At 37.4% G+C, this 144179-nt stretch overlaps 4 protein-coding genes across 7 annotated transcripts; 3 read left to right on the top strand and 1 right to left on the bottom strand.

Annotated features, from left to right (window-relative positions):
• Positions 1 to 2765: 2765 nt before the first annotated feature.
• On the top strand, positions 2766 to 16095 carry LOC121187468 (uncharacterized protein C11orf53 homolog). Its single transcript, XM_041046723.1, has 5 exons — positions 2766 to 2930; positions 4025 to 4125; positions 10644 to 10683; positions 10942 to 11246; positions 14294 to 16095. The coding sequence occupies exons 1-5, from the start codon at positions 2921 to 2923 to the stop codon at positions 14726 to 14728; spliced, it is 891 nt and encodes a 296-aa protein (XP_040902657.1). The 5' UTR covers positions 2766 to 2920; the 3' UTR covers positions 14729 to 16095.
• Positions 16096 to 19935: 3840 nt separating this feature from the next.
• On the top strand, positions 19936 to 22983 carry linc.pou2af1 (lnc RNA pou2af1; the record flags this gene model as incomplete). The annotated part of the gene is made up of 4 exons (XM_041046724.1): positions 19936 to 20049; positions 20448 to 20499; positions 21291 to 21625; positions 22363 to 22983. Coding segments are annotated over 4 exons (852 nt in total), but the record flags the coding sequence as incomplete, so codon positions are not given.
• Positions 22984 to 90007: 67024 nt separating this feature from the next.
• LOC121187123 (POU domain class 2-associating factor 1) lies at positions 90008 to 122923 on the bottom strand. Of its 4 annotated transcripts, none has more exons than XM_041046241.1 (6): positions 122802 to 122923; positions 102595 to 103781; positions 97552 to 97679; positions 92867 to 92906; positions 92452 to 92741; positions 90008 to 91775 (listed from the first exon to the last, which is right to left on the bottom strand). In XM_041046241.1, exons 2-6 carry the CDS (start codon positions 102608 to 102610, stop codon positions 91341 to 91343), a joined length of 909 nt encoding a protein of 302 aa, XP_040902175.1. In that variant the 5' UTR covers positions 102611 to 103781; positions 122802 to 122923; the 3' UTR covers positions 90008 to 91340. The 4 variants fall into 4 exon arrangements, with proteins under 4 accessions (XP_040902175.1, XP_040902174.1, XP_040902177.1 ...); XM_041046240.1 differs by lacking the exon at positions 122802 to 122923 and adding an exon at positions 108965 to 109040; XM_041046243.1 differs by lacking the exon at positions 122802 to 122923 and adding an exon at positions 108965 to 109040 and having other exon boundaries at positions 103521 to 103781.
• On the top strand, positions 122923 to 143617 carry zgc:113279 (uncharacterized protein LOC553749 homolog). Its single transcript, XM_041046239.1, has 12 exons — positions 122923 to 123031; positions 123132 to 123300; positions 124047 to 124168; positions 125245 to 125269; positions 125455 to 125501; positions 125677 to 125827; positions 125949 to 126255; positions 126686 to 126791; positions 127214 to 127360; positions 137858 to 137918; positions 138508 to 138671; positions 139957 to 143617. The coding sequence occupies exons 2-12, from the start codon at positions 123141 to 123143 to the stop codon at positions 139987 to 139989; spliced, it is 1323 nt and encodes a 440-aa protein (XP_040902173.1). The 5' UTR covers positions 122923 to 123031; positions 123132 to 123140; the 3' UTR covers positions 139990 to 143617.
• Positions 143618 to 144179: the final 562 nt, after the last annotated feature.

The raw sequence follows: 144179 nt of genomic DNA, 5'->3' as shown, positions 1-144179 counted from the left end.
GAGTCATTTGGGCTCATGAAAAAAAATGTCACCATTTACTGTGCAGACATCTATAGTCCAATAAAATTTCACTGCCATTTCATTTCTCTCTGCCTGCAGAAACACTCCTGGAAACTAAAGACATTCCCATCAGCCTGATGTGTTAATTAGCTAATGTTGCAGATGAGTGTTTGGTGTAATTAGCGAGTGTTAGCTGGCTAACACACTGATCTAAGATAGTGGCCATAGTAAACAGCATACCTGCCTCAGCATGTTGACAATGTCATTGTGAGCATGTTAACATGCTGATGTTAGCATGTAGCTCAGGACACCACTGTGCCTAACAGAGATGATGGTTGTACAGAGATTAAAACTCAAAGTCTTTCTACAGTGTGAAGGAATAGAGGCCCCCTGTGCTGCGTCTACATATTGTGAAGTTAATTAGTGTTATTTTAATGAAATGCTGCTCTGTACTGCAGTGGCACACTGAATTGTTGATACTCCCCATTTTATTCTCTCTGGTCTCTGGAGGCAAAGAAAATTAAAAAAAAAAAACAGTTTAACAGTTTAACCAGTTTTTTTTATTCCATACATTCCTATCTTCCTTGTCAATACCTGACACCTGAATCAACACTACAGCAACTTGACTGGTGACAGTCTGGGCAGAGATTCGCGTGTGTTATGCCAGTAGTGACTCATGTAGCCTGGAGCAGCTAGCCTCAAGCAGAGATGGGGAGCAGGATGCAGAGGTCTGATAAACCCCCCCCAACCTGTTTTCATTTTCGAACTTGTAGTCTTCAGGCACAGCCAACACTTACTCAAGTGTCATGACATGCAGCTCCCCCCTGGAGCCACAAAAGGCTTTTCACACTTGCAGTATTCCGAAGAAAGCAAACTGTAAACAGACTTTGATGTGTTAACTTGTTGGAGTTCCCCTTTAACTCTGTCAAACTGCCTGCACTTCTTCCAGCATCCACTGGTGAAGTGACATACGGCTGCATCAGCAATACAGAGAAAAACATTTGCAAATATTGTGAGACACCATCCCGTTGAAATAACAGTGACAATTAGAGAATGTTCCTCTAGATCTGCATCATGTTGCTGACACAAAAGACCCAAGGTGTCAACGAATAAAGCATCTACTTAGCACATGGAGTGATATCAAAATGCTTGTATCCAGAACACACTGTAAATACTGAGTTATTATACATCTAATTTTGCTCTGGCTTTAAAATTCTATAATTCACATGCTTTTGTTTTGTACTGAAACCATCTTGGTTTAGTTTATTCCATGTTAGTCAGAGACACAAGACCAGAAACTGCCTGGTGAAAGTCTACAGACTGTGCTGTGCAGTAAAACCTCAACTGACCATCTGGAGGCACTGCATACATGGCACACAGTATTGAATTAGTATTGAATTCTGGCTCTTTTGTGAACAGAATAAAAGGCTTTTTCAGTCCTTCCCCTCCTGAACTTGAACTTGATAAAACACAAAAGACGCATAAGCTGACTTTAATACAGTTTTATCATTAATCTATGAACATGCAGGCTGGATCTGCCACAGAACTGAAAAATAACAGCATCATATTTTAAGTACAGAGCAGCACTGTCTAACCACTTGCTGTTCCTGTATTGTAATGTAATGTATTCAACATAATGTCAACAATCTACTGACGTGCACTTCTAGCTACAATAAGTCACCATTTAACTTAATGTTCACTGTGTCATGCAGTCAGCATGTGAAATCTGAAGGCTTTTAAACGGAGAGTATGTAAAAAAAATTCATGACCTTTGGAAACAATGTTAGGATATATGTTTGAAGGCATCTCATCAAACTGCATGCAAATCGAAGCAGCCATAAACTGTGCCACTTTAATGTTTAGCTAGTTTATCTCACTGGTGTCAGTGTCGTTATGAAACCATGTGTGTCAAAATGTAACCAGGTCCAATCTGTATCGATTCAGCGTCGCTCAGGACGGGGAACTCGTGCATGTTCATTGACGCTGTTTGCTGTTCATTTTTACCACAGGAGTCTCAGGATGAAGGCTGTGACATTCAGCCAAGAAACCATAAAATAGTTGGATGGGAGCTTTGTTATAACGACAGACACATTGTTTAATGAATCATGCCTCCAGCTCCTTTAAACCCCAGGTTAAGATGATTCATTTGATTTTAGTTTGCTCAAAGCGTTTTATACACATTTCAGAAGATCAATTTGAGTAGAGAATTACCCAATAATATACTTTTATGCAAAAATTTCTCATAATTTTTTTTTTTTTTTATAATAATTATTTTTGCCAGGAGGCATCAAGGTGTTTTATCAACTGTCTGACCTGAGAGGCAAACCCTCAGCTTGCAGACACAAGAAGATGCTTTGGCACATTCTGATCTGTTACCTCTTCAGGTTTTATTTATTCCAAAGATACCACAGCTTGAACTGAAGCAAAAACACACTCCATCCCATAAACCAGCAATAAGAAGACTCCTGCAGCTACAAATCAAAATGTGGAAACAATATATCCTTTTTAAATTTGGATGATGAGTGGGTGCTCAGGGAGGAGTGACATGCTGCTTCCCAGTCTCTCTTTCATACTCCCGATGCTTCCAACCCCTAATCTTGACTGCAGATGCAAATAGTCTAAAAAACGTCCCTACCAAACATTTGCATTTAAACAAATAGATAAAGGTCATTTTGAAAAGCTGCCTCCTCATGACTGCAGTGTGAGGTAGCATGTTCCATGTGTCCCTGCCCTCCTGACAGCGTGGTTAAAGCTCCCATCGTGGCACGCCACACCACTCAGTATGGTGCTGCACACTGGGATTTAACTACTGTAGGCAAATACAGAAGAGGGAGAACAGAGAGGCCTGTGTGTGTGTGTGTGTGTGTGTGTGTGCGTGTATGTTTGTGCACATGTGTGCATCAGACTGCTCAACAGCATCATGGACACAGGTGAGACATTCATTCATTTACAGACTTACAGCTGTCATTGCTATAAACTTTAATAGATGTAATGTCTGTTAGGGAATTTGCTGCAGAAACTTTTTTTTGTTTTTTAGCCTGTTAAACATCAGACTCACTTTATCTCACTTTATTCAACATTATGAACAAAGTGCATGGAAAGAAATTTAGTAGGAACCTTTGTTTTCAAGTGCAACAATTTAATTTTATTTTGGCAATTACTTGTTGACATCTGTGCCTGTTAAATCAGTAGTTTCCTCTGCTGGTGTTGATTTAATAAGTGAGTCAATTTGGTATCAGAGGTAATAGAAGTAATATGTCAGATTAAATTATAGTTGACATAATAATAAATGATAATAGTAAATAATAATAAATGATATTTGAAAGCTTTTCAAATGAAGCACTTGTATACTAATCAATATCATTCATAACATATATTTGAATATGGAATAATACCTTAGTATATATAATTTTATTTTTTTATGTTTCATAGTTTCAAGAATCTCATTGACCGAGTAAAGGGCCTTATCTAAGAGATCCATTCAAAAAGCTGGGATCTTTTACATAAAGTTTTTTGCATGCAATATCTGTTTGCATAATAAAGTTTGCATTTTCATTGAGTTTATGCTTCTGCTTCCCAGGAATGTCCCCAAATCACACCAGCACACATTTGAGATTTGTGACGACTAATATACAAAATGTGCTTCTATTATTATTATTGGTGTGTGCACTATTTATTATCTTCACTTGATGAACTGTTTGATTCTTCTGTAATATTATAGTTTTGTTTTTTTTTAAACCATCACAGCCCTCCTGCTCTTCCATCACTGTGTGAGCGGGTGTTTGTAGTAAATTGCGTCTTTTTAGCTGTCCATTTGCATTGACCAAACCAAAGGCAATTTCCATGACATTTACACACCAATCCCAAAGAGTCATTCGCCTATATGCATAAAACTGTGAAACATTCAAATGAACACACATTTGTGGGGATGAATGAAAATTTGTATGAAGTTGTGTTACAAGTCAAACTGTCTCTGAATTTGTATCCAATGTGTATTCACACTCTGTTTTTCTGTTCTGTCCAGAATATTCTAAGAGAGTGTACCAAGGCGTTCGAGTCAAGCATACAGTCAAAGACCTGCTGGCAGAGAAGCGATCCAGACAGACCAGTGGGCCCAGATACAGTGTAAGCACAATCTCCTCTAAACTGCTCTGCTTTTGTCCCGTCCTGTCTCTTCCCACTTCATTTTTCTCCCAAACCAAACAGCACAGCCACAGTTGACATTCTGCTGGGGGGCACAATTAAGAGGTCGCCTTTTAAAAATCTCTTCTCCTTGTTTACATTTTGACTTGTTTTGTGGACTAACGATCCACCGTTGATCTATTGACCACCTGTACCCCCCCCCCTCTGTCTCTGCTCCCCTCGAGTGCTTGCAAAGCCAATCTGTAAATAGCTGAACATGGTGTGTGTAGAGAGAGGCACAAAGCGCCAAGTCCCATCCTGACCTCACAAAAGAAGCCTGACACAATGCTCGCAATGATGACGGCCACGGTCTCCCAAAAAACTGCCCCGAGGTGGAGGCAGGGGCGTGGTGGGAGGATTGAGGTGGACAGGGAGCATAGAGAGGCAGAAAAAGGGCCGTGTAGGAGGCTGCCTATGCAAAGTTTGATCCACGCACACCTGCCAGCTGATATTGTTCTCTGCTGTGTACAGGCCGCAGACAAACCTCCTATTGTTGTCTCAGAAACATGCCAACACACACGCTCTCTCTCTCTCTGTCACACACACACTCACACACTCAGAGAAATCAGACTCGGACGTCTGCATGCACAAACAAGACTGGCTTTTCATCATCCACAAACTGCCTGTCAAAAGGCTTTCACAGAGCAGGAGTCAGTGTTTGGTTTCTTTTTAGCATCAGCATGTCCACTCTATAGACACGCAGGCTGCCAGTGACTCACGTAATGAGGCGACTGAGTGAAAGGCAGAAGACAAGATACCATTAGATGCAACAAAGTCCAAAAATGACCCTTCTCTAACGTAAAGCTAATCAAGTAATTTAAAGCTCAGGATTTTATGTTGAGTTTTGTAACTCCAGTGCATTTAGAGGTCACAACCACCAGGCTGATGTACTGTGATAGAGAGGAGTTTTGAATGGGAGGACAGTAGTTCTTGTGCTGGCGACAGATGGGTATTTTATTGAAACACAAATTTTGTGGAGGCAGAGCTGATCTGTAAGACGAAGCATATATGTGGTTCAGTTTAGCTTTAGCTGACAACACCAAATAAACACATTTTCAGAGGGCAGGTAGCTAACTTTGCTAACATCGCTTCTTCCTTATGACCTGGAAGTTATCAGGTGATGAGTTCAGGCTCTGGGTCTCTGTAAAGCGCTTTGAGACAATTTTTATTGTGGAAGGCGCTATTGTCAATGAACAATGAACAATGAATTGATCATAATAACAAATATTGCAAATGACATATGCTATATCGTACTCCTCTGTGACACAGATCTCTGTTATTTTTCAAAAACTGTTAGAAATCTTAAATATTTCTGTGTAGCAATGCTCATGACTCCATAGTGAAAGCAGCTTTTAGAAAATGAAAGTATGTCTGACCTGTTTCACCAGCAGACTGAGCTCAGCAGACAGGACAGAGGAGTCAAAAGATATTGCTCAGGCTTTGTTTGTTCTGGGCTTTTCATGGGATTTGTTGACAATAATAATAATAATTAAAAAAAACTCTAAATCTGCTTGTTTATGTGAGCAAAACTAGACCTGCATCACTGTTGATAAGTGAGGCTGAGGTACACTGCATGAACAGTGCAGAAGCCGAATATTGTAGCTGTCTCTTGTTTTGAACACGATGAGGCTCCATGTTCAATGCTCTGCATGTGGAAGCAGCAGTGGGTTGGAGAGGACACAAGTGTCTAAGTCAGGGGTCAGTGAGTCCACAGATGAGACAATAAGAACAGCTTAAGCAGCCGGTTTCTGCTTTACTCTTGGAGGAATAACAAGCTCTCTAACTGAGGGGACTGAATCCTTAAAATGTGGATCCACAGATGGTTCAGCTTTTTATTTTAAACACTGAAATTCCAGATAAAAGTCGAATTTGCATCGACGCTGCTGAAAATTATTTTCAGTTTCCAAACTGCCCTTCTGCCCTTATTTTCAAAATAAAATTTAGAACAGAATGCAGCCTTAAAGTGAAACTTTGAAAAAGCACACGATTATTTTCACAAATTGAAACTGAATTAATTATCAGTTAAACTTAGGTGCTGTGCTGTTACAGTCTTAGTTGGTCTGGTATGATGAGCTAATGTTGGATAAGTATCTTATTATCTTTAGCTGTTTATCCAACATGAAAGCATCATTTCCCTGACTGTGACTGTTCTGTGCTCATGCTGCTATTCATGCTGTTATTAGCTTTCACCCTCTAACTGCAGCTTGTGGCCACAGTTCATCTAGTCTCACTCTAAGGTATTTTAATTGTTACTGTGTTTCTCATCAACAACAGTATATTTTAGATAACTTAAAATGAGCTGACACTGTTTTCTGGGATCAAATATACACGGTACTTTTTATAGTGTCTTTAAGATGTCTAATCACAGTGGCACAAACTGTGTGTGTAGGCTGTTCTTCAACCACCCTGAGTTGTGTATTCAGGTATCTGGCCTGCAGTTCAGCATCTTTTCAGTCCTAGGTTTACTTGTATGTTTATAAATGACACATGAAGACCTAATGATGCCCAAAGACACACAATAACTAAAGCCATCCAGGTCTTTGTGTTAGTTAATGCGTCCTTTTTATCTCTGAGAATAAAAGGCCATTGAGAGACAGGAGCAAACTCTGACCACAGAGTCAGTCTCCTCATGTTTGGACACGGGGAGCCACTGCAACAATGACAAAATGAAAGATCTTACATCATTTCACTTCATCTGCTTCTCTTTACTTAGAGCATCTCTATTAAGGTGGACTGCCCAAACATGCTGGTATTACATAAATGATCCAAGACAGTGAAAAATGGAGGTGTGTGTGTTGTAGAAAGCACAAGTCTGAGACAATTTTTTTAAGGCTGATCAGCCTGTTTGTGATATGTCTCTGAGTAAAAGTTAACCAAATAGCAAGAAGAGCTCACAATTCTGAACTTTAATGACTCCGGCAGGGAAATTGAGGTCAGATAAAATATTGAATAAAGGAACAGAAACAAAAAATAATTTGAGAAAGTCCTGAAAATTAGCAACAGCTTAAGTACAAATGAGGATAGAATAAGTCAAGGAACTGCAGCTGAAGCAGCACATCAAGAAAGGAAAAAAGAAGTAACTATGTAGGAATATTCTCACACGTGTGCATGTGTTCACTAATGGATCAAATAGGTGCAACTATTTTTAAAATATCAGCGTGTAACAGGTAGTGGGAATGTGAGACTGTGTGTTTTGCATAGGAAGGAAGAGTTTTTTTCTGTGAAATAAGGTATAATAAATCCATCGTCATTACCCCGCACCCCCCTCCTCTACCGCAAAACACACTCACAAACACACACACTGTCTGACTGAGCTTGAGTGAGCTGCTTTTCATATGCAGCCTTCAGAGATGCACTGAGCCATACCTGGGCCACATGAGGAAGTCTTGGCACTGGCAAATCACATTCAAATTCTGCCCTCAAAATTTGCTTGCCTCCCAGCCAACACAGGCTTAATATCAACTCTTTCATGCTAGCAATATGCAAACAAGCCTATCCTGTCAAACCTTTTCTGTGTGTCTCTGCACTCTGCTCTCTCCGACTCTGTCTGCTTTTAGAATAGAAACAGACTGATACACAGTTTATTAATGTTGCAGATCCACAAGTTTTTAAGATTAAAAACAAGATCAAACGCATCTTAATGTTAATTAAATATCAGATATTGTTTTCAATTATCTAAGATAATATGAGAAAGATGAACTAGCAAACAGGATGGAACACAGACGAGGATTTAACCTCTTCATTCCTGCTCTGTACAATTGTTTATATCCACAGAACTTTTCTTTAAATTTGAATGCAAAGTTTTCAAAAATACCAAACATGTACCAAACATTATGAGGAATAAATTATGGAGTTGTAGGTTTAAATATTTCAGATGGAGCAAACCGACATGCAATACAATAAAAAACAGAAAGACAGAAAGATGTATTAGAGCACAGCTCCTCAGCCTCTTCTGGATCAGATGCCTGTTAGTGTATCATCCAGCTCTCAGGTGAATTTGAACATTTCAAACTATCAAACTGCTGACAATGCAGGTACTTATTGTAAGTATTTACAGGGAAGTATTAGAGCAACATATAAGAGCAACTTGATGATCACATGATTAATGACATGCAAGCCGTAAGAATAACCAATCAGAGACAGTGATTAAATTTATGTCCTTAAAAAAACAAAAATAATCATAATAATAATAGTTACTTAGCGATATGTTTTGCTGCAATAAATATAAATATATTCCCAGTGATTAAATTTAAAGGAAATTCTTTGAAATGAGAAAAATCAAAGAGCTGTTCCAGTGAAAACCCATAATTGAATTCAAGATGTAAAATGTTAGCAAACATTTCCTGCTTTAGTTTTGTTGTTTGTATCCCTCAGAGTGTGAGTCACAAAGTGTGTGTTCACCTCTCTCGCTCTGCTGCACTCATCTAGTATCTACTCATATCCACTTTAAGAGAGCTGTGGAGCTCTGTTCAATTTAGGACTATTTGAAAATCATAAGAAACATAATGAATATGTTTTATTATCAGGATCCCGGGCTGCACGTAAGTGAGTCTGTGCCACTGGTCCCAAAACTTGAAAAACTCCTTTCATTGAATGCGTGTGTTTTATCATTTGATTTATCTGGATACATTTTAGAGGCCTGAGGAGGTATCCAGGATACTTCACAGTAAAAACAAAACCAAAAAAAAAAAAAAAAATCAAACACAAAGACTAGATGAAACAAAATTTAGCGCAGCAAAAATATATTTATCATTTCTCAACCCCTCGATCCCTCCTAAATCTAATCTGTTCTGTCTGACAAAATACTTTTAGAATCCCTTTTAAAATCTCGTAATCTGTAATCTCTCAAGACTTCAAGACTTCAAGGTATAACTTTCCGCTTCTCACTGTTAATACATTTTCCTTGTTAGAGGACTGCATATGCTGTTTGCTGCATAATACTGCGCTGTAATGTCAACATCATACTCCATTTTTTTTAATGAAATTCTCTTTTTTTCTTTCTATTATTTGTACTAATCTTGCTAGCACACGCAGTATTAAATAAATGCATCAGACGCTTCAGGAAGTACAAACTACAGTATATTGTGATGTTACTGTGTGAGGTAGATATCTTATCTCTGCTTCTCTTTTCCCTTCCGTTTATCTTGACTGTAATATTCAGAGGCTTTGATGATGTAGCCAGCAACATGGCCACAGAGAGCAGGGGTCTCTCTGGTATTTAGGTAACATTGTATAATGGGGATGGTGCTTATTCCTGGATCTGTACTCTTACGTCTTGTAGTTGCTGATTTTTGTTTTTCCTGTGCTCATTGTATGGATTGCCTACATTGTCCTCTGTGGTTATATTAAATTTAATTTTAGAGAATTGGTCTCAAGAGAAGTGAGTAAACTAGGAACACTGAATTCACAAATAAGTAGGGAGAGTCCTCTGCTTTTTATTCTTGCATTTTATGTTCTTTACAGTGACAGCAATAGTCCACTTCTGTTATTTTCAATGAAATGAATCAGGTAAAAACTGTTATTTGTGAATGGAGGCACCCTGAAGGACTTTTTAACATTTAAGACACAATGGCAGCCTGATCATTTATTTAATTTGGCCAAGAGATGTCTGAAAGCAAAATATGCTTAAAATACAAATATCAAATATCAGTATAGTTAATGCAGCATGAAGTATTACAGCAGAGGGCAGGAAACACACGGGAATTTACTTATCTACAGTTTGTGTAATCATGTGTGTTATATTCATATTCTGGAACCCCATGTACATGCTGTATGTTCAGGAAGTGTGGGTATAACTGTGGGTTTAATCAAAGTGGGATTCATTTACATTTTATGAGGGAGACACTTACTGAGCGCCAAAGAGTTAAATGAATAAGTAATTATTAAATAAAGAGCCATGTGAATAACTTTAGTGAAATTTAGAAATGAAACCATAATTTGTGGAGTAACTGAAGAAAAAAAAATCAACTGAAATAAAATTTCTTTTTACTTTGATAAGAACTTCATGTGAGAAATGGTTCAAATTCAAATGCCACTTTTATCCAGTGCTACTGTTTCAGCTGCAGCCTGTAACTGGCTGATTCAGAATAATGTTGGCATCGTTGAGCTAACTGGCTAAATCTGGTAGCATTTGTTGATCTTTCTGTCTTGAGGGACACAGGGGATATATGATTGGCTGAAAGGTGAGAGGGAGCTGGTGGCAACAACATTATTATGAAAAGTGACATTATGAAATAAAACTTAACATAAAATGAAAGTGTTACTGGGGAAGATGCTGTTATGGAATAAAAACTCATGACTAAAACCAAAGGGTGAACATTCAGCACACATGAGAAAGAAACCAGCACTTTCCCTCCATCCTTCTGACGCTCCTGTCACACCTCATGAGCTTCACTTTCACACATGAGTAAAACATCATCCAGTTTGCATGGCTCACTCCAAGTCTCATTTCTCTGTCACAGGGAGGATCCACCTCTCCACCTTCATTTGTCCAGATGCCAGGTGAGACTCTGACTCTGATGTTTTACTTCATTTGCAATGATCTTTATCATTCACACTAAACTGCCTGCAAATCTGTCAACACTATTTCAATTAGCACCATTGTTATTACTAAATACTTAGAGCATCCTAATTAGCACTTTGACTCAGTATCAGGAATGTAACGTGTGCAGATGTTGTGGTTGGACAGAGCAGTTTGCCAATAATCAGTATCATCCCCTGCAGCCATGATGAGGACATGACTCACATTGTTCTCTGCAGGGTCTCACATGCTGCCCAGCTACTACGGTATGAGGCGTCCCTTCATCTCCGACTCAGACTTCTGCCCATCCACCAAGCAGTTCTCCCCTGACGTCTACTCCTCCACCCTCGGGGGTAAACCTCTGGGCTGCGAGCCCTCCACAATGACCAGCTACTCCTCCCTCATTGACAGCTACTACCCAGAGGCCTTTGGTGATTACCGCAGCGCTGCCACCTTCAGCGGCTCTGGAGGATCCTTCCTGCCTTCGTCGGCCCTCTCATCCCTGCTGCCTCCCTTCAGTGGAGAGTCCTCACATCTGTTTCTGGTAGGATTCAGGTTCACAGGTTCCTTAAAAGTCATGTAAGCTTATTGCAATAAATCACAGACTTAGAGAAAACACATAAATGCAGGTGTTCTTGTTCTCCGTGATAATTATATATACTTTTAAATGCACACATAGTGAGGGCTGTGTTAACAGTACACCTTTTTTCATTTGCCAGATTGCTGGTGGAGCCGGTGAGGCATTTGTGCACTAAGTAAGAGGCCCATAGTAAACAAGAGGACCTGCAGGTTATATGAGTGTTGTGGATTAAAGTAGAACTTGCATAGAAATATTCTATCTAATCATTTAAGCTGGAGACTATTAATTGTCCAGGAATAAATGTGAATGTCTTCATGGGTATAATGAAACAGGAAGAATACCTGTGTCAGTTCACCTGAGAATCTGGATGTTGTTAAAAGACAGGCTTGAAAAATTGTGAGCCTCCCCTTTAAACCTAGTGCATGATGGGAAAGGCTCCAAAGGTTTCTAACCACACTGGCTTGCAAAAAATGATTTTTCACCAATGAGTTGGTTTGTTATCAGGGTTCCTACGCAAGTATGGAAAGTATGGAAAAGTATGGAATTTGATTTGATAAATTTCCAGGTTTGGAAAAGTATGGAAAATGGAAACTATTGTATGGAAAAACATTCATGTTTCCAAGACTATTACCACTGTTCTGTTTCTAAAGCATAAAATGATGAATATCTAAAAAAAAGAAATGGATCAATCTGTTTTTAAGGCCCTTAGTAGCACAGCTAAAATGTTTGTGTGAGAGCACACAGTAGGCTATGCGTCATAGACTGTATAAAATAGCTATGCGTTCATATGATAGATCCATGGCTACGCGTCCCAGAAAACATTTGGGCAGATTGACAAGTTGAATGCCCAGCCCTCTACTCTTATCCTCCTCCAACCCATTGGCCCACCCAGGTGTCATCAAGTTTCACTGCTCCTTCCACAGACGGGTGATGTCCACACCGTGAGCGAGCTATTCAAAATGCCTGTTCAAGATCGTTGACAGAACTCGTTATAGGTAAATGTAAATTCTCTGACAACTGGCTCATAAACCCCAAATATAAAGACTGGTTTGAGAAGGATCCCAAATGGATAAAGAAAGCTAAATGCAGACTTTGTGTGAAATCGTTTGAAATCTTCAACATGGGGGAGGCGGCGGTTGTGATTTGAATTTGTCTGGGTTTGGTCTTTATTTATTTGTATGAGCTACATTACCTAGCTATAATCTTCTGGAAATTATTTGGTGACATAATGGCATATATATTCAGAATAATGAAAACAAACGATAAATTCCATAATTTATTTACATGATACACATCTATTATTATGACTCAAATGTCACAAATTATTAGATTTATTTTTTACCGAGAAGTCTGGAAATCAGGGTCTGGAAAAAGTATGAAATTTTGACATTTCAAATGTGTAGGAACCCTGTGTTATGTATTTGTGTCTATGCCCACCATCCCAGCTGTGACAGAAAAAGAGTGAGTGCTGTGTCTGTGTGTTTGTGCATTGATGGCCAAATGGATCTTAAAACTTTATTTACACTAAGATCATGTTGTGCTGAAAATCTATTGTAGAGAAACAGAAACCTTGCATTACAGATTGGAGGTGTTTAAAAGATGAGGAGGAGGTAAGGGGGTTGCATGAAAGACTCCTGTTGAGTTGCATGATGGGAATTGTAGTGTCCACCAGGTTTGGAGCTTGACCCATACTAGAGGCTATTACAGGGGAATAGTCAGGATACTGATTTGATTTGGACCACTCTGTTTTTAAAGTGTGATACCTTTTTCTTTTTTTTTTTTTTTTATACCACTAGGGGACTGTGAAACAATGACAAATCATCACCTTTTGATATAGCAAACTGTTTCTTATTTACACATTGAGCAATGTTTCTGGTCCCCTGGTCCAATATTTACCCTGTTTTAGCTGTTTTAGCTGCAGCAAACGTCTGGCTCTTTTGCCTCACTAAGTTCATGAGTTAGTCATTAACAGTGCAGAGCACGTAGTGTTTGGAGTGTTTTTAGAACTTTTTCCTCTGAGAACAGCTGCTGCAGCTGAAAATGACACTATGAGAGCAGTGAGACCAAAGCAGTGAAGTGTCAGGCTGGACAGATAAACAATGGGTGGGAACTCACTATAAAGCCTGGTAAAACTGAGGGTATCTGGGATTGTGTGTGTAGGTTCAGCAGTGTAAGAGACCCCTTTCACACCGTCACGGTGTTTTCTTGTGAATCACCAACTTTTATGGATGTACAATACTAAATCACTGGAGTTACATTTAGAATACAGTGCTATCTGACCATGAGGATGGTTTTGATTTTATTTGCTCAGGGTTTGAGCTTTGAATGACATTTCATTATCAAGCAATGAAAGTCACCATCGTTTTAAAATTCAGCTGTAATATGTCTTTTCCAGAAACAAGTATTCACCGCCAACAGTTTTCACTGAAACTCATTTCTGAAATGTTGGTTGATTAGGATGCGAGTAATTGGATGGATAAACTGAAACTTTAACTTTAAACATTTGAAAAGTTATGTGGAATTTTGAGAGTAACAGGGACAGTTTAAATGTAATTTTTCAGTCTTTTAAGGAAACAAGCAGAGTTTCATTCTCCTTTGTTATTGTACTGTGGTGGAGGCAGAACATTTCGATACTGTGATATCTTAAAATCTGGACAAATAAAACCAAAACTACTGGCATGATACCTCTACAGGTAAGCAAGAAAATGTTTTTAAGTGAACTGTTCCTTTAAATAAATATTCTGAAAGATAATCAAATGTGCAATGAATGCATGAATGCCCTTGTCCTTCCCTTGACATTCTGGGAAACTGGTAAATAGAAGGTCAGTGAGTGGCTTAAATGAGTTGAGGGAAAATATAAACAACATCACATCATTACAAAAGAACTCCTGTTCTGATGTGAACCTGGCACTGTGACAGGATCATGGTAGATGTTTCCTTTACTCAGAAATACATACAGGAAATACATGAATGAATGATTCATCCTCTCCTCGCTTGTCTGTCTGCTTCAGAGAGACTCATGGGAGCAGTCGGTTCCAGAGCCAGTATCCCAGGTGGAGGCTCTCTGTCCGGACAGCCTGGCCCCTGTCAGCGTCCCGCCCTCCATGCCCAGCCCAGAGCCCCCGAGTAGCCCCTCCCAGTACCGGTCCACCAGCCGAGGCTCCTCCATGGGCTCTGTCTCCAACAGCCAACCCTACACCCTGCATTCCCTGGAGGACGCCCACTACCACCCTTTAACCACCACCAGCTCCTACCCCATCCCCTCCTCCTCCTTCCCCTGTCCTCCCTACATGAGCAGCTCTGCCAGCGACCTGGTGTCCAAGATGGTGACAGAAGAGGCCGACGGCCACGGCAGCCTCCCACCCAATGGTGAGGCTCAAGTCTCCTGGGCAAAAGAGGATGGGGTGAGCTCCTGGTCGCCCTACGAGATCAGGAGGGCGTACTGACTGGATGAGGGGCCAGAGGTTCAGAATTTAAATGAAGATGGACAGTAAACTCAACAAGCACATGACAGTACAGACAAGATTTTGGGAGATGGTTTGTTGATAGGACAATATCAGTGAATTTCCAAAGCATCCAGGTTCCCATATTATAGCCTGATGTGATGAGAAACTCACTTACTTATTTGTAAAAAAAAAAAAAAAAGAAAAAAGAAAAGAAGAAAAAGGTGCGTCCTTTTTTTGTTCGATTCATATGAAAACGCGTGGAAGTATGAACTTGATCAGAAAAACAGGTTGTTTTTTAGTGATGTAGTAAAGTTACTAAAATAGGACAGTGGCTTTCATGGTGTACGATATGAGGATTTGTGGTTGGTGTAAAAAACATACATGGTTCTGGTACCACAGGGGGTACTTCGGTGGTGTATATGGGTGATTTGGCAAAATACAGACATGTATACAGTACATATGTCCACATATTTGAAACTAGGATTTCAGATTGGTGTGAGTCTGATCTTTACTGTTGAAATAACCAGTAAACTATCAGCTACAACAGGCCAAATGCACAAGACACCAGCCTGAGTCCTCTGAAACATTTAGACACCTCATACTGAACTTGAGAATTTGTGAAAACTTGTTAGCAAGTGTGAGTTTATATGATTTAAGTGGAAAAAAAAGATTAAGTAAAACATTAAAACTATGAACAACCTGAAGCATGGACCAGATAATTCTTCAGCTGGATCCAAGGCTGGTAACACTTTAAATTTTCCTCTGGTTAGCAGTCATAAAACATGTTATAAACAGTTAATACGTGCTTTGTAACACACTGTTACACAGCTTGTAACTTTGAATCAAAGATCTTCAACCTCAAAGTCCTTTGGTACAAATATGTTTGATGAAGTGAGTCAGCATTAGTCATTATAGATAAATGTATCTATCACATTAGTGAGGTCCTGATTTGTGTTTATTATCATTTAAAAAAATAATTTAAATAAAAGTCAAAATAGGATATACTTATTATCACTTACTACAAATTTATTGTGTGTAATAAAGCCTTAAGTGACAATTGAAAAATGTTTACAACAAATTTCCAATTATATTTACACACTGACAATAGATTTTTTATTATACAATGTTTTTTTAAATATTGCTGTAACAACTGAAGACATATTATCAAAACTAGATTTACTGATGCTTTATACATCAGTGATGAATGCTTCACAGTTGATAACCAAGACACTGATAAACATATAAATATGTTTAAAACTACTCTATAGTGTCTTACAGTGCAGCACACTATTTCAAAATTGTTTGCATGTACTGTTTATAAATGTTAAAAATGGGGATAAGGTAAAGTGGTGCGCATAATCCTTCTTTTTCAATCAATCAACTGACAAAAACGTATCAGACTGCTTCAACTTTATTGTTTAAAGTGAGAGTTTGTCGATGCTCATTGTCAGTGAGCTCCATGATTTCCATAAATACTGACTGAACAGTCTTTACACTTTATATCTTTCACACCCATGTATATATTTGTGTGTGTGTGTGTCTGTAACATACTTTCGAAAATTAATAATTTAATCAAAGGGGCTTTTATGTTTGATGCTGGAATAAAAGTTGTGGTAAACATGGAAGAAGACTTTAATACTGGCCAGTGCATCATATTTATCAGTCGAGGTTGAACTCTGTAGAGCAGTGGTGGAGAGGACGCTCTGGGTTTTGAGCACTAGGTGGAGCCGCTGCACCGCTGCTGCAGCCGGAGGAGGAGAGGAGCCTCTGCGCTGCAGAGGGGGAGACAAAAACATGGCTGTAATGGAAGAGAACAGGAGTGAAGGAGGCCTGATGTGTGTGAGACGGTGAAGGGCTTGAGATGACCACGGAGGGCTTTTAAAGGGGAGAATATGAAACACAGGCATGATTTATCTAGTCACAGTGTTACATGTTCTTTACGGAGTGAGGATCTACTACTAATACTACTACTGCAACTAATAATGATCAGATAGTTGAGGTAATAATGATTTGAACAGACATGATACCAACGACAATAGTAATAATTCTAGGATTTAATGAACAACTTTCGACCAGCTTGAGAGACCAAATTGGTCCAGATGTTTACAGCTGGCTGAGTTTGACACATTGAAAATATAAAATACATGTTTACATTTCTGCTGTAATTTCTAATAATGGAATCACTTATCATGTGCGAACAACTTTCTTTAAAAAAAAAAAAAAATTAGAACATTTAGATTTTAGAACATTTTATGCAGGCTGATGGGAATATACTGTTGTTGTCTGATGCACAGAAAAAGTGGCCATAGATCTTTAAACAGCCTCTTATAAATTATTAACAATTAAAAAAATAAAGTTTTTATCAACTGTAGAATAATAAACACCGGGAAGTGATTCGTTGCTGAATAAAGAGGGTGTTCTTAAATATTAATAATGTCAAACTGTGGAAAATCTTGATTGCTGTGGAATGAATTTTTCTTTTTATTAATTAAAAGTTTCTAATAGGTACTGTTACAGAAGCCCGGAGCTGCAGAGTCGTCTCCCTGCAGCCTCCAGCAGGTGGGTGCTCACAGAGCACTTGCTGGAGGAGCTTAAGGCCTGCAGTGCCAAAGATGGCTACTGCCCTTTGCCACGCCCACTTCTTCCCCACTTTTATGCGTTTTTCTATGAAATAAAGCTTAAAAATAAGTTTCAAAATATTGCTGGCAAGTTGAGTGACCTCAGAAAACGCGTGATCGCCGATATTAGGTGAACTGCGGTGTTAAAGTTGCGCACATGAAGCACCCAGTGCTATAGTGCTTAATGAGGGGGTGTGATGCCCTGATATTGCAAAAGGAGGATAAAGTTAATAAAAGTATGGTTTCTTTTTGGTCAAAGTGTAAAATTCTAATACATTATATTAAAGTGAAGCTTATACAATGTCCATGCGTAGTGATTTTTATTGAAAAATCGATATAACTCAGTTGCCTCTGAATATTCAAATTGAAAGTAACGCGCAATCAAATCATTGTCAAATCATTGAGTTCTAGGGGTTTTAAATAGTAGGCATGGAGGGAGAAAATCTCAAACTAATATGTCCACAGCTATATTACAATATTGTTGTATGCTCTGACTCTGCTGTAAGACATTTGTGTTGAGATTTTTTAAGACTTTTGCACAAATTTCGTTCTTGGCCATTTTGCTGAGGCAGAAAAGGACGTTGTGGAGTCCCACAGGTCTTCTCCAGAGAGCCTCTCTTCATCTCTGTCATCATGTCTGGTGAGTTTCACATTGGATTTTCATCTGGAAAGCATTTTGCAGCATTTTCTCCTGTTAGACAGAAAAGAGAAAAGAGAAAAATTGAATGTTAAATGGCAAAATTCAAAGCACATCAGAGCCGACAGTAAGATGAGTGGGTTTTCCCTGTTTATATAGATTTCATCACAACTTTAAGTAATTTATAAAAAAAAAAAAAGACCAACAGTTAAATTGTACTTCAAGTGATAAATGTTTGTAGTTAAATGCCACCTGTTTCCTAGTTGTTGGGTGGATCAAGAGAGTCGGCATTTTCCATTCAAACGCCCCTACACTGCTTTACCGACTTTTATGGTCTCATGATATGTTTAATTCTTTTGACCACCGTGTACTGACACACGTCGTGACATGCAGATTATTATTATTATTATTATTATTACTTTCAACCACATTTTTATTAAAGATCATTGAGTGCTGGAACAAACATTTCAGCCGTTTCTTGCTTTTGCGTAACTGGGCGTTTTGAGTAGCCGTGTTAAGAGTGGGATGTGTCTGCCGTGTAATTTTGGCCCACTATTTGCCACATTTAAGACAAATCATGAAGTAGCATTTAACTGTATGAATATTTATCAGATGAGGTTTCGCAGCCGAGGCTTCGTCTCTTATCAAATCGCCTTTTTCCAGACGGCTCGCCACTCCTGAGTGCTTTAAATTACGCCTTTGGGTCTAAATTACGTGCATCTATGCGAGGCGTTGTCTATGGCTTCCCTAATCAAGTTTCTCTTATAAGAAAAATAAAAGCCAATTTCGCTATATAAGTGCCGTGGTATTTCACTGTCACATATCCAGCGCTGGGGGCAGGGGTGATTTGAATAAAGTAACAGAGATTGGAGTAGAGCTTGCGTTTGAATTATAAACAGCGCGAGGCTGAAATCGCTCTCGAAATTTTCCACAAGACAAAAACAGTGTGATCAAACTGAAGCCCCAAAGTCCCACTTTTACTAAACGACCTCACACAGGTAACATGGCGCTCAAACGACTAAACAGTTGTCTGTTTTTCACGGATACCTGCGGCACCGCTTTACCGGTACAAACTTTACTTTGGAATCGAGTCCTGTACACAGCTGTACCTCAGATCAACAGATCCAGTGCGTTTACCAGGACACGTTAAAAGTTATAAGTTTTAGTCACTGATCGCTTTGCAGATTCTTTTCAGCTCTGTCTTTGTGCGTTTTACGCGGTCGCCCCGAGCGCCTGTATCCAACTTTACCAAACCTACGCGTACTCCGACCTCAAGATCGATCCGTGTTTGTCATTTCAACAATCAGTCTATCACATCTGCGTTCATGATTAAAAATATACACTTACGGTGGCGCATTTTGGGCCGCTTTCCTTTGTTCCTGCTCTGGACGGGGTGGCTGGGCAGCGCGGAGCACACACACAGCGGGCTGCAGCGAGCGAGTCTGCTGACGGCGTAAGAGGAAGCGCCGAGCTGTGTGGTGCCGTAAAGAGCGAGCCCTGACCGGGAGCACTGGGGGGCTCTGGGGTCGGGACAAGCGGTCGAAAATACCCAGAGCCACAGCGCGCACTGAGCGCTGACAATGCGCTTTTACGCACCGATTATTCGGACAAGATTTTAAACATTGAAGAGATACACATGGATCAGACAGTTTATTGTTTATTATAACATGCTGTGTGTGTTGGCAAAGCTTTCCACCCAAAAGTTTTCAAGTTTTTCAACATTTATTAAAAGGGAAACACAGCAACATAATCATTTCGTGGAGAAACTGCAGTCTAAAGGGGGAAAACAATGCATGAAATCTTGCTTTTTTACTGTTTTGAACTGAAGGGAAGAAAACGGATTGTGAGCTGCAAAGGGGGGAGGGGCTGTGCGGGGTGGAGAAGAGAGGAGTTAGTGTTTGTTATTGTCTGCTGCGATGGACGGTGCTTAGTAAACATGAGTGACATGCTGTTCTATTCATGCAGATAAACCGAGGGTGTACCAGGGCGTCCGGGTGAAGACCACGGTCAAAGAGCTGCTGCAGAGGCACAGAGCCCGGCAGGCCAACAGCAAAAAACTTAAACCGGTAAACCCTCCCTCCCTTTCTCTCTCTCCCTCCCTCCCTCCCTGCATCCTCACTGTCACTCTGCCTTTTTACTGTCAGACAAAGCAGGAGACAGAAAAAAACACTCACTTCTCTAAGTAATACACTGTCCCTGTAAGTGATTGACTGTCCTTCCATTAGAAAATATCCTATCGTGGTTTTTTTAAGTCATAAAAAGAGACAAAGTCATAAGCACCCACATTCGCACCAAAACAGATTCATACATTTAGAAGACAAGACACCCATAAAACTCCGGGGACATGTATGTCTTTCAAAGTCAGAGTCAGTCAAAGTCAAATAATGCTCTGATAAATGTATCTAATAACCTTGTCTTTCTCCCTGCTCCTCCTCCTGTCTTTCCTTTTCTTCCTGATGGACAGATATCCCAGGCTTGCTTGGATCTCCAGGATCTCTGTGCGTCCACTTTTCCAAGTAAGTTTACCCAGCTTCAACATCTGAATCCAGGGTTAAGTAAATCCGTTCAAGCTATAGATCTAGAGCAGCATTTGAATCCACCCGGACCTACAGCATCACAGGCACCTACGTTTGCAGGCAGCTTGCAATGATAAAAAAAAAAATCCAGTCATAACCACATTAACTGTTTAGTAAACTGCTGAAAAAAATCCACTCTGCAGTTGCACAGAAACAAATAAACAGAAAGTGAAGTTGGATTAATTCAAAAGAAGCAAAGTCACTGCACTCTTCGATGCCAGGCAGAAACCTGTGCCCCCCCGACCCCCATATCGCCCCCAAGGCGCGGCATACTCACATGAAAGCCCCAGTCATGACACTCAGACCACTCAAAAAAAGTTTACTTGGAATGCATTTCTAGTCAGCTTTTGACAGCTCCATTCCAAAAGTGCAGGGTCCCTACTTATAAACTTAGGCTGCATTCAAATGTGTTGGCTGATGGTGTCATGACATCACTATCTGAACTTATAGGCCTATTTAAATGTCTTCCTGTGCTCTGTTTCCACGTAGAGACAAACGTGCACCTTTTCCCGGTGCGCTCCTGAAGAGAGTTTTCAGAGCTTTACACCTTATAGCAGCCTGGGCTTAGAAAAAAATATTAACTATTAATTTGAAATGCAGCGTTGATCCTGAGCTCTTCCTCTAATTTTGGTGTGACAGGGGTGTAACACACGCAACCCGCAGCCCATGATACGATTTATTTTAAAATGACATTTTATTTACATTTTGGATATTTCTAATCTCATTTTTAGATTTAATTCCGCCCAGTCGCTATGTGGACCCTCCTGCCGCCATTACACCAGCGGACGCGAGCGGCTGTGGCGCGCGAGCACTCCAGCAGCGCACCGCCTCGTTCCATGACGATACCCCGTGCAACATCCAGATGCAGGGGGACACGTTTGACGACATCCAGCAGCAGTTTGGGGACATGATGTTGCCCAGCAACTTCTACAGTGGAAGTAACAGTAACAGCATCGGCGGCGGCGGCGGCAGCAGCTACAGCGCCTCCATGCTCCCCCCTCCTACCCTCCCGCCGTCCTGGTGCCACGGACTCTCCTCAGATGCGGACTATTATGGGCGCGTGATGGTAGGTTTCTCCCAATGACAGTGATCACACTTCGTTAAAAAAACAACTGTGTTTCAAAGAAACTGCAGTTCCCTGCCGGTTATAAATGTGCAGAAAAATGACTTCACCTCTGTCCTAATGTGGAGGGTCTCATCGTATATTAGGCAGCGAAACAATCAATCATTGCATGATTATTGCAATTACATTTCAGTGTATAGGCGACGACAATCAAAGGGTTAAAAAGTTTGTAAGACAGGATTATACCCAAGAAGACCATTTCTGAACGCCTTAAATCATAGTTCAACTATAATGAACGTTTTGTTTTTTTAAGTTTCAGCCAACATCAAATTGTGTGGTTTTGCAATAGAGGTTTGGTATGTCTTGTTTGTCCTTGGCAGAGACTTGTTAGGGCTTGAATCCAGTACGTATTAATTATTGTATATTTGTGTAGCCTGCAGGTTTAAGTTACATTCAGGGTGATAAATTTTCTTTGTAATCACATCTGTTCTTTTTTGGGGGGTTAAATAAAGTCAGTTTAGGCAAATGCACTTCATTGGACGGATATTACTATTTTGGTAGGTGTAATAAAGAAATTATTGAAAACAATGAAAACAAAAACTAAAACAAAGATAGCACTCACAGGCGTCCCTGTTGAGCCTGTGGCTTAGTGTCAGTGGGATGTCCACCACATCACCACACCATTGCAAACTCCTGCTAAAGATAAGCTCCACCATCCTCTACATCTTCCTCTCTTTTAGGCTCCTTGCTCCTCACCGGAGTCGCTGAAGGTCTGCAGCCCCATGGATCACAACAGCTACTCGCCGCAGGACTCTTTCTCCTCCTCCTCCTCTTCCTGCTACGACTCGCCCACCAGGATGGAGTCGAGCTACCATGGCTTTTCTTCAGAGCACTACGACTACCAGCACTGCAACCTCCAGGACTGTTACTGCCTGCCCCACTGTTGGCCAGGCCAGCAGGAGAACTTGTCTGCCCCTGAATACACACCTTACTACAACCCCACAGACTATCCATACGCCTGTCCAGTGGAAGAGAACTATTTCAAGAGGGATTTGCAGATGAGCTCTGAAATGTGTTACAATGTACTATGATGAGACGTGGAGCAGTATTGTTTTGTCCTCTGTGTGTAAATATGATTCTCTCTCTCTCTCTCTTACTCAGTGAGGCTGTTTGCTCGATGCTCCCCTTTGCATTTCAGTGTGCTTTTACTGGCTTGTGCTTTGGTGGAGTGAATATGTTGAATGCTGAATGGATGGAAATGCTAATATTTTTGCATCAATTAATGTTTTTTTTTTTACCATGTAGATTTATTTTCATACGCGTAACTTTTTGCAGTACTAAATAAAAATGTGTTGAATTCACCAGTGTGTTTATGTTGATTTACTGATCGTTTACACCCGAGGAAGTCAAAAGCAGTGGGTCGTTCAGTGATGACTGAGCTCACAGGTGCTGCATCAGCATTGGTTAGGTTTCTGTTGAGTCATGATCTTGGTCAAGTTCATGAATGTCAAGTCCCACAGGTTTACACTTTACTTCCTGAACAACAGTTCAATTCAGTTTTATTTATATAGCTCCTTCCACAATCAAAATTGTCTCAAAGCGCTTTACAGAGACCCAGAGCCTGACCCCAGAGCAAGCACTTAAGAAGAAACTTAAGAAAAAAACTCCCTTTTAACAGGAAGAAACCTTGAGCAGAACCTGGCTCATATGGGGGACCCTCCTGCTGATGGCCGGGCTGGGTGAAAGGAGGAAAAGGAGGAAGATAGGACAGCTGGGAATGGAGGAGAGGAGGAGAAGGACATGCAGCATATAAAACATGATACAAACAGGGTTGGAAGTGAAAAATGTTAGAGGGCCAGCATTCAGATTACAGAACAGTTAGTGGATACTGTGTGCTCATCTTCCATGTTGCCTATCACAGAAAACTGCAACAATGTGGGAAGAGAGTAAAATAAACAACAAAGGCTGATAAGGTGTGGTGCTGAACTGTGCTGTAATGCAACACTTTGTACTGAAGTGAAGGAATCCTGCAGAATTTGAGTAAACCTGCAGGGAGAAAGTTCAGCCTAACACTAAACATGGGAAGTTGAGAGGGCAAGGTTTTGTGATGTATACTTATACCTGAGTACTCTAAATAGGTAACATATGTAATATTGGATAAATATATATATTTTTTTAATTATTTTGATTTGTTTTCCTACAACATGTCCAAACTGATAACTTTAAGGGGCACATAAGGCTTGGGGGTTACATAAAAGACTCAAGGCGCAGGACATGAAAACAGACAGCACGTGTAGAATTCACCAGGTAAACCTGCAGAGCTTATGTAATGACCACATCAGTCTTACTCACTGAGCTACTTGAGCTACAAGGTACTTGACTTGCTCAGTGACCTGAACTGTGATAATGTGACTGTGCAGGTTTGTTGGACTCTTGACATAAAATGTTTGAGGAAAAACTTGATGAGCGAAGAAATGAATGAATGCCCTCTTAGCTCAGCCTCGCAAGGGCAATCTGTCAATTTGTGTTATCAAAAATGTTACCACAGTTTCATCTGTAGTTTGTCGAAAACTTTTAAGTTGGATGAGATTGTGCTGGGGTGGTTTGGGCTGATTCATATTTAAACATTATTATAGTTGTTTGTCAGAGACCATGTACAAAAAACATTAATCTCAAACAGGTTTAGTCACATGCTGCTTTTCACCTGAGCCAGTAAACATAACTTCATGGCACCAGTGTTTCTAAATGCTCATCCTAACCCTTCCTGAGTGTTAAGATAACAGTGGCTACTTCTAAGTAACTATTGAAGGAGCCGCAAACCTGGCACAGGTTTGCCCTGAGGTGAACCTATTGTTTTGCGTGAGGAGCATACCAAATCACATCATAGGCCAGTCATTCATCTGCATGTTGTGACATGAGTTGTAATTAGTAGAATGCTCAGTAATTTGAAATGGAGAGTGAAATGAATACTGAGTTTATTATAATTTATAGCTTCTCTGACTGCATCCTAAATGCTAAACTTGTCTCAGAATGTAGCATCTTTCATAAATGAAGCCCCAAATGTTTATCACCTTCCTATGTGTGAAAACCTGATCCTTACCAGAGCTAAAAACTTACACTTTTCTGTCCAAATCTGATGGAGTGTGGCTTTATGTGTGTCCCCCCACACACACCAAAAACTCTCAGAAACCGCAAACAACAGCATCTTTTAGCATTATATTCTACCCCTGAGCCAAACCGAAAGCTGAATGTCAAAGCTGTAATCCCCTGCAAGGCACACAGTAAGCTGCTGCAGACAGGGGCAAGTTTAGGGCTCTCAGGCATTGAAGGACTGGGGAATGAGGGGCTCCTAACTGACACCAGCAGGGTTCAAACAGATCAAGATATGATCCACCCTGACCTGATCTGTCTGCAGCTCCTCACTCTGATCTCATACTGTAAACAAGCCTGCATTCTGCTGAAGTCCCCTCCAGGGTCCCTCCTGCAGCAAGGCTGCACGAGAGGGGAGGTGTGTGTGTGTGTGTGTGTGTGTGTGTGTGTGTGTGTGTGTGTGTGTGTGTGTGTGTGTGTGTATTTGTGTGTTGACACTCTTCATCCCTTCAGGTGTTTGATAAGGCTCTGATAGCCCCTGATGAGAAAGCAGGGAATTAGTGGCTCACACTGTCTAGCCTATTGTGAAGTTTCAAACCATTTATCACACCACACACACATCTCCCTATCAGTTATCTCTCAGAGCTGGGGGCTACGCCACAAAGCAGGATTAATAAGCTAAAAGAGTGTCTGTACCAACCAGAATCGCAGCCATAGCTTGTTAATTGCTTTTTTTTTTTTTTGTAAAAATCCCACAATACATTGTTTTGCGTTTGATGGACTAAGGTTATAAGTGTCTTAAATCTTAATTTCTTGCTTTAAGACAGACTTGGAAAAAATGTGAACCCATCCCTTAAATAATCACAAACTGATTGCGACATGTTGAACCTGCAGCCTTTGGTTGCCTCAGGATCCAGGGCCCTGGGGGTAGATGTCTGCTTTGCCTAGTTGTTAATCCTTCCTTAATCCAGTCTTGACAAGATAACAAACGGTTAAACCAAATTATCTTAACCACTTTCTTGAGAGGTAAAACTGAAAGTTTAGAGCACCTGAAAGTCCAGTGATACTCTCTCAAAGCAAAGGCGGGTATCATCTGACTGGTAACATCCATCATACTCATGCCAGGGAGCAATGATTCTGCAGCCCAACCTCGTGTGCTATACCTTTAGTATTTATGATTTGACTAAAATGTAATGTTCCTGTGTGTGTTTGTTAAGGGACGATCGGTTCCCTGAGCAGAAATCTTGTGCTGCTCAGATTCTTTGAGAAGAGTGTTTCCAGCTCTGACTGTATAACCATCTGCTGCAAACAGTCAGTTCCTCGACATGTTTGTGACTGAGCCAAAAGAAATCGAGGTCAGAACTGTAAAAATAGTACCAGATTTTAATAAGCCAGAATTGTCCTTTAAAGCTCAGCCCGCTGTTCGATTTAAAGAATGTCAGGCTTTTCACTGGCACCTATGTTGTAACTGCACTGAATTCTTGGCTAATGAGGAAAATTTTGTCACATGTGACTGATGAAACTGATGAAAAACTGCCGCTCTTTGATTCTGTGGAGATGTACATTTTTTGTTTGTTTATTTGTTTTGTTTTCTGTTCACCTTTAAGAATAAATTTCTTCCTTTCTTGGCATGTCTTACTCTGAAACCTGGCTCAAAGGCTTTTTCTCAGTAACATGACTTATCACCAGATCAATGAAGCAACAGGACAAGTATGTCAATTACTTTTTTTTCTGCTGGTGTCTTATATCGTTAAAATGGCAAGTTGAATCTAGTTGTGAAAGTATGATGTTTTTTTTTTTTTTTTCCAACAAATTTCCAAATGTGTCCCCTTCTGCTGGTGTCAGGTGGGCTCATCTGTGCCAAACACGTTCAGCGCACTGAAAAATCTTTCTGAGTATTTAACCCTGGTCACAGCAAAGTCTGAGCGAAAACACACAAACAGAAAAGCAGAAACCTGAGGAGGGTTTTGTGTTTTCCTTCCTGGCTGCACTTCACACCTATCTCTCATTCCTGAAACTGGATCCAGTGTGTCAAAGTTAAACACTAAGCGAGTGGTGTGTGTGTGTGTGTGTGTGTGTGTGTGTGTGTGTGTGTGTGTGTGTGTGTGTGTGTGTGTGTGTGTGTGTGTGTGGGTGTGTATAGAGTATGTTCCACAGATCCTGTTGGCACACTCCGCATGCTTCTGCTGAACCATATCTTGTGGAAATCCCCCTGCAGAGGCTTGGCAGTACCAGTTCATTGTGAGGAAACTCCCACCTCAGAGCAGAACTCTTCAATCAGCTCTTATTTGCTGGTACTGACGTTTGAGCACTCCGGCAAAGACAACAATCTCTTTTTATGACAGTTCTTGTGTATTTTTTTTTTCTCTGTGCACTTTTAGAGGAACATTTCATCTCTATAAAAACAGTGTTTATTCATTTACAGACAAATTTACAGCAGACTATTGTTCACTTGGTTATTGATCAGCAAGAACTGTCTGTGTCAGTGTGTGCAGTGTGTGTGTGAGTGTATTTGTTTTGCACAGCACTGTAGGACTGTGACAGCTTGTCAAAAAGTACAGAACTTCTGCACACCTCTGCAGTCTACTCCTCATTTCTGCCCAAAGCTACTTTAGCATATACTCGCATAACACAACTCACAACTCCAGCTGTTGGAGGTCACATTGCATTGCAGGTGATGCAGGCAAGTCCAGATTTTTACATGGAAGAAGAATGTGTGGAATAAAACGCAGGATGTCTCTGTTTCTGCTGAATCGATTTTTTATCCTTTTTATTTAAGTACAAATGCAAGGCTACGTCAGTGAAGTGCTTTGTTAAAGGAAACCACAATATAATAGACATAGTAACAGCCAGTATAGACATAGACATAGTTTCACTACAATAACAACCGTAAGAAAAAATGGGCTTTCTCAACAAAAAGTAATACATGCCAGTTATTAAAAAATGTCACATTACAATGTTTTAGCTGTGATACAGTAGAGAGGAAGACAATGGCCATCATGACACTATCTGTACAATTGTAATCACACATCACATTGTCACAAGTTCACAGTGACTTCAGATGCAATGTGTTTATTAAAATGGAATCAAACCTAACCTTTACCTAACCTTAGCCAAAGAGCTTTTGTTGCATAAACCTAACCACAGATGGGATATGGATGCAAACTTTGTACAGTACATCCTGCATCCTCCTCCTGTAGCATAAAAAAAATCCCTCTGAACGTAAGGCAGTCAGAAATGATGCTTGCTTTTGCAGTTTAGCTGTCGATAAACGTAATTTCTGGGAAACAGAGTAGCTCCGGAAGTTAAACTACTGCTCCAAATCAGATGAGATGTTGTCCACTGTACAGCGACACTGTTGTGTACCTTTATGAGACTCCTTTGAAGTTTTATGACCAGATTTATTGAATCAAATCCTTTGAGTCTAGACACAGGGCTTCTTTTGTCCTTGTCAATATTTAAGCAGCAGAGTAAATGCTTTTCACTGAATCCCAAAAGTAGGCTCCATGTAACAACAGTCGTCTGATTGTTGGACAGGATAGATATGACAAAAATGTCAGTCTCAGAGTCACATTACACCTTGGCAAACTTTAAATGAAACATCATCACGGTTGAAGAAAAGGTGGACGGCGAACTGTGCAAATAACATCACTTTATTTCGCAACCACTGATAAGTGAGCCCTTCACTGGTGTGGATTCATATCAGAGGCTCTTTCTTTATTGAGTAAATCAAGGGCTATTTACACTCATTTATGTTTTCTGCACATAACAGCAACACACACCCAGGTCCGATAACAGACAGACTGGGTCGACAGGTCACACACTACACAGCTGCATTGAGAAAGTGACGGCAAAGTCCTATTTACACACCAAACAGAAGTGAACAGGAGGGTGAACACACCTGAGATGATTAGAACTATGGTTGCCAAATAAATCAACTGCTTCAAAAAAGAACATGAAAGTCAATCAACTTGTGTTCAGTTAATCAGTTAATCAAAGCTCTTTTGTTTTTTCTGTTGGATGTCAGCTTTCCAGGGAATAACCCACTGCGAATGTTTTTTTTTGTTGTTGTTGTTGTTGTTAATGGTTTGTTTACTGGTATGATCGATGATAGCTTCTCTAGAAGAACCGATGGCCACTATGGCTGAACAGACAGAAAAAGACAACCCCCCCCCCCCCCCCACCCTCCAAAAAAAACAGAAAGAAAAAAGGGGGGCGACCTCCTGAAATTTAAGAAGAAATTCCCAGGAACAGGCAGTCTGGAGGCAGAGTTTACCTGTCAAGTGTGTCATAATATACATAGGTTTAATGTAAATAACACCAGGGGGAGATGATCGTTAACCCCTTCTTTATTTAACCACAACATTCCCAGCACTGGGACTCTACCTGCATCACCCTTCTTTTTAGATAACTGTAGAGATATCTATATGTGAGAGCAGCTGAAAAAAAAAAGACAAAATGTCAGAAAATATGTGGTATGCAGGCTCCTGTGGAACTCCTCCCTGTACTGTTAGTGACCTGTCGTCTTGATCTGTGGCGTCTTGGTTGGACAGTGTAAGGATCACCTTCACAGAAGGCGTTCTCTGAGTACTGAGCAGGAAGAACGACTACACTGGTTCCAATGTCACTCCTGCTGTTGATGTGGTGCCTCCTGCAAGGTACTGTTTTTCTTCGCAGATGGAAACCGAGATAAATGTGGTGTGTAAAAGCAGTAATGATAACATATTGTTGCATATTTTCTGTTCAAAATGTGCCAAACTCAGAAGGCCTGTGGGCTTTTAGGAAAACTTTAGGAGAGCTGTTGTAGAATTTCCAAACCAAACTAAACTAACAATGACTTTTTTAGTGCCTGAGCATGAAATTTGTGCGAAGCCCTATTGTAACTGAAGGGATTATTATTATTCTCCTTTTATTTCTCTTCCGCCACTTAGTCGGCTAATTTGACCCCCTGAACGTGCTCAAAAAGTCACCAAACTTTGCCCAAAATTGTCCCTCGACGAAAAAATATTTGACAGTGTCCGTGCGACGGGGCGTGGCCAAACAGCTCTGCACCACCCCCTAGAGTGAGAAAATATTCACCTATGGAAAATAAGACCTATGGACTTGAAAATCGGTACACAGATGCATCACGTTGAGATGAGAAAAAAATGCCTCTTGGAGAATTCCACCATGTACAGGAAGTTGGCCATTTTGGAAAGACTGCACCATTTTGCGATTGAGCTGAATTTTGGTCAGATTGCTCAGAAGGCATTAGGGACAAAAAGTCATCAGATGTTTTGATGTGGGTTACATGGTCTGCCCGTGGCGCCACCACGAAAATGACCCTTTGCCAACACAGGAAATGGATGTATTTGTGGCTGTATCTCACACATACTTCATCCAATGTGGATGAAAAAGATCAGGCGTGATGAGCATGTGATTCTGAACAGATTGATATGCTACTATGATGATATCATCACAGTGCCACTTAATGGCAGTGGTTCATTTTTTTCTTTAATTAACTCCTCCTAGGGAAATCATCGGATGGAGCTGAAATCTTGTCATGTTGCTCTTAAGGCACTATTGTCCAAAAGTGATCAAAAGCTTTTCTCTACGTTACACGATGTGGGCCGCAAACTCACCCTCTGATTTGTGCAAATAAGGATTTTGGGTTTTTACCACTTATCATCTATTCTGGCTAATATTCCACCTTGAAAACTATAATCCCCTACAAGTCTTGCCACAGTGCACCGTTTTAGCACAATTGGGCATGGTCACTCAGCTCAGCAGCACCCCCTGGAATGTGAACTCAGGCCCCGTGAGGCCTACAGACATGAAAGTTGGTGCACAGATAGCTCTCTTCAAAACAAGAAAAAAAGTCTCTTGGAGAAAAATTCTACGATGTACAGGAAGTCTGCCATTTTGGAAAAATGCCGCCATTTGGCATTTCGGACTGGCCGTACTTCAACGAACTTGTTGTAGGGGATAGGTCCGATTGAAATTTTGTCTGTTGAATCTTAAGGCATTAAGGACAAAAAGTTAGCAAAAGTTTTGGTGTGGGTTACACGGTCTACCCGTGGTGCCGCCACGAACTTGACCCTTCACCTACACACAGGAAATGGACATAATTGTGGCTGTATATCCCGCATACTTCATCCAATGTGGATGAAAATCAGGCATGATAACCATGTGATTCTGAACAGACTTATATGGTAATATGATGATAGAGTTATACCGCCACCTACTGGCTGTATGTGTTATTTTTAGCCCTATTTTTCACATTCCACACATTGTATTTTAATTAAGTACTCTTAGGGACATAATCTGATACATTTGAAATGTTGTCTCATGGTTCAGAAGACTTTGATGAGTGACAGTTTCAAAAGTTTTCGTCAAAGTTACACGGTGTGGCTGTGGCACACCAACGAAATTGACCCTTCGCCAACACACAGGAAATGGATGTATTTGTGCTTGTATCTCCCACATACTTCATCCAATGTTGAACAAACTTTACAGTCAGGATGACCTTCAAACTCTCAACTGATTTATATGCTCATTTGATAATACACTCATAGTGCCCCTGCTGGGAGGGGCCCATGTCTTTTCTGTTGCTGTATACTGCTGTGCTTCTCTGGGGAGAAGAGCAGGAGAGAGGAGAGGGAATAATATGATACATTTGAAATGTTTTGTCATGGTTAAGAAAACATTGATGAGTAAAAGTTATCAAAACCTTTCATCAAAATTACAAGCTGTGGGCGAGGCGGCACCACGAAGTTGACCCTTAGCCAAATAAAAGGAAATGGATGTATTAGCAAGTGTTTCTCCCACATACTTAATCTATTAAAGTAGTTAACATTTTGAGGCCATTATAAAGTATGACTTTTCTTGGCCTATTTGGAAGCCTTACTATACTATGATGTTTTTTTGGCATATTTTGAGGTCATACTAAAGTATGACTTTTTTTGGCCTATTTTGAAGCCTTACAATACTATGACGTTTTTTGGCATATTTTGAGGTCATACTAAAGTATGACTTTTTTTGGCCTATTTTGAATCCTTACTATACTTTGACGTTTTTTTTATGACATTTTGAGGTCCAAAAAAATTTTGACTTTTTTTGCCCGAAAAAAACGCCATAATATACTATGACGTTTTTTATGACATTTTGAGGCCCAAAAAAATTTAGACTTTTTTTGGCCGATTTTGACGCCATACTATACTATGACGTTTTTTATGACATTTTGAGGCCCAAAAAAATTTAGACTTTTTTTGCCCGAAAAAAACGCCATACTATACTATGACGTTTTTTATGACATTTTGAGGCCAAAAAAATTTTTGACTTTTTTTGGCCGATTTTGACGCCATACTATACTATGACGTTTTTTATGACATTTTGAGGCCCAAATAAATTTTGACTTTTTTTGGCCGAAAAAAACACCATACTATACTATGACGTTTTTTATGACATTTTGAGGCCCAAAAAAATTTTGACTTTTTTTGCCCGAAAAAAACGCCATGCTATACTATGACGTTTTTTATGACATTTTGAGGCCCAAAAAAATTTAGACTTTTTTTGGCCGATTTTGACGCCATACTATACTATGACGTTTTTTATGACATTTTGAGGCCCAAAAAAATTTTGACTTTTTTTGCCAGAAAAAACGGCATACTATACTATGACGTTTTTTATGACATTTTGAGGCCCAAAAAAATTTAGACTTTTTTTGGCCGAAAAAAACGCCATACTATACTATGACGTTTTTTATGACATTTTGAGGCCCAAAAAAATTTAGACTTTTTTTGGCCGGAAAAAACGCCATACTATACTATGACGTTTTTTATGACATTTTGAGGCCCAAAAAAATTTACACTTTTTTTGGCCGAAAAAAAAACGCCATACTATACTATGACGTTTTTTATGACATTTTGAGGCCCAAAAAAATTGTGACTTTTTTTGGCCGAAAAAAACGCCATACTATACTATGACGTTTTTTATGACATTTTGAGGCCCAAAAAAATTTTGACTTTTTTTGGCCGATTTTGACGCCATACTATACTATGACGTTTTTTATGACATTTTGAGGCCCAAAAAAATTTTGACTTTTTTTGCCCGAAAAAAACGCCATACTATACTATGACGTTTTTTATGACATTTTGAGGCCCAAAAAAATTTTGACTTTTTTTGCCCGAAAAAAACGCCATACTATACTATGACGTTTTTTATGACATTTTGAGGCCCAAAAAAATTGTGACTTTTTTTGCCCGAAAAAAACGCCATACTATACTATGACGTTTTTTATGACATTTTGAGGCCCAAAAAAATTGTGACTTTTTTTGGCCGATTTTGACGCCATACTATACTATGACGTTTTTTATGACATTTTGAGGCCCAAAAAAATTTTGACTTTTTTTGCCCGAAAAAAACGCCATACTTTACTATGACGTTTTTTATGACATTTTGAGGCCCAAAAAAATTTTGACTTTTTTTGGCCGATTTTGACGCCATACTATACTATGACGTTTTTTATGACATTTTGAGGCCCAAAAAAATTTTGACTTTTTTTGCCCGAAAAAAACAGCATACTATACTATGACGTTTTTTATGACATTTTGAGGCCCAAAAAAATTTTGACTTTTTTTGCCCGAAAAAAACGCCATACTATACTATGACGTTTTTTATGACATTTTGAGGCCCAAAAAAATTTAGACTTTTTTTGGCCGATTTTGACGCCATACTATACTATGACGTTTTTTATGACATTTTGAGGCCCAAAAAAATTTAGACTTTTTTTGCCCGAAAAAAACGCCATACTATACTATGACGTTTTTTATGACATTTTGAGGCCCAAAAAAATTGTGACTCTTTTTGCCCGAAAAAAACGCCATACTATACTATGACGTTTTTTATGACATTTTGAGGCCCAAAAAAATTTTGACTTTTTTTGCCCGAAAAATACGCCATACTATACTATGACGTTTTTTATGACATTTTGAGGCCCAAAAAAATTGTGACTTTTTTTGACCGAAAAAAACGCCATACTATACTATGACGTTTTTTATGACATTTTGAGGCCCAAAAAAATTTAGACTTTTTTTGACCGAAAAAAACGCCATACTATACTATGACGTTTTTTATGACATTTTGAGGCCCAAAAAAATTTTGACTTTTTTTGCCCGAAAAAAACGCCATACTATACTATGACGTTTTTTATGACATTTTGAGGCCCAAAAAAATTTTGACTTTTTTTGCCCGAAAAAAACGCCATACTATACTATGACGTTTTTTATGACATTTTGAGGTCATACTAAAGTATGACTTTTTTTGGCAGATTTTGACGCCTTACTATACTATGACGTTTTTTATGACATTTTGAGGCCCAAAAAAATTTTGACTTTTTTTGGCCGATTTTGACGCCATACTATACTATGACGTTTTTTATGACATTTTGAGGCCCAAAAAAATTTTGACTTTTTTTGCCCGAAAAAAACGCCATACTATACTATGACGTTTTTTATGACATTTTGAGGCCAAAAAAATTTTTGACTTTTTTTGGCCGAAAAAAACGCCATACTATACTATGACGTTTTTTATGACATTTTGAGGCCCAAAAAAATTTTGACTTTTTTTGCCCGACAAAAAAACGCCATACTATACTATGACGTTTTTTATGACATTTTGAGGCCCAAAAAAATTTTGACTTTTTTTGCCCGACAAAAAAACGCCATACTATACTATGACGTTTTTTATGACATTTTGAGGCCCAAAAAAATTTTGACTTTTTTTGCCCGAAAAAAACGCCATACTATACTATGACGTTTTTTATGACATTTTGAGGCCCAAAAAAATTTAGACTTTTTTTGGCCGATTTTGACGCCATACTATACTATGACGTTTTTTATGACATTTTGAGGCCCAAAAAAATTTTGACTTTTTTTGGCCGATTTTAACGCCATACTATACTATGACGTTTTTTATGACATTTTGAGGCCCAAAAAAATTTTGACTTTTTTTGCCCGAAAAAAACGCCATACTATACTATGACGTTTTTTATGACATTTTGAGGCCCAAAAAAATTTTGACTTTTTTTGCCCGAAAAAAACGCCATACTATACTATGACGTTTTTTATGACATTTTGAGGCCCCAAAAAATTTTGACTCTTTTTGCCCGAAAAAAACGCCATACTATACTATGACGTTTTTTATGACATTTTGAGGCCCAAAAAAATTTAGACTTTTTTTGGCCGATTTTGACGCCATACTATACTATGACGTTTTTTATGACATTTTGAGGCCCAAAAAAATTTTGACTTTTTTTGGCCGATTTTGACGCCATACTATACTATGACGTTTTTTATGACATTTTGAGGCCCAAAAAAATTTTGACTCTTTTTGCCCGAAAAAAACGCCATACTATACTATGACGTTTTTTATGACATTTTGAGGCCCAAAAAAATTTTGACTCTTTTTGCCCGAAAAAAACTCCATACTATACTATGACGTTTTTTATGACATTTTGAGGCCCAAAAAAATTGTGACTTTTTTTGGCCGATTTTGACGCCATACTATACTATGACGTTTTTTATGACATTTTGAGGCCCAAAAAAATTTTGACTTTTTTTGGCCGATTTTGACGCCATACTATACTATGACGTTTTTTATGACATTTTGAGGCCCAAAAAAATTTAGACTTTTTTTGGCCGAAAAAAACGCCATACTATACTATGACGTTTTTTATGACATTTTGAGGCCCAAAAAAATTGTGACTCTTTTTGCCCGAAAAAAACGCCATACTATACTATGACGTTTTTTATGACATTTTGAGGCCCAAAAAAATTTTGACTCTTTTTGCCCGAAAAAAACGCCATACTATACTATGACGTTTTTTATGACATTTTGAGGCCCAAAAAAATTTTGACTTTTTTTGGCCGAAAAAAACGCCATACTATACTATGACGTTTTTTATGACATTTTGAGGCCCAAAAAAATTGTGACTTTTTTTGCCCGAAAAAAACGCCATACTATACTATGACGTTTTTTATGACATTTTGAGGCCCAAAAAAATTGTGACTTTTTTTGCCCGAAAAAAACGCCATACTTTACTATGACGTTTTTTATGACATTTTGAGGCCCAAAAAAATTTTGACTTTTTTTGGCCGATTTTGACGCCATACTATACTATGACGTTTTTTATGACATTTTGAGGCCCAAAAAAATTTTGACTTTTTTTGCCCGAAAAAAACAGCATACTATACTATGACGTTTTTTATGACATTTTGAGGCCCAAAAAAATTTTGACTTTTTTTGCCCGAAAAAAACGCCATACTATACTATGACGTTTTTTATGACATTTTGAGGCCCAAAAAAATTTAGACTTTTTTTGGCCGATTTTGACGCCATACTATACTATGACGTTTTTTATGACATTTTGAGGCCCAAAAAAATTTAGACTTTTTTTGCCCGAAAAAAACGCCATACTATACTATGACGTTTTTTATGACATTTTGAGGCCCAAAAAAATTGTGACTCTTTTTGCCCGAAAAAAACGCCATACTATACTATGACGTTTTTTATGACATTTTGAGGCCCAAAAAAATTTTGACTTTTTTTGCCCGAAAAATACGCCATACTATACTATGACGTTTTTTATGACATTTTGAGGCCCAAAAAAATTGTGACTTTTTTTGACCGAAAAAAACGCCATACTATACTATGACGTTTTTTATGACATTTTGAGGCCCAAAAAAATTTAGACTTTTTTTGACCGAAAAAAACGCCATACTATACTATGACGTTTTTTATGACATTTTGAGGCCCAAAAAAATTTTGACTTTTTTTGCCCGAAAAAAACGCCATACTATACTATGACGTTTTTTATGACATTTTGAGGCCCAAAAAAATTTTGACTTTTTTTGCCCGAAAAAAACGCCATACTATACTATGACGTTTTTTATGACATTTTGAGGTCATACTAAAGTATGACTTTTTTTGGCAGATTTTGACGCCTTACTATACTATGACGTTTTTTATGACATTTTGAGGCCCAAAAAAATTTTGACTTTTTTTGGCCGATTTTGACGCCATACTATACTATGACGTTTTTTATGACATTTTGAGGCCCAAAAAAATTTTGACTTTTTTTGCCCGAAAAAAACGCCATACTATACTATGACGTTTTTTATGACATTTTGAGGCCAAAAAAATTTTTGACTTTTTTTGGCCGAAAAAAACGCCATACTATACTATGACGTTTTTTATGACATTTTGAGGCCCAAAAAAATTTTGACTTTTTTTGCCCGACAAAAAAACGCCATACTATACTATGACGTTTTTTATGACATTTTGAGGCCCAAAAAAATTTTGACTTTTTTTGCCCGACAAAAAAACGCCATACTATACTATGACGTTTTTTATGACATTTTGAGGCCCAAAAAAATTTTGACTTTTTTTGCCCGAAAAAAACGCCATACTATACTATGACGTTTTTTATGACATTTTGAGGCCCAAAAAAATTTAGACTTTTTTTGGCCGATTTTGACGCCATACTATACTATGACGTTTTTTATGACATTTTGAGGCCCAAAAAAATTTTGACTTTTTTTGGCCGATTTTAACGCCATACTATACTATGACGTTTTTTATGACATTTTGAGGCCCAAAAAAATTTTGACTTTTTTTGCCCGAAAAAAACGCCATACTATACTATGACGTTTTTTATGACATTTTGAGGCCCAAAAAAATTTTGACTTTTTTTGCCCGAAAAAAACGCCATACTATACTATGACGTTTTTTATGACATTTTGAGGCCCAAAAAAATTTAGACTTTTTTTGGCCGATTTTGACGCCATACTATACTATGACGTTTTTTATGACATTTTGAGGCCCAAAAAAATTTAGACTTTTTTTGGCCGATTTTGACGCCATACTATACTATGACGTTTTTTATGACATTTTGAGGCCCAAAAAAATTTTGACTTTTTTTGGCCGATTTTGACGCCATACTATACTATGACGTTTTTTATGACATTTTGAGGCCCAAAAAAATTTTGACTCTTTTTGCCCGAAAAAAACTCCATACTATACTATGACGTTTTTTATGACATTTTGAGGCCCAAAAAAATTGTGACTTTTTTTGGCCGATTTTGACGCCATACTATACTATGACGTTTTTTATGACATTTTGAGGCCCAAAAAAATTTTGACTTTTTTTGGCCGATTTTGACGCCATACTATACTATGACGTTTTTTATGACATTTTGAGGCCCAAAAAAATTTAGACTTTTTTTGGCCGAAAAAAACGCCATACTATACTATGACGTTTTTTATGACATTTTGAGGCCCAAAAAAATTGTGACTCTTTTTGCCCGAAAAAAACGCCATACTATACTATGACGTTTTTTATGACATTTTGAGGCCCAAAAAAATTTTGACTCTTTTTGCCCGAAAAAAACGCCATACTATACTATGACGTTTTTTATGACATTTTGAGGCCAGAAAAATTTTGACTTTTTTTGCCCGAAAAAAACGCCATACTATACTATGACGTTTTTTATGACATTTTGAGGCCCAAAAAAATTTTGACTTTTTTTGGCCGATTTTGACGCCATACTATACTATGACGTTTTTTATGACATTTTGAGGCCCAAAAAAATTGTGACTTTTTTTGCCCGAAAAAAACGCCATACTATACTATGACGTTTTTTATGACATTTTGAGGCCCAAAAAAATTGTGACTTTTTTTGCCCGAAAAAAACGCCATACTATACTATGACGTTTTTTATGACATTTTGAGGCCCAAAAAAATTTAGACTTTTTTTGGCCGATTTTGACGCCATACTATACTATGACGTTTTTTATGACATTTTGAGGCCCAAAAAAATTTTGACTTTTTTTGCCCGAAAAAAACAGCATACTATACTATGACGTTTTTTATGACATTTTGAGGCCAAAAAAAATTTAGACTTTTTTGCCCGAAAAAAAACGCCATGCTATACTATGACGTTTTTTATGACATTTTGAAGCCCAAAAAAATTTTGACTTTCTTTGGCCGAAAAAAACGCCATACTATACTATGACGTTTTTTATGACATTTTGAGGCCCAAAAAAATTTTGACTTTTTTTGCCCGAAAAAAACGCCATACTATACTATGACGTTTTTTATGACATTTTGAGGCCCAAAAAAATTTAGACTTTTTTTGGCCGATTTTGACGCCATACTATACTATGACGTTTTTTATGACATTTTGAGGCCCAAAAAAATTTAGACTTTTTTTGGCCGAAAAAAACGCCATACTATACTATGACGTTTTTTATGACATTTTGAGGCCCAAAAAAATTTTGACTTTTTTTGCCTGAAAAAAACGCCATACTATACTATGTCGTTTTTTATGACATTTTGAGGTCATACTAAAGTATGACTTTTTTTGGCAGATTTTGACGCCATACTATACTATGACGTTTTTTATGACATTTTGAGGCCAAAAAAAATTTAGACTTTTTTTTGGCCGATTTTGACGCCATACTATACTATGACGTTTTTTATGACATTTTGAGGCCCAAAAAAATTTTGACTTTTTTTGGCCGAAAAAAACGCCATACTATACTATGACGTTTTTTATGACATTTTGAGGCCCAAAAAAATTTTGACTTTTTTTGCCCAAAAAAAACGCCATACTATACTATGACGTTTTTTATGACGTTTTGAGGCCATACTAAAGTATGACTTTTTTTGGCAGATTTTGACGCCATACTATACTATGACGTTTTTTATGACATTTTGAGGCCCAAAAAAATTTTGACTTTTTTTGCCCGAAAAATACGCCATACTATACTATGACGTTTTTTATGACATTTTGAGGCCCAAAAAAATTGTGACTTTTTTTGACCGAAAAAAACGCCATACTATACTATGACGTTTTTTATGACATTTTGAGGCCCAAAAAAATGTAGACTTTTTTTGACCGAAAAAAACGCCATACTATACTATGACGTTTTTTATGACATTTTGAGGCCCAAAAAAATTTTGACTTTTTTTGCCCGAAAAAAACGCCATACTATACTATGACGTTTTTTATGACATTTTGAGGCCCAAAAAAATTGTGACTTTTTTTGCCCGAAAAAAACGCCATACTATACTATGACGTTTTTTATGACATTTTGAGGCCCAAAAAAATTTTGACTTTTTTTGCCCGAAAAAAACGCCATACTTTACTATGACGTTTTTTATGACATTTTGAGGCCCAAAAAAATTTAGACTTTTTTTGGCCGATTTTGACGCCATACTATACTATGACGTTTTTTATGACATTTTGAGGCCCAAAAAAATTTTGACTTTTTTTGGCCGATTTTAACGCCATACTATACTATGACGTTTTTTATGACATTTTGAGGCCCAAAAAAATTTTGACTTTTTTTGCCCGAAAAAAAACCGCCATACTATACTATGACGTTTTTTAGGACATTTTGAGGCCCAAAAAAATTGTGACTTTTTTTGCCCGAAAAAAACGCCATACTATACTATGACGTTTTTTATGACATTTTGAGGCCCAAAAAAATTTAGACTTTTTTTGGCCGAAAAAAACGCCATACTATACTATGACGTTTTTTATGACATTTTGAGGCCCAAAAAAATTGTGACTTTTTTTGCCCGAAAAAAACGCCATACTATACTATGACGTTTTTTATGACATTTTGAGGCCCAAAAAAATTTAGACTTTTTTTGCCCGAAAAAAACGCCATACTATACTATGACGTTTTTTATGACATTTTGAGGCCCAAAAAAATTTTGACTTTTTTTGCCCGAAAAAAACAGCATACTATACTATGACGTTTTTTATGACATTTTGAGGCCCAAAAAAATTTTGACTTTTTTTGCCCGAAAAAAACGCCATACTATACTATGACGTTTTTTATGACGTTTTGAGGCCATACTAAAGTATGACTTTTTTTGGCAGATTTTGACGCCATACTATACTATGACGTTTTTTATGACATTTTGAGGCCCAAAAAAATTTTGACTTTTTTTGCCCGAAAAAAACGCCATACTATACTATGACGTTTTTTATGACATTTTGAGGCCCAAAAAAATTTAGACTTTTTTTGCCCGAAAAAAACGCCATACTATACTATGACGTTTTTTATGACATTTTGAGGCCCCAAAAAATTTTGACTTTTTTTGGCCGATTTTGACGCCATACTATACTATGACGTTTTTTATGACATTTTGAGGCCCAAAAAAATTTTGACTCTTTTTGCCCGAAAAAAACGCCATACTATACTATGACGTTTTTTATGACATTTTGAGGCCCAAAAAAATTTTGACTTTTTTTGCCCGAAAAAAACGCCATACTATACTATGACGTTTTTTATGACATTTTGAGGCCCAAAAAAATTTAGACTTTTTTTGGCCGAAAAAAACGCCATACTATACTATGACGTTTTTTATGACATTTTGAGGCCCAAAAAAATTGTGACTTTTTTTGCCCGAAAAAAACGCCATACTATACTATGACGTTTTTTATGACATTTTGAGGCCCAAAAAAATTTTGACTTTTTTTGGCCGATTTTAACGCCATACTATACTATGACGTTTTTTATGACATTTTGAGGCCCAAAAAAATTTTGACTTTTTTTGCCCGAAAAAAACGCCATACTATACTATGACGTTTTTTATGACATTTTGAGGTCATACTAAAGTATGACTTTTTTTGGCAGATTTTGACGCCTTACTATACTATGACGTTTTTTATGACATTTTGAGGCCCAAAAAAATTTTGACTTTTTTTGGCCGATTTTGACGCCATACTATACTATGACGTTTTTTATGACATTTTGAGGCCCAAAAAAATTTTGACTTTTTTTGCCCGAAAAAAACGCCATACTATACTATGACGTTTTTTATGACATTTTGAGGCCAAAAAAATTTTTGACTTTTTTTGGCCGAAAAAAACGCCATACTATACTATGACGTTTTTTATGACATTTTGAGGCCCAAAAAAATTTTGACTTTTTTTGCCCGACAAAAAAACGCCATACTATACTATGACGTTTTTTATGACATTTTGAGGCCCAAAAAAATTTTGACTTTTTTTGCCCGACAAAAAAACGCCATACTATACTATGACGTTTTTTATGACATTTTGAGGCCCAAAAAAATTTTGACTTTTTTTGCCCGAAAAAAACGCCATACTATACTATGACGTTTTTTATGACATTTTGAGGCCCAAAAAAATTTAGACTTTTTTTGGCCGATTTTGACGCCATACTATACTATGACGTTTTTTATGACATTTTGAGGCCCAAAAAAATTTTGACTTTTTTTGCCCGAAAAAAACGCCATACTATACTATGACGTTTTTTATGACATTTTGAGGCCCAAAAAAATTTTGACTTTTTTTGCCCGAAAAAAACGCCATACTATACTATGACGTTTTTTATGACATTTTGAGGCCCAAAAAAATTTAGACTTTTTTTGGCCGATTTTGACGCCATACTATACTATGACGTTTTTTATGACATTTTGAGGCCCAAAAAAATTTTGACTTTTTTTGGCCGATTTTGACGCCATACTATACTATGACGTTTTTTATGACATTTAGAGGCCCAAAAAAATTTTGACTCTTTTTGCCCGAAAAAAACGCCATACTATACTATGACGTTTTTTATGACATTTTGAGGCCCAAAAAAATTTTGACTCTTTTTGCCCGAAAAAAACTCCATACTATACTATGACGTTTTTTATGACATTTTGAGGCCCAAAAAAATTGTGACTTTTTTTGGCCGATTTTGACGCCATACTATACTATGACGTTTTTTATGACATTTTGAGGCCCAAAAAAATTTTGACTTTTTTTGGCCGATTTTGACGCCATACTATACTATGACGTTTTTTATGACATTTTGAGGCCCAAAAAAATTTAGACTTTTTTTGGCCGAAAAAAACGCCATACTATACTATGACGTTTTTTATGACATTTTGAGGCCCAAAAAAATTGTGACTCTTTTTGCCCGAAAAAAACGCCATACTATACTATGACGTTTTTTATGACATTTTGAGGCCCAAAAAAATTTTGACTCTTTTTGCCCGAAAAAAACGCCATACTATACTATGACGTTTTTTATGACATTTTGAGGCCAGAAAAATTTTGACTTTTTTTGCCCGAAAAAAACGCCATACTATACTATGACGTTTTTTATGACATTTTGAGGCCCAAAAAAATTGTGACTTTTTTTGGCCGATTTTGACGCCATACTATACTATGACGTTTTTTATGACATTTTGAGGCCCAAAAAAATTGTGACTTTTTTTGCCCGAAAAAAACGCCATACTATACTATGACGTTTTTTATGACATTTTGAGGCCCAAAAAAATTTAGACTTTTTTTGGCCGATTTTGACGCCATACTATACTATGACGTTTTTTATGACATTTTGAGGCCCAAAAAAATTTTGACTTTTTTTGCCCGAAAAAAACAGCATACTATACTATGACGTTTTTTATGACATTTTGAGGCCAAAAAAAATTTAGACTTTTTTGCCCGAAAAAAAACGCCATGCTATACTATGACGTTTTTTATGACATTTTGAAGCCCAAAAAAATTTTGACTTTCTTTGGCCGAAAAAAACGCCATACTATACTATGACGTTTTTTATGACATTTTGAGGCCCAAAAAAATTTTGACTTTTTTTGCCCGAAAAAAACGCCATACTATACTATGACGTTTTTTATGACATTTTGAGGCCCAAAAAAATTTAGACTTTTTTTGGCCGATTTTGACGCCATACTATACTATGACGTTTTTTATGACATTTTGAGGCCCAAAAAAATTTAGACTTTTTTTGGCCGAAAAAAACGCCATACTATACTATGACGTTTTTTATGACATTTTGAGGCCCAAAAAAATTTTGACTTTTTTTGCCTGAAAAAAACGCCATACTATACTATGTCGTTTTTTATGACATTTTGAGGTCATACTAAAGTATGACTTTTTTTGGCAGATTTTGACGCCATACTATACTATGACGTTTTTTATGACATTTTGAGGCCAAAAAAAATTTAGACTTTTTTTTGGCCGATTTTGACGCCATACTATACTATGACGTTTTTTATGACATTTTGAGGCCCAAAAAAATTTTGACTTTTTTTGGCCGAAAAAAACGCCATACTATACTATGACGTTTTTTATGACATTTTGAGGCCCAAAAAAATTTTGACTTTTTTTGCCCAAAAAAAACGCCATACTATACTGTGACGTTTTTTATGACATTTTGAGGCCCAAAAAAATTTTGACTTTTTTGTCCGAAAAAAACGCCATACTATACTATGACGTTTTTTATGACATTTTGAGGCCCAAAAAAATTTTGACTTTTTTTGGCCGATTTGACGCCATACTATACTATGACGTTTTTTATGACATTTTGAGGCCCAAAAAAATTTTGACTTTTTTTGCCAGAAAAAACGGCATACTATAATATGACGTTTTTTATGACATTTAGAGGCCCAAAAAAATTTTGACTTTTTTTGCCCGAAAAAAACGCCATACTATACTATGACGTTTTTTATGACATTTTGAGGCCCAAAAAAATTTTGACTTTTTTTGCCCGAAAAAAACGCCATACTATACTATGACGTTTTTTATTACATTTTGAGGCCCAAAAAAATTGTGACTTTTTTTGCCCGAAAAAAACGCCATACTATACTATGACGTTTTTTATGACATTTTGAGGCCCCAAAAAATTTTGACTCTTTTTGCCCGAAAAAAACGCCATACTATACTATGACGTTTTTTATGACATTTTGAGGCCCAAAAAAATTTAGACTTTTTTTGGCCGATTTTGACGCCATACTATACTATGACGTTTTTTATGACATTTTGAGGCCCAAAAAAATTTTGACTTTTTTTGGCCGATTTTAACGCCATACTATACTATGACGTTTTTTATGACATTTTGAGGCCCAAAAAAATTTTGACTTTTTTTGCCCGAAAAAAAAACCGCCATACTATACTATGACGTTTTTTATGACATTTTGAGGCCCAAAAAAATTTTGACTTTTTTTGCCCGAAAAAAACGCCATACTATACTATGACGTTTTTTATGACATTTTGAGGCCCAAAAAAATTTAGACTTTTTTTGGCCGAAAAAAACGCCATACTATACTATGACGTTTTTTATGACATTTTGAGGCCCAAAAAAATTGTGACTTTTTTTGCCCGAAAAAAACGCCATACTATACTATGACGTTTTTTATGACATTTTGAGGCCCAAAAAAATTTAGACTTTTTTTGCCCGAAAAAAACGCCATACTATACTATGACGTTTTTTATGACATTTTGAGGCCCAAAAAAATTTTGACTTTTTTTGCCCGAAAAAAACAGCATACTATACTATGACGTTTTTTATGACATTTTGAGGCCCAAAAAAATTTTGACTTTTTTTGCCCGAAAAAAACGCCATACTATACTATGACGTTTTTTATGACGTTTTGAGGCCATACTAAAGTATGACTTTTTTTGGCAGATTTTGACGCCATACTATACTATGACGTTTTTTATGACATTTTGAGGCCCAAAAAAATTTTGACTTTTTTTGCCAGAAAAAACGGCATACTATAATATGACGTTTTTTATGACATTTAGAGGCCCAAAAAAATTTTGACTTTTTTTGCCCGAAAAAAACGCCATACTATACTATGACGTTTTTTATGACATTTTGAGGCCCAAAAAAATTGTGACTTTTTTTGCCCGAAAAAAACGCCATACTATACTATGACGTTTTTTATTACATTTTGAGGCCCAAAAAAATTGTGACTTTTTTTGCCCGAAAAAAACGCCATACTATACTATGACGTTTTTTATGACATTTTGAGGCCCAAAAAAATTTAGACTTTTTTTGGCCGATTTTGACGCCATACTATACTATGACGTTTTTTATGACATTTTGAGGCCCAAAAAAATTTTGACTTTTTTTGCCCGAAAAAAACAGCATACTATACTATGACGTTTTTTATGACATTTTGAGGCCAAAAAAAATTTAGACTTTTTTGCCCGAAAAAAAACGCCATGCTATACTATGACGTTTTTTATGACATTTTGAAGCCCAAAAAAATTTTGACTTTCTTTGGCCGAAAAAAACGCCATACTATACTATGACGTTTTTTATGACATTTTGAGGCCCAAAAAAATTTTGACTTTTTTTGCCCGAAAAAAACGCCATACTATACTATGACGTTTTTTATGACATTTTGAGGCCCAAAAAAATTTAGACTTTTTTTGGCCGAAAAAAACGCCATACTATACTATGACGTTTTTTATGACATTTTGAGGCCCAAAAAAATTTAGACTTTTTTTGGCCGAAAAAAACGCCATACTATACTATGACGTTTTTTATGACATTTTGAGGCCCAAAAAAATTGTGACTCGTTTTGCCCGAAAAAAACGCCATACTATACTATGACGTTTTTTATGACATTTTGAGGCCCAAAAAAATTTTGACTCTTTTTGCCCGAAAAAAACGCCATACTATACTATGACGTTTTTTATGACATTTTGAGGCCCAAAAAAATTTAGACTTTTTTTGGCCGATTTTGACGCCATACTATACTATGACGTTTTTTATGACATTTTGAGGCCCAAAAAAATTTTGACTTTTTTTGCCCGAAAAAAACGCCATACTATACTATGACGTTTTTTATGACATTTTGAGGCCCCAAAAAATTTAGACTTTTTTTGGCCGATTTTGACGCCATACTATACTATGACGTTTTTTATGACATTTTGAGGCCCAAAAAAATTTTTGACTCTTTTTGCCCGAAAAAAACGCCATACTATACTATGACGTTTTTTATGACATTTTGAGGCCCAAAAAAATTTTGACTTTTTTTGCCCGAAAAAAACGCCATACTATACTATGACGTTTTTTATGACATTTTGAGGCCCAAAAAAATTTTGACTCTTTTTGCCCGAAAAAAACGCCATACTATACTATGACGTTTTTTATGACATTTTGAGGCCCAAAAAAATTTTGACTTTTTTTGCCCGAAAAAAACGCCATACTATACTATGACGTTTTTTATGACATTTTGAGGCCCAAAAAAATTTAGACTTTTTTTGCCCGAAAAAAACGCCATACTATACTATGACGTTTTTTATGACATTTTGAGGCCCCAAAAAATTTAGACTTTTTTTGGCCGATTTTGACGCCATACTATACTATGACGTTTTTTATGACATTTTGAGGCCCAAAAAAATTTTTGACTCTTTTTGCCCGAAAAAAACGCCATACTATACTATGACGTTTTTTATGACATTTTGAGGCCCAAAAAAATTTTGACTTTTTTTGCCCGAAAAAAACGCCATACTATACTATGACGTTTTTTATGACATTTTGAGGCCCAAAAAAATTTAGACTTTTTTTGGCCGATTTTGACGCCATACTATACTATGACGTTTTTTATGACATTTTGAGGCCCAAAAAAATTTTGACTCTTTTTGCCCGAAAAAAACGCCATACTATACTATGACGTTTTTTATGACATTTTGAGGCCCAAAAAAATTGTGACTTTTTTTGCCCGAAAAAAACTCCATACTATACTATGACGTTTTTTATGACATTTTGAGGCCCAAAAAAATTTAGACTTTTTTTGGCCGATTTTGACGCCATACTATACTATGACGTTTTTTATGACATTTTGAGGCCCAAAAAAATTTAGACTTTTTTTGGCCGATTTTGACGCCATACTATACTATGACGTTTTTTATGACATTTTGAGGCCCAAAAAAATTTAGACTTTTTTTGGCCGAAAAAAACGCCATACTATACTATGACGTTTTTTATGACATTTTGAGGCCCAAAAAAATTTTGACTTTTTTTGCCCGAAAAAAACGCCATACTATACTATGACGTTTTTTATGACATTTTGAGGCCCCAAAAAATTTAGACTTTTTTTGGCCGATTTTGACGCCATACTATACTATGACGTTTTTTATGACATTTTGAGGCCCAAAAAAATTTTTGACTCTTTTTGCCCGAAAAAAACGCCATACTATACTATGACGTTTTTTATGACATTTTGAGGCCCAAAAAAATTTTGACTTTTTTTGCCCGAAAAAAAACGCCATACTATACTATGACGTTTTTTATGACATTTTGAGGCCCAAAAAAATTTTGACTCTTTTTGCCCGAAAAAAACGCCATACTATACTATGACGTTTTTTATGACATTTTGAGGCCCAAAAAAATTTTGACTTTTTTTGCCCGAAAAAAACGCCATACTATACTATGACGTTTTTTATGACATTTTGAGGCCCAAAAAAATTTAGACTTTTTTTGCCCGAAAAAAACGCCATACTATACTATGACGTTTTTTATGACATTTTGAGGCCCCAAAAAATTTAGACTTTTTTTGGCCGATTTTGACGCCATACTATACTATGACGTTTTTTATGACATTTTGAGGCCCAAAAAAATTTTTGACTCTTTTTGCCCGAAAAAAACGCCATACTATACTATGACGTTTTTTATGACATTTTGAGGCCCAAAAAAATTTTGACTTTTTTTGCCCGAAAAAAACGCCATACTATACTATGACGTTTTTTATGACATTTTGAGGCCCAAAAAAATTTAGACTTTTTTTGGCCGATTTTGACGCCATACTATACTATGACGTTTTTTATGACATTTTGAGGCCCAAAAAAATTTTGACTCTTTTTGCCCGAAAAAAACGCCATACTATACTATGACGTTTTTTATGACATTTTGAGGCCCAAAAAAATTGTGACTTTTTTTGCCCGAAAAAAACTCCATACTATACTATGACGTTTTTTATGACATTTTGAGGCCCAAAAAAATTTAGACTTTTTTTGGCCGATTTTGACGCCATACTATACTATGACGTTTTTTATGACATTTTGAGGCCCAAAAAAATTTAGACTTTTTTTGGCCGATTTTGACGCCATACTATACTATGACGTTTTTTATGACATTTTGAGGCCCAAAAAAATTTAGACTTTTTTTGGCCGAAAAAAAACGCCATACTATACTATGACGTTTTTTATGACATTTTGAGGCCCAAAAAAATTTTGACTTTTTTTGCCCGAAAAAAACGCCATACTATACTATGACGTTTTTTATGACATTTTGAGGCCCAAAAAAATTTAGACTTTTTTTGGCCGATTTTCACGCCATACTATACTATGACGTTTTTTATGACATTTTGAGGCCCAAAAAAATTTTGACTCTTTTTGCCTGAAAAAAACGCCATACTATACTATGACGTTTTTTATGACATTTTGAGGCCCAAAAAAATTTTGACTCTTTTTGCCCGAAAAAAACTCCATACTATACTATGACGTTTTTTATGACATTTTGAGGCCCAAAAAAATTTTGACTTTTTTTGCCCGAAAAAAACGCCATACTATACTATGACGTTTTTTATGACATTTTGAGGCCCAAAAGAAATTTAGACTTTTTTTGGCCGAAAAAAACGCCATACTATACTATGACGTTTTTTATGACATTTTGAGGCCCAAAAAAATTGTGACTCTTTTTGCCCGAAAAAAACGCCATACTATACTATGACGTTTTTTATGACATTTTGAGGCCCAAAAAAATTTTGACTCTTTTTGCCCGAAAAAAACGCCATACTATACTATGACGTTTTTTATGACATTTTGAGGCCCAAAAAAATTTTGACTTTTTTTGCCCGAAAAAAACGCCATACTATACTATGACGTTTTTTATGACATTTTGAGGCCCAAAAAAATTTTGACTTTTTTTGGCCGATTTTGACGCCATACTATACTATGACGTTTTTTATGACATTTTGAGGCCCAAAAAAATTTTGACTTTTTTTGGCCGATTTTGACGCCATACTATACTATGACGTTTTTTATGACATTTTGAGGCCCAAAAAAATTTTGACTTTTTTTGCCCGAAAAAAACAGCATACTATACTATGACGTTTTTTATGACATTTTGAGGCCCAAAAAAATTTTGACTTTTTTTGCCCGAAAAAAACGCCATACTATACTATGACGTTTTTTATGACATTTTGAGGCCCAAAAAAATTTTGACTTTTTTTGACCGAAAAAAACGCCATACTATACTATGACGTTTTTTATGACATTTTGAGGCCCAAAAAAATTTTGACTTTTTTTGCCCGAAAAAAACGCCATACTATACTATGACGTTTTTTATGACATTTTGAGGCCCAAAAAAATTGTGACTCTTTTTGCCCGAAAAAAACGCCATACTATACTATGACGTTTTTTATGACATTTTGAGGCCCAAAAAAATTTTGACTCTTTTTGCCCGAAAAAAACGCCATACTATACTATGACGTTTTTTATGACATTTTGAGGCCCAAAAAAATTTTGACTTTTTTTGCCCGAAAAAAACGCCATACTATACTATGACGTTTTTTATGACATTTTGAGGCCCAAAAAAATTTTGACTTTTTTTGGCCGATTTTGACGCCATACTATACTATGACGTTTTTTATGACATTTTGAGGCCCAAAAAAATTTTGACTTTTTTTGGCCGATTTTGACGCCATACTATACTATGACGTTTTTTATGACATTTTGAGGCCCAAAAAAATTTTGACTTTTTTTGCCCGAAAAAAACAGCATACTATACTATGACGTTTTTTATGACATTTTGAGGCCCAAAAAAATTTTGACTTTTTTTGCCCGAAAAAAACGCCATACTATACTATGACGTTTTTTATGACATTTTGAGGCCCAAAAAAATTTTGACTTTTTTTGACCGAAAAAAACGCCATACTATACTATGACGTTTTTTATGACATTTTGAGGCCCAAAAAAATTTTGACTTTTTTTGCCCGAAAAAAACGCCATACTATACTATGACGTTTTTTATGACATTTTGAGGTCATACTAAAGTATGACTTTTTTTGGCAGATTTTGACGCCTTACTATACTATGACGTTTTTTATGACATTTTGAGGCCCAAAAAAATTGTGACTTTTTTTGGCCGATTTTGACGCCATACTATACTATGACGTTTTTTATGACATTTTGAGGCCCAAAAAAATTTTGACTTTTTTTGCCTGAAAAAAACGCCATACTATACTATGTCGTTTTTTATGACATTTTGAGGTCATACTAAAGTATGACTTTTTTTGGCAGATTTTGACGCAATACTATACTATGACGTTTTTTATGACATTTTGAGGCCAAAAAAAATTTAGACTTTTTTTTGGCCGATTTTGACGCCATACTATACTATGACGTTTTTTATGACATTTTGAGGCCCAAAAAAATTTTGACTTTTTTTGGCCGAAAAAAACGCCATACTATACTATGACGTTTTTTATGACATTTTGAGGCCCAAAAAAATTTTGACTTTTTTGTCCGAAAAAAACGCCATACTATACTATGACGTTTTTTATGACATTTTGAGGCCCAAAAAATTTTTGACTTTTTTTGGCCGATTTGACGCCATACTATACTATGACGTTTTTTATGACATTTTGAGGCCCAAAAAAATTTTGACTTTTTTTGCCAGAAAAAACGGCATACTATAATATGACGTTTTTTATGACATTTAGAGGCCCAAAAAAATTTTGACTTTTTTTGCCCGAAAAAAACGCCATACTATACTATGACGTTTTTTATGACATTTTGAGGCCCAAAAAAATTTTGACTTTTTTTGCCCGAAAAAAACGCCATACTATACTATGACGTTTTTTATGACATTTTGAGGCCCAAAAAAATTGTGACTTTTTTTGCCCGAAAAAAACGCCATACTATACTATGACGTTTTTTATGACATTTTGAGGCCCCAAAAAATTTTGACTCTTTTTGCCCGAAAAAAACGCCATACTATACTATGACGTTTTTTATGACATTTTGAGGCCCAAAAAAATTTAGACTTTTTTTGGCCGATTTTGACGCCATACTATACTATGACGTTTTTTATGACATTTTGAGGCCCAAAAAAATTTTGACTTTTTTTGGCCGATTTTAACGCCATACTATACTATGACGTTTTTTATGACATTTTGAGGCCCAAAAAAATTTTGACTTTTTTTGCCCGAAAAAAAAACCGCCATACTATACTATGACGTTTTTTATGACATTTTGAGGCCCAAAAAAATTTTGACTTTTTTTGCCCGAAAAAAACGCCATACTATACTATGACGTTTTTTATGACATTTTGAGGCCCAAAAAAATTTTGACTTTTTTTGCCCGAAAAAAACGCCATACTATACTATGACGTTTTTTATGACATTTTGAGGCCCAAAAAAATTTTCACTTTTTTTGCCCGAAAAAAACGCCATACTATACTATGACGTTTTTTATGACATTTTGAGGCCCAAAAAAATTTAGACTTTTTTTGCCCGAAAAAAACGCCATACTATACTATGACGTTTTTTATGACATTTTGAGGCCCAAAAAAATTTTGACTTTTTTTGCCCGAAAAAAACAGCATACTATACTATGACGTTTTTTATGACATTTTGAGGCCCAAAAAAATTTTGACTTTTTTTGCCCGAAAAAAACGCCATACTATACTATGACGTTTTTTATGACGTTTTGAGGCCATACTAAAGTATGACTTTTTTTGGCAGATTTTGACGCCATACTATACCATGACGTTTTTTATGACATTTTGAGGCCCAAAAAAATTTTGACTTTTTTTGCCCGAAAAAAACGCCATACTATACTATGACGTTTTTTATGACATTTTGAGGCCCAAAAAAATTTAGACTTTTTTTGCCCGAAAAAAACGCCATACTATACTATGACGTTTTTTATGACATTTTGAGGCCCAAAAAAATTTTGACTTTTTTTGGCCGATTTTGACGCCATACTATACTATGACGTTTTTTATGACATTTTGAGGCCCAAAAAAATTGTGACTTTTTTTGCCCGAAAAAAACGCCATACTATACTATGACGTTTTTTATGACATTTTGAGGCCCAAAAAAATTGTGACTTTTTTTGCCCGAAAAAAACGCCATACTATACTATGACGTTTTTTATGACATTTTGAGGCCCAAAAAAATTTAGACTTTTTTTGGCCGATTTTGACGCCATACTATACTATGACGTTTTTTATGACATTTTGAGGCCCAAAAAAATTTTGACTTTTTTTGCCCGAAAAAAACAGCATACTATACTATGACGTTTTTTATGACATTTTGAGGCCAAAAAAAATTTAGACTTTTTTGCCCGAAAAAAAAACGCCATGCTATACTATGACGTTTTTTATGACATTTTGAAGCCCAAAAAAATGTTGACTTTCTTTGGCCGAAAAAAAACGCCATACTATACTATGACGTTTTTTATGACATTTTGAGGCCCAAAAAAATTTTGACTTTTTTTGCCCGAAAAAAACGCCATACTATACTATGACGTTTTTTATGACATTTTGAGGCCCAAAAAAATTTAGACTTTTTTTGGCCGATTTTGACGCCATACTATACTATGACGTTTTTTATGACATTTTGAGGCCCAAAAAAATTTAGACTTTTTTTGGCCGAAAAAAACGCCATACTATACTATGACGTTTTTTATGACATTTTGAGGCCCAAAAAAATTGTGACTCGTTTTGCCCGAAAAAAACGCCATACTATACTATGACGTTTTTTATGACATTTTGAGGCCCAAAAAAATTTTGACTCTTTTTGCCCGAAAAAAACGCCATACTATACTATGACGTTTTTTATGACATTTTGAGGCCCAAAAAAATTTTGACTTTTTTTGCCCGAAAAAAACGCCATACTATACTATGACGTTTTTTATGACATTTTGAGGCCCAAAAAAATTTAGACTTTTTTTGGCCGATTTTGACGCCATACTATACTATGACGTTTTTTATGACATTTTGAGGCCCAAAAAAATTTTGACTCTTTTTGCCCGAAAAAAACGCCATACTATACTATGACATTTTTTATGACATTTTGAGGCCCAAAAAAATTTTGACTTTTTTTGCCCGAAAAAAACGCCATACTATACTATGACGTTTTTTATGACATTTTGAGGCCCAAAAAAATTTAGACTTTTTTTGCCCGAAAAAAACGCCATACTATACTATGACGTTTTTTATGACATTTTGAGGCCCAAAAAAATTTTGACTTTTTTTGGCCGAAAAAAACGCCATACTATACTATGACGTTTTTTATGACATTTTGAGGCCCAAAAAAATTTAGACTTTTTTTGACCGAAAAAAACGCCATACTATACTATGACGTTTTTTATGACATTTTGAGGCCCAAAAAAATTTAGACTTTTTTTGGCCGATTTTGACGCCATACTATACTATGACGTTTTTTATGACATTTTGAGGCCCAAAAAAATTTTGACTTTTTTTGCCCGAAAAAAACGCCATACTATACTATGTCGTTTTTTATGACATTTTGAGGTCATACTAAAGTATGACTTTTTTTGGCAGATTTTGACGCCATACTATACTATGACGTTTTTTATGACATTTTGAGGCCCAAAAAAATTTAGACTTTTTTTGCCCGAAAAAAACGCCATACTATACTATGACGTTTTTTATGACATTTTGAGGCCAAAAAAATTTTTGACTTTTTTTTGGCCGAAAAAAACGCCATACTATACTATGACGTTTTTTATGACATTTTGAGGCCCAAAAAAATTTTGACTTTTTTTGCCCGAAAAAAACGCCATACTATACTATGACGTTTTTTATGACATTTTGAGGCCCAAAAAAATTGTGACTTTTTTTGGCCGAAAAAAAACGCCATACTATACTATGACGTTTTTTATGACATTTTGAGGCCCCAAAAAATTTTGACTCTTTTTGCCCGAAAAAAACGCCATACTATACTATGACGTTTTTTATGACATTTTGAGGCCCAAAAAAATTTAGACTTTTTTTGGCCGATTTTGACGCCATACTATACTATGACGTTTTTTATGACATTTTGAGGCCCAAAAAAATTTTGACTTTTTTTGGCCGATTTTAACGCCATACTATACTATGACGTTTTTTATGACATTTTGAGGCCCAAAAAAATTTTGACTTTTTTTGCCCGAAAAAAACGCCATACTATACTATGACGTTTTTTATGACATTTTGAGGCCCAAAAAAATTTAGACTTTTTTTGACCGAAAAAAACGCCATACTATACTATGACGTTTTTTATGACATTTTGATGCCCAAAAAAATTTAGACTCTTTTTGCCCGAAAAAAACTCCATACTATACTATGACGTTTTTTATGACATTTTGAGGCCCAAAAAAATTTTGACTTTTTTGTCCGAAAAAAACGCCATACTATACTATGACGTTTTTTATGACATTTTGAGGCCCAAAAAAATTTAGACTTTTTTTGGCCGATTTGACGCCATACTATACTATGACGTTTTTTATGACATTTTGAGGCCCAAAAAAATTTTGACTTTTTTTGCCAGAAAAAACGGCATACTATACTATGACGTTTTTTATGACATTTAGAGGCCCAAAAAAATTTTGACTTTTTTTGCCCGAAAAAAACGCCATACTATACTATGACGTTTTTTATGACATTTTGAGGCCCAAAAAAATTTTGACTTTTTTTGCCCGAAAAAAAACGCCATACTATACTATGACGTTTTTTATGACATTTTGAGGCCCAAAAAAATTTTGACTTTTTTTGGCCGATTTTGACGCCATACTATACTATGACGTTTTTTATGACATTTTGAGGCCCAAAAAAATTTAGACTTTTTTTGCCCGAAAAAAACGCCATACTATACTATGACGTTTTTTATGACATTTTGAGGCCCAAAAAAATTGTGACTTTTTTTGCCCGAAAAAAACGCCATACTATACTATGACGTTTTTTATGACATTTTGAGGCCCAAAAAAATTTTGACTTTTTTTGGCCGATTTTGACGCCATACTATACTATGACGTTTTTTATGACATTTTGAGGCCCAAAAAAATTTTGACTCTTTTTGCCCGAAAAAAACGCCATACTATACTATGACGTTTTTTATGACATTTTGAGGCCCAAAAAAATTTTGACTTTTTTTGGCCGATTTTGACGCCATACTATACTATGACGTTTTTTATGACATTTTGAGGCCCAAAAAAATTTTGACTTTTTTTGCCCGAAAAAAACGCCATACTATACTATGACGTTTTTTATGACATTTTGAGGCCCAAAAAAATTTTCACTTTTTTTGCCCGAAAAAAACGCCATACTATACTATGACGTTTTTTATGACATTTTGAGGCCCAAAAAAATTGTGACTTTTTTTGCCCGAAAAAAACGCCATACTATACTATGACGTTTTTTTATGACATTTTGAGGCCCAAAAGAATTTTGACTTTTTTTGCCCGAAAAAAACGCCATACTATACTATGACGTTTTTTATGACATTTTGAGGCCCAAAAAAATTTAGACTTTTTTTGACCGAAAAAAACGCCATACTATACTATGACGTTTTTTATGACATTTTGAGGCCCAAAAAAATTTTGACTTTTTTTGCCCGAAAAAAACGCCATACTATACTATGACGTTTTTTATGACATTTTGAGGTCATACTAAAGTATGACTTTTTTTGGCAGATTTTGACGCCTTACTATACTATGACGTTTTTTATGACATTTTGAGGCCCAAAAAAATTTTGACTTTTTTTGGCCGATTTTGACGCCATACTATACTATGACGTTTTTTATGACATTTTGAGGCCCAAAAAAATTTAGACTTTTTTTGCCCGAAAAAAACGCCATACTATACTATGACGTTTTTTATGACATTTTGAGGCCCAAAAAAATTTAGACTTTTTTTGCCCGAAAAAAACGCCATACTATACTATGACGTTTTTTATGACATTTTGAGGCCCAAAAAAATTTTGACTTTTTTTGGCCGATTTTGACGCCATACTATACTATGACGTTTTTTATGACATTTTGAGGCCCAAAAAAATTTTGACTCTTTTTGCCCGAAAAAAACGCCATACTATACTATGACGTTTTTTATGACATTTTGAGGCCCAAAAAAATTTTGACTTTTTTTGGCCGATTTTGACGCCATACTATACTATGACGTTTTTTATGACATTTTGAGGCCCAAAAAAATTTTGACTTTTTTTGCCCGAAAAAAACGCCATACTATACTATGACGTTTTTTATGACATTTTGAGGCCCAAAAAAATTTTCACTTTTTTTGCCCGAAAAAAACGCCATACTATACTATGACGTTTTTTATGACATTTTGAGGCCCAAAAAAATTTTGACTTTTTTTGCCCGAAAAAAACGCCATACTATACTATGACGTTTTTTTATGACATTTTGAGGCCCAAAAGAATTTTGACTTTTTTTGCCCGAAAAAAACGCCATACTATACTATGACGTTTTTTATGACATTTTGAGGCCCAAAAAAATTTAGACTTTTTTTGACCGAAAAAAACGCCATACTATACTATGACGTTTTTTATGACATTTTGAGGCCCAAAAAAATTTTGACTTTTTTTGCCCGAAAAAAACGCCATACTATACTATGACGTTTTTTATGACATTTTGAGGCCCAAAAAAATTTTGACTTTTTTTGCCCGAAAAAAACAGCATACTATACTATGACGTTTTTTATGACATTTTGAGGCCCAAAAAAATTTTGACTTTTTTTGCCCGAAAAAAACGCCATACTATACTATGACGTTTTTTATGACATTTTGAGGCCCAAAAAAATTTAGACTTTTTTTGCCCGAAAAAAACGCCATACTATACTATGACGTTTTTTATGACATTTTGAGGCCCAAAAAAATTTAGACTTTTTTTGACCGAAAAAAACGCCATACTATACTATGACGTTTTTTATGACATTTTGAGGCCCAAAAAAATTTTGACTTTTTTTGCCCGACAAAAAAACGCCATACTATACTATGACGTTTTTTATGACATTTTGAGGCCCAAAAAAATTTTGACTTTTTTTGGCCGATTTTGACGCCATACTATACTATGACGTTTTTTATGACATTTTGAGGCCCAAAAAAATTTAGACTTTTTTTGCCCGAAAAAAACAGCATACTATACTATGACGTTTTTTATGACATTTTGAGGCCCAAAAAAATTTTGACTTTTTTTGCCCGAAAAAAACGCCATACTATACTATGACGTTTTTTATGACGTTTTGAGGCCCAAAAAAATTTTGACTTTTTTTGCCCGAAAAAAACGCCATACTATACTATGACGTTTTTTATGACATTTTGAGGCCCAAAAAAATTGTGACTTTTTTTGACCGAAAAAAACGCCATACTATACTATGACGTTTTTTATGACATTTTGAGGCCCAAAAAAATTTTGACTTTTTTTGCCCGACAAAAAAACGCCATACTATACTATGACGATTTTTATGACATTTTGAGGCCCAAAAAAATTTTGACTTTTTTTGGCCGATTTTGACGCCATACTATACTATGACGTTTTTTATGACATTTTGAGGCCCAAAAAAATTTAGACTTTTTTTGGCCGATTTTGACGCCATACTATACTATGACGTTTTTTATGACATTTTGAGGCCCAAAAAAATTTTGACTTTTTTTGCCCGAAAAAAACGCCATACTATACTATGTCGTTTTTTATGACATTTTGAGGTCATACTAAAGTATGACTTTTTTTGGCAGATTTTGACGCCATACTATACTATGACGTTTTTTATGACATTTTGAGGCCCAAAAAAATTTTGACTTTTTTTGCCCGAAAAAAACGCCATACTATACTATGACGTTTTTTATGACATTTTGAGGCCAAAAAAATTTTTGACTTTTTTTGGCCGAAAAAAACGCCATACTATACTATGACGTTTTTTATGACATTTTGAGGCCCAAAAAAATTTAGATTTTTTTGCCCGACAAAAAAACGCCATACTATACTATGACGTTTTTTATGACATTTTGAGGCCCAAAAAAATTTTGACTTTTTTTGCCCGACAAAAAAACGCCATACTATACTATGACGATTTTTATGACATTTTGAGGCCCAAAAAAATTTTGACTTTTTTTGGCCGATTTTGACGCCATACTATACTATGACGTTTTTTATGACATTTTGAGGCCCAAAAAAATTTAGACTTTTTTTGGCCGATTTTGACGCCATACTATACTATGACGTTTTTTATGACATTTTGAGGCCCAAAAAAATTTTGACTTTTTTTGCCCGAAAAAAACGCCATACTATACTATGTCGTTTTTTATGACATTTTGAGGTCATACTAAAGTATGACTTTTTTTGGCAGATTTTGACGCCATACTATACTATGACGTTTTTTATGACATTTTGAGGCCCAAAAAAATTTTGACTTTTTTTGCCCGAAAAAAACGCCATACTATACTATGACGTTTTTTATGACATTTTGAGGCCAAAAAAATTTTTGACTTTTTTTGGCCGAAAAAAACGCCATACTATACTATGACGTTTTTTATGACATTTTGAGGCCCAAAAAAATTTAGACTTTTTTTGCCCGACAAAAAAACGCCATACTATACTATGACGTTTTTTATGACATTTTGAGGCCCAAAAAAATTTTGACTTTTTTTGCCCGACAAAAAAAACGCCATACTATACTATGACGTTTTTTATGACATTTTGAGGCCCAAAAAAATTTTGACTTTTTTTGACCGAAAAAAACGCCATACTATACTATGACGTTTTTTATGACATTTTGAGGCCCAAAAAAATTGTGACTTTTTTTGCCCGAAAAAAACGCCATACTATACTATGACGTTTTTTATGACATTTTGAGGCCCAAAAAAATTGTGACTCTTTTTGCCCGAAAAAAACGCCATACTATACTATGACGTTTTTTATGACATTTTGAGGCCCAAAAAAATTTTGACTTTTTTTGCCCGAAAAAAACGCCATACTATACTATGACGTTTTTTATGACATTTTGAGGCCCAAAAAAATTTAGACTTTTTTTGACCGAAAAAAACGCCATACTATACTATGACGTTTTTTATGACATTTTGAGGCCCAAAAAAATTTTGACTTTTTTTGCCCGAAAAAAACGCCATACTATACTATGACGTTTTTTATGACATTTTGAGGCCCAAAAAAATTTAGACTTTTTTTGACCGAAAAAAACGCCATACTATACTATGACGTTTTTTATGACATTTTGAGGCCCAAAAAAATTTTGACTTTTTTTGCCCGAAAAAAACGCCATACTATACTATGTCGTTTTTTATGACATTTTGAGGTCATACTAAAGTATGACTTTTTTTGGCAGATTTTGACGCCATACTATACTATGACGTTTTTTATGACATTTTGAGGCCAAAAAAAATTTAGACTTTTTTTTGGCCGATTTTGACGCCATACTATACTATGACGTTTTTTATGACATTTTGAGGCCCAAAAAAATTTTGACTTTTTTTGCCCGAAAAAAACGCCATACTATACTATGACGTTTTTTATGACATTTTGAGGCCCAAAAAAATTTTGACTTTTTTTGCCCGAAAAAAACGCCATACTATACTATGACGTTTTTTATGACATTTTGAGGCCCAAAAAAATTGTGACTTTTTTTGGCCGAAAAAAACGCCATACTATACTATGACGTTTTTTATGACATTTTGAGGCCCAAAAAAATTTTGACTTTTTTTGCCCGAAAAAAAACGCCATACGCCATACGCCATACGTACGCCATACGCCATATGACGTTTTTTATGACATTTTGAGGCCCAAAAAAATTTTGACTTTTTTTGGCCGAAAAAAACGCCATACTATACTATGACGTTTTTTATGACATTTTGAGGCCCAAAAAAATTGTGACTTTTTTTGGCCGAAAAAAACGCCATACTATACTATGACGTTTTTTATGACATTTTGAGGCCCAAAAAAATTTTGACTTTTTTTGCCCGAAAAAAACAGCATACTATACTATGACGTTTTTTATGACATTTTGAGGCCCAAAAAAATTTTGACTTTTTTTGCCCGAAAAAAACGCCATACGCCATACGTACGCCATACGCCATATGACGTTTTTTATGACATTTTGAGGCCCAAAAAAATTTTGACTTTTTTTGGCCGAAAAAAAACGCCATACTATACTATGACGTTTTTTATGACATTTTGAGGCCCAAAAAAATTGTGACTTTTTTTGGCCGAAAAAAACGCCATACTATACTATGACGTTTTTTATGACATTTTGAGGCCCAAAAAAATTTTGACTTTTTTTGCCCGAAAAAAACGCCATACTATACTATGACGTTTTTTATGACATTTTGAGGCCCAAAAAAATTTTGACTTTTTTTGGCCGATTTTGACGCCATACTATACTATGACGTTTTTTATGACATTTTGAGGCCCAAAAAAATTTAGACTTTTTTTGCCCGAAAAAAACGCCATACTATACTATGACGTTTTTTATGACATTTTGAGGCCCAAAAAAATTTAGACTTTTTTTGCCCGAAAAAAACGCCATACTATACTATGACGTTTTTTATGACATTTTGAGGCCCAAAAAAATTTTGACTTTTTTTGGCCGATTTTGACGCCATACTATACTATGACGTTTTTTATGACATTTTGAGGCCCAAAAAAATTTTGACTCTTTTTGCCCGAAAAAAACGCCATACTATACTATGACGTTTTTTATGACATTTTGAGGCCCAAAAAAATTTTGACTTTTTTTGGCCGATTTTGACGCCATACTATACTATGACGTTTTTTATGACATTTTGAGGCCCAAAAAAATTTTGACTTTTTTTGCCCGAAAAAAACGCCATACTATACTATGACGTTTTTTATGACATTTTGAGGCCCAAAAAAATTTTCACTTTTTTTGGCCGAAAAAAACGCCATACTATACTATGACGTTTTTTATGACATTTTGAGGCCCAAAAAAATTGTGACTTTTTTTGCCCGAAAAAAACGCCATACTATACTATGACGTTTTTTTATGACATTTTGAGGCCCAAAAGAATTTTGACTTTTTTTGCCCGAAAAAAACGCCATACTATACTATGACGTTTTTTATGACATTTTGAGGCCCAAAAAAATTTAGACTTTTTTTGACCGAAAAAAACGCCATACTATACTATGACGTTTTTTATGACATTTTGAGGCCCAAAAAAATTTTGACTTTTTTTGCCCGAAAAAAACGCCATACTATACTATGACGTTTTTTATGACATTTTGAGGTCATACTAAAGTATGACTTTTTTTGGCAGATTTTGACGCCTTACTATACTATGACGTTTTTTATGACATTTTGAGGCCCAAAAAAATTTTGACTTTTTTTGGCCGATTTTGACGCCATACTATACTATGACGTTTTTTATGACATTTTGAGGCCCAAAAAAATTTTGACTTTTTTTGCCCGAAAAAAACGCCATACTATACTATGACGTTTTTTATGACATTTTGAGGCCCAAAAAAATTTAGACTTTTTTTGCCCGAAAAAAACGCCATACTATACTATGACGTTTTTTATGACATTTTGAGGCCCAAAAAAATTTAGACTTTTTTTGACCGAAAAAAACGCCATACTATACTATGACGTTTTTTATGACATTTTGAGGCCCAAAAAAATTTTGACTTTTTTTGCCCGACAAAAAAACGCCATACTATACTATGACGTTTTTTATGACATTTTGAGGCCCAAAAAAATTTTGACTTTTTTTGGCCGATTTTGACGCCATACTATACTATGACGTTTTTTATGACATTTTGAGGCCCAAAAAAATTTTGACTCTTTTTGCCCGAAAAAAACGCCATACTATACTATGACGTTTTTTATGACATTTTGAGGCCCAAAAAAATTTTGACTTTTTTTGCCCGAAAAAAACGCCATACTATACTATGACGTTTTTTATGACATTTTGAGGCCCAAAAAAATTTTGACTTTTTTTGCCCGAAAAAAACGCCATACTATACTATGACGTTTTTTATGACATTTTGAGGCCCAAAAAAATTGTGACTTTTTTTGCCCGAAAAAAACGCCATACTATACTATGACGTTTTTTATGACATTTTGAGGCCCAAAAAAATTTTGACTTTTTTTGGCCGATTTTGACGCCATACTATACTATGACGTTTTTTATGACATTTTGAGGCTCAAAAAAATTTTGACTCTTTTTGCCCGAAAAAAACGCCATACTATACTATGACGTTTTTTATGACATTTTGAGGCCCAAAAAAATTTTGACTTTTTTTGGCCGATTTTGACGCCATACTATACTATGACGTTTTTTATGACATTTTGAGGCCCAAAAAAATTTAGACCTTTTTTGCCCGAAAAAAACGCCATACTATACTATGACGTTTTTTTATGACATTTTGAGGCCCAAAAGAATTTTGACTTTTTTTGCCCGAAAAAAACGCCATACTATACTATGACGTTTTTTATGACATTTTGAGGCCCAAAAAAATTTAGACTTTTTTTGACCGAAAAAAACGCCATACTATACTATGACGTTTTTTATGACATTTTGAGGCCCAAAAAAATTTTGACTTTTTTTGCCCGAAAAAAACGCCATACTATACTATGACGTTTTTTATGACATTTTGAGGTCATACTAAAGTATGACTTTTTTTGGCAGATTTTGACGCCTTACTATACTATGACGTTTTTTATGACATTTTGAGGCCCAAAAAAATTTTGACTTTTTTTGGCCGATTTTGACGCCATACTATACTATGACGTTTTTTATGACATTTTGAGGCCCAAAAAAATTTAGACTTTTTTTGCCCGAAAAAAACGCCATACTATACTATGACGTTTTTTATGACATTTTGAGGCCCAAAAAAATTTTGACTCTTTTTGCCCGAAAAAAACGCCATACTATACTATGACGTTTTTTATGACATTTTGAGGCCCAAAAAAATTTTGACTTTTTTTGCCCGAAAAAAACGCCATACTATACTATGACGTTTTTTATGACATTTTGAGGCCCAAAAAAATTTAGACTTTTTTTGGCCGATTTTGACGCCATACTATACTATGACGTTTTTTATGACATTTTGAGGCCCAAAAAAATTTAGACTTTTTTTGGCCGAAAAAAACGCCATACTATACTATGACGTTTTTTATGACATTTTGAGGCCCAAAAAAATTTAGACTTTTTTTGGCCGAAAAAAACGCCATACTATACTATGACGTTTTTTATGACATTTTGAGGCCCAAAAAAATTGTGACTCTTTTTGCCCGAAAAAAACGCCATACTATACTATGACGTTTTTTATGACATTTTGAGGCCCAAAAAAATTTTGACTTTTTTTGCCCGAAAAAAACGCCATACTATACTATGACGTTTTTTATGACATTTTGAGGCCCAAAAAAATTTAGACTTTTTTTGACCGATTTTGACGCCATACTATACTATGACGTTTTTTATGACATTTTGAGGCCCAAAAAAATTTAGACTTTTTTTGCCCGAAAAAAACGCCATACTATACTATGACGTTTTTTATGACATTTTGAGGCCCAAAAAAATTGTGACTTTTTTTGCCCGAAAAAAACGCCATACTATACTATGACGTTTTTTATGACATTTTGAGGCCCAAAAAAATTTTGACTTTTTTTGGCCGATTTTGACGCCATACTATACTATGACGTTTTTTATGACATTTTGAGGCCCAAAAAAATTTTGACTCTTTTTGCCCGAAAAAAACGCCATACTATACTATGACGTTTTTTATGACATTTTGAGGCCCAAAAAAATTTTGACTTTTTTTGGCCGATTTTGACGCCATACTATACTATGACGTTTTTTATGACATTTTGAGGCCCAAAAAAATTTTGACTTTTTTTGCCCGAAAAAAACGCCATACTATACTATGACGTTTTTTATGACATTTTGAGGCCCAAAAAAATTTTCACTTTTTTTGGCCGAAAAAAACGCCATACTATACTATGACGTTTTTTATGACATTTTGAGGCCCAAAAAAATTGTGACTTTTTTTGCCCGAAAAAAACGCCATACTATACTATGACGTTTTTTTATGACATTTTGAGGCCCAAAAGAATTTTGACTTTTTTTGCCCGAAAAAAACGCCATACTATACTATGACGTTTTTTATGACATTTTGAGGCCCAAAAAAATTTAGACTTTTTTTGACCGAAAAAAACGCCATACTATACTATGACGTTTTTTATGACATTTTGAGGCCCAAAAAAATTTTGACTTTTTTTGCCCGAAAAAAACGCCATACTATACTATGACGTTTTTTATGACATTTTGAGGTCATACTAAAGTATGACTTTTTTTGGCAGATTTTGACGCCTTACTATACTATGACGTTTTTTATGACATTTTGAGGCCCAAAAAAATTTTGACTTTTTTTGGCCGATTTTGACGCCATACTATACTATGACGTTTTTTATGACATTTTGAGGCCCAAAAAAATTTTGACTTTTTTTGCCCGAAAAAAACGCCATACTATACTATGACGTTTTTTATGACATTTTGAGGCCCAAAAAAATTTAGACTTTTTTTGCCCGAAAAAAACGCCATACTATACTATGACGTTTTTTATGACATTTTGAGGCCCAAAAAAATTTAGACTTTTTTTGACCGAAAAAAACGCCATACTATACTATGACGTTTTTTATGACATTTTGAGGCCCAAAAAAATTTTGACTTTTTTTGCCCGACAAAAAAACGCCATACTATACTATGACGTTTTTTATGACATTTTGAGGCCCAAAAAAATTTTGACTTTTTTTGGCCGATTTTGACGCCATACTATACTATGACGTTTTTTATGACATTTTGAGGCCCAAAAAAATTTTGACTCTTTTTGCCCGAAAAAAACGCCATACTATACTATGACGTTTTTTATGACATTTTGAGGCCCAAAAAAATTTTGACTTTTTTTGCCCGAAAAAAACGCCATACTATACTATGACGTTTTTTATGACATTTTGAGGCCCAAAAAAATTTTGACTTTTTTTGCCCGAAAAAAACGCCATACTATACTATGACGTTTTTTATGACATTTTGAGGCCCAAAAAAACTGTGACTTTTTTTGCCCGAAAAAAACGCCATACTATACTATGACGTTTTTTATGACATTTTGAGGCCCAAAAAAATTTTGACTTTTTTTGGCCGATTTTGACGCCATACTATACTATGACGTTTTTTATGACATTTTGAGGCTCAAAAAAATTTTGACTCTTTTTGCCCGAAAAAAACGCCATACTATACTATGACGTTTTTTATGACATTTTGAGGCCCAAAAAAATTTTGACTTTTTTTGGCCGATTTTGACGCCATACTATACTATGACGTTTTTTATGACATTTTGAGGCCCAAAAAAATTTAGACCTTTTTTGCCCGAAAAAAACGCCATACTATACTATGACGTTTTTTTATGACATTTTGAGGCCCAAAAGAATTTTGACTTTTTTTGCCCGAAAAAAACGCCATACTATACTATGACGTTTTTTTATGACATTTTGAGGCCCAAAAAAATTTAGACTTTTTTTGACCGAAAAAAACGCCATACTATACTATGACGTTTTTTATGACATTTTGAGGCCCAAAAAAATTTTGACTTTTTTTGCCCGAAAAAAACGCCATACTATACTATGACGTTTTTTATGACATTTTGAGGTCATACTAAAGTATGACTTTTTTTGGCAGATTTTGACGCCTTACTATACTATGACGTTTTTTATGACATTTTGAGGCCCAAAAAAATTTTGACTTTTTTTGGCCGATTTTGACGCCATACTATACTATGACGTTTTTTATGACATTTTGAGGCCCAAAAAAATTTAGACTTTTTTTGCCCGAAAAAAACGCCATACTATACTATGACGTTTTTTATGACATTTTGAGGCCCAAAAAAATTTTGACTCTTTTTGCCCGAAAAAAACGCCATACTATACTATGACGTTTTTTATGACATTTTGAGGCCCAAAAAAATTTTGACTTTTTTTGCCCGAAAAAAACGCCATACTATACTATGACGTTTTTTATGACATTTTGAGGCCCAAAAAAATTTAGACTTTTTTTGGCCGATTTTGACGCCATACTATACTATGACGTTTTTTATGACATTTTGAGGCCCAAAAAAATTTAGACTTTTTTTGGCCGATTTTGACGCCATACTATACTATGACGTTTTTTATGACATTTTGAGGTCATACTAAAGTATGACTTTTTTTGGCAGATTTTGACGCCATACTATACTATGACGTTTTTTATGACATTTTGAGGCCCAAAAAAATTGTGACTTTTTTTGGCCGAAAAAAACGCCATACTATACTATGACGTATTTTATGACATTTTGAGGCCCAAAAAAATTTTGACTTTTTTTGCCCGAAAAAAACGCCATACTATACTATGACGTTTTTTATGACATTTTGAGGCCCAAAAAAATTTTGACTTTTTTTGCCCGAAAAAAAAAACGCCATACTATACTATGACGTTTTTTATGACATTTTGAGGCCCAAAAAAATTTTGACTTTTTTTGCCCGAAAAAAACGCCATACTATACTATGACGTTTTTTATGACATTTTGAGGCCCAAAAAAATTTTGACTTTTTTTGGCCGAAAAAAACGCCATACTATACTATGACGTTTTTTATGACATTTTGAGGCCCAAAAAAATTGTGACTTTTTTTGCCCGAAAAAAACGCCATACTATACTATGACGTTTTTTATGACATTTTGAGGCCCAAAAAAATTTTGACTTTTTTTGCCCGAAAAAAACGCCATACTATACTATGACGTTTTTTATGACATTTTGAGGCCCAAAAAAATTTAGACTTTTTTTGGCCGATTTTGACGCCATACTATACTATGACGTTTTTTATGACATTTTGAGGCCCAAAAAAATTTTGACTTTTTTTGCCCGAAAAAAACAGCATACTATACTATGACGTTTTTTATGACATTTTGAGGCCCAAAAAAATTTTGACTTTTTTTGCCCGAAAAAAACGCCATACTATACTATGACGTTTTTTATGACATTTTGAGGCCCAAAAAAATTTTGACTTTTTTTGCCCGAAAAAAACGCCATACTATACTATGACGTTTTTTATGACATTTTGAGGCCCAAAAAAATTTTCACTTTTTTTGCCCGAAAAAAACGCCATACTATACTATGACGTTTTTTATGACATTTTGAGGCCCAAAAAAATTTAGACTTTTTTTGGCCGATTTTGACGCCATACTATACTATGACGTTTTTTATGACATTTTGAGGTCATACTAAAGTATGACTTTTTTTGGCAGATTTTGACGCCATACTATACTATGACGTTTTTTATGACATTTTGAGGCCCAAAAAAATTGTGACTTTTTTTGGCCGAAAAAAACGCCATACTATACTATGACGTATTTTATGACATTTTGAGGCCCAAAAAAATTTTGACTTTTTTTGCCCGAAAAAAACGCCATACTATACTATGACGTTTTTTATGACATTTTGAGGCCCAAAAAAATTTTGACTTTTTTTGCCCGAAAAAAAAACGCCATACTATACTATGACGTTTTTTATGACATTTTGAGGCCCAAAAAAATTTTGACTTTTTTTGCCCGAAAAAAACGCCATACTATACTATGACGTTTTTTATGACATTTTGAGGCCCAAAAAAATTTTGACTTTTTTTGGCCGAAAAAAACGCCATACTATACTATGACGTTTTTTATGACATTTTGAGGCCCAAAAAAATTGTGACTTTTTTTGCCCGAAAAAAACGCCATACTATACTATGACGTTTTTTATGACATTTTGAGGCCCAAAAAAATTTTGACTTTTTTTGCCCGAAAAAAACGCCATACTATACTATGACGTTTTTTATGACATTTTGAGGCCCAAAAAAATTTAGACTTTTTTTGGCCGATTTTGACGCCATACTATACTATGACGTTTTTTATGACATTTTGAGGCCCAAAAAAATTTTGACTTTTTTTGCCCGAAAAAAACAGCATACTATACTATGACGTTTTTTATGACATTTTGAGGCCCAAAAAAATTTTGACTTTTTTTGCCCGAAAAAAACGCCATACTATACTATGACGTTTTTTATGACATTTTGAGGCCCAAAAAAATTTTGACTTTTTTTGCCCGAAAAAAACGCCATACTATACTATGACGTTTTTTATGACATTTTGAGGCCCAAAAAAATTTTCACTTTTTTTGCCCGAAAAAAACGCCATACTATACTATGACGTTTTTTATGACATTTTGAGGCCCAAAAAAATTTTGACTCTTTTTGCCCGAAAAAAACGCCATACTATACTATGACGTTTTTTATGACATTTTGAGGCCCAAAAAAATTTAGACTTTTTTTGGCCGATTTTGACGCCATACTATACTATGACGTTTTTTATGACATTTTGAGGCCCAAAAAAATTTTGACTTTTTTTGGCCGAAAAAAAACGCCATACTATACTATGACGTTTTTTATGACATTTTGAGGCCCAAAAAAATTTTGACTTTTTTTGCCCGAAAAAAAACGCCATACTATACTATGTCGTTTTTTATGACATTTTGAGGTCATACTAAAGTATGACTTTTTTTGGCAGATTTTGACGCCATACTATACTATGACGTTTTTTATGACATTTTGAGGCCCAAAAAAATTTTGACTTTTTTTGCCCGAAAAAAACGCCATACTATACTATGACGTTTTTTATGACATTTTGAGGTCATACTAAAGTATGACTTTTTTTGGCAGATTTTGACGCCTTACTATACTATGACGTTTTTTATGACATTTTGAGGCCCAAAAAAATTTTGACTTTTTTTGGCCGATTTTGACGCCATACTATACTATGACGTTTTTTATGACATTTTGAGGCCCAAAAAAACTTAGACTTTTTTTGCCCGAAAAAAACGCCATACTATACTATGACGTTTTTTATGACATTTTGAGGCCCAAAAAAATTGTGACTTTTTTTGCCCGAAAAAAACGCCATACTATACTATGACGTTTTTTATGACATTTTGAGGCCCAAAAAAATTTTGACTTTTTTTGCCCGAAAAAAACGCCATACTATACTATGACGTTTTTTATGACATTTTGAGGCCCAAAAAAATTTAGACTTTTTTTGGCCGATTTTGACGCCATACTATACTATGACGTTTTTTATGACATTTTGAGGCCCAAAAAAATTTTGACTTTTTTTGCCCGAAAAAAACAGCATACTATACTATGACGTTTTTTATGACATTTTGAGGCCCAAAAAAATTTTGACTTTTTTTGCCCGAAAAAAACGCCATACTATACTATGACGTTTTTTATGACATTTTGAGGCCCAAAAAAATTTTGACTTTTTTTGCCCGAAAAAAACGCCATACTATACTATGACGTTTTTTATGACATTTTGAGGCCCAAAAAAATTTTCACTTTTTTTGCCCGAAAAAAACGCCATACTATACTATGACGTTTTTTATGACATTTTGAGGCCCAAAAAAATTTAGACTTTTTTTGGCCGATTTTGACGCCATACTATACTATGACGTTTTTTATGACATTTTGAGGTCATACTAAAGTATGACTTTTTTTGGCAGATTTTGACGCCATACTATACTATGACGTTTTTTATGACATTTTGAGGCCCAAAAAAATTGTGACTTTTTTTGGCCGAAAAAAACGCCATACTATACTATGACGTATTTTATGACATTTTGAGGCCCAAAAAAATTTTGACTTTTTTTGCCCGAAAAAAACGCCATACTATACTATGACGTTTTTTATGACATTTTGAGGCCCAAAAAAATTTTGACTTTTTTTGCCCGAAAAAAAAAACGCCATACTATACTATGACGTTTTTTATGACATTTTGAGGCCCAAAAAAATTTTGACTTTTTTTGCCCGAAAAAAACGCCATACTATACTATGACGTTTTTTATGACATTTTGAGGCCCAAAAAAATTTTGACTTTTTTTGGCCGAAAAAAAACGCCATACTATACTATGACGTTTTTTATGACATTTTGAGGCCCAAAAAAATTGTGACTTTTTTTGCCCGAAAAAAACGCCATACTATACTATGACGTTTTTTATGACATTTTGAGGCCCAAAAAAATTTTGACTTTTTTTGCCCGAAAAAAACGCCATACTATACTATGACGTTTTTTATGACATTTTGAGGCCCAAAAAAATTTAGACTTTTTTTGGCCGATTTTGACGCCATACTATACTATGACGTTTTTTATGACATTTTGAGGCCCAAAAAAATTTTGACTTTTTTTGCCCGAAAAAAACAGCATACTATACTATGACGTTTTTTATGACATTTTGAGGCCCAAAAAAATTTTGACTTTTTTTGCCCGAAAAAAACGCCATACTATACTATGACGTTTTTTATGACATTTTGAGGCCCAAAAAAATTTTGACTTTTTTTGCCCGAAAAAAACGCCATACTATACTATGACGTTTTTTATGACATTTTGAGGCCCAAAAAAATTTTCACTTTTTTTGCCCGAAAAAAACGCCATACTATACTATGACGTTTTTTATGACATTTTGAGGCCCAAAAAAATTTTGACTCTTTTTGCCCGAAAAAAACGCCATACTATACTATGACGTTTTTTATGACATTTTGAGGCCCAAAAAAATTTAGACTTTTTTTGGCCGATTTTGACGCCATACTATACTATGACGTTTTTTATGACATTTTGAGGCCCAAAAAAATTTTGACTTTTTTTGGCCGAAAAAAACGCCATACTATACTATGACGTTTTTTATGACATTTTGAGGCCCAAAAAAATTTTGACTTTTTTTGCCCGAAAAAAACGCCATACTATACTATGTCGTTTTTTATGACATTTTGAGGTCATACTAAAGTATGACTTTTTTTGGCAGATTTTGACGCCATACTATACTATGACGTTTTTTATGACATTTTGAGGCCCAAAAAAATTTTGACTTTTTTTGCCCGAAAAAAACGCCATACTATACTATGACGTTTTTTATGACATTTTGAGGTCATACTAAAGTATGACTTTTTTTGGCAGATTTTGACGCCTTACTATACTATGACGTTTTTTATGACATTTTGAGGCCCAAAAAAATTTTGACTTTTTTTGGCCGATTTTGACGCCATACTATACTATGACGTTTTTTATGACATTTTGAGGCCCAAAAAAACTTAGACTTTTTTTGCCCGAAAAAAACGCCATACTATACTATGACGTTTTTTATGACATTTTGAGGCCCAAAAAAATTTTCACTTTTTTTGCCCGAAAAAAACGCCATACTATACTATGACGTTTTTTATGACATTTTGAGGCCCAAAAAAATTTTGACTTTTTTTGCCAGAAAAAAACGCCATACTATACTATGACGTTTTTTAAGACATTTTGAGGCCCCAAAAAATTTTGACTTTTTTTGCCCGAAAAAAACGCCATACTATACTATGACGTTTTTTATGACATTTTGAGGCCCAAAAAAATTTTGACTTTTTTTGCCCGAAAAAAACGCCATACTATACTATGACGTTTTTTATGACATTTTGAGGCCCAAAAAAATTGTGACTTTTTTTGCCCGAAAAAAACGCCATACTATACTATGACGTTTTTTATGACATTTTGAGGCCCAAAAAAATTTTGACTTTTTTTGGCCGATTTTGACGCCATACTATACTATGACGTTTTTTATGACATTTTGAGGCCCAAAAAAATTTAGACTTTTTTTGCCCGAAAAAAACGCCATACTATACTATGACGTTTTTTATGACATTTTGAGGCCCAAAAAAATTTAGACTTTTTTTGCCCGAAAAAAACGCCATACTATACTATGACGTTTTTTATGACATTTTGAGGCCCAAAAAAATTTTGACTTTTTTTGGCCGATTTTGACGCCATACTATACTATGACGTTTTTTATGACATTTTGAGGCCCAAAAAAATTTTGACTCTTTTTGCCCGAAAAAAACGCCATACTATACTATGACGTTTTTTATGACATTTTGAGGCCCAAAAAAATTTTGACTTTTTTTGGCCGATTTTGACGCCATACTATACTATGACGTTTTTTATGACATTTTGAGGCCCAAAAAAATTTTGACTTTTTTTGCCCGAAAAAAACGCCATACTATACTATGACGTTTTTTATGACATTTTGAGGCCCAAAAAAATTTTCACTTTTTTTGGCCGAAAAAAACGCCATACTATACTATGACGTTTTTTATGACATTTTGAGGCCCAAAAAAATTGTGACTTTTTTTGCCCGAAAAAAACGCCATACTATACTATGACGTTTTTTTATGACATTTTGAGGCCCAAAAGAATTTTGACTTTTTTTGCCCGAAAAAAACGCCATACTATACTATGACGTTTTTTATGACATTTTGAGGCCATACTAAAGTATGACTTTTTTTGGCAGATTTTGACGCCATACTATACTATGACGTTTTTTATGACATTTTGAGGCCCAAAAAAATTTTGACTTTTTTTGCCCGAAAAAAACGCCATACTATACTATGACGTTTTTTATGACATTTTGAGGTCATACTAAAGTATGACTTTTTTTGGCAGATTTTGACGCCTTACTATACTATGACGTTTTTTATGACATTTTGAGGCCCAAAAAAATTTTGACTTTTTTTGGCCGATTTTGACGCCATACTATACTATGACGTTTTTTATGACATTTTGAGGCCCAAAAAAACTTAGACTTTTTTTGCCCGAAAAAAACGCCATACTATACTATGACGTTTTTTATGACATTTTGAGGCCCAAAAAAATTTTCACTTTTTTTGCCCGAAAAAAACGCCATACTATACTATGACGTTTTTTATGACATTTTGAGGCCCAAAAAAATTTTGACTTTTTTTGCCAGAAAAAAACGCCATACTATACTATGACGTTTTTTAAGACATTTTGAGGCCCCAAAAAATTTTGACTTTTTTTGCCCGAAAAAAACGCCATACTATACTATGACGTTTTTTATGACATTTTGAGGCCCAAAAAAATTTTGACTTTTTTTGCCCGAAAAAAACGCCATACTATACTATGACGTTTTTTATGACATTTTGAGGCCCAAAAAAATTGTGACTTTTTTTGCCCGAAAAAAACGCCATACTATACTATGACGTTTTTTATGACATTTTGAGGCCCAAAAAAATTTTGACTTTTTTTGGCCGATTTTGACGCCATACTATACTATGACGTTTTTTATGACATTTTGAGGTCATACTAAAGTATGACTTTTTTTGGCAGATTTTGACGCCATACTATACTATGACGTTTTTTATGACATTTTGAGGCCCAAAAAAATTGTGACTTTTTTTGGCCGAAAAAAACGCCATACTATACTATGACGTTTTTTATGACATTTTGAGGCCCAAAAAAATTTTGACTTTTTTTGCCCGAAAAAAACGCCATACTATACTATGACGTTTTTTATGACATTTTGAGGCCCAAAAAAATTTAGACTTTTTTTGCCCGAAAAAAACAGCATACTATACTATGACGTTTTTTATGACATTTTGAGGCCCAAAAAAATTTTGACTTTTTTTGCCCGAAAAAAACGCCATACTATACTATGACGTTTTTTATGACATTTTGAGGCCCAAAAAAATTTAGACTTTTTTTGCCCGAAAAAAACGCCATACTATACTATGACGTTTTTTATGACATTTTGAGGCCCAAAAAAATTTAGACTTTTTTTGACCGAAAAAAACGCCATACTATACTATGACGTTTTTTATGACATTTTGAGGCCCAAAAAAATTTTGACTTTTTTTGCCCGACAAAAAAACGCCATACTATACTATGACGTTTTTTATGACATTTTGAGGCCCAAAAAAATTTTGACTTTTTTTGGCCGATTTTGACGCCATACTATACTATGACGTTTTTTATGACATTTTGAGGCCCAAAAAAATTTAGACTTTTTTTGCCCGAAAAAAACAGCATACTATACTATGACGTTTTTTATGACATTTTGAGGCCCAAAAAAATTTTGACTTTTTTTGCCCGAAAAAAACGCCATACTATACTATGACGTTTTTTATGACGTTTTGAGGCCCAAAAAAATTTTGACTTTTTTTGCCCGAAAAAAACGCCATACTATACTATGACGTTTTTTATGACATTTTGAGGCCCAAAAAAATTTAGACTTTTTTTGCCCGAAAAAAACAGCATACTATACTATGACGTTTTTTATGACATTTTGAGGCCCAAAAAAATTTTGACTTTTTTTGCCCGAAAAAAACGCCATACTATACTATGACGTTTTTTATGACGTTTTGAGGCCCAAAAAAATTTTGACTTTTTTTGCCCGAAAAAAACGCCATACTATACTATGACGTTTTTTATGACATTTTGAGGCCCAAAAAAATTTAGACTTTTTTTGCCCGAAAAAAAACGCCATACTATACTATGACGTTTTTTATGACATTTTGAGGCCCAAAAAAATTTTGACTTTTTTTGGCCGATTTTGACGCCATACTATACTATGACGTTTTTTATGACATTTTGAGGCCCAAAAAAATGTTGACTCTTTTTGCCCGAAAAAAACGCCATACTATACTATGACGTTTTTTATGACATTTTGAGGCCCAAAAAAATTTTGACTTTTTTTGGCCGATTTTGACGCCATACTATACTATGACGTTTTTTATGACATTTTGAGGCCCAAAAAAATTTTGACTTTTTTTGCCCGAAAAAAACGCCATACTATACTATGACGTTTTTTATGACATTTTGAGGCCCAAAAAAATTTAGACTTTTTTTGCCCGAAAAAAACGCCATACTATACTATGACGTTTTTTATGACATTTTGAGGCCCAAAAAAATTTAGACTTTTTTTGACCGAAAAAAACGCCATACTATACTATGACGTTTTTTATGACATTTTGAGGCCCAAAAAAATTTTGACTTTTTTTGCCCGACAAAAAAACGCCATACTATACTATGACGTTTTTTATGACATTTTGAGGCCCAAAAAAATTTTGACTTTTTTTGGCCGATTTTGACGCCATACTATACTATGACGTTTTTTATGACATTTTGAGGCCCAAAAAAATTTTGACTCTTTTTGCCCGAAAAAAACGCCATACTATACTATGACGTTTTTTATGACATTTTGAGGCCCAAAAAAATTTTGACTTTTTTTGCCCGAAAAAAACGCCATACTATACTATGACGTTTTTTATGACATTTTGAGGCCCAAAAAAATTTTGACTTTTTTTGCCCGAAAAAAACGCCATACTATACTATGACGTTTTTTATGACATTTTGAGGCCCAAAAAAACTGTGACTTTTTTTGCCCGAAAAAAACGCCATACTATACTATGACGTTTTTTATGACATTTTGAGGCCCAAAAAAATTTTGACTTTTTTTGGCCGATTTTGACGCCATACTATACTATGACGTTTTTTATGACATTTTGAGGCTCAAAAAAATTTTGACTCTTTTTGCCCGAAAAAAACGCCATACTATACTATGACGTTTTTTATGACATTTTGAGGCCCAAAAAAATTTTGACTTTTTTTGGCCGATTTTGACGCCATACTATACTATGACGTTTTTTATGACATTTTGAGGCCCAAAAAAATTTAGACCTTTTTTGCCCGAAAAAAACGCCATACTATACTATGACGTTTTTTTATGACATTTTGAGGCCCAAAAGAATTTTGACTTTTTTTGCCCGAAAAAAACGCCATACTATACTATGACGTTTTTTATGACATTTTGAGGCCCAAAAAAATTTAGACTTTTTTTGACCGAAAAAAACGCCATACTATACTATGACGTTTTTTATGACATTTTGAGGCCCAAAAAAATTTTGACTTTTTTTGCCCGAAAAAAACGCCATACTATACTATGACGTTTTTTATGACATTTTGAGGTCATACTAAAGTATGACTTTTTTTGGCAGATTTTGACGCCTTACTATACTATGACGTTTTTTATGACATTTTGAGGCCCAAAAAAATTTTGACTTTTTTTGGCCGATTTTGACGCCATACTATACTATGACGTTTTTTATGACATTTTGAGGCCCAAAAAAATTTAGACTTTTTTTGCCCGAAAAAAACGCCATACTATACTATGACGTTTTTTATGACATTTTGAGGCCCAAAAAAATTTTGACTCTTTTTGCCCGAAAAAAACGCCATACTATACTATGACGTTTTTTATGACATTTTGAGGCCCAAAAAAATTTTGACTTTTTTTGCCCGAAAAAAACGCCATACTATACTATGACGTTTTTTATGACATTTTGAGGCCCAAAAAAATTTAGACTTTTTTTGGCCGATTTTGACGCCATACTATACTATGACGTTTTTTATGACATTTTGAGGCCCAAAAAAATTTAGACTTTTTTTGGCCGAAAAAAACGCCATACTATACTATGACGTTTTTTATGACATTTTGAGGCCCAAAAAAATTTAGACTTTTTTTGGCCGAAAAAAACGCCATACTATACTATGACGTTTTTTATGACATTTTGAGGCCCAAAAAAATTGTGACTCTTTTTGCCCGAAAAAAACGCCATACTATACTATGACGTTTTTTATGACATTTTGAGGCCCAAAAAAATTTTGACTTTTTTTGCCCGAAAAAAACGCCATACTATACTATGACGTTTTTTATGACATTTTGAGGCCCAAAAAAATTTAGACTTTTTTTGACCGAAAAAAACGCCATACTATACTATGACGTTTTTTATGACATTTTGAGGCCCAAAAAAATTTTGACTTTTTTTGCCCGACAAAAAAACGCCATACTATACTATGACGTTTTTTATGACATTTTGAGGCCCAAAAAAATTTTGACTTTTTTTGGCCGAAAAAAACGCCATACTATACTATGACGTTTTTTATGACATTTTGAGGCCCAAAAAAATTTAGACTTTTTTTGGCCGATTTTGACGCCATACTATACTATGACGTTTTTTATGACATTTTGAGGCCCAAAAAAATTTAGACTTTTTTTGGCCGATTTTGACGCCATACTATACTATGACGTTTTTTATGACATTTTGAGGTCATACTAAAGTATGACTTTTTTTGGCAGATTTTGACGCCATACTATACTATGACGTTTTTTATGACATTTTGAGGCCCAAAAAAATTGTGACTTTTTTTGGCCGAAAAAAAACGCCATACTATACTATGACGTATTTTATGACATTTTGAGGCCCAAAAAAATTTTGACTTTTTTTGCCCGAAAAAAACGCCATACTATACTATGACGTTTTTTATGACATTTTGAGGCCCAAAAAAATTTTGACTTTTTTTGCCCGAAAAAAAAACGCCATACTATACTATGACGTTTTTTATGACATTTTGAGGCCCAAAAAAATTTTGACTTTTTTTGCCCGAAAAAAAACGCCATACTATACTATGACGTTTTTTATGACATTTTGAGGCCCAAAAAAATTTTGACTTTTTTTGGCAGAAAAAAACGCCATACTATACTATGACGTTTTTTATGACATTTTGAGGCCCAAAAAAATTGTGACTTTTTTTGCCCGAAAAAAACGCCATACTATACTATGACGTTTTTTATGACATTTTGAGGCCCAAAAAAATTTTGACTTTTTTTGCCCGAAAAAAACGCCATACTATACTATGACGTTTTTTATGACATTTTGAGGCCCAAAAAAATTTAGACTTTTTTTGGCCGATTTTGACGCCATACTATACTATGACGTTTTTTATGACATTTTGAGGCCCAAAAAAATTTTGACTTTTTTTGCCCGAAAAAAACAGCATACTATACTATGACGTTTTTTATGACATTTTGAGGCCCAAAAAAATTTTGACTTTTTTTGCCCGAAAAAAACGCCATACTATACTATGACGTTTTTTATGACATTTTGAGGCCCAAAAAAATTTTGACTTTTTTTGCCCGAAAAAAACGCCATACTATACTATGACGTTTTTTATGACATTTTGAGGCCCAAAAAAATTTTCACTTTTTTTGCCCGAAAAAAACGCCATACTATACTATGACGTTTTTTATGACATTTTGAGGCCCAAAAAAATTTTGACTCTTTTTGCCCGAAAAAAACGCCATACTATACTATGACGTTTTTTATGACATTTTGAGGCCCAAAAAAATTTAGACTTTTTTTGGCCGATTTTGACGCCATACTATACTATGACGTTTTTTATGACATTTTGAGGCCCAAAAAAATTTTGACTTTTTTTGGCCGAAAAAAACGCCATACTATACTATGACGTTTTTTATGACATTTTGAGGCCCAAAAAAATTTTGACTTTTTTTGCCCGAAAAAAACGCCATACTATACTATGTCGTTTTTTATGACATTTTGAGGTCATACTAAAGTATGACTTTTTTTGGCAGATTTTGACGCCATACTATACTATGACGTTTTTTATGACATTTTGAGGCCCAAAAAAATTTTGACTTTTTTTGCCCGAAAAAAACGCCATACTATACTATGACGTTTTTTATGACATTTTGAGGTCATACTAAAGTATGACTTTTTTTGGCAGATTTTGACGCCTTACTATACTATGACGTTTTTTATGACATTTTGAGGCCCAAAAAAATTTTGACTTTTTTTGGCCGATTTTGACGCCATACTATACTATGACGTTTTTTATGACATTTTGAGGCCCAAAAAAACTTAGACTTTTTTTGCCCGAAAAAAACGCCATACTATACTATGACGTTTTTTATGACATTTTGAGGCCCAAAAAAATTGTGACTTTTTTTGCCCGAAAAAAACGCCATACTATACTATGACGTTTTTTATGACATTTTGAGGCCCAAAAAAATTTTGACTTTTTTTGCCCGAAAAAAACGCCATACTATACTATGACGTTTTTTATGACATTTTGAGGCCCAAAAAAATTTAGACTTTTTTTGGCCGATTTTGACGCCATACTATACTATGACGTTTTTTATGACATTTTGAGGCCCAAAAAAATTTTGACTTTTTTTGCCCGAAAAAAACAGCATACTATACTATGACGTTTTTTATGACATTTTGAGGCCCAAAAAAATTTTGACTTTTTTTGCCCGAAAAAAACGCCATACTATACTATGACGTTTTTTATGACATTTTGAGGCCCAAAAAAATTTTGACTTTTTTTGCCCGAAAAAAACGCCATACTATACTATGACGTTTTTTATGACATTTTGAGGCCCAAAAAAATTTTCACTTTTTTTGCCCGAAAAAAACGCCATACTATACTATGACGTTTTTTATGACATTTTGAGGCCCAAAAAAATTTAGACTTTTTTTGGCCGATTTTGACGCCATACTATACTATGACGTTTTTTATGACATTTTGAGGTCATACTAAAGTATGACTTTTTTTGGCAGATTTTGACGCCATACTATACTATGACGTTTTTTATGACATTTTGAGGCCCAAAAAAATTGTGACTTTTTTTGGCCGAAAAAAACGCCATACTATACTATGACGTATTTTATGACATTTTGAGGCCCAAAAAAATTTTGACTTTTTTTGCCCGAAAAAAACGCCATACTATACTATGACGTTTTTTATGACATTTTGAGGCCCAAAAAAATTTTGACTTTTTTTGCCCGAAAAAAAAACGCCATACTATACTATGACGTTTTTTATGACATTTTGAGGCCCAAAAAAATTTTGACTTTTTTTGCCCGAAAAAAACGCCATACTATACTATGACGTTTTTTATGACATTTTGAGGCCCAAAAAAATTTTGACTTTTTTTGGCCGAAAAAAACGCCATACTATACTATGACGTTTTTTATGACATTTTGAGGCCCAAAAAAATTGTGACTTTTTTTGCCCGAAAAAAACGCCATACTATACTATGACGTTTTTTATGACATTTTGAGGCCCAAAAAAATTTTGACTTTTTTTGCCCGAAAAAAACGCCATACTATACTATGACGTTTTTTATGACATTTTGAGGCCCAAAAAAATTTAGACTTTTTTTGGCCGATTTTGACGCCATACTATACTATGACGTTTTTTATGACATTTTGAGGCCCAAAAAAATTTTGACTTTTTTTGCCCGAAAAAAACAGCATACTATACTATGACGTTTTTTATGACATTTTGAGGCCCAAAAAAATTTTGACTTTTTTTGCCCGAAAAAAACGCCATACTATACTATGACGTTTTTTATGACATTTTGAGGCCCAAAAAAATTTTGACTTTTTTTGCCCGAAAAAAAACGCCATACTATACTATGACGTTTTTTATGACATTTTGAGGCCCAAAAAAATTTTCACTTTTTTTGCCCGAAAAAAACGCCATACTATACTATGACGTTTTTTATGACATTTTGAGGCCCAAAAAAATTTTGACTCTTTTTGCCCGAAAAAAACGCCATACTATACTATGACGTTTTTTATGACATTTTGAGGCCCAAAAAAATTTAGACTTTTTTTGGCCGATTTTGACGCCATACTATACTATGACGTTTTTTATGACATTTTGAGGCCCAAAAAAATTTTGACTTTTTTTGGCCGAAAAAAACGCCATACTATACTATGACGTTTTTTATGACATTTTGAGGCCCAAAAAAATTTTGACTTTTTTTGCCCGAAAAAAACGCCATACTATACTATGTCGTTTTTTATGACATTTTGAGGTCATACTAAAGTATGACTTTTTTTGGCAGATTTTGACGCCATACTATACTATGACGTTTTTTATGACATTTTGAGGCCCAAAAAAATTTTGACTTTTTTTGCCAGAAAAAAACGCCATACTATACTATGACGTTTTTTAAGACATTTTGAGGCCCCAAAAAATTTTGACTTTTTTTGCCCGAAAAAAACGCCATACTATACTATGACGTTTTTTATGACATTTTGAGGCCCAAAAAAATTTTGACTTTTTTTGCCCGAAAAAAACGCCATACTATACTATGACGTTTTTTATGACATTTTGAGGCCCAAAAAAATTGTGACTTTTTTTGCCCGAAAAAAACGCCATACTATACTATGACGTTTTTTATGACATTTTGAGGCCCAAAAAAATTTTGACTTTTTTTGGCCGATTTTGACGCCATACTATACTATGACGTTTTTTATGACATTTTGAGGCCCAAAAAAATTTTGACTTTTTTTGCCCGAAAAAAAACAGCATACTATACTATGACGTTTTTTATGACATTTTGAGGCCCAAAAAAATTTTGACTTTTTTTGGCCGATTTTGACGCCATACTATACTATGACGTTTTTTATGACATTTTGAGGCCCAAAAAAATTTTGACTTTTTTTGCCCGAAAAAAAAAACAGCATACTATACTATGACGTTTTTTATGACATTTTGAGGCCCAAAAAAATTTTGACTTTTTTTGGCCGATTTTGACGCCATACTATACTATGACGTTTTTTATGACATTTTGAGGCCCAAAAAAATTTTGACTTTTTTTGGCCGATTTTGACGCCATACTATACTATGACGTTTTTTATGACATTTTGAGGCCAAAAAAAAATTTAGACTTTTTTTGCCCGAAAAAACGGCATACTATACTATGACGTTTTTTATGACATTTTGACACCCAAAAAAATTTAGACTTTTTTTGCCCGAAAAAAACGCCATACTATACTATGACGTTTTTTATGACATTTTGAGGCCCAATAAAATTTTGACTTTTTTGCCCGAAAAAAACGCCATACTATACTATGACGTTTTTTATGACATTTTGAGGCCCAAAAAAATTTTGACTTTTTTTGCCCGAAAAAAACGCCATACTATACTATGACGTTTTTTATGACATTTTGAGGCTCAAAAAAATTTTGACTTTTTTTGGCCGATTTTGACGCCATACTATACTATGACGTTTTTTATGACATTTTGAGGCCCAAAAAAATTTTGACTTTTTTTGCCCGAAAAAAACGCCAGACTATACTATGACGTTTTTTATGACATTTTGAGGCCAAAAAAAAATTTAGACTTTTTTTGCCCGAAAAAACGGCATACTATACTATGACGTTTTTTATGACATTTTGACACCCAAAAAAATTTAGACTTTTTTTGCCCGAAAAAAACGCCATACTATACTATGACGTTTTTTATAACATTTTGAGGCCAAAAAAAATTTTGACTTTTTTTGCCCGAAAAAAACGGCATACTATACTATGACGTTTTTTATGACATTTTGAGGCCCAAAAAAATTTTGACTTTTTTTGCCCGAAAAAAACGCCATACTATACTATGACGTTTTTTATGACATTTTGAGGCCCAAAAAAATTTAGACTTTTTTTGACCGATTTTGACGCCATACTATACTATGACGTTTTTTTATGACATTTTGAGGCCCAAAAAAATTTTGACTTTTTTTGCCCGAAAAAAACGCCATACTATACTATGTCGTTTTTTATGACATTTTGAGGTCATACTAAAGTATGACTTTTTTTGGCAGATTTTGACGCCTTACTATACTATGACGTTTTTTATGACATTTTGAGGCCCAAAAAATTTTGACTTTTTTTGCCCGAAAAAAACGCCATACTATACTATGACGTTTTTTATGACATTTTGAGGCCCAAAAAAATTTTGACTTTTTTTGCCCGAAAAAAACGCCATACTATACTATGTCGTTTTTTATGACATTTTGAGGTCATACTAAAGTATGACTTTTTTTGGCAGATTTTGACGCCATACTATACTATGACGTTTTTTATGACATTTTGAGGCCCAAAAAATTTTTGACTTTTTTTGGCCGAAAAAAACGCCATACTATACTATGACGTTTTTTATGACATTTTGAGGCCCAAAAAAATTTTGACTTTTTTTGGCCGAAAAAAACGCCATACTATACTATGACGTTTTTTATGACATTTTGAGGTCATACTAAAGTATGACTTTTTTTGGCAGATTTTGACGCCTTACTATACTATGACGTTTTTTATGACATTTTGAGGCCCAAATAAATTTTGACTTTTTTTGGCCGAAAAAAACGCCATACTATACTATGACGTTTTTTATGACATTTTGAGGCCCAAAAAAATTTTGACTTTTTTTGCCCGAAAAAAACGCCATACCATACTATGACGTTTTTTATGACATTTTGAGGCCCAAAAAAATTTAGACTTTTTTTGCCCAAAAAAAACGCCATACTATACTATGACGTTTTTTATGACATTTTGAGGCCCAAAAAATTTTTGACTTTTTTTGCCCGAAAAAAACGCCATACTATACTATGACGTTTTTTATGACATTTTGACACCCAAAAAAATTTAGACTTTTTTTGCCCGAAAAAAACGCCATACTATACTATGACGTTTTTTATGACATTTTGACACCCAAAAAAATTTAGACTTTTTTTGCCCGAAAAAAACGGCATACTATACTATGACGTTTTTTATGACATTTTGAGGCCCAAAAAAATTTTGACTTTTTTTGCCCGAAAAAAACGGCATACTATACTATGACGTTTTTTATGACATTTTGAGGCCAAAAAAAATTTTGACTTTTGTTGGCCGATTTTGACGCCATACTATACTATGACGTTTTTTATGACATTTTGAGGCCCAAATAAATTTTGACTTGTTTTGCCCGAAAAAAACGCCATACAATACTATGACGTTTTTTATGACATTTTGAGGCCCAAATAAATTTTGACTTTTTTTGCCCGAAAAAAACGGCATACTATACTATGACGTTTTTTATAACATTTTGAGGCCAAAAAAAATTTTGACTTTTTTTGCCCGAAAAAAACGCCATACTATACTATGACGTTTTTTATGACATTTTGAGGCCCAAAAAATTTTTGACTTTTTTTGCCCGAAAAAAACGCCATACTATACTATGACGTTTTTTATGACATTTTGACACCCAAAAAAATTTAGACTTTTTTTGCCCGAAAAAAACGCCATACTATACTATGACGTTTTTTATGACATTTTGACACCCAAAAAAATTTAGACTTTTTTTGGCCGATTTTGACGCCATACTATACTATGACGTTTTTTATGACATTTTGAGGCCCAAAAAAGAGTTGACTTTTTTTGGCTGATTTTGAAGCCTTACTATACTATGACGTTTTTTAGCATATTTTGAGGTCATACTAAAGTATGACTTTTTTTTGGCCTATTTTGAAGTCTTACTATAATATGACCTTTTTTATTATATTTTGAGGTCATACTAAAGTATGACCTTTTTTGGCCTATTTTCAAGCCTAACTATACTATGACGTTTTTTTTATGATATTTTGAGGCCATACTAAAGTATGACTTTTTTTGGCCTATTTTCAAGCCTTACTATGCTGTGATGTTTTTTGGTATATTTTGATGAATACTAAAGTATGACCTTTTTGGTCATACTTTAGTATACCTCATACTTTCATACTTTTTTCCCCCCGACGAAAGTACTTGTTTCACAATTTCAGTGTGACTGAGTGTGGCCAAAAGGCTCTGTAGTTCCCTCTAAAGTGTGAAAATATTCCAAGTAAGACCCACGGACTTGAAATTTGGTACACATGTGCATCACGTCCATGCGAGGAAAAAAGTCTCTTGGAGGAAAGTTCTACGATGTACAGGAAGTCTGCCATTTAGGAAAAATACCACCATTCTGCGTTTCGTACAGCTTGTATTTTAACAAGCTTGTCCTATCATGCTGAAAATTGCTCTGTTTGCTCTTAAGGCCTTCATGACTAAAAGTTGTGAAAAGCTTTGGTCTGGGTTACATGGTCTGGTCGTGTTGCCGCCACGAAATTGACCCTTCGCCAACACACAGGAAATATAATATTTGTGCTTGTATATCCACCACATCCACCAAGCTGTGTAGATTTAGGATTTTGTGTGGATCTTACATAATCAATCTATTAGCAGGGCACTGCAGGGAATTGAACCCCACCCTAGTGTACTAGGTGTACCATAACCAGTGCCTTTTGCTGGTGTAAAGGTGATGTAAAGGTAAAGCAAGGTAAAAGAAAACTTTACTTTGAATAATGTATATGACATATATGTAGGTATTACTGCTAAAATCAAAGCATTGATTTATGACATATAATCTATAATGTGTATTTTTGCGTTACGTCTGTGGGTAAGTGGTGATGTACATGATTGTATATGATTTGAAATAGTTCTTAATTGTTGAGAAAGTAGAGAAAGTAAAGGATTTGGACATGTAAAGAGCACACTAACACAGTAGAAATGTTCAAAATGCACCAGAGCTCTGTTGTTCTCCAACAATAAAAACACAGCACATTTATATATGTTATATAAAAATATAAGTTCGGAAAAACAGGTAAAAAAGACTGCAACATATCTCTGCTCTGCATCCTATAACTACACCAAAGCTAGAACTGTTTGTAAAATTGCTTTTAATCACTAAAACATTCTCAACCTCCATCCACAAACTCTAACCAACACTAAAGTGATTTACAAATAACACACTGTCCATCAAACCAAATTACATGTTTGCTCTGCACAGATAATCAGGATGAACTTCACACTCTCAACCCATTTATAGGCTCATATGATGATACACTCATAGCGCCCCCTGCAGGGAGGGGGCCATGTCTTTTCTTTTGCTGTATACTGCTGTGCTTCTCTGGGGAGAAGAGAAGGAGAGAGGAGAGGACATAGGAGGACTTTTGTGCATGGCTGCGCTGGCTGCAACTCCCGCGGCTCGCAAGGGGTGCGAGGGCCCGCCCATCACTGCTTGCAGCTTTAATTTGTTTTTGTTTTGTTGTAAACTTTGAAACTCTGTGTCCATTTTAGTGCCAGGCTCTGTTGTCACAGTGGTATTCCTGCACTGCACCTCTCTGAGATTGATCAGTGGACATCTATTTACATAAAAACATCACACGTTGATTCCTTAAGGGAAGAGTGCAACATTTTGAGTTAGATGAAAAGATTGGGACCATTCTCATGTCTGTATGCTAAATATGAAGATACAGCCAGCAGTCACTTAATGTAGCTCAGCATGAAAACCTGAAGCAGCCTGATTCTGTCATAGCAACCAGCACCTCTTAAGCTCAATGTGTATGGATTTGTTTAATCAATACCAAAACTGAAGCATTAAAAAAAAGCAGTTTTCCTTATGGGAGGTTGTGTGCCAGAATAGTTTTTCGCTAGGCCTGGCTCATAACCCCCTGTGAAACCGCAAATATTTAATATTTACAGTATGAGAGTGAAACAACCTCTAAGCTAACTCTCAGCAACAAAGTCAACAAGTGTATTTCCCAAGTGTATTTATGTCAAAACTATTTCTTTTTTCTGGTCCATCTGGAGATATGATCATGGGTGGGATTCTCAAAACACATTTTTAATTTTTGTTGTTTGGCAGAGTATCACTGCTTCTCTGTCTTTGCCTCTGTCTCTGTCTCTGTCTCTCTGTCTCTCTCTCTCTCTCTCTCCAGTACAGCTCATAATAGAATAGAATAGAAGAGAATATATGTTTGCTTCAATCATAAAGTTAAATTTCTGTCATTCACGCGTTGCATCCTGTGTTCGACGTGATGCAGTGGCACAGACGTTAAAACAGTAGCAAACCACTTCAGCCACTTAAGAAGGAAAATACTCTTTGCCACTGAAGAGGGGGAGTGTTGACAAAATGAGTCACAGTGTTTATATCTTGAGTCATTTCCATAAATTTGATCTCTATAGCAACTAGTATCACAGTTCTCTGGTCTGACTTTGTACTCAGACTTTTAATAACCAAGGTGCATAAGACAGCGATGGCTAGACTAGCAACTACCCAGGGTCCCTGACCTCCAATAGCCTCTCGTTCACTGTGTGGAAGCTGGTCACAATTATGAATACTGTTTGGGATGTGAATTTGCACTATTTAAACAAAATATCAGCTACAGTGATAAGGGCCTTAATATGGATAATGCTTTCTGTCCATAATATAGAGGCCTTGTCTTGAAGAGGGACAAATAGACCTTATTTAGCCCATTTAGTGGCTGTTCTGGAGCTTTTGATCAAATCGGAGGAGGAGTTTGGTAAGTTGACATACAACATTGTATATGTTCAAAAAGTTTATTTTTCTGAGCACTTTATGGATTTTGCCAACAACCAGAAGAAGTGCTTTGAACATTTACAATTGTGTCCCATTCAAAAGCTCCAAAACAGCAACTACATGGACATTGTAATGAGGTGGTTTTGTTCAAAATTCAAATCTGTGACCAATAATAAATGACTTAGAAATAATTTACAACTTCTGACTTCATGGCTTTTTAGAAAGTGAGAGAACTGTGAGTATTAGATGTTAAATTAAAACTGCATTGTGTGCCAAATATCAAAGATGGACATCTACTAACAACCCAAACAAAAGATGTTCTTATCAGTGACTTATAGCAGATGTACAAAGTGCTGGTAAATGATTTAGTAACCATTTATAAAGCCATTAGTTACAACTTATAGCCCCTGTTAGAAAGTGCTATGTTGCAAGGTTGTAATAGTGATAGCAAAGTAAAAGAACTCTAATTGGGACAAATTCTGAAATGTGTATTCTGAGCCTCTTCAGGGTGCTAGATTTGTGGGACCCTGGGGCACAGCCTTGGCCTGGCGAGAGCTGCGTGTGTCCCGCCCCCGCATGCTGTCAAAGGCATGTTTCTGCAACACCTCTTGGCCCAGAATAGAGCTCTTTAAAGGGATTCTGAAATTCAACACACGTGGCTCTCATCAAAAGCGACGGCCCAGCCCTGCCTTCGAGATAAAATAAACGGCCAGGCAGGCGAGCTAGACAGGCAATGATAAGCAAAGTGTCACACATGACATTACCTTTCAACAGGTTTTATCTTTCTTGTAGCTGCTGATGTACCTCAACAACACGTGTCAGCAAGGCAGCAGAGGACCAACTGCTCCTTCTTTGATCCACACCAAGAATCAAAGGGGACGATGAGAGATGCATTAGGTAAAAATTTACATGAACCAGAGTTGTGCACATTAACACTGATTATAATAAAAATCACACCATGCTCTGATTCTCACTCGCTGCCTTGATATTGGAGTTTCTACTTTCAGGAGCTGGACAGGACATTAATGCAACTTGTTTAGTTCACCAAGGATTTTGACAGTAAAACAGTTACATTCATGCTCATAATAAATCTTTCAATTTCAATTCCTCTTCACTTTCACCTATTTCCATATGGACTCTCACTTTGTCCATGAACTCAGGAGGTTGCACTCCTGGAATTCATCCTCTCACACATGAGAATTATGCAATTTCTAAATTTTTGGCTGCCCTACTCAAATCTATCATTTTGATTTATTTTCTCTCCCTTACATTTCTTTTTTCTAATTTTCTTTTCCTGGATTTTACCTGGAGAGTCATTGGAGAGTCAGCTAAACAATTTGTAATCCTGAATGAGAAAAGAGAACCAAACCCCTCCCCTTGTCACATGTTCCCATCACATGAGCGATACGCTCTCAGGTGTTTCCAGGTGTGGAATTTGACAGATGGGTTGCAGCCCCTCTCACAATGTCAGTTTCTCCTGGGGGGAAAACCCCTGAGACTCACAGGCGTTCACTGCCAAGAGCTGCCAAAAGTATGAGCACCACCAAAAGTATGAGCACCGGGGCAAAAATGCTCAGTTTAGGTCCAATGTTCTCTGCTGTATGTTAAAAAATTCAAAGCTTTGCAGATCAGAAAGTTTGAGCTATGTGAAGCTGCACCAAGCAGATTGGGACTTGGCAGTTCCAAATGGCAGAAAGATGTAAATGGAACTGAAAGTGCCATGAAAACATGCAGCACAATGCTTCATACCAAACAGCACTAAAGAGAACCTAACAGCTTCATTCATCTTTAAATCATTTTTCTATAGCCATTTATTTGTCTTGCGTGATTTATGTTTGTTAGTGTACTGATTAACACCACTTTGCCTCCTCTTCACATTCCTGCTGTATCTCTGTATTAACATTTTATTTACAGTTTCTTTCTAATGGAAATGTAATGTGCCACACCCTGCACCTCTGCCTAGCCTGCTCTCTCTCTCTCTCTCTCTCTCTCTCTCTCTCTCTCTCTCTCTCTCTCTGTGTGTGTGTGTGTGTGTGTGTATGTATGTGTAAAACCATCATGTATGATTGTCTGAGTGGAGACAGATCAGCTACATCCCATCCTATAATCAATACTTCCAAAAATACCCAGCTCTGACACTACCACCCTGCTCAGTCAGTCTGAGTTTCTGTCCATTTAAAATTATATTTTGCCTGTTTCTCCCCTGTTTAACCTGTCCTTAGCTCGCTGCAGCCCTTTGTGCTCTGATCTGGTCCCTATCTACAGCCCTTGGTCCTGCAAACCCTGCCACTCTGCCCTGGACCCCGCTCGGCTCAGCTTTCCTCTCTCTGGACACTCTGCTCAGCACAACCAGCCACCAGCCCAATCCTCAGTCACCCTGCTCATTCCTGGCTCAAGTCCCATCTCTTAATCCTGCAATAAATATTCTTCTCCAGCATTAATGGCAGATTTGTAAAGGCAATATAGGTTAAGAAAATCATTACATCTTGTTAGAAACTCAACAAAAAAAAAAATTCAAATAAATCCCATCAGTTTGATATGATTTATAAAAAAAAAAGGTGTGTAACATCACATTGTGTGAGCATAAACATAAACAAAATTTCATTCAGAAAAAAAAGAGAGCAAGTTGGTGGCTTCTACCTCTGCTACACCTCATATGCATTTAAAAATAGCAATAATAGTTGAAAGCATTTTGGCTGTAATTGAAAGAAAAGGTGTAAAAGGAAGAAGTACAATTTATAACATGGTTTAATACAACTCAGGTCTTATTCCTGTATTTTTTGTTGTCATGAAAAATCTGTAATGACTGAATTAATTATATAAGTTCTGGGAACACAGCAAATCACTGAAAAGATCACCAGACAGGTTTTGGCAACAACACTCTACTGCTTACAAATGCTAATATTTAGTGCATGAAGGCGGTCTGTAAATTATTACCCACACTGTCTCTTGTAAACTTCCAAAGTACTTTACAGACCAACTGTCTGGTTAAACTTTGATTCCTTCCTACACACACACACACACACACACACACACACACACACACACACACACACACACACACAGTTTTACCGTGAAATGCAACATTATTACTGACACGTTGGCTGTGTTCATTTTCAATCTTAACTCCATTTAAATTGGTTTAGATAATTTGGTTAACTCTTGGCTTGTTTACAACTTGCCTGGTCATCTGACCGCTTGATTTTCACCGTGTTCTACATACATCACTTTCACAATGTTGCTGTGTTCTCAGATCTCAGCCAGGGCCAGACTAACCTGCTGAACTCTGGTCCCCCTATTTACCTCCCCCTACATAAATGTTCCCCCAACCCATTTTTCCCAGAGTACTAGAAACCGTTAGTTAATTAGTGATCATTTTGCTTAAACACAAATTTTTTAAAGAATATTCATCGTCTAAGTAAAATACCAACTTAAATAATAAAGATATTTTAACTTGATTGTGACTCAGGTTTTCTTCACAACACAGGACCTCAGGGTTCAGTTTCTAACTGTGCTTCAGTGGTGCATATTGCCAAACAAATTTGTAATGACTCAAATTACTACGAAGTAAATTTCACACAGACAGCTGGAGGCTTTAGGTCCAGGAGCTCTGGGGACCTGATTTGTCCATTTGGCAATACAGCCCGGATTTTGGAAGCTACTTTGACTACAGCAACAACATCAAAACCCAAGTTATAACAAACTGAAATAATCCAGAATGCATAATTACAGGGTTCTGGCTCTGTGACATCTGAAAATAAGTCAAAATGTATGGCAAAGGTCTAAAAAAAACCATGGCTCCTGAGAAAACAAGAAGAGTAAAAATACTGCTCTCTACAGATTAAATGAATGCTCATAATTTCAGACATTGGGTATGAAGAGCGAGCTGTTATATGAGTCCTTGTCCTCCTCTTCACCATCTTCCTTGTGATCCTCCAGAAGTTTATCCAGTAGGTTTGGCGATTCTGGCTCTATCCCCCGATCGTCATCCAGAGACTGGCCTTGTGGTTCAGAGTCCAGCTCGTGCTCTGAACGCTGTGGGAGGTCGAGGATCTGGGGCTGAGGGTCTAAACCCTGGGCTTCCAGCTGAGGAATCATGGTGGTCAAAGACATGGACAATGGCATGTGCACCAGAGGTGACCCGGACAGGGCTGCAGAGCCGGGGGCAAACTGGACCCCCGGGTTGGGCATGGTAGATATGGTGGTGAGGGGCTGGGCCCAGGGGAGGTAGGTCAACCCTGAGTCTGGAAGCTCCATCTGAGGGAGGGAAGCTGGTGCCGGTGCCACTGGTATGGTCTGGATACAACAACAAGTACGACAACAACCTTTAAACTGCAAATGTCTATCTTGTGTAGGTTGACAATGTTTTTGCTCACAGTGCAAACACAGCAACACACAGTCATCAGACTGTTAAATTAAATTATAGGAAAACACTCTGAGCAGGGAAACTGGGTTGATGTGGTGAGGCGCACTAAGCCTCACAGGCCACAGGCTCTCAGCAAGTTCTACCTATCCAGTCAGAGAGAAGAGCAGCTGTTGTCAGTTAGTATTAATTCCAACGCACTGCAATGATGACAGGTGGGAAAAGTACCAAAACCACACGTCCACTGAGCATCTGAATCATTCATAAACAGCTCAGAGGAAGCTACTTTCTGGAGCTCATGAAGCAGCAAGCTGGACTCTAAGTAGTTCAGCTACAGAAACACTATGCTATACCAACTATACTTCTGAAAAAGCATCTTTTTCAGTACAGAGTACAGATTTATCACACATTAACGCTATTACTCTTTAAAAGGTATGCTATTAAGTAATTTAATTTAAAAAATTTACATTGTCACTTCAATGTAAAAAATTACATTTCTATACAACTAAGCTGCAACAGCAAATACATCTTGAAAGAAGCGTTTTTCCATGTAAAGTTTTGCCTGCTAAGACTGTAAACATACTTTTGTTCACACTGTCTCCTACTCACCCCAAAGTTTGTGAGCAGTGGTGTGTGTGTGTAGGTCAGCATGGTGTAGCTGGGGCACAGAGTCTGCATATACAAGTCTGCAGTCAGGGTGTTGGCTGGGTAGGCCAGAGTCTGAGTTGAAGGGTCCTGCTGGCTGTATTCAGGTGGAGACCATTGTGTTGTGCCAGGCTGCAGGCCAGCGCTGGTGGCAGGAGGTGAAGCTTTCCATCCTGTGCACTGCAGCCCTCCATCTCCAGCCGCAGCTGACGGCTCAGCTGTGGTGCCGCTGGCAACATCAGAGCCAAAGATGGCTGAATTTCAAAGAGAAGAGCGTGAGTCTTTGAAAACATGCGTGGGCACAACCTTTACTGACAGGAATCAGTTTGGTAAATGCATCTGGTAATTCAGGTGTTGCTGTTAACAATGAGCCAATTACCTTGTGTATATGATGACTGGTGGTTGTGTGAGACCACATCCTAAAAAATAAAAGATTAAATCAATTTTAAAAGGTTAGTTAGACAGATAGTTCTGCTGCTGCACAGCTAGAGCACGCTGCAATGTTGATATATAAATATGCAGTATTTACACTTGCACCGATCAAGTCCAGGTGTAAGGAGCAGCTGAGTCAAGATTATAATTGCGGGGTGTGTGTGTGTGTGTGTGTGTGTGTGTGTGTGTATGTGTATGTACGTGTGTGTGTGTGTGTGTGTGTGTGTGTGTGTGTGTGTGTGTGTGTGTGTGTGTGTGTGTGTGTGTGTGTGAGATTGCAATGGGATTATGGGATTCATTGTCTGTTGCAGTCACTATTAATCATGTTTAGGACTTGATTTGTGTTTTGTAGTGTCTGTGTCCACCTATAGGGGCTGTTTTTGATGAGTATATTGAGGGTTATCATACTGTTGGACTGTCAGTACAAAAGGATGACTGACAACAATCTTTACACAAGTTTATATTAGCTGTTCTCCAGCACAAAGTTGTTTCACATGATCTTCCTTGATCAATGGACTTATTTGGAGTTATTGGAAGTTTTTTCAGAAAAAACAGGGTTTTTTTAACAACAGTTCCACTGGGCAAATTCCATCCACTGAGGAAGACCCTGTGATATGATTGAAAGTTCCAGAAGAGCTACTAATGGATCTTATGCTGAGATTAGTTTTCGCTGTCCACAAGGTCAAGGGTGAACTTTAAATCTCAACTGGTGTGAGATCACAGGTGCTGTCCATGCAACTGAGCTACGAAGATGTTATCTGACAAAAACAAACAATACCTACAGACATATCACCTTAAGAAAACACTGACCTGAGCAGGAACAAACATAATCTTCAACTTGAATTATTTACTCATTTATCATGTTATATTTTACTTAATGGTAACATTGGGGACAGTGCAGAAGATTAACAGAGCTGTGAATGTACAAGAATTAGCCAAAAGTCATTTTTCATTTGTGTTTCCTGGACTCAAATTATTATTATTTCCATTTTTATCACTGTTGTTATCTTATACTGTTTGCTTATCTGGATTGAATGCACTGGATTGTTCAGCGTTATGAGAATTATAATTTACATTTCCCAGCTTCCATCTTTATTTGTCATCCCATTGTGTAGCTATGTCGCATCATTCACTCGACTGAATCTTTTTATGTTAGATGTTGTCTTGATGTTTCTATGATTTGTCTGATATTTTGTCAGTTTTTACACTTGATCCTAAAGAAGAAAGAAATTAGCTCAAAGTTCAATGGCTCTGTCCAGGCGTTCCCTCCCTACGCCCTGTTACCTCCCTGTGTTGAATGTGCACACCCAGAACCACGTGCAGAGAGACGTGTGTGCACACATGTAAACATGTATGCTCTGTATGGTCCCTATAAGGGTGAGTGCATAGTAGGCAGTGGTGACAGTACTGACAGCTTGTGTCAGTGTTTAGTTGCTGCTTGACACGAGCAGCAGTGACAGACTGCATCCCGCTACCCGAAGTCAGCCAGCAGGGCATGTTCACAGGCATCAGGGCATGTGCTGTCAAGTGCCTGAGGGACTGCAGAGGTACTGGGGAGCTGGTTAGTGTTACACCTTTGACAGCAGGCAGGGACTTACACCAAAGGTAGATGAAGTGGTGAGGGTGGAAGGAAAAAGCAATCAAAAAAAATTAAGCTTCATGGAAAGTTAGAGCACTTTCAGACAGAAATTGTTGTTCCTGCTTAAGATTTGTAAAAGGAGGATCAGTTAACTGCTAAAGAACCTCCATAAAACTGATGCCAGCTGTGGTGAGGCAGGCTGAGCTCTGACTGGGTGTGTTTAACTGTAAACTGAGAACATTTCAGCAAGGCAGATTTGTAAACACTGAGGCTAATCTTTTGTGCATTGTGTTGGCCTACTGCCCTTCACATCAGGCTCAGCAAACCTGCAAACATGAGACCTGCCCTCTGATTTAAAGTATTAGCAGAGCTAGTTTTGGTTTTATTTGTCTGGGATTTGCAAAATTCTTCCAAAAACAACTGAGCTGAAGGGGATTCAGCTTTTTACATTAAAAAATATATATATATTGTTTGGATATTGTTTCATTTCCAAAGCAAAGCAACATCATATCATTTCCAAAATTAGTGTCTCCTCTACTGAGGAAAACCTGGAGACTTTACTGTTAACAGTTTTCATAGGGACAGTTACTTCCGCTAAAAGTAGTTCCAGTGAAAACTGTTGACAGTTAGGTTTGTGAATTATCCACATCTCAAACCTGGACCAATGCAACTAGGACTGTCTGTATGGTATAAACCATCAGAGGTTCAGGTGAGCTGACCCTTTAATAACTATAACTAATAGCACTGAGCTCAACAGCTTAAGTGCAATGGTTGTTTTAATAAACTGTTGTTTTTTTTTTTTTTTAAGAAATAGTTTTAATTTGGGGAAATACAGTTATTTACTTTCTTGTGGAGAGTTAGATGAGATCTGCAACAAGTGATCCAGCCTGAACAACCACTTTGACTGTTTGTCCCTAAACTCTGAAACAACCCGTGGGAGAGTTCCCTGAAATATGGCACAAATGCTACTGAACTATTAAAAATTGTTGCTGAAAATAATAATAATAATAAAAAAAAAAAAGCAGCTTACCGAAATAAGCTGCTGGCACAAATAGCCAATTGGGTCATTTTTTTTATGCAATCTCAATGATTGATAGCACTCTCATTTCTGTGGGCTGAACACAAAGCCACAGCCTGCAGTCAGTTAGGTTAGCATGCAGACCAAAAACATGGGGAAATAACTAGCTTTGCTCCGTCCAAGAAACGGGCTACTGTCACCTATAAAGCTCACAAATTAAATCGTTATATATTATACATAGATTGTTTTTTAATCTGTACTAAAAACAAAGAGTTGTGGTTTTACAGCAGGTCACATGCTTCAGCTGTTGTAATTCTTGGCTGAGCACAGTGACTTCAAGAGCTTCACATTAAACCACCACTGTTTTTGTAGCACACACACGAGAGTGGTGTTAATTTTCTCATCTAACTCTTCACAAGGAAGTGAAAAGCCATATTTCCCAAATGTCAAACTATTCTTTTAATGAGTATCAGTAGGTATTATAATGATTACCACTGGAATAACTTGAAAACTTGGGTATTTAAAGATAGCAAGACACCCTGAGGACCCACAACGGTCAAAAGTTCGCAGGAGAAATTATTCCTGCTCATAGTAAATGAACTAAACTGAGGTTAAAGAGCCTTTGTGGATGATATCAAATGTCATTATCAAAAGTTATTTTCATGTGCCACAGAAATGCTCTCACAGTGAAAAATGAGTATTATCAACTATGTTTTGCAAACTATTGGAAGATAACACACAGCTGCACTTAGTATCAAGTACTGTTTAATGAGTTTTTTTTTATCTTATCATAAGGAGTGTGTGAATGGAGTTTGTGCATGTTTGTGTGAACATGCTGTGTCTATCCTCCACTGGTCTTGAGGATGTAATAAATAGCAAGTGGGAGGGCTCTTTGGCAAGGCAGCAAGTTATTTTGCATAGGGCTATGTGCCCAGCCCTGGAGCCATGCAGGGAATGGCTGTAACTGTCATGGAAAAACACCTGGATTATATAAGGACAAACCCCCCCCCCCCCCCTTCACTCTGGGACAAGCCCTGGGTCCTGACTGCTCACATCCTGCTTGCCTCATGGGGAGCCTTTCTTTCAGCTCTTAAGAATGTTACAATGTTCTATGTGGCAAAATTACCACCCACAGAACAATCCTGATCTGTCATGTTGCAGCTTCAACAGAGTTCACTTTTACAACCAACAACCTGCCTCTGGAGGCTCAGCCCATGTGCATTTCTTTTGATGTCAGCAGCGGCGTATCTGCTGCAGAAAGCACAAAGATCATTGGCTCTGTTCATCTTCATGATAGTTCGGATGAGTGAGGGATGTTCGCCTGGAGGGTAATGGCGATGAATCATCAAAATGCAATCACGGAACCGTTATTAGAAAGGCAACATGTCATTTGGACATCATTCAGTGGTACATCAAAGTGAAATTCAGCAAAAAAAAATGTAAAAAATGAAGACAACACCTCCAGAAAGGTTCATGAACCTGAGTAAAGTTGAAAGCCTTGCTGTCACTGGCAGAGGTCTGACAAGTAATCCTGCTCCTTTGCTCTACTTAATTTTATTTAGTTATTTAATCTCAAAATCTCTCTATTTAGTATATTTTCAGTATCGTTAACAGAGTTTGATATGTCTATCAGCACGACTAATCATTGCTCCATATTAACTGTTAGAGTAAATCCTGTTTTGTTTATTGATTTAATGACTAATCGTGCATGATGAAGTTTCGGGCAAGAATGCGGTTTCACAGCTTGTGAATACTTTTTTGGGATCTGAATTTCTTTGGAAAGGGTGGAGGGCCAACGTATGTTTCCAAAACTCATGGGAAACTTTGTGTTTTTATGTATAAAACGTGTCAGTATGTAAATATATGCTGAAGAATACTGGATGTTTTTCATTTTTTAAAATTAAATGTACAAAACTTAGTAAAAAAAAGAAAAGAAAAGTATTATGTGCAAATGCTCACAGCATCCATTAATCCAAAATGCCTGATAAAAAGCATTGTGCCAGCACATTAATGTCATGTGTCTTGGTGTCCTCACCGCAGCAGGGGGTGCTGTCTTGGTGCTGTGAGGCTCCAAACTCCTCTTCCTCCTCAGCAGCTCTTTGACCGGGTCTCTGACTCGAACACCTTGGTATGGTCTGGACCTGGCCAGTGCTGATGGTGGTGCTAGTGAGGCCAGAAAGAGAGAAAGAAAGACAAGTAGATACAAATGACTTCATTCCCCTTTGGCTGTCCTGGAGCAGTCTCTGTGATGGACATGGTGGGTTCACAGAGTTCATTACCATGAACAACAACATCCAGTTTTTTTTTTCTTTTTTACCCACAAAAATTAAACCTTTGACAAGGAGCCACATTTAGACATTGCACAGCCAAAAAAGGTTGGGAATCATGGCATGCAAAATGTTGCACATGAAGCTGTAGACTCTGACAATTCCATTTTTTTTAAACAATCAGAAAAATGGGAATGTAAGCATATACAGCTCCATGATAACTGGGCAAACTCCACCCCCTGATGAAGATAATGCGATGCAATCAAAAGCTCCAGAACAGCTATTAGTAAACACAGAGTGGTGATATGTTGAAATTGTTTTGTCAGAATACATGAATGTTATATTTGTTTGGATGCTCGGTTTCCTCTCTATCTCTCTATCCCCCGTAGTACAAAGGTTATTAGCTTTTATTAAAGTTTATAAACTTTGTGCAACATAGTAGAATGAAACTCAGTTATGAACATGAAGGTGGTATGTTGAATGTTTATGGCAACTCTGTGTTATGTTTTACATACTGTATGTGTGATGGATAAGTTGATTTAATTAGTGGATTTAATTTTTCAATTAGTAAAAAATTTGATAAAATAAAACCTAAAAATGTTTACAACATTCATTCATTGTCATTGACATCTAACTCAACAAAGTATTTCAGGAACATTTAGAATGGTGGCACCGGCCATTAGAGCTAACAGTTTACTGTCTTTTCCAGGTAACAACACCTTCATAAAGATTTTCTGTAATTATACACTTGTATTCATTTGAGTATTTTACTGATAAACTTGGCTGAGTGTCCTGTGGAGCCACACTGACAGAGACTTCAGGCTAAATGGTCTCCTAGTACGTTCAAATGTTTACAAGCTGTGATTTCTTGCAAGTATAAGCATGATGAGAAATCGGATCTGACAGCAAGGGCCTCTTCTGAATAAACTCAAAGCAGCACTACTATACCTGTGAAACTGTAGACAATGCTATTACTAAGAATGGCCAAAGGCTACAGAGTCCTGAAGAGTAATGGCATTTTCCACCACAACAGATGGAGGGTGATCTACATAAATGAACCTAAACAGCACTAGTGAACCATAAACAGATAAAAAGGGTCCAGGCCACTATTTGATCAGTTTCCTTTTTCAGGGGAATTATGATAAAATGGACAGAATTTGATCAGAGCATCCAACTCACCCGATCTTCCTGCCCCTGCCTTAATGACTGAAATATGAGCATCTTTCAAAATTGTGTAGTCATCTGAGAAGGACTGAAATGGAGGAGTTACTCATGAAGCAACAAGAAAAGTGGCCTGCACCATGGTACCTTAATCACTCTGACTTTCACACTCACCCTTCCACTTTCCTCCACTTTTACTTTTATGCACATTCACAGGTGTGGTTTTACAGGGATACAAGGAGATGTGTTTTGACAACATCAGTGCTCTTGTGGTTCTGGCACACAGGAAGAAAGGCATGTATTGCAATTTTCTTTGTGTTGATGCTTTGCAGGTAATATTTAAAATGGTCACCATCTTAGTTTAGCTTGTTAGCATGCTGATATTTACTAATCAGCACAAAACACAAAGTAAAGCTGAGGCTGATGGGAATATCTTTTATTTTGCAGGTAAGTTGGTTATAAAGCGAAATATTGGCCTGATAATTGTTCTAGATGAAAAATCATAAGATTGTCCAACGGCTGTCAAGACCTTTCACTAAATAATAAAAATGTCAGCCTGCTGGTGAGCAGAGATGAAAAGTTACCTTATCACCAAAGTCAGCAGGATTCATCCTCTGGGGGCCATGAATATCTGCACCAAATTTCATTGAAATATATACAATACTTGCTGAGATATTTCATTCTGGAGCAACAAGGTGCACCCACAGACTGAGCAGCCAACAGGCTGACTGACATTACCGTTCATAGATGTCACTAATACCTAATTTATTTCAATTTGTACGTGTGCTTTCAGTGATTTGTCATTGTCATTGTGTGGAAAAATTGCTATAGGAGGATGTTTCCTACATCTATTCTATCCCAAAGTATTTGTAGTAATCTTGTCTTTGTTTCTGACATGAAGCAGAGAAGCTTGCTTCACAAAGGTGTGTGCTGTGGAAGGGCATTAAATGCTCCAGTACGTGCTGACTGACAGAATGCTCCGCTTTAATGCACAGTGAAAAGCATGAGAGAGAGGTTGCTGAACTGGAAGTGCTGTCAGGTGGTGCACAGTGTTAATAAACCTGCACATGCAGTGCTGAGAAGAGGATACACTGATCCATGCACACCTTTTCAAAACTGCAGATGACAGGTTGTTAGACACACACACACACACACACACACACACACACACACACACACACACACACACACACACAGAGAGAGAGAGAGAGAGAGAGAGAGAGAAACACTCACGTCAATCTTCAATCTCAAAGTGATAATAAAGGGTCAAAAGTTCAATAGTTTGACATGTTCAGCTCACAAGCCATCTGCAGGTTAACCATCAGCCCCTCTGGCATTCTAGTATGAGGCTGATGCACAAAGCTGATCGTCAGTCCAAACCCCAAAGCCAGACCACCCTTGAGAGGAGTGTCCCACACTGCCTAATTTAAACGTGCCTTGGTATTTTGTATGATCGCTGGTGGCATATCAGAAAATGACAGAAACAAACCTCAGCGCATCAGTTCTGCAGATTTGGTGACTTTCAGCAACATCCTGTGGCAATCATGTTAAAGTGTGATTTCATTAATTATTTGTTTAAAATTATTTATCACAACTTCTCCATTTGACACAAAGTGTGAGTTGCTGTAAAGGAGCACATGTGGAAGATAGTCATCTTATCAGCCTCAGCTGAGTCTGGAAGTGTTTTGCTCGCTATCGCCACAGTGGCAGTTACTGGCTTGCTCCTCTGACCTTTAGCCTGTGACTGTTGTTCCCATCACTCCCAGTGACAGAGGAGGGAGACCTGTGGTCCAGACTGCTTTTGCTTGTGTCCTCTACATAACCCCTGTTGTTAGGCTACGGGTGTCCTAACAGTATCTTGTCCAGATTCCTATCAGCAGCTAACTGATTTGCCTCCATAGGTCAGACAGGCTAAGTGGCCACTCCAGACAAACAGAACGGTGTGACACTGTGGTCCATGATGCGTAAAGGTCCTATATTTTAACTCTAATAGTTCTATCTGTACCTTTTATGTGAGTCTATTAAACACATGTGTAATAGTGTTAACCAAAAAAAAAGTGATTTGATGTACCTCCACCCAGCTCTGCCCCAGTTACCATCCTTACTGGTCAATGATCCGTGTAAAAGAAATGAAAGAGGCATCTTTCTTGTCTCACACAGCTGGTTAGTCCTAGTATTATACTGTAAGCATGATTTGGGAAAATATGAGATATCATAGATTTTAAAACAGAGACTTAGGTTTACTTGGAAGAGCAAGACAGAGTTTAGCATTGTTGTTAACAGTAACAGTTAACAGTACTTGTTTGATTTGTTTGGATGTTAACTTAATAAGCTATTTAGATACAAGTCAGTCACCAAGCTAATGTTTGCGGCTCATGTTGGAGCAGCAACAGTTACTCACAAAAATCTGCTGGATAAGCTATTTGTCTGAGTTTCTTTGGAGAGTGTGAGATGAAGTTCACACCAAATATTGACCAGCTGAGGAGTGCTGTACCGTAGGGGAGGTACATGAGCAGGTCTAGTGAAGTAAGGCTGTCACACAGCCAACAGTAACAAAAGATTTATTCTTGGCAAAGAACTGAGGGAGTGTGAGGAGTGTGCTGTAGGGGTGTGGTGCTTATCACGACGATGATTTATCACAGCAAACGGTGCTAAAAACACAAGGAAATAAATCGTGTCAATGCAAAGATAAGTGCCACAGATCTCTGAATTGAACCTCAGTTGAACAGAAGTTGTTGTTGTCTTTCATTTCTCTCAGTTTTAAACAATCACACATGAGCACACACACACAGACAGACGAAACAGCCACCATGGCACATGCACAGGGATAACACAAAAGAGGAAGCTCCACAGCTGTGCAGTCTTTTACTGTGGTGGAGGTCTGCCACCATTTTGCATATCAAGATTACAGGCCAATAGCAAAATGCAACCAACTTCCAAATGACCACCTTCCTCTTTCCAAAAGAGCCTGACACAGCAGCTTCAATACTGATCCTGACACAATTCACAACAGGAAAAGTTGTCACAGTTATTTCCGTCTGTTAGTTTTCCAAAAATTCCCCAAAAACTCTTGCATTAAACATTTCAGTTAGTGTTCTAAATTGTACATGGTAGGTTATGGCTGGAGAATCACTGTCACCCATGCTGTGATTAAGGCTTCACAATTTTTTTTTTTTTGATTAGTGAACACTTTTTAAATTCAGAAATTACTGGCCCAAAAACGACTGAAGTTCAAAGCTTAATTTCTTTGTCTCCGCAACAACTCTTGATCTATTCGACCTGTTAACTAGACACTGCCAAAAAATAAAATCACACAGAATTTAAGATTCTCAGGGGTTTTGTATGAATTGCAGGGCTGTTGTCCTGGACTGCATGGCATTGCAAGTATATTCTGTCCATGATATTGTATCCACATCCTCAAAGTGAAAACTGATGTAACGTACACAAACGATACAACAGATTAGGTGAAACACCCTTTTGAACAAGTTTAAAGTTGAACTTTTACCTCCTTCACTGAAGTCAAAGTAGGTTTGACCCCTCAAATCATAGACCGCACATCACTAAATGTTACATTTAAGACAATCTGTGTGAAATGAGCAAGAAATTACAGTTTGCGTACATCATGTAAATAAAACACGTGTTGTACTTACATTTCTCCCAGTGCATACTGCTTGTCTTGCTAATATGGTATAGTTAAACCGAAGAAAATCAAAGTGGCGGGTTGACTGTCGTGCTTTATAACAGCCTGTAGCTGGCTAACAATCCCCTTGGGATGTCACAGTTTCTCCAACCACAAGTCTCCCCTATGCATCTAGTTTCACTGGTGGTGCTATTTAAGTTGAATCATAACTAGAAGAGATAAAACATTTTAAAAAGAAAAACAGAAACAGGCTCCAGTGGTGCCAAAATGAAACAGAGTCAAAGACAACCAAGCCTTAAGGAAAATGTCAAGAATTGATTCAAATTCATAAAAAGAACAAAAAAAGGAGAGTTATAATAAGCCTGATGCAAATCATGTTGTTTTATTTGTGTGACAGACTTCCTTCCAAGTCCTTCCTTCTTCAGACCTCAAGTTAAGGTTAAACAAAAATTTTTTTTGTTTGTTTGTTTGAGAGAACGTTAATTTAAAAAAGTATATTAAAAAATATTCATTTATCTTAGGATTCTATAGAAAATATTTTATTCAATTAATATTATTTCTACCTCATTTTGTCAATGTATTAGACTGACCGATGGAGCAAACTGTTGTAAAGGAGGGAGGACTGTGGTGGGAGAACAGGGGTGTCAGGTGTGACTGTGTGGCAAAGGGAAATGGTTTACATGGCTCATGGGTCGGGTACGAGGGCCTCTTAGTGGAATTTTGCTTCGGGCCCCAGGTTCTGTATTTCCCAGTTATGTTCTACTGTCATCTCCATCCCCATCTCCAATACCAGCACTGGGGCAAGCACCAACAGATATAGGTGTAGGCCCTCGCTGAAAGCAGACGCTGAACACAGTGACAAAACACCAATCACACAGTCAAATGAGGGAGTAGGAGACTTATTCCACGCAATGTTCCCTGACTGAAAATGCTCACACATTTTCAAGCAGTTCTCAAACTTCTTTCTGGCAGGTATCGCTTCCTCCCAAATGCAGAGCCAAAGCCAGCAACTATAATGCTAATGGGCTTTGCAAAGTGGTCTTTGGAAAGTTTCAGGCCTTTGCTCAAAGTGATCATTTGGTGTCTGCCCTCTCTCGATGACCTCCTGGTACTCATTGATGGCACCACTCATTCTGTCCTTTCTCCACTGGTTGCTACGCCATTTTCCTTCCTTTCTCTGTCCTCCTGCCATAGTGTCTGCAACACATAGTTGAAAAAAGATAGAACAGACATATATGTCATGTATAATACACAATACATACCTAGACCTATAAACCAGGTTTGCACCCTAAATTTCTGTGTAACTTCTGTGTAAGTGTGTGTGTCATCCATTTTAGCTAGGTGGATTTTTTTTTTCCACAAAAATCAATGTTTCTTTTAAACTTTCCATTTTTATTTGAAAGAGCTGGTCAAAACATTGTTTGTTAACTCATTTTTTGCTTTCTTGGTAAGTTTACTTATAATTGCTTTATTACTCTTGAATTTTGATGAAATTTACCATGTTATGCTTGCTTACTGTGCAGTTTCTCTGACATACTCTGTGTAACCCTCTACATCACCAACCTTAGCAACCTTAGATCAGATTAAATCTACATCACTCCAGCCTTATCTGGCCCATTTTAGCTGACTCCACCCTACTGTAGGTGAATATACAAAGTATACTTCACACCATTCATGAGTTAATGTCACAAATTAGCCTATGAGTAAAATAAACACACAGACTCAGTGTAGAACATGAGCACTGAAAACTATTTCAGATCAATTTGAAAGTCAATTTCAGAACCAGTTGAAGTTTATTAGGTTGCTGATGTGTTGCTACAGCGCCACATGAAAACTCAGGACTCTCCTGCTTGAACTGAAAAGAGGCTCATATGAGTTGGGGCTTGTTCAGGAAACACTTACACACTTACTCAGCACCATTTTAAAATGAATCCTGAATTTCTAAGTTCACCAGTGGAGAGGAACCAATAAGGGAGTGACATGAGCTCTACAGCTGGATCTGACTGGCTGCCATATCTGGCTATGGCATTTTAAACAAGAGGGTTTGCCAACACTGGCCTGTATAGGCATGTGAATAGAGAATTAATCCAGCTTGTTGGGTATGCACTGTATAATCAGAAGATCTTGATAAGAGACAAAAGGCTTTAATTTAGCTGATTATATTGGCTGGAAAAATAGAGGTGAGTCAATATAAATGTTCTGATTAAAGTTCATGTGCTGGTCACTCCAAAGCAACAACAGCACAACCCAACAAAGGATGACTCAGGTGCGCGACTCCATCAGGTGCTCAGATGGGCTGCACCCTTCTGGATTCTTGTTGCGCCATGCCAGACTAGAGCTCTGCCCCAGGTCACACACAAAACTGCACTCCAAACAGAAATATTTCTCTCTAATACCTGTTTTTAATTACAAGGAAGGAAGAAGAAAAAAATGCTGTATCTAGAAGGTTTCACATTCAACATCTTAACACACTGAACCAATACACGTCTACGTGAAACATATATCACTCCATACACCAATCTTTACAGAAGAAGAAGAAGTGCTTTCATAACACCCTCCATGGTCGGAGTTTAAGGTAGCTAGGTTTAGGTCACAATGGGCATAGCAGCAACAACTGGTTGGGGTTATCATCATCAAATCATATATGCACTGAAACAAGAATGTTTCTTCCATAGGCCATGATGGACAAAGAGGTAGTTAAAAAGAGAAGACAGCTGGCTTCATACGATGAATGCACTCATACATAAGATGACACTGTGTGTGTTGAACATAATATGCCCCTGACATTTTTTACTACTCCTTCAGGCCAAATAAGATAAATCCAGCCGCACTTTTACTCATGTTTCAATCTGCTTTTCCACAGTAAAACCTTTATCTTTGTTTCTGCTGCAATAATATCAACTTCTTTCTGTTATGTGTTATCACTGCTGAGTTACTGTGTTGTGCAATCTGACATGTTTCCCTCCAAGTGCGACCTGCTGCACTTCTTCACTAAGGGTCTCATTTGTTTGCAGTAATTGCGTTAAAGTCTCAAAATGACTGTGGTTACATAAATCTGCACACAGAGCAATAGTACACAAAACACTTCAAATTTTTAGCTCTTTAACTGAGCAGCCTGTAATTATAGTTTCCATTCTATCCAGTCTGGTGCTGCAAGGTGAAGAGAACAAGAAAAGACAGAAGTGATTACATTAAAAGTCAAAGATTAAGACATTACTATGAAGGTACACATCTATAAAAGTACTCGATTACAGCAGATTGGTTAGTTTGGTGGAATATAATCATAATCCTACAGTGGGGCAAAAAAGTATTTAGTCAGCCACCGATTGTGCAAGTTCTCCCGCTTAAAATGATGACAGAGGTCTGTAATTTTCATCATAGGTTCACTTCAACTGTGAGAGACAGAATGTGGAAAAAAAAAAGGAAATCACATTGTAGGATTTTTAAAGAATTTATTTATAAATTCCTGCGTAAAATAAGTATTTGGTCAATAACAAAAGTTCAACTCAATACTTTGTAATATAACCTTTGTTGACAATGACAGAGGTCAAATGTTTCCTGTAGGTCTTCACCAGGTTTGCACACACTGTAGCTGGAATTTTGGCCCATTCTTCCATGCAGATCTCCTCTAGAGCAGTGATGTTTTGGGGCTGTCGCTGGGCAACACGGGCTTTCAACTCCCTCGATAGATTTTCTATTGGGTTGAGGTCTGGAGACTGGCTAGGCCACTCCAGGACCTTGAAATGCTTCTTACGGAGCCATTTCTTCATTGCCCAGTGTGTTTGGGATCATGGAAGACCCAGCCACGTCTCATCTTCAATGCTCTCGCTGATGGAAGGAGGTTTTTGCTCAGAATCTCACGATACATGGCCCCATTCATTCTTTCCTTAACACGGATCAGTCGTCCCCTTTGCAGAAAAACAGCCCCAAAGCATGATGTTTCCACCCCCATGCTTCACAGTGGGTATGGTGTTCTTGGGATGCAACTCAGCCTCCTTCTTCCTCCAAACACGACGAGTTGAGTTTTACCAAAAATTTCTATTTTGGTCTCATCTGACCACATGACATTCTCCCAGTCCTCCTCTGGATCATCCACATGGTCACGGGCAAACTTTAGATGGGCCTGGACATGTGCTGGCTTAAGCAGGGGGACACGTCTGGCACTGCAGGATTTGATTCCCTGTCGGCGTAGTGTGTTACTGATGGTAACCTTTGTTGCTTTGGTCCCAGCTCTCTGCAGGTCATTCACCAGGTCCCCCCATGTAGTTCTGGGATTCTTGCTCACCGTTCTCATGATCAGTTTGACCCCACAGGATGAGATCTTGCGTGGAGCCCCAGATCGAGGGAAATTATCAATGACCTTGTATGTCTTCCATTTTCTAATAATTGCTCCCACAGTTGATTTATTCACTCCAAGCTGCTTGCCTATTGTAGATTCACTCTTCCCAACCATGTGCAGGTCTACAATTTTGTTCCTGGTGTCCTTCCACAGCTCTTTGGTCTTGGCCATGGTGGAGTTTTGAGTCTGACTGTTTGAGACTGTGGTCAGGTGTCTTACAGATCTACACATAACGAGTTCAAACAGGTGCCATTAATACAGGTAACGAGGGGTGGACAGAAGAGCTTCTTAAAGAAGAAGTTACAGGTTTGTGAGAGCCAGAAATCTTGCTTGTTTGTAGGTGACCAAATACTTATTTTACGCAGGAATTTATAAATAAATTCTTTGAAAATCCTACAATGTGATTTCCTGGATTTTTTTTTCCACATTCTATCTCTCACAGTTGAAGTGTACCTATGATGAAAATTACAGACCTCTGTCATCATTTTAAGCGGGAGAACTTGCACAATCGGTGGCTGACTAAATACTTTTTTGCCCCACTGTATCTGCTGTTAGAGTATATCATCAATCTAAGGGATTAGTGTTAAAATCACAATAAAGGAAATCATGCACATCCATGTCAGCACAACTGTTGATGTTAACTGGCTTGCAGAGGCAACCAGTTTTTACACTAGCTCACTGACATAAACAATGTAATTCACATTAGTGGCATCGACACATCACTACCAAGCTTTCTGAACATGTTTGTATAAAACGAATTGTTTGCCTAATTTCCATACACTGTATTGAAAGCTGTTTCAGGCAGGTGCAAATTAAAAGTAAAAAAAAAATGGAGTTCTCACACAGCAGGCAGTTGTGTTTACAGTCATTTCATTGTGGTTAACTTCCTCTTTTTGAGACTTGAAAGAGGCTTGGAAGACGGTTAGCTACAGATGAAAGATTTCACTGCAAAACAAAAATAAATTGTGACTCGAACTTCAGATTCCAATTTCAAGATTTAAATTTCATGTTTATCACTCAGTACAAAAAAAGAATGCAGTGGAGGTTAGCCTGATCAAGGGGTTGATAGGTGTGAGGCTTCTTTTTTGTTTTTTAACTCAGGGATCTAAAAATGGTTTATAAAAACAGATCAAACCCCCCCCCACCAGAATAGTATTCTTTAAGGCCATTATGGGAAACTCTACTGGAACTGCTAAAGACAAAAGAAGCACATTATATGTTATGAGAGTGCATTACACGTTAAGTGCATGATGTTGCAGGCCAGGTAGCTTGATGACATACAGAAGCTCAGCATGAGCTTTACCCCCATCTAAAGTCCCTCTGCACTCAAAAATGAGTTTTGCTTATTTTTCCTCCCTCCCTGGATATTTCTGGAGAGGATATTTGAGAATTTCTAATAAGAACTGAATTTAATTCTTAGTGAACCTTTTTTCTACATTTGGTACTCAAAAAAATACTGTCACCATCAACACAGACAACAGCTGCAAAAATCTGGAGACTAAATTCAGTCTTGGGCCAATGCAGAGCCTGAAACTGGCCTGTGTTGGTCGGTATAGCAGTGCAGGAGGGAAACACCTGCATGTACGTCAAGGTTCACTGACCAGCAACGCACAAAAACCACAAGCAGAAACTTTTATAATAGTAAGCCTTGACACGTCTGCATGTTTCAATGCCTACCTGAACGATTATTTTGTAGGATTTTTTTTTTTTTTTAATTAGTAAATGGCATCTACTTTGTCTGTGACAAACAGTTTAATTCAGCCTATTGGTCAAATCATGCTTCTTTTAATCTTTAAATTCTCATCCATAGTCATTAATGATAAGACAGAAAACAATAGCCATTACCAACGCATTTCATCAGTTTGAAGACGCAAACTTTACATCCTACAAGTTTGTATGAGCCCTTAAGAGTCCTGGAAATGAAAGGTGGCTTAACTGGGCTTAACTGGGTTAACATCCTTAACTCTGCCCTACATGTTCTCCTTAGCATCATGCTAATTTGCTAAGCAACAAAAGACGGAGAGAAGAAGCTATGACTTACATTTTAACACCAAGTTTCATGGCAGTTCCAACATGTCCATTACTCCTCTATGTGAGAAGATTTTTGTGTGCTGCTGGATTTTGAATGTGTGCAGTGAGTGATGCAAAGTGTGGCTTAATGTAGATAGCTGATGCAAAGAGGTTTTCAAAAGAGGTGAGAGCTCTGGTTTGTGATTGTTCATAACAAGGTATTCACTCTGGCACACTGGATTTTGAATGTGAAGGTGTTCAAACAACTGTGGTGTGGATTTGCTTCAGCAGTGTGTCTGTCGGAGCTCAGGTAACTAGCCTCAAAGAGTGTGTGAAAGATAGAGGGGGAGGATTAAGAAAGGGAAGGACTGAAACACGAAAGAAAAAGCTGAAAAAAGTGAGCAACAGTTATGTCTCATTGTGAGTCTCACTTGTCAGTTTAGCCCGTGGGCTGGGTTTCAGCACTGATCGTATCTCTGTCGCTTTCAGTACACTTTGAGGACTTGGGCTGCTATCTTCATCTACAGTAGTTTTACTACTGACCCAGACAAAGACAGTGGATTCCTATCTGAGCCTCATGCCAACTGCAAGTGCCTGCAAGACACAGAGGGTCCTCACACACTTCACATCACATAATCCTAACTACCTGATATTAAAACAGACAGGTGAGGTGACTCACCTTTAAAGGTATGAATACATATTCAATGCATTTGTATTCAAAAACAAGAGACCGCGCTTATTACTGTAAAGAGTAAACATGTCAGGTCAGATAGTATCTTACTATAATGTATGCATAAGATGAGAAACTGCCTGAGGCCTTTTGCAGAGGACACTACAGTACACACACATTCCTCTAGAGGTCCCCAAGAGCTAACCCCACCCCCATCATGTCATGTTTTAAATACTTCAAAAAGCAGTAAGTAAATACTTTAAAAACAGTAGCAGTAACTATGTCCATGCAGGTAGAAATTCATTCAATTTAGGGAGACTACAACTTTACTCTTTTAGTTCAGTCTTACTGTTTCAATGGCCTCTTTCCAGGAGGCAGCTGTTTTCCTTCTCAGCACCAAAGTAGCAGACAGACACAGTCAGCGACTCGCTGAATATAGTGGAGCATCAAAAAAAAGCAGATATTTCCCTCAGGAGTTGGTGGAGAGAAAAACACATCTAAAAGGAATGTAAATATGGCACTATTGGCCAGAAACATGACTCCAATTTAATGCAGCATGTGTTGGATGTACAAATAGGAAAATGTTGATCAGAAGGTTATGTCATTGTTGCCTTAACAGCTCATTCCACACATCACAAGTGGCCAATATATTTACATTTATTGCTACTTTAAGTCTAATTTGAAAGTGGCTGCATCTGTCAACCAGTGCCATCAGTAAAATATAGTCCTGTCAAAGGAATCCAACAACAAAAAACAGGTTTATAAAATCAAATATATATAAATGCCCAAGTCAGTTTGGTACAACAGCCATTCAGATCTGGATTGACATTAAATGTCAGTATAGGCTCCATTTAACAGCAAATCCTCTTATCAATCTAAACTTCAGTGTACTATAATTCACAGAAATTTCCTTTTTTATCCTCCTTTTTCCCACTCAGATTTTTTTAAATTACGCATATTATTTCAACTCAGGCAGAAGGCTACGTAGTGTGTGATGTAATAGACAAGCACAATGGAGACTGACTGACCACCGCTGTGGCTGGGACAGGAGGAAGTAGAGCTGGAAGTCAGTTAAACCAGCCATGAGAGGCTTCTGCCAGATGCTCTGTGGAAAGACACAGAGTCTGGTGGAGCTTTGTCAGTCACTGGAAGCAAAGTTTATGGCTCTTTGAGAGAGTCACTGTGTTGATATCTGTGCTGTAGGTGTACTAGCAGCTCTTCTCCAAGAGGCTCAGGTATGTGTGGGCTGTAAACTGCTTTAACCTGAATTGACTGTACTGTCCTGCTGTGTACTGACTGACCTCACCTGATGTGTGTGTGTGTGTGTGTGTGTGTGTGTGTGTGTGTGTGTGTGTGTGTGTGTGTGTGTGTGTGTGTGTGTGTGTGTGTGTGTGTGTGTGTGTGTGTGTGTGTGTGTGTAGGGGCATTTCCATGCAAATTTGTTATTCAAGCACTGTCCCAGCAGATGGTAGACAGCAGTAGTAATAGCAGATATTCAGGGGGGGCTGACTGGGGGGAATGAATAGTTTCTGTGTGTGTGTTTTAGTGCGTGTGTGTGTGTGTGTGTGTGTGTGAGAGAGAGAGAGAGAGAGAGAGAGAGAGAAAGTGTGAGTATGCCTGCCGGCTCTATCTCTACTTGGTCTTGGCCTGTGTGTACATGCCAGACCTTAAAGGGCCTGAAACACGCCTCAACCTGCAGAACAAACAAATCTACTCTGGGGGCTGTGGCTTCGCATTCACCTTTCACTTATTGACTCACACTCTCTCTCTCTAATGCATACACAGTATACACACACATGTGCATGTCAAGCCATAAAGTGGGAAGACAGTGCTGGCCTGCCCTCCACCTGTGCAGAGGATCCAGACTTGAGTTCAGAAGGCCTGAAAGAATCACTCAGAGGGCAGAAAGCTGCAAAGTGCTTGCACAGCTGCTCCTGTTGAATAAATGATGAAAGAATAGCCAATGTCTTGTGACACTCTAAGGGTCTAAGGGTGTGAGTTCATAAGTTCATGACCACATAATGAGATAACTTGGAAAGCAGTGAATCCATGTGCCACTCAGTGCAATGTGAAGTGATAATCAAACCAGTTCTAAAAAAAAAAGAGAAAAAAAACACATCGGGAAAGTCCCTTGAGGTGGTTGTTTATGTTAATATTAACCTCACGCAATAAACTGACTTGTGTATGGTGAGATATAAAATGTGATCGCTAATCTTTGATTGAATGCCCTTTAATCATTCATGAAGTGTTTTTACTTACACGCAGCACAACAAAGAGCAACAAATGAGCAAAAACGCAGACTCTCATTCAAGTCCACTGACTTTCTTTGGGAAAAAGTACGAGAGAATTATCTTGTCTAACATGAAAACAAGCTTAACAAATGAACTTATAGCAGTCAATGAAGTGTAAACCAGAGATTTATTTTATGAACAAATTTACAAACAGAACTAAAAGGAAACACATGCACCGCACCGATTAAATATACCTAACAATAAGTGAAAATCAGAGAGAAATAACTGAGAAAGCATCGGTCCATCTGTTTAGTTTCTGCCTGCATATCAGGCCAAGGTCATTTACACTTATATTGAAATGTGCTTCTAATATTATGTACCCCTCACTGGGTGGGCAAAACATTAGAAACTCTAGAGCCTCAGTCATAGAGTTCATTTACGATAACCTAATTACATCTCTGAAAGTGTCGATCAAAACCGAACATTACTATTTTTGGGAGATTTTAGATTTTATAGCTTAACCCTGTGAGACCTGAACTATGAAAGAATGGTCAGAAAATTCTAATTTTTCAAATATGAACTCTTTATTTGTCCCTTTGACAAAATGTAAAAAAAAAAAATTAAAAAAAAAAAATTCTAAGTATATTTTTTGTTTGTATCACACATGTCAAAACATTTAGAAAAGTGAGGAGTGTCTACCAGGAGTCAGTATACGAGCATAAGAGTTCATCTAAAAGGGTTAAATGCAAAGTTTATGCTTGATGGTGATGCAATGAGTCCCAGAAATGTGGGTATCATATATGATACGTACGGGCTCACAGGGTTAACTGTTGGAATAAGATTTTACAGGTTCACTTCATAATGTGGCCACAGATTAATACCCTATGTAGCTAATTACATTTACTCAAGTACAGTTTTGAGGAACTTGCACTTTAGTTGAGTGTTTCCATTTTATTGTACTTTTTACTCCATTACATAAAATGTGATGTATTATTGTAGATTAAACTATCTAACATTGTATAGAATTGTGAAAATGCCACCTTAACCAGTTACAACAGAACCTGGCCCGTCCTGTCTCGTAATACCGCTTTGTATTTCAAGAAGCGATAGTGAGTCACTGTAGCATCCAGTCTACCCTCAGTCCAACATGACAGGATGAAGAAGTAGTAACTGTGAGTGGGTTATAAACCTGTGTTGCAGTCGTCCTCTTTCAGTGACTTTCCTCCACTCTGTCCTATAGTTCATCTACTGATGCTGCTGCTCTCCCTCACATTCCTCCACCTCTCGTGGCTCATCCTCTACTCCTGTCACCTCTGCATCTTCCCTGTCTCTCTCACCTATCAGACTGGGTGAAATGGTTGTCAGTCAAACAATAACCGAAGAAATCATAATGAGATTGTAAGGTAAACCTGTACAAAAACATTATTCTGCAATCCATGCAGGTTTGGCAACTTGTTGACAACCATCCTATGCTGATGTTAGATTTATTCATGTTAACATCAGCTCTACGTGAGGGAGATAGGTTGAAATTTGGTCGTGATTAAGCCCTCTGGGATTTACCCTGGTATGCTTGATAGCCAGTCCGACCATGGGGAAGGTGAGGGGTGAGGACAAAGAGAGCATTTCCTTGTGTCTTACAACAGGGGTGGACAACCCAGCTTTCTGGCAATTTGCTGCCCTCTATTTGTTTGAAGTATGAATTTGACATTTTGCCAATTCTTACACATTGCCCCTTAAAGTAACGTTTTGTTTTTCATATCTTGAATCCATCAAGACATCCCTCAGGATGGCAGCCATATTCAGGAAGTTATGAAACTTCCCTTTTTGGTTTGAGCTGGGGAATATATAACTGTGCCAGGTGTTTTTACAATTTATCTTAGTCAAACATCAGCTTCCCTCAGAACTGCCCTGGCCCAATTATCCCTCACATGCACGGGGCAGACAGACAGGTTGTTCACACACTGCACGGACTTGTCCCTCTATCTTATTATTAAAGGGGAAAATTGAACTGGAGGGAAGAATTACTTTATGAAACTTCAGCACTCTACTTTTAAAAGTAGAGGATTTATAGGTCAAGTCAGGTCAGGAGAGGAGGCAGTGCAGCTTTGAAATGAAAAATGACTAATGAATCAGAAATGTACCTGCTTGTTTTGCACATAAAAAATGAGAGCGTTTGTAAGAATGACTCATATTTCAACAGTGGGTGGTTCATCATTAGTTTAGTGAGTGTGAGAAGTTTGGGCATGTGCTTATAATGATTCAACCAAAACCCATTCATCCAAAAAGCTGTTTTTACATATATCGTGCACAATATTATTTAACACCAAAAACACTGTCTTTGACACTCACAAGGTGTAAGTCATTTGTGGGGTTTTCCCCAAAGTTTCTCAAACTTTGAACGAGACTGAGTGTCTGTGCAGTGTTATCTTTTTGAGAACATTTCCGGGTTAAATATTTAAGTAACTAAATGAAGCAGCACGGTGTGGGAATAGGAAGGTGTATTACAACTGCTTTTGACAAAAAATTTGCCGTGAGCAGCAGTGAAAGTATTCACTGGCTACAGAGAAACCCATTAACTGCAAAATCCCTTCACAAGTGAGGGCTTGTACAGTTTCTTCAGCAGGAAACAAAGTAAACTGTGACTTAATACGCCACACACACACACACACACACACAGTATCTCCTGCACCTCATATCATATCAAGGCACAGTGGTGCACACAATGTTCCTCTATACAACTGAGGCATGTTGTCACATTTGCTGGACTAATATAAGTCAGAGCTTGTGTTTCATTTTGTGGGTGTGTAGAAGCAAACCCACTAATTAATAATGTGTTTCTGACTATATTCATCAATTGAAAGACATGATATCAGCAACAGCTCTTTTTGCTCTGGAAAAAATAAAAATTGAGAAATTAAAGCAAACTGGTTAACAGTAAAGAATAAGAGTATCAATATAACTTGTATGAGCCTCCCAAGACTGGAACAGGCTCTCAGTGGCGCCAATCCCAACCATAAAAAGGCAGAGCTGCTTTACTCATATACACTGCTGCCACTTAGTGGTAAACCCTCATAACTACAACTCAAGCAAACAAAGACCCTGTAAGAAGATTCTGAAACACTAGATGGCGCCAGAGAACTAGACACAAAGTGTTTACCACTGATCAGAAACACCACGCATCACTTAAATTGAAGCTTAACAAGAAGATGATGCAAGACAGGCTGAGAGTTTGGTTCTAGCAGCCAGTAGAGACATCCTTTCATGGAGGGCATCATAGGATCAGTCAAACATTTCATACTGTACTACAACTATTCCAGTGAAAAGTTTCAGATAGATTAAAAACCCAAGCTTAACCCCCAAAAATAAAGGCTTATGAGTTGATCTTTGATGGCCAGTATTTATCCCTCTGTCTGTTTTGCTGTTCAGCTCCATTGGATCAAGTGTAGGCTCTGTGTTACAGGCAGCGATAGGCAGGATTCTGAGGCAGGCCAGAGGGAAGGCTATTACAGCAGTCACTGTTACAGGGTTTAAAAGCATGTACAAGTCTCTCCAGACCTGACTTTGAAAAGCAGTGTGTTATTTTTGCAGTTATACAGCTGATGTGTTCATGGGAAATGAATTTGACATCAAGCGCATTCAGCTCCCTCACCTCATCTGTAGTTTAAACAGACAAGGAACAAGATTTGATTTGATTTATTCATTCATTCATTTATTTTTGGGTGGGGGGGTGGGGGGGGGGGGGTTACAACCATATCACCAACTGCAGTTTTCTGTTTACTGGAGTCAGCTGTGTTTTCTATTTTCACTTTTCCTGTTCTGTAAATGTAGATGTGCATTTTGCATCAAAGCAAGTTCAGCCCACACTGACTGCTGTTACGGTGACTGTGTGAAGAGTTGTGAAAACGTGAACTCTATGGAGAAAACTCAGGTAGCAATTGTAAGCAACTGTAAAGTAACCCATCACATTTAAGGTACCTACAGAAGTAATTCATGAAAACCAAAAAACAGGACAATTAAAGGTGGACTATTAAATACTAGATTGCTTTCATCTTAATTCCTATTAGTCACCAATTTGATCGAACTGAAGTTAAGGGAAGCATTCCACTGTTTGTTCTAATGCCATGTGTCAATACAGTACAGACTTATTTCAGCTTCACTCCCACACAGACTGATGATCTTGTTGACAGCTTCACAGCATATGACCTTCCCACCCTCTGGAAAAAAAAGCTTACTGAATCAGAGAAGGCTCCGTGGTACAATTCACAAATACGTGTTTCAAAGCAGATGTCGTGAAATGCTGGAAAGGGAGTGGCGTTCCACAAATCAAGAAGAATTTCCCCTAGTCTGGAAAGATAGTCTGATAACATATTAAAAAAGCCTTGTGTAATGCCAGGATGCCCAGTTATTCATCACTGAGAGAAGAAAATAAGAACAACCCCAGGTTTCTTTTCAGCTCTGGCTGACAGAGAGTCATAGCTCTATTGAGCCATGTACCCCTCTAACTCTCAGTTAATGATTAGTAATGATTTCATGAGCTTCTTCACAAGTAAAATTGTAAATATTGGAAAAAAAATTCATCACCTCCTTCCCGTAACTGGCACAGATGTATTGTCCAGTACACTGACCTTAGAATCGACTGTAGTGCCTGGTTTATCTTCAGACACCTTCTCTCCTGTATCTCTCACTTCAACTGTTTCTTCATCTAAACCACCAACTTCTCTTTTAGACCCTATTCCAAGAGGCTGTTCACAGATGCTTTACCTTTAATTAACACCTCCATATGAGATCTAATGTTTTTTTCATTAACAGGCTTCGTACTGCAGGCTCTTAAATTTGCAGTGATTAAATCTCCTCTTAAAAGCCTCCTCTTGATCCAGATCCTATATTCAGAGATATAGAGCTTATATTCAACTACTTCTACTGTAAGGAACCTTGGGGTTGTTTTTGACCCTCTCCCAAAACGATGCCGAAAAACGAATCCATGCATTTGTTATTTCTAGACTACACTACTGTATTTCCTTATTATGAGGATGGCCCAGTAACTCTGTGAAAATCTTCCAGTACTGACAGGATCTAGAGAAACATTCAAAGCCCTTAATGACCAAGCTCCATCATATCTTAAAGACCTCATGGCACCCTGTTATCCCAGTCCAACACTTCACAGCAGAATGGGAAGCAGAGCCTTCAGCCATCAGGCTCATCTCCTGTGGAACCAGCCCTCTCTTTCTCTCTTCTCCTCTGCGACAAACTGAGAAACATTAATACATTACTGCTGAAATAAAGCCACATTTTGCATCTATGAAATGAAAAGTTTGTAAAAGACTGACAAATTTCAAATGCACCCACATTAACATCTGCAACAATATGAACCATTTCAGCTGGAGTGGAAAGTTAATACATTTACTCAAATAATGTACAACCACTTTATTTTATACTTCAATTCAACTGCAATTCATATTCAGTTACTCTGCACTGCTGCTGCAGTGACTGGTTACTTTCCTGATTAAGATTAGTTGTTACCAGATCTTTTAGACTTGCCCTGACAGTCTCATGGACAAGATCTACCTGTTACTGTGATTAAGAACAAAGCATTTCAGCAGCCTCTGACCTTTCAAACGTAATTAGCTTTCTCTGCTCAGTGTTGCAACATTGATTCCAGACATGTTTCTCTCTCTGTAAGAATTCACTGTCACGCTAATCATGTTGTCAGATGTAAAGGCATTTATTTCTCCAGATGAAGTCAGAGATAATATTAGCAATTTTCTCTGTCAGCCTGTCAGGTACTGAGGGTACAATGCTGAGTTATGCTAGTCACGATAAGTGCTCTGCTTTTCTCAGTGCATCTCATGCAACAAAGGAATGATCTCTCTTTAAACAGTTATTAAACATGCTTTTAGTCTTGCATTGAACACAGTCGCTGAGCCCTTCCTCTGGAGTTACACTGGGGACTGGCTGCTGAATGGTGAATGAAAAACCAAAAAGCAAAGCAAAAACATTTACATTATTGTTCATGTGTTCAAGTATTTCTATGATCCTTAACATATCTACTACTCAATTTGGAGCACTGGACACCTAAATGATAGATATATAAACATGTATGTTTGTACAAACACACTGACACAATATCATCTCACTTTCTGTTCAGTTAAAGGTAGTGTTGAATTTTTTTTTAATCTATCATAAATCAGTTTCGCGGCTCCTGCATGTATGTTGAAAGGGCCTCAAATTAGATTCGGCTGAACTTGCAAAGGACAAGGACTGACAGTTTTTTTTTAATCTTCCGTCTCACACAGGAACAGATACACTCCTGTTTTCAATCAACCCAGCTGTCTACACAGTCCATGTAATGACTCAAGATATGCTCATGGTCTATGGACATACATGCAGCACTCTCCAGGTCTATTTTCCTGCATTTTATGCACATAATTACAGAGATTGTGTGTCGGGCTCTGAATGCTTCTTACTACAACTCAGTACTGGGCCTGAAAGCCTCCTGTGCAGACATCCACACAAGAAGGAATCTCTTTGAGGCCAGTTTGGACAGGAGGAACAATTAGTTTCCAGTGTTCATATGCTGTGAGAATTGTTTTAAGACAGACTTGAAAAAAATGTGAATCTGTCTTTTAAAAGGTCTTATTTCTACGCAAGTTATTTGCATTCAACATTTAAAAGACAAAATCAAAAATAAGCAGTAAGTAACAATTGGTTTACCTAAGAAGGCTCAGCCTTGACTCCACCCTCCAGACCACTGGTGTTTTTTCCAGTACTAAACAAGCATGATTAACATTAAGTTCTCCTCCAACTAGCTGCTTGTGCCTAACATCCAGCAGGTGAAACACCAACTGGCTGGCCAGGAAGGAAAGGAAGTTTGGCATTACTTTTCGATTTCCGTATACGCCATGATAGCAATCCTCCCAATTTAATACATCCTACCACACTTATTATTCACAGTGGTTATGTACACAGTGGAGCATTTAGCAGCTGAAGAGCTAAAAGAGAGTGAATGACAGACTGGAGATCATCAAGTTATCATAAGAATAACTCCAAAGGAATGATGATATGTCTGTGTTTTGTTCACAACTTGTTTTGGGTGCCCCCAAGTGGCCAAAAAGTGTCAGTTATTGCAGGTTTAACAATCTATAAAACTAAATCAAAGTGAAGGGAAAAAGTAAGAACAGCAGCAGTGGTCCAAGGAGCATTTCCATGACTGGACATCTTCTTTCTATACCCTCAGCTTTACCAGCTGCTTATACCCCATGTTGTGTACAGGTTATGCCCTCTGCCATTGTACATAAATGAGCCTATACAGGTGAGAAAGGACTGAGCCCATTCTTTTTCCTCTGGCAATGAGCCAGCAAAGGTATGTATGAAGGGCGTTGGCTCTCATTATATTCACCTGCCATGAATAGCTCCTCTTAACACCACCCTAACCCTGACAGGTTGTTGTGATGTGGATTTATGGAGATGTGTGATGGTAAAAGACAGCACACCTGGACTGAGTCAACCTCTTTTCTCTTATGCATATATGATTAATGTAGGGAAAGCAGAGCGTGATATCTGTCTGTCTTTCTTCAGCTTCTCCAGTTTTGTTCTCAGCCAAATATCACACAGTGAGCCTTCTGTTTAAATTGCACTGAAAGAAGCACTGACTGCTCTTTATGGCCCCTGCATGGGCACCATGTCAGGCACACAATGGGGCAAATCACAGTCAGTATGGGAACATCCCAGTCACACCAGAGCGGTGTTAAGGACACAAATAAGTCAACCTCAGCAGACCAAATTCTAACTGCACAACTGTTCCAAAGCTGAGGAGCTAGTACAGTAAATGCTCAATCCTTAACCTGGACTCTAAGTGATCAATCACAAGAAGCCTTTTGGGACAATAAGGGGTTAAAAGTTCACTGCTGTACTATAAATTCTAAAAGAAACCAGTGCGGGGGCTGAAGTTGGGATGATGTGAGTATACGAAGCAGGATCAGTGTTTCAGATCAGTGCTTTTTTTTCATTGACAACCATTTCCCATTTCTCTCCTCTGAATCTGGCTCATGAATACAGCCACAGGCAACATTCCACTCTCCATGCTTCACTGGTTCTAACCAGTGAAGCGTGGAGGTGTACACATGTATTTATTCAGAAAAAAATGTCAGTGGTTTGTGCAAGATGCACATGCTGACAGAGGGACAACCACTGCAGTCTGTCCCTCCATAAGGAGTGTGTGTAGATAGTGTAGAGCCCACTCAGAGAGACAAGAACATTTTGGTCTCAGGTAGACAACTAGTTGATGTAGTGTCTCCCACATGTCCACAGACACCTGCCTGACAGCCTGAGGTGACACTCTCAGCATCAGGAGGTCAACATAAGACACAGGGTTTGGGCCTCCTCAACATGCTCCAAACATCCACTGTCTGAAACTCATGGCACTCTCTCAGCCATTTTGTGTCTCACTTGTGCGACAAGCATAATAATGTAGACGTTGGACAGCAGCACAGTCTTGAACAGACAGGCCTGGAAGCTGGTTACTAGCCTCACCTGGTGAATCATTATCTTTGTCCCCTGAGGGCTCGGCATGTTCCTGGTGTCTTCAGCATGCAAGTAAACCTGACATCCAGAGGAGAGCTTAACTAAGACACGATCAAAGGAGTCTGGCTTTGCTTCGGCTGGCTGATAGCTGACCTGCTCGACCCAATGGCCCTTGTGGTCGTCCCTGAGCTTTAGATATAGAGTTTCTACACTCCAACAAATCTAGCTGACATTGTCTTTTAAAGTTCCTTTTTCAGCCTTTAATCCATGAGTTTTCCACTTCTGCCTATGTGCTCTGTGGGTTAATACACCTACAGAGCACAAAGGTGGAAGCTGTTAACATGGGCTGGGAGGAAATTTGGATTCAGAGGCACTATGAGGTAGGTCTCAAAATCAGGGAGTGTAAGTTTAACATTGCTATAATCCATATTTTTTTGTTAACAATAGATCGAATAACTACATGTACGTGGAAGGTGTCACTGTCACAGACACTAGAACCCACATAATCATCACTGAACATAGTTCCCTCCTTTCAGCATCTTTGACACATTGTTTTGGTTTAATGGCCCACAGCTTTACTGTTCACACGTCTTTGCTTTCATCAGCGTTGTTTTCAGACTGACCCAAACCTTTCTTGCAAGTCTACAAGTTACGTAACCTGATGAAAGCAGTCAGACTCAAAGACAACACTAAGGTGAGAGTCACAAGCCCAAAAGAGCCAGAGCCAATTGATTCCATGTTGACATAGAAAATATTGATTAAGGTTTGAGGAATTAATTGTTGTTGTATGCACAAATGATGCAACTCTTTCCTACCACAGCAACACTGGGCCACACCATGGTAGGAGATGGTTAGGGTTAAGAGCTATGCTGTTGATCTAGAAAAACTCTCAAGCGCCTCCAAGCAAATCTCAGGCTCAACTTTATGACATAACAACAAAGTCCATGACAGCTCACCCTGAAAAATACATATGTGAGAACTGGCTCTTAAATTAGATTTTAACAGGTAAAATAATTACAGTTACCATTTTACAATCAGAGCTACTTTTCATCTCCTTTTACATCATTTCATGTAACTGAGGTGAACTGTGAGCTAACAATATGGTCATTTTATCAATAGTAGACAAAGTAACTGCCTCTGCTTACTCTCTTTACAGCCCTTCCCCCAATTTAATTTTGTCACAAGCTACAGATCTGTTGGCATACAGTATCATCTTATTGTAAGACAACTGTTTTGAGTGCTGCATTTACATACCCCACCCCCTTCCCTCTACCTCCACTACTTTTTTTTGCTTTTGAAAAAAGATAAAAAAAACAATATTTGAGAAGTACAGACATAAAAGATACATATATACTAAACTATACAGAACCAGCACTTGTGGGAGGGAAGACAGGGCACCATAGGGTGTCATGGTGGAGACACTACCAACCGAGTCCCACCAACTATGGCCCAGGACCTTCAGAAAAGGTCAGAGAATGCAGAATATATAATATACATTGCATATAATATATACATTATATACAAATTACATATACATGAAGTATCTTCTCCCTACTGAGAGATAGATCAGTTAGTGGCTGCCCTCATGATGTTCTTCTGTTTACGTTGAGGTCCAGAAGACGTACTACGGAGCATAATAGGATATTTATAGAAAACATACTGTGAACTTTTATATGTCTTAAAAAGTGCCTGGATCCTTAAATTTTCATCTCGTATCACCATCAGGTCAAATGTCTAGCTTGTCCAATACCTCAGACCTCAATCCTCCATCATGGTACAAGGTCAACAAAATTCTCAAAAGTTGTTTTGGCCCAGATTTACCTCCAACAAGAGAAAAAATCTTTATGTTTGGAAGCGCCTGTCCGTCTTCAAGCTGGCTGCCGCGAGCGAACTGTGGGACCCCACTGCATTCAGCAAACAAGTCATAACAAGTCTGACTAGATTTATGCTGTGTTTGGTTTTCATGTGTAAGTAACTCCAGCTTTTCCATAATTCTGTCAGTTACATCTGCGTGTAACTAAATATGTATAAAGAATGCTAACTAGTAACTACAGCTGCTTCAGTACAGCACTTGAGTATATACTTAGTATAAGTATATACTTTTACACCTGTGCTCCAAACACTGCAACTGCATGAACTGATGTGATCAGATTTGAAAATTTAAAACATTAGAAAATCACACACACATCAGCATAATTGTCTTATGACATCAAATGATAAGTGTTTCTGTTGAGAAGCTGATTTACATGCCTATATGATGGCCTTTTTCTTTATTTTATTTTTTTCTTTATTTATTTGTTTCTTTACATCTTTGTAGGCTAAAGTCTTTATGTGTAGTTTTTGTAAATATTTAACACAATCCCAGCGGGTTACAATGTGAACTGGGGCTGGATTATGGAGCTCCCCTCTCACCGTGTTGTCAAGTACCTTAGCAGCCACAGACCTACCTGCTGAAGCGCTCACATTTCACCTCTCTCGCGCGCTCTCTGGCTGTGGAGGAGGCGGTGACCGTGTAGATCCGCAGGTAGGAGGCGTGGTCGTCCTCCTCTTCGGTACAGACAGGTATAACGCACGAAACTGTAAGTCAGAGCCAGACAAACAGGTGCTGAGACCCGACAAACACTGTGTCAGCCCCAGAAGGAGAGCGGCCTCAGCGACCCTAAACCACAGGACTGTGGTCAGTGTTTTATCTTTAACTCTTAGTACGGGAAGGGTTGGAGTTACAGCTCGCATCGGGTCATAGTTGGAGTTAACATTTTCTTTTTTTTTTTCAGTAGTTGTACAAAATGAGAGGAAGATACAAAAGAAAGGATCCGAAAGAAAGAAGCGATGAAACAACAGACGCAGGGCTCTTCCCTCTCCCTGAGGAAACCGCGGCGAGCATGGCCGAGCCTGACACACCTCTTCCCGTTTTCACTGTCCAGGATGTGGGCGGTAATAAAAAAGGTATGACAAGTTGTTCTGGCCACAAAATGTGCAAATTCAGTGTCGGTGTTAGAGCGTGTTTTGGTCTGGTTAACGTGTTGTTGGAGTAAACTCTTCAGGAGATAAGTTCCTATGTTAGTTTTTCGGCTTGGTGTATCTAATAAACTGCTGACTGCCTGTGTGTTTTGTACGTGAAACCATTAACAGTCAAGTAACTATACCTGACAAGTAAATGTAGTGGAAGTTAAGTACGTTTTCCCCTGGAAAAAAACAGTGGATAAAGTTGCATAAAAATAATTAAAAAATAACACAAATAAAGTACAAGTACTTAAAAACTGGAAAAAATCATCATAATGAAAATGTGTGAATTATCAAGTCACTATTTTTGGTAACAGATATAGGCAAAAGATGGGGAAAAAAAAATGTTTCTGCACTGATGAGTGAACTTTTGCCTTCAGTGTCTTATTGATGTCCAGCCAGTCTGAGAATGTTTAATTGATCTTATTCCGCTATGTTTATAGCTCAGATAGAGTACTGGTTAATATTAAAAATGATCTTTCTGACAGCGAGTTAATTGTTGTTGTTATTAGTCTGATTATGACCCAATCTAACAGGCATTCTTCATTGGGAATATAAATTAGCACCAGGCACATTTTGCTTGTTCACATTAAATAACATCTGATTCTGTTTTTCTGTGTCAACACTGTGTAGTTTGATCCTGTTCAGTAAGGGTTGTAAGGGTTCATCGTTCATTCTTTCCTGTCCAGGTGCAAGATGTTCCCTTTATGGCGGTGAGAAGGTCTACCTTGGAGTACGTGTCAAAATGCCAGTAAAGGAGCTACTGAGAAACATCCGTGTGGCCCAAGGCTGGAAACCTCAGGATCTTCAGGTAACATTTTATTTTATTTTATTTTATTTTACTTTATTTTATTTTATTTATTTTTCCACCATGACAAAAATAGTTAACAAAGATACTCATTACTACAGGAATCTCAAGTCAAAATATAAACACAGTCAGAGGTTTGCTTGGTTTTGGTTCAGTTTTCTTTAATACAAACAAGAAAGGAAGTCTAAAGAAATGAACCAAAGTCACACGGGCTTACGCGTAGCTTAAATGTTTGAAGCACCTTTGGTTATCTCTGAGTATCTGGATTGGTTAAAAACTTTGCAGCAAAGGAAACTAATACAATTTCAGTCCCTAGAACTTTAACAAGTTAAACAGACTTTTTCATTCTTCTCTTTCTTTTGTGCAATCCCAAACAACGTGTAGTACAAAATAAGGACACTTTTTACATCATGGTAACTGTCTAAATTAAAAAATTTGTTAAAAAATTAGCCATAGATGCCTCATGTTCAATGTTCAGATCACCAACTGAGAAGAATCTGTTAATCTGTTATATAGTGATATTATGTCCATCCCTCCAACTGTATTTGGACCTGTATTTTCACCAGAAATTAAATAGAAATCATTTCAATATTAGCCTCTTTTTGTATTTGTGAAATCTGTTTTGTTTTTTGTTTTTTTTTTATTAATTTTGATGATTTTGATAAAATTATGTTACATGTTTGAAAAAAAAAAAAACTTCTCCCTGACTGAAACTCCACCAAACCTTTATTTGGCTTTCAAAGCATGAGTCTGTTTGTCAGAAGTAAACTTAATACTTATTTTGATGAAACTTGGATTTTGGAGTCCGTCACCATATTTGGTTAAGCTCGCGTTCACGTATCTGTACAACCGTTTGCTCAGAGGAGACCTACAGCGTGTCTTCTCAGTGCATTGATTTGGTGCAACCAAAGGTTGATCAAACCAAGGACTCCAGACCTCAAGCAGTTTTCTTTTGTCTGTTAGACTTAAAGTCTTTACTACTTTTATGTTTGTGGTTGTATCTGAAAAACATACAGAAAACACTGATGCATCTGTTGTGTTTTTTTTCCTTTTCACATCACATTAACGCGTGAATGCAGGACACATGCGGCAAAACAGTGAAAGGTCAGTAAAACCCAGATCCATGTCAGTAATTTATAAATGGTGTCTTGTAGATTTATCCTGTCAGTTAGATACAGGAGTGATTGGATCAGAACGCACCATCAACAAACAACATAACCTAAGCTCTGACTGTACTTTGTGGGAAAACATACTACTCTCAGATTTGAACTTGTGTGTTTCCTCCACAGGAGACAAGAAACGAGTCAAAACTCGCACAGGACGCCGAACTACCAAGGTGAATGTTGAAAAACACAGATCCCACCACTTTCGGTCTCCTGTGTTTTATGTTAAAGGCATCTGCATACCATGTGCCAGATAAAGGCAGGTTGTTAGAGCATTGTAAATCACCTGTCACTTTTGAGGTGCAGTTCAGATAACACTGCATACTTTGGCTGTACTTTGGTTTTCAGAGAAAACGCCCAACAAAAAGCCTGGAGGAGCTGGCAATCATCGTTGAGGTGCTGGAGGAAGATCTTAGGACCAGTAACACCTACCGCTCCCCTTCCCAACTTTCCTGCTCAGACCCCCAGTCAGCTCAGTCCCCTGAATGGTCTCCAACTGGTAATTCACAGGGACCATATGCAGCTTTATATAGTTATTCTTCAAAATATGACCTTGATGAATATGTTAATGGAAGCTATGAACACCACTCCTCACGTCATATCTTCTCTCTAACATGCAGGGTACAACAGTGATGAGTCCGATGAAATTATCCCCAGCCCGCAGTCCTACATGACCTACTCACCAGGCACAATAGAGTACTACCAGGCCCCTTCTCCTCCTGGCTTCATGCACTCTAGCCTTCAGCCTCCCAGCATTACAAACACAGGAAGAGAGGGTGGAAGAAGGGAGGAGTGGTTTGATCTCCAGAACAACAGCTGGAACCTGAACAACTCTGCCTTCTTCTGGACCCAGCTGCAGAAGGAGGAGATCCAGCTGAGGGCCATCTCCGATGCGGTACTGCTGGCCACCGATGAACATGGCAGAACGTGAGTTTGGTGCAAGCGTACCTTTGCAAATGTGTAAATTATGCAGTACATCCAGCTGTTAAAGGGGATTTTTACACATGAAAATCTGCAGGTTCACAGGTGTTGGGAGGCTTTGTTGTATATGTGAAAAAGTTGTATAAAGCTTTTTGTGGTTCGAGTGATGGCACGACAGTCAGCATTGGTTAGAGCTGAAGAATACAAATGCGTTGTTGTAGTGTTGAGTTGCTTACTGGAATAGAACAAAGCCATTTTGAAAAACATCTCTAACTTACATTAACCCAGGTTCATACCTCGAGACCTCTAATCTAGACCTCTTACTAGATTATACGCTGCCTCTTTGTGTTAGCAAATACCTGTAATGTGAAGGTTTTTTGTTTATTTTTTGGTCTAAATATGTGGGATTGTTGTCCCACGTTGCTTGTCCCTCCAGAGCTCTCCATAATGTGGCGTGTGTCGGAAAGAGGGCGCTGGGCTACGCCATCGCTAAAAGGATGGCCGCACTCAGCAGCTTGGACCTTAAAGACTCTGATGGAATGGTACAGTACAATTCATTTCAAGACATTTCCGATTTACATCTTTGGTTTTCAGGGGGTTTTCTTACATTTGTTTTGGCATATTTTATCTCCTTAATTAATATGTACAATTAGGTATTAACTGCTGAGTTAGTTGACACAATATATACAATAAAGATTTATACTTAACAGTATGGTAAGTGTGTTAATGTTTAACTTTATGTTTTTTTACAGCTGTATTTACGCTGGTTGTCAAATCATTCATATCAATAACTATTCGGTCTTTAAATGTCTGATGGATACAGCTGTTGCTGCTTTAGCCACAGATATAAGGAAATAAATTCATAATGGTGGGGTTGAACCTGTTCTGCATGTGAGGGTTCATGATGTAGTTGTCTCATCATTGGACAGTATGTAATTTAATGTTAATGGCCTTCTGTTCTCAGACCGCCCTCCTGCATGCGGCGAATCACAACCATCACCTTATGGTGGCAGATCTGATCCGCCTTGGGGCCAACGTCAATGAGACGAACAATGCAGGAAAGTCCTGCCTCCACCTCAGCGCTGAGAAAGGCTACACCCAAGTCCTGGAGGTCAGAGCACTGTTTTCCCCACTACTGTTTGGCATCTGTTTGTCTGCTGTTTGTCATCACATGTCGCACATGTCAGACCCCACAAGGAGTATTTGGGCATAATGTGAGCAAATGACGCGCCTACTTATTTGTCCAAGTGTAAAATGAGAAAATTACACTTGCAATCACCAGTCAGGGGACATATCTGAAAAGATGATTTGTCAGCTGGTCAAGAGAATGACTGTGTGTGGGACAATGTTTTTACTGTTCATTTCTTTTTTCCTCATTACAGAAATGTTTTCATGCAGCTCAGTGTCCACAAGCAACACTTACCTATCAGATCATATTTAGTTTTCACAAGCAATATGACTTCATTTGCTTCAAGTTACAGGATGCCACAGATATGGCTGCCTCTGATCCAGACTAACAGGTTGTTCAGGTACATGGATTGTTTTTCATGTCGTAAAGGTTTCACCTGTTTCATCTTTTGGAGTCAGTGAGTCTTTAAACGGCTTAGATGAAAAGCTCTGACAAACAAACAGAGCTGGATTGGTAAGACGTACCTGGGGCGTACAGCGTATGATTTAGTGTCTTCACTTGGTTACTCAGTGTGCTCTGCATTTAAAATATTTCATCCCTGTCATGTGTTGAGTGAACTAGTTTGATGTCTTTATGAGGGACGACTCATGCTGTGTGTACTGTAGAGAACAAGGATCAGTATATCACATATACCTACCATAGTTAAAGGGTATATGATGTCTCCTGTGTACTGAGGTAATACTGCAGTAATGGGATACTGTAGTTGTGTACAGACACAGAGCAGTTATTTCATGTTTTCATAGGTGAAGCTAAGTACCAACTTGGGTAACCTGTCATTGTTCTTTTAAAAAAATGCATCTCTGTACTGTGTTCACTTTTATAGCACAGCTCAAATACATACAGCAGATGTTGAAGAGAGAGCCCCACTATTCCTTCACTGAACAGTGAAGGAATAGTGGGGCTCCTTCTCCTTGTCTGCACCTCATGTATCACAGTGGAGTACAGGCACAATGTGGGAACAGTCAAAGGCAGTTAAGCAGTTCATGTTAATTGTTGTGTCAAGATTTTTCACACCATCTGCCTTCTGCCCTCTTGGACCATGTATGTAAGTGTTACCGGTGCCAGACCTAGGGGAATCTGGACCGGCAGCAAAGATTACACAGACTGGGCAGCACTGTGCAATCTGTGGATCAAAGGAGGAGGACACAAGTTAGCGTATTCCGCTGGCGCTCATTTATTTCCAACTGCCGCACACATTTTGTGATCAAGCTTTTTTATAAAAAAATAAAATGACAACCAATTCACATTACTGATGATAAATAACATAAAACCTCACTCAGATAAAATAAAACAAATACATATGTATAGGTATATATATTTCTTACATAAAATGCGAGTAAATGTAAAAAAATAAATAAATTAATATGCATCCCTCAGCATCAGAGTACAAAATAATTGATCCAAGGTGAAACATAAAACTGACACAATCCCTATATTTCAAAATAAGGAAAATTAAAACACATTCTTACTACACACACACAAGACTACTATTACACAAACCCATTTACATGTTGTTAACTAGCACGCTCCCTGACACACATGCACGCGCACATATATGCTTGAGCAACGGTCACAAAATGACGTGGTGAACACCACAGTAACGGAAACCCAACGTCTCTTACCAAGTTTTTTTCTAACATCACTGACAACTGAAACTCTTAAAAACATTCAACTGAAACTCTTAAAAACATTCAAATAACCTTAATTCTACAAAATATTAACTACCGATACGCGAACAAAAATATGTTTACAGTAACGTTAAAGTTGCTAATTAGTGTAATTAAAGACCGGCAAAAACACTGGAACAAAGCCGAGACTCGTCACCTCATACACACATCTCCCAAACATCTCAAATCATTTTAAACATTTCGCTACACTTTATCTTTCATGTACATGCAATACTGAACAATAACAAAGTAACATTTGATATTACCTGTGGATCAAAGGAGGAGGACACAAGTTAGCGTATTCCGCTGGCGCTCATTTATTTCCAACTGCGCCTGCGCGGAGCTCCCTCCCCACTAGACCCACTACACCACACCGTCTCCTGGCAACCTAGTATCTCTACCTCAGACGTAAAGGCTGAAGAATATAAATCAATCACCTTTGCAGTGATTTAATGATTTAAAAAAAAAATAAGGGGTGTTTTCTTTTTTTTTTTTTTTTTTTAAATACTATTTATATGGCATTTTTTCATACCTACTACACTCTCCCCTGCTTTAAGAGATGTCTCCGGACATCTTGAACTTCCATAAGTTCCATGTCCATGTTCAAAATGTTAAAGTCTAATAGTCAATATACCTTCAGTGTCATTACTACATTTATCAATCATGTCTTTTGTCAGAAGTCTAACATGTCCATATTAGAGTGGGATAGTAACAAGGGTCAGGAACGTAGTGGTACCAGGGCACAGAATAAGGAACACAGGCAGCCATTACATTTGCTCCTGGCCTCCAAGGCTGATATGAAGGCTGTCCCAGGTGCTCATAAGTGAGCACTTCCCGATGTTTTGGTACTCTGGTCGACCTCCTCAGAGAAGGTGCTGCCTCTGGTGGTTCTAATTGATCTGCAGCAACCTCATGGTTGTCGACCTGGTCTTCTGACCCTATGTTCTCCACAGTGTCACTTGGTTCCTCCTGCAAATCCACCGGTGGTGTAGCAGCTGGTTCCACAACCTGTACAGGTTCAGACACTATCACTGGTTTGGGTATCATGACTGGATCAGGTTCATATGGCTGGTGTCTTTGAACTGTCTCTGTAACATGCCTCATTGGCTGGAACTCTGGAGCTGCTGCACTGAGTCTGTGACACTGTTCCAGCTGAGGCGGTGGGGGTCTAATTCTCTGAAGTGTGGGCCTAAAATAATAGGTGTACTCCTCTTCTTCCTCAGAAAGTTCAAACTCCTCTCCCTGTGTCTCACCGTTGTTCTGCTTTCTTTTTTGATTGTCTGTATTGTGTTTCATTTTTTTGGCTGCACCTGGACTTTGCTCCTCCTGCTCCAAAGGTAGGTCATTGACAGGTAGCAGAAGGTTACGATGGCGGACACGGAGAGTCTGGTCTCCAGTTTCTGGCTGAACTCTGTACACAGGTCCTTCTCCAACCTTCTCAACAACACGATGAACTCTCTTCTCCCAGTAACTACGCAGCTTGCCTGGGCCACCTCTCTCTGACAAGTTTCTGACCAGCACCCGATCACCAGGCTGCAGCCCTATACCTTTAACATGACGATCATAGTGTTTCTTCCCTTTAGCTGAACTCTTGGAGCTGTTCTCTGCAGCGATCTTGTAAGCCTCCTGCATGCGAGAAGCCCACTTCTGTGCATACTGTTGTCTGGACTGTGGTTCTTGCTCAGGTTTTAGATCAAAGAGCAAATCAACAGGCAAGCGTGGGTCTCTTCCATACAGAAGAAAGAATGGGGAATAGCCCGTTCCTTCATGTCTGGTACAGTTGTAGGCGTGGACTATGTGTGGTAGATGGTCTTTCCACTCAGCTTTTTCTTTCTCCTGCAGTGTGCGAAGCATCTGGAGTAGTGTTCTGTTCAGACGCTCGACGGGGTTCCCCTGCGGGTGGTAAGGGGTAGTTCGAGAGTTGGTGATACCTGCCAGCTGTTGTAGTCTCTGAAACAAACTGTTCTCGAACTCCCGACCCTGGTCGTGATGGAGTTTTTCAGGGTACCCAAAGCGTGGAATAAAGTCATAGAAGATCTTTTCGGCCGCAGTTCTGCCTGACTTGTTCTTGGTAGGATAGGCCTGTGCAAAACGAGTAAAGTGATCTACTAAGACCAAGATATACTCGTAGCCACCTTTGCTTGGCTCAAGATGGAGGTAATCAACAGAGACGAGCTCAAAAGGCGCACTGGTTGTTATTGAACCCATCGGTGCCCTCTCTGGGATGTGTGGCTGTTTTTGCTTGATGCAATGGCACTGGCGAATGACATAGTCTTCAATTTCTTGTTGCATAAAGGGCCAGTAGAATCTTTCTCGTGCCAAGTGGATGACTTTATCAGCACCAATATGTCCCATATTGTCGTGTAACTGTTTTAGTACAGTCGTCTTCAGCTTACTGGGAAGTACCAACTGTGTCCGTTTTTCTGTCTGTCTGTACAGTATCCCTTTGTCTAATGTCAGTCTATTCCACTCATGTATCAGTCTGCGTGTCTCACGGTTCATTTGTCTTTTGTCTTTGTCATTTGGATTCCATCCTCTCATTTTTAAGTTTATCACCTTGCAGATGGAAGCATCTTCCCTCTGGGCTGCCCTCATGCTCTCTGGGGTGATAACTGATATACCCTCAGACAGTGTGTCCTCTGCATCGGAATGCACTTGCAGCGCGGCCATCCATGGCACATCGCTATCACGCATAGCTTTATCACCCTGACAGATGGCAGAGATCACATCCGGAGTCATTGTCTCAGTATACTCATTCAGGTGGTCACGAAGTTCCACTGGATACCGTGACAGGGTGTCAGCGTCTGTGTTGAACTTGCCTGGTCTATATTTGATGGTAAAATGGAAGTCAGCTAGCTCGCCTACCCATCGATGTCCAACTGCATTCAACTTGGCTGTGCTCAAAACATAAGTCAAGGGATTATTATCCGTGTACACAGTAAAGGTGGGGGCATAATAGAGATAATCTCTAAATTTGTCGCAAATGGCCCACTTGAGAGCCAGAAACTCAAGCTTGCCAGAATGGAGATGGTAATTTTTCTCAGCCGGCGTGAGCGTTCTGGAACCATAAGCAATGACACGGAGTTTGTTTCCCTGTTGCTGATAGAGCACGGCCCCCAGGCCCTCATTTGAGGCATCAGTGTGGAGGATGAAGGGCAAGTTAAAATCTGGGTATGCCAGAATGGGGGGGCTAGTTAGCATGTCCACTAGGTGTGACACCACCGCACTATGCTCTGATGTCCACAGAACTGGTGTTTTGGAAGGCACCTGGTTACTCCTTGAGCCCTTGGACTTTGTCCGGTTAAGTCTAGCCAGGGAGTCACTCTGGTTAGATGTACTAGGGTTCTCTATGAGCTTGAACAGTGGCCTGGCTAGCCTAGAAAAGTCCTGGATGAAGGTTCGGTAATAACCTAGAAACCCTAAGAGGGCCCTAACCTCGCCTACTGTTTTTGGTTCTCTGTCTCTCAAATGATGAACAGCTTCAAGGTCTCTAGGATCCATCTGCACACCTTCACTGGTCACTAGACGTCCTACATACCTAACCTGTCTCTTGAATAGCTCACATTTTTTTGGGCGAAGCTTAATACCATTCTCACGTAAACGGCAGAGTACTCGCCTCAAGTCATCCACATGGTCATGAAATGTCTTAGAAAAACAAAGCACGTCATCCAAATATGGAGAGCAACACTCATCCCTTAGACCTTCAAGAACTCCTTCCATGCATCTTTGAAATGCTGCTGGAGCGTTGGTGAGGCCAAACGGGAGACGAATCCACTCATATAACCCCCAAGGCGTGCTAAAAGCAGTCATGTGCCTGGAGTTCTCATCAACAAAACCTTGATGGTATGCACTGCCTTGGTCGAGTATCGAAAACCATGAATAGCCTCCCAGGTTATCCAGCAGATCCTGGATGCGGGGGAGGGGGTGCCGATCAGGTATGGTTTTGCGGTTCAGGCCACGAAAGTCAACACACAACCTTAATGTCTGGTCCTTTTTTCTGACACAGACCACTGGAGACGAGTAAGGGGAAGTGGACTTCCTGATCCAACCATGGTCAAGCAAGTTCTGGACATATTCCTTCACCTCTTTGTACAAAGGTTTAGGAATTGAATTATAAGATGTCTGAACTGGCGTCTCATCCTTAAGATGGATTTGTAATTGCAGACTTGGGATTCTCCCAATGTCCGAGTCATTTTGAGCAAACACGTCTGATTCCTCATACAACATGTCCCTGACAATCTTTTGCTCATGCTCCTCAAGATGAGACACATCAACAGGTGGGTGCCACCTCTGTTTTTGTGTTTCTGCCTGTTTGCCTGCATTTAGCTGGGCGGTACATACACTTGCAGTTGGGTGAGAAGAGGGCAAGCAGTGAACTGGCTTAGTCTCACTAACCTCTTCCAATGTACCTAAAACTGTTCTTTTTGCCAAGTAGATGTCATGTCTTGTAGAGTTCTGTATGGGGATTTTCACAATTTTTGTGAACCCACTTGGAACATCCACTAGAGCTGGGAACAGCTCTAAACCTTCAGGATAGTTACTCTCTAAGCTCGGCTCAAAGACCACTGTACCACCTTTTGGCCATTCTCGAACTCTACATCTCACCTCAAAAATCTGTCCTGCTGGAATGATTACACCTCTTTTTCCTGTCCTCACACTACACTCAGGAGCCAACTCCTCGAGAGTTAACGTCTGCAGAGTGCACACTAAAGCTTCCACTTTACTATCACTGACATTTAAAGCTTCTTTGAGTAAAGCCGAAATATCAGTCTCATCTGCCAGCTCTTTATTTGTTTTGATTATCTCGGCTATAACATTACTGCCTAAAAGAGGACAGTTAAGACAGTTTTGGCTGATTAGCACAGGTACCTGTATGGTAACATGTCCATAGTTCTTACTGCAGATCTGAAGTTCGACATCTGCCCACCCAACATAGGGAACATCTGTGCCATTTGCTGCCGATACCTCTAAAGGCTGGTCTGAGAGAAGAGACTCAAGTTGCTGGATTGGAACGTTAGGAAGGAATTCCTCCATCCATGTCTTCCCCACCATTGTCACTTGGGCTCCGGAGTCAAGCAGCATCTTGAGAGGAACACCATTAAGGGCACAGGAAACCATACATCGCTTACCTATAAGCTGTGCTAAGCGCTTTCTGGTTGGTGTTTCATTCTCCCTATTTGCATTTGTACTGCTAGATTTCTTTGAATGACTGATTTGTTCTTGGGGCTCTTGGGTTGTTAGAGTCACTGGCTGCCCCCCTCCAGTGACCTCAGCCCGTTTCCCTGTAACCTCTTTTGCAGACAACCAATGGCTCGGTGCCCAGTTTGACCACAAACAAAGCAATGAGGACAGTTCATTTTGCGCTGCTCCACACAACTGTTACATCTACCCCTGGTCTCAGATGATGATGTCCGAGGACAGACTGCGGTTGAGGGAGGGTCACTAGGCACAACACCATCAGTGGGTTTCACCATGTGGGTCAGTTGTTTGGTCAATGAAGTCACTTGTGCAGTCAACTCTCTAATAGCATCACGATTAGCTTGTAACTCAGTGTCAACTTGAGTTGTACTCACAGTTACTGGTCGAGTTTTTGTCACTGTACCAAGCCGTTTTTGTCTTTGTTCTTCCTCACTGGTAGACTTAGTAATTACATCTAAGAGAAAGTCATCACTAACCTGCAGGTCTGTAAGTAATGGCTTGAGGTCGTGTCGAACATGGTTATTTTTCTCACTTAACCCTTGGTAAAGAGTGTGCAAAAATGTACCTTGGACGAGCTTTTTGTCATAGGTAAACTCTGCACCAGGTTGCTGTGACTCAAAGAGAACACGTTGCTTTAGCCCCATTACTTTGTACAGAAACTGCTGTGGGCTCTCTTTGTCTTGTTGTTTAGCATTACTTAACTCTTGGAAAAGCTCAGTACTACTTTTGTCCCTGATATGAGCACGGAGAAACCGCTTTAGCTCATCAACACTTAAGTTATCTTTGCTAGACAACATCTCTTTGAAGGTACCCGGTTTTATAATCTTAATCACAGTGCGAATCACCTCAGACTCTGTGAAACCCTCTTCCAAACCTTCGTCAATCTGTTTAGACAAGTTACTGTATGACATGTCAGAACTAACATCAGAAATTTGACCACCATGTAGCTTAAACTCTCTACGTGGGAGCAGGGCTACTACATCATTCAGCCTTAGTCCATGATCTTCCACACTGGAAGGGAGACTCACCCTACCAACCGGAGCTTCTCCCACACCCGCTGTTGGTGGATTGGCAGACGCTGTAGGAGCGAGCTTCCTCATAGGTATGCTACTGTCTCTTCTTGAATGTGGAGATGGATGATGTGTGTGAGTGTTGGTGATTAGGAGAGAGGAGGGTTGGACTGAAGGGTTATGGTCAGGATAAAGGGGATTGGGGCATTCCTGGTGATAGGCTGTGGCATCTCCCATCTCGAGGGGATTGGCCTGGCTAGTTTCAACCAGCCTGGTCTCTGGGTTTAGCAGGTCATGCAGCAGGTCATCGAGGGTGAGGAGTTGAGCCATGCCTTCATCCTCCAGAGCAGTCAGTTCTTCACTTCTTATGTAGTTAACGATCAGATCGTACAGTTCTGGTTCACTCAAGTCCTCAATGTTGCTAGATGTGTCGCCGTCATCAATCGAACTGGCAACCCTCAGCAGCTGACTTGTATTCAAACTGGAAAGTCTCTTTTGGATTGTAAAAATCAATGTCCGCCGTACAGTGACTGGAGCCATATTGACGTTGCACAGGTGGCCTCTGCTTCCTGGATGACGCTCTGGTTTGCAGCCTTCCCTGAAGCTTTGGACACAGGTTCACGTCGTCTCGGCACACACTTCACCAGGCAGCAACACTATTACTATCCCGGACGAGCCCCCAATTGTTACCGGTGCCAGACCTAGGGGAATCTGGACCGGCAGCAAAGATTACACAGACTGGGCAGCACTGTGCAATCTGTGGATCAAAGGAGGAGGACACAAGTTAGCGTATTCCGCTGGCGCTCATTTATTTCCAACTGCCGCACACATTTTGTGATCAAGCTTTTTTATAAAAAAATAAAATGACAACCAATTCACATTACTGATGATAAATAACATAAAACCTCACTCAGATAAAATAAAACAAATACATATGTATAGGTATATATATTTCTTACATAAAATGCGAGTAAATGTAAAAAAATAAATAAATTAATATGCATCCCTCAGCATCAGAGTACAAAATAATTGATCCAAGGTGAAACATAAAACTGACACAATCCCTATATTTCAAAATAAGGAAAATTAAAACACATTCTTACTACACACACACAAGACTACTATTACACAAACCCATTTACATGTTGTTAACTAGCACGCTCCCTGACACACATGCACGCGCACATATATGCTTGAGCAACGGTCACAAAATGACGTGGTGAACACCACAGTAACGGAAACCCAACGTCTCTTACCAAGTTTTTTTCTAACATCACTGACAACTGAAACTCTTAAAAACATTCAACTGAAACTCTTAAAAACATTCAAATAACCTTAATTCTACAAAATATTAACTACCGATACGCGAACAAAAATATGTTTACAGTAACGTTAAAGTTGCTAATTAGTGTAATTAAAGACCGGCAAAAACACTGGAACAAAGCCGAGACTCGTCACCTCATACACACATCTCCCAAACATCTCAAATCATTTTAAACATTTCGCTACACTTTATCTTTCATGTACATGCAATACTGAACAATAACAAAGTAACATTTGATATTACCTGTGGATCAAAGGAGGAGGACACAAGTTAGCGTATTCCGCTGGCGCTCATTTATTTCCAACTGCGCCTGCGCGGAGCTCCCTCCCCACTAGACCCACTACACCACACCGTCTCCTGGCAACCTAGTATCTCTACCTCAGACGTAAAGGCTGAAGAATATAAATCAATCACCTTTGCAGTGATTTAATGATTTAAAAAAAAAATAAGGGGTGTTTTCTTTTTTTTTTTTTTTTTTTAAATACTATTTATATGGCATTTTTTTCATACCTACTACATAAGCAGCTTTCATGGTCTTTGTTGTTTGAGTAATTGATGAATCACGTCATTTTTCAGTCAAATGATGCCAAACGTTTGCCAGTTCCTTCTTCTCAAATGTGAGGATTAACTTGTTTTTCTTTGTCATATGATACTGAACTGAATTTTTTTTTTTTTTTTGGATTATGAACTGTTTGTTGGTCCATACAAGCATTTTGAAGATGTCACTTTTGGGAAATTGCCAGGGACTTTATTCATTCTTCATGACTGATTTATAATCTGACATTAAAACCTATCGGTTGATTGTTATGTGTTCCCTGGAACTGGATACTTTCCCAGAGCATTCTTCACCAACCTCACAATAGTCATGTGCTTAATCACATCAAACTCTCTAGCTTTCATCAGCAGCATGAGAGGTGGTGATGTTGTAGTGTTCACAGTCCATAATGGAAAGCTCTTAGGAAGGTTAGTTTCTCTCAGTAATCTACATTACTGATATATCTCAGGATTGATATTTTCCACCAATCTGTTCCCTCTGTCATCCTCATCCAACAGCAGCAGGGCTACGGCAGCTGTAGTGCCTCTGAGCATGTCCTGAAACATGGCAACGTGTTTGTGCTGCCTTGTTCTGTACTTACATTCGGACAGTTTTCATTGCAACTCTGGTCTGTACTTTATTACCAATCATTACTATGTCTTTAACACGTATGTTTTCTTTTAGGTTCTGAAGCGCACAATGATGGATGGCGTGTATGTTGATGTTGAAGCCACTGATAATTGTGGTACGTATTGTAACCTTTCAAAACTGATAATGACAAACATCTAAGTATCTAAATAGCTCTTTCTCAAATTGGAGCTTTGCTCTGAGCAGTTAGTCTGTGCTAAACACAGTGATCAATGTAAAAACATTTAAGACACTACGATAGGACTAAAGGGTGAAGCGATAAGGAAGTTAGATACAAAATAGGTGCAATAATTACAGTAAAGCAATTTACTGCAAAAAAGGTCAAGCTGTTGCCAAATGAGATTTACAATCACCTTGCTGTCAATGTGGTAAACATTGTGTGTGGTATCACATAATTGGTAGGATAGAGTACAGAAGTATCAGAACAAAATGACATCTGTATGTAGTGAATGAACTTAACCAACCAAAACAACAAGCATCCGCTGCACTGACTCTCTGGCTTGAGTAAGTTCAGACTTTAAAACACTTTAAAATGACAGAGAGGTTTCACTTGAGATTATTTTATGTTTTTCTTACCATTTTACAGTTAGGCATGGTTAAATATTCAAGTAAAAAAAGTAAGGTGTGGATATAGAGAGTGAAAGCTCCTCAATGGTACAGTAATCCAAATGTTTTTGTGCTCTCAGGAATGAGTGTCATCCAATGTGCTTCAGTGGCTCTGAAGGCCACAGTATGTGAGCTGGAAAGCAGCAAATCCCCCAGTTACACCAGACTCCAAACACTCCGCCAAGAGCAGATGATGGAGACCCTGGAGTGTCTGCTGCACATGGGCAGCTACCTTCATACCATGGTATGTCACTGTGTAATAGCTGAGATTTTTCCCTTTTCTCATGTTACATGCAAATCAAACCAGAAATGTCTGATTATTAAGTATTACTTTGTAAAGATTGAAAACTGAGGGGCTCTAACCATGTGATGTAGATCATGTTCAAGCATTAGCATTCAAGCATTGCCATGTCAAGGCAATAATATTGAATAAGATGTGACTGTGTTCGTTTCTTACTTTTAACAGAAGCAGTAAAAACTATCCAGCTGTTTAGACCAGTAGATGGCTCAGCAGCAGCTGAACAACCCTGTTATCTGGCTGCCTGGTCACAGCAACTAACAGTTATAGCCAGTTGACATTCAGACAGATTAAACAGTGTTGAAGACATCCAGCACAGTTGCGCCTTGTTTGTGGTTCAGCTTTTGGCAGGGCAGCATTGGATGGTGAAGAACATGAACAAATAATGAGTCACTGTGAACTTGAAACAAAATGATACTTGTATTTATTTACAAGGATAAAAGCCAGGTTCCTCCCTGTTCCCTTTTGGCTACTAAGTACTGTTAAGTATACTTGTATGCTTTTGAAGAGTCATGAAAAACAATTTGTGGTAACAGCAGTTGCCAAGTTCTTTTTAATGCAAATAAGTGTACTTATAGGCTTGTTGAACAACAGAGCCATTTTACTCAACTATTTTTGAAGTGACAGGTCTATTTTTAAATGTACTTCCTATCTTTCCTCTAGGCCGTTTACCTCGGCCTCAACTATACTTTTTTATACAGATTTTTGCTTAAATAACATCCTAACTCTTAAGCATGTCAACATTAGCATGCTAGTGTTAGCATTAAGCCCAAAGCAAAGCTGAGCTGAGGCACAGCTTAGCCTGACAAAGCACAGCTTAGACTGTAAGCTGAGCTGTGACAGCATAGAACTGATCCTCATAGGACGAGTCTGAAGTGCTGAAATGGCCACTGAGGTTAAAGCCCTTAGATTTAGGTAACAACATAGCTTTTCCTCTTGTCTGTCCATCAGGCCAAACTTGATCTGAGAGGAGTTGTCTCTCCCTTTTTCATCCATCCACCAATTCTTTCTTGTCTGGAAAGAGCGTTACAAACTGATTGAGCTTCTTGCAAATTTTAACTCTCTGTGTTTAATTATTATTTTTATAATTTGGGAGCACCACTATTAGACTTTTACTTAATATGAACATTGGTTACAGGAATATAGGAATGCTATAGGAATATATTTAATGTCTCTATCTCTCTATCAAGAACCTTGAGATCACTAACTCATTTTTTCATCTCTTTCTCAGGGAAGCCAGAGCATGCAGCCTAGAACTGGTTAACCTCTTGGCACATCCGCCCGGCAGGGCATCTTGGAGACCCAACAGTAATGTTCAGAGTTGGTTCAGGCTTGAATTTGTTGTGGAGAGACCATAATTAGTGGGTTTCTTTTCTGTCTAAGAATGAGTTCAGGCCTGTTATGTAAAGCATCTGATGTTTTGTGTTTGGTAAAATGCCTGACTTGCAATCAGGTATTTATTGTAACCCGCACAGAAACGTTAGGTGCCCATTAGCTGGTTTCTGTGAAACTTCCACTGTTTGTTACATTGGAGTAACAAGTTGTCCTCAGTTAGTGTGTCTGTGGAGATCCAGATGTGAAATCCTACCAGAATATTTTAGAAATATGACAGTATAATGAGAAAGTGCTGGCTTTTTCATGCCAGTTTTAAAAGCCTGGCCCCTAAATACAATATATCTAGCACTTAAACTATAATGATGCTACAAACACTTCCCTATGGAAGTGTTTGTAGCTTACACTGCAATATTTAACCAGCAGCTGAACAGGTCAATAGATATGTCATTATTCTCTTTTAAAAACTGGACACTAGCCCTCCCCTCTGGGACTCACTTTGATTTGTAGTCAAAGAGATTTAGTGCCATAGAATTTACATATTGGATCTTTTACATGACTTTTGTACTAGAGGACATGACAAGTTTTAGTAAGTATTGTGTGGTGATGGGGAATAAATATGTACCTTCACATGATTCAGCTCATTCAAAAACGTTTTAAAAGTTTTTAGCCTGTCATGTGTGGGGAGTTTTAGTTTTGTTAAAGTAATACCTCTTAGTATACACTCACTATGCACTTTATTGGGAACCCATGTACACCTGCTTCTTCATGCAGTTACCCAACCAGCCAATCGTGTAACAGCAATGCAGTGCATAACATTATGAAGATACAGGTCAGAAGCTTTAGTTAACAACAGCAGAGACCACGTCAGGTCAGGTCGTCAGAAAGCAAAGTGAGGAACCTATCCAGTATGGTGTTCCTAATAAAGAGCTTAGTGAGTGAATAGTTATATTTGTCTATAAATATACACTGTAGTGTGCAAAATGTTATGTTATGTTATATGATCTGTCTTTGACATGTGTTCATGAATTATTGTGCTTTAATACTAAGACAATGCTGGTAGTTTGACATGTTTGGTAGACGTTTGCTTTCTTACTGGGAGTTAAGAGGAGAACATCAGTTTAATTTCTTTGTGTTCATTAAAGAAGTGTTCAAAATGTGTTTATCTTGGCCAGTTTAGCTCAAAAAGGAAAGGCAAGAGCACAAAAGTGCACACAGTATCATCTGTATTTAATACACGCAGAAACAAAAAAAAAAAAACCAAAACATTGTGGTTTGACAATCAGTTAGATTGTGCACTGAAGCTATTGACCAGCACACGCTAGTTATGGTGTTGTCCACACAGTAAGGTTGCTAGCTGTGGATAATTTTTGTCCTTTGACCCAAAACTCTGATGATTCTTCGATGTATTGATAATTAACAAGCCCATTCACAAGGTACAACATGTAAACAAGACAGTTTTCCCTCCAGCTTTTTACCCTGCATTCAGTCTGTGTGCTAAGCTGGGCCAAGCACATCCTGAATCTCAGGTGAACACAGAGATAGAACTGATAATGACCTCCTCATCTAACTTGGCAAAACTTGTTTTTGCTATCAGTGTATTCAGTCTATAACTAGGGTATTGGGACACTGTGATGTAATCCATGTAAAGGTTTAAAAGGCTACTAGTTGTACACTGATGAGCTAAAACATTATGACCAGCGCTGCGTAATATTCTGTTTCTCCTTAACGTGCCACTGGCCATGGACTCTACATAAAACCCAGCTGTCTGACCATAACGATTTGTCAGAGTCGGTCAGGTCTTTACACCTGCCCATTTCTCATGCACTCATCACACTACTGTCCTCAACTAACTGTTCACACACCACCTGAGATCACCATCTGATATCACTCATGTGCTCTGGTTATGAGATAATCAACGTTCTTAATTTCATCTGTGATCATAATAATGTCTTGGCTCATCAGTGTATAATATTATTTTAGTTATTTATCAGGTGGTCTTGGGACCAATTAAAGCCATACGATCTATGCAGTTACTAATTTACTTTAAAATGTATACTCTTAAAGTTTGTTGAGTCATTTACACTTTTCTAGAGATTTTTTTTTTTTTTTATCAGAAATGATTTGTCTATATTGTCAAGGAGCTTGTTTTCTAGTTGATTTGCCAACACTGGATCATTTTTATTTTGCTATTTGAAGTGAGTATCATGAGCATCAATTTCTGGGTTGAACTATGCTCAGGAGAAGATGCTGTGGTGAGGTTTAAGTGATCAAGAGTCAAAGTTAAGTATCATTATACAAAATAGAAGAAATTGTTTTTTCTCATGCAGGCGTGTGGATAACAAAATCATAGTCTTGTTAGCTGTTCACTATTAACAAAGACTGGTTTATATGTATGAAAGTGAACTAGCATGAATTATTAGTTTTATCATTTATTGTTTACGAGTGTTGGGATTCATGTAGCTTAAGAATATAAAGACGTCAGGCTACAGCGTTAAAATCACTGACAGGTGAAGTGAACATTGATTATGTCATTACAATGGCACCTGTCAAGGGGTGGGATATAGCAGGCAGCAGGTGAACAGTCAGTTCTCAAAGTTGATGTATTGAAAGCAGGAAAAATGGGCAAACATAAGGTGAGAGCATCTCCCTGTGGGCTGTACGCTTGAATGAGTGACTTAAATTTGTTGATTTACAGTGTCTTTCATATTAATATATCTCATCTTGCTATTTAGATTATAATGTAATGTCACATTACATTCATTTTTTTTTCCCCAAAAGCATAATTGATGACTTGGGAACTTGTTTTACCTTGCAGGGATGTCTATAGGGATATATATAGATGAACTACTCTTGACCAACTTTTATAGTAGGAAGGTTACAAAACTGATTGGGCTTTGGGATTTTTGGGGGGATTTTTGTGTGTGCGTGTTTTCTTTTAATGTATTATACTGTAATCTATTTTGAAAGCTGAAAACAAGCACGAGGAGTGAGGAAATCTCATAAGGAGTCATTGTCCATGTCAGTCTTCCACTTTAGTGATTTTACCTGCACGTTTGGGTTTTCTGTTGCATTATAAACAATGTGGTGTTCGTGTGATGAATCATGCAGGTTGTTATAGATTACACAGAGCTGCTGATCTCATAGTTTCAACCAACAGTTTGTGAAAACATGAATAACACATGATAAATTGAGGGGTTTGATGACATAAACAAGAAATAAGCTTATTAATAAGATTAATGGGCTGGCCAGCTGGTCTAGTTAAAGGTAAAATTATTGGTCACATGAACTGCTTCGTACTAATTGAATTGAAGTCTTTGAACTGCTGTTAACAATTGAAATTTCACACAGAAATTTAACATCACAAACAGCCATACACAGTGGCTACACGTAGCTTACTTCCAGCAGCTCGTTGCAGTTTTGTGCAGCAGTTTTCATTACACATAATTATTCACACTGATGGTGGGTGTTCGCTGTCAATATCATAATTCATGCTTCTGTAACAATATGTGCATTTTCATCTTAAAGAGCTTAATAAAGGAGGTTTTGGTTTCTGTAAACATTGCTTGTATTTTTCTTGCTGGACTTGAAGGTGCAAATCTATAAAATATAATAACAATAATAAGTAGCTCACAGGATAACTTTGGGGTATTTTTCCAAAGCACATGTGATTTTTAGTTTGCTAACATTTTTCCACTTGTTACACAAGTGCATGGAAAACACCAGCCCGTGCTATTATCACAGCAAAAACCTAAAAACTGACAAAACAAATTATAAAAGGGTGATTAATGGTTTCGAGGCCTAAGGTAGAGTGAGTCAGTTTTAGAAGCACATTTATTTTTCAGCATAATCTCCTCCTACATTAACACACTTAGTCCAGTGCTCATGGAGCGTGTGGATCCCTTCTGTGTAGAAATCGCTGTCTTGGACCTTCGGAGAATGGTGATGTCATAATCACTGTCAAAACTGTGACCACTGAGCTCCTTCTTCGTCTTGGGGAATCGTTAGCAGTCTGAGGTCAAATCAGTCCAAGGACGTCCTTAATGGACGACCACACAAAGGCCAGCGTTGTCCATTTTCTCTCTGCTGACTTACAATTTTCAATCATCCAAAACAGAAAAA

This window comes from Toxotes jaculatrix, chromosome 9 (assembly GCF_017976425.1).
Source record: "Toxotes jaculatrix isolate fToxJac2 chromosome 9, fToxJac2.pri, whole genome shotgun sequence".
NCBI classification, from domain to species: Eukaryota; Metazoa; Chordata; class Actinopteri; family Toxotidae; genus Toxotes; species Toxotes jaculatrix.
The sequence above is the reverse complement of the archived record's forward strand: the minus strand, read 5'-3'. Positions and strand labels throughout refer to the sequence as shown.

Coding starts and splice junctions, on each gene's coding strand:
- LOC121187123 (XM_041046241.1), bottom strand. Junction 92,907..97,551: donor AGACAGCACCCCCTGCTGCG/GTGAGGACACCA, acceptor TTTATTTTTTAG/GATGTGGTCTCACACAACCA. Junction 92,742..92,866: donor CCAGTCATCATATACACAAG/GTAATTGGCTCA, acceptor TTTGAAATTCAG/CCATCTTTGGCTCTGATGTT.
- zgc:113279 (XM_041046239.1), top strand. CDS start 123,141: ATGAGAGGAAGATACAAAAGAAAGGATCCGAAAGAAAGAAGCGATGAA. Junction 125,270..125,454: donor ATGCGGCAAAACAGTGAAAG/GTCAGTAAAACC, acceptor TTTCCTCCACAG/GAGACAAGAAACGAGTCAAA. Junction 138,672..139,956: donor GCAGCTACCTTCATACCATG/GTATGTCACTGT, acceptor TCTCTTTCTCAG/GGAAGCCAGAGCATGCAGCC.
- LOC121187468 (XM_041046723.1), top strand. Junction 10,684..10,941: donor TTCATTTGTCCAGATGCCAG/GTGAGACTCTGA, acceptor TGTTCTCTGCAG/GGTCTCACATGCTGCCCAGC. Junction 11,247..14,293: donor AGTCCTCACATCTGTTTCTG/GTAGGATTCAGG, acceptor TGTCTGCTTCAG/AGAGACTCATGGGAGCAGTC.